This window comes from Nuphar pumila, chromosome 3 (genome assembly GCF_984573655.1).
Source record: "Nuphar pumila chromosome 3, dmNupPumi1.hap1.1, whole genome shotgun sequence".
NCBI classification, from domain to species: Eukaryota; Viridiplantae; Streptophyta; class Magnoliopsida; order Nymphaeales; family Nymphaeaceae; genus Nuphar; species Nuphar pumila.
This window is the reverse complement of record NC_143251.1, coordinates 124,736,609-124,839,203: the sequence shown is the minus strand read 5'-3', so window position 1 is coordinate 124,839,203 and position 102,595 is coordinate 124,736,609. Positions and strand designations below refer to the sequence as shown.

Sequence of the window (102,595 nt, the reverse complement as noted above, 5' to 3'; positions counted from 1 at the left end):
ATTTTAACCTCCATCCTCATTTCATGTCCTCCATCCCCAATCCAAACGGGGTGAGGTGGGGTGGGGCCCCGTTTCCCCTCGGTCCACTGCCATCCTTAACTCCCACTTTTCACTCGAAAGGATCCGTTATACAAAAGTCATATATGGACCTAACCTCTCTTATCTGGATCTGCTACTCCAAAGATCACCTCTAAGCCTGGGTCAACCATTATATTGCTCGAATCCGAGTAGGGATGTCAATGAATTGGTTTTTATCTGATGTCTAACCGAATTTGATTCTTTTTAGTTGTGTTTGGTAAGCCAAAACCATACCCGATTATAGCCGGATGCAGATATGGGTTTGATTTTTTGTGACTGAATCTAACAAAATATCCCGATTTGATGAATATCCGAATTATTTTACATGTAAACAAAGCAAATCTGGCATAAGCTTTTCACCATCCTAATTCGAATATGATTCTGAATTTGAATGTGTTTAGCCAACATCCGATTAGTCGAATATGGTATCGACCATATCAGATTGACATCCGAGCTGTTCACATCCCTAAATCCGGGCCATTTGCACCTCATGGGTCTGTGAATTGACATGAGTAATGGCGAGGTATGTTTAGGGATGCAAATGCGTCAGATTCAATTTTGATTTAAGCCTTACTGAATCCAACCTAATCGGATTTGATTGAAAATTTTTAAAGTACAATTTGGATCCAACTAACTTAAGCAGTTAAGCGGTTCCAATATTTACATGTAATCGGATCCCAATCAAAGTCTGAATCCAAATATTAAGCGGATCTGACTTCTACTACCGAATCTTACTAAAGGAATTTTTATGTTTGATATGAATCCGAACAGTTTACATCCCTATCCCTTGGTATGTTACATTACATCCGTAGCAAGGGCGTTAGCCATAGTGACAAATGTAGTGAGACTTATGAAAAAACATAAATATTGTGATTTAAACATGATATTTATGTTTTAAACGGCTATTTATCATAAAAACCTGTGTATTTCTATTTTAAAATAACTTTTATTAATATTTTTCTTATAAAAAATACTTTTTATATATTTTTAAAATTGAATTTTTTGTTGAGATTTTGCCTAAAAAATGTGAGATATATGAAAAAATTTTAATTTTTCGTGAGTTTTTGAAAAACGAGATTTTACCAAAAAAACATTTGTCACTGTGGCGTTAGCAAAGCGTGAAGCTAACACAAAGACACATGGACACGACACGAGTACGTATGATGCGGCTTTCACTCGCAAGCTCGAAATGTTTTTGAAAAATAGGTCACGAGGGCATACTCTTTTATTTTTAATCAATAAAATTAACTTTTTTCACACCTTAATATTTAAAATGTTTGTTATTGAAAATTATTAAAATAATAAAAATATTCATTAAAATTAAAATATTATTCATGTGTCAATGTTTGTATCCACGTGTCCGACCATGTCAGCTAAGACACACCACCAAAAATGGCATGTCCTTGTAACATAGTGTAGAATCGACACATGTCTCAGTGTGTCACACCACCAAAATGGTGTGTCCCTGTCACATAGATTGAAATTGAACTTGCTTAATATTATAAATGCACTCTTCAAGTTAATTTATTTTTTATTTCTATATTAAAAAGATATGTTTTTTTTAATAATTGGCCATCATAGTCACTCGTCACTCTAGTATGTGGTAATTGTGGGTTTAAGTTTTGTGTTACATGCTTTCATAGAAAAAAAATACAACATCAACATGATCATTTTTTGAATGGTGTCTTGGCTAAAAAATGAACTCCTCTTGTGTATAACTGTTTAGTTATACACTACCGGTCCCAAGCTCGGATAAAGGAGGAGGGTTGTGGTAGGCCAATGACAGCCAACATAAAAACTTAGTCATACCTTATGAATATGAATCAATATGAGAATTTCGTTGAGGTGTTCTCTACTCTACTGAGCGACGCACTCTACTCTATAGGTCCGGAGACCATGATAAATGGGCAAGGGTTGCTAGGTTGTCACCCAGAAGCGACGCGTCACGCCGGCGCCCGGGTGTGGTGTCAAATAGGCAAGGGTTCCCTCACTTTGTTGGACGGGTGGGGGTAAAGAAGTTAGTCCAAGACCATAAAATTAGGTTAGTCACTTGTAACATAGGGCATTTAACTGGTAAGTTGGTAGAGTTAGTAGATGTTATGTGTAGGAGAAAGATTGATATTTTATATCTACAAGAGACCAAATGGGTAGGTGAGAAAGCAAAAGTGATAGAACCTTTGGGATATAAGATTTGGTATACAGGAATAAATAAGAATAGGAATGGAGTAGGGATTGTTATGAGCCGTAAGTTTATAGATAATGTAGTTGAGGTCCGTAGGAAGGGTGATAGGATTTTACTTATTAAATTAGTATTAGGTACGGATATTATTAATATTATTAGTGTTTATGCACCTCAAGTAGGTTTAGATGATTCCATTAAGCATCAATTTTGAAAAGATTTAGATGGAGTAGTACAAGGGATATCTTATGGAGAAAAGCTTTCATCGGCGATGACCTTAATGGACATGTAAAGATGGATTTGAGAGTATCCATGGAGGCTATGGTATAGGAGAAAGAAATGAAAGTGGAGAAAGGATTTTAGATTTTGGTTTGTCCTATGATATGATCTTAGCAAACACTTGGTTTAGGAAGAGGGAGTCTCACCTAGTAACATTTAAAAGTGGGGTTAATACGAGTCAGATAGATTTTTTCCTACTTAGAAAGAGAGATAAGGGTTGTTGCATCGATTGTAAGGTTATACCGGGAGAAAGTGTAGTTACACAACATAGAGTCTTAATTTTAGATCTTAGAATAAGGCAATGCCGCAAAAGTGATATATCCTAGAATTAAGTGGTGGTCACTGAAAGGAGCTAAACAAGGAATGTTTGTAGAGCAGGTAGTTAAGGAAGTTGATTGGTGTCTCAAGGAGGATTCAGAATCAATGTAGAATAAGATAGCGGGTGGCATGAGAAAGGTGGCTAAGGTGGTATTGGGTGAGTCTAAAGACGGTGCACCACTAGGTAAGGATACATCATGGTGGAACGAGGATGTCAAATTAGCTATTAAGGTTAAAAGAGAGTGTTATAGAAATCCAAGTAAGAGTCATGATAATGAGAATTTGGAGAAGTATATGATAACAAGAAAGAAGCTAAAAAAGTAGTTCGAAACGCGAGGGCTAAGGTATATAAGGAGGTTTATGACAAGTTGGATACCAAAGAAGGCGAGAAGGATATTTATAAGCTTGCAAAGATGAGAGATAGGAAATCAATGGATTTGGGTATGGTTAGATGTATCAAAGATGAAACACAAAGGGTTTTAGTCAAAGATGAGGAGATTAAGGAGAGATGAAAAGATTATTTTGATAAGCTATTTAATGAAAGTCATGCTCAAGATCTTGGAGACTTCTCCATTCTTTTTCATGAGATAAATCGTGAATTTATGCGCAAGATTCAAAAGAAAGAAATTGCAGAGGCTTTAAAGAAAATGAAAGCAAGAAGGGCAGTTGCACCACAACAAAGCAGTGGATTAGCGACGACCTCATTCTGTCGCTAACCGGCTTAGCGACGGATTAGCGACTAAAAGGCGACAGACAGCTTACGTCATAAATTTTTTGATGCTAACTGGCGACGGAATAAATTTGTTGTCAGTTCTGTCGCTACTTGCGATGGAATAACGAACGACGGATTCCATCGCAAATCCGTCGATACTAAATGGCGACCTAGACTTGGCAACGAAATTACATTCGTCGCTAAGCCATCGCTAAATTATATGTATAGCGACGGATATATCCGTCGCTAATCCGTTGCAAACTTGAAAAAAAATAAAAAAATTATTTGAAAATTAAATATCGAGAACGCTGCAATTTATATTTCCTATACAATTTATATTTTCTATAAATAAAAGACAAAGTACATATAAAATTTCATATAAAAGGAATCTAAAACAATTAATTGTTCCACTTTACAATTCAACAATTATATTTTCGAAAAAAAAAATAGAACTTCTTAAACACATTAATCTAATCATCGCCAAGATTTTGTGTGTCTTCTTGTTCATTGCCTTCATCTATCTCTGCAGCTCCGCTACGCTGATTATCGCTAGCAACCTACACAAGAAAAAGAACAGTCAGTATTGATAAACAAAATATATTGAAATAAATTATACACTACATGTGATTCTATCATGCTCATATGAGCTTTAAGGCAGGCAAAAAACTCTATATGTGATTCTATCATGAATGATATGTGTTTTAAGGCAATAAAAAAACTCTATATCTGATTATATCATTCTCATATGTGTTCTAAGGCAGCCAAAAAAACTCTATATGTGATTCTATCATGCTCATATATGTTCTAAGGCAGACAAAAAGCTATATATGTGATTCGATCATGCTCATATGTGTTCTAAGGCAGTCAAAAAATTGATTATGTGATTATAGCATGCACATATGTGTTCTAAGGCAGTAAGAAGAACTCTATATATGATTCTATCGTGCTCATATGTGCTCTGAGGTAGGCAAAGAAAAAAAATTTATATGTGATTCTATCATGAATGATATGTGTTTTAAGGCAGTAAAAAAACTCTATATGTGATTCTAGCATGCTCATATGTGTTTTAAGGCAGTCAAAAAACTGAATATGTGATTATAGCATGCTCGTATGTGTTCTAAGGCAGTTAAAAAACTGAATACGTGATTATAGCATGCTCATATGTGTTCTAAGGCAATAAAAAAAACTTTATATGTGATTCTATCATGCTCATATGTGCTATAAGACATGCAAAAAACTTTATATGTGATTATAGCATACTCACATGTGCTTTAAGGCAGGCAAAAAACTCTATATGTGATTCTACTATGCTCTAAGGCAAGCCAAAAGTTATATATGTGATTCGATCATGCTCATATGTGTTCTAAGGCAGTTAAAAAGTTGTATATGTGATTCTAGCATGCTCATATGTGTTCTACTGCAGTCAAAAAACTGAATATGTAATTATAGCATGCTCATATGTATTCTAAGGCAGTCAAAAAAACTGAATATGTTAAGACAATCAAAGTTACATGAAATCTAACGACATGCAATATATTGTATGAAACTTTCATACCTGAGAGGGACCTGCAATCGAAGTTCTCATGTTCAACAAAAAACTGTTGAACTCAGTTCGGAGAACATCGACGACAAATTCATGGAAGCAGTCACGCATTGTGTCCTTAACGATCTGGCGTACATCATCACCAAAAAGAATAGATTGATGCTTGGAGCTTATGTCGACGAAAGAAGTCGATGAGTCATAACTGGAAGAAGCAATAACAGGTGAAGTGTTCACATTACTCTCAAACCCGAATACACAACCCTTTTTTGGTTCACCTGCTGCAGTCACTCATGCTGCATAATCAAATGATGGATGTTGAGTAGCGTCATCGTCATAACGTTCTACCATCTGTTGTTCATATGCCTCCTACAAAATATTGTTTAAATTATGCATTAATAATTAATGATAACATTATGATAACTTGCATATTGCAATGATTATTAATAAAATAAATACATACCGTTGTCGTTCTCGCCTTCTCTGATACAAAGTCTCATGTGGTCTTCCGTTTATGTATTTCAACAAATACATCGTTATATGATACAATGCCTCCTTTTTCTGCTTCCTACGAAGTTAAATGATAAAAGATTTAGTTAACAAGTTTGCAATAATACTTATAAAATTAATAGTATATATTGATGAGTTACCATTTTCTTCAGGTGGCTCCTAAATGTCTTAGATTCACCTGTGTGTAGATGAGCTTCGAGCATTTTCGCTCAATTTTGTGTAGCCTTCGAAGAGCGATTTCGAAATGCATCCCTCGCCCACTTATCGCACATTTCATCCCAATAATCTCTCCTGATAGTAATAGGGTCATGGTTCTTCCACTGTAGTGGATCATCTAATCTGTCAGATGCTTTTTTTGTTGCAGTCTTCATATTGTGCAGCATGTCTGCAAATTGATTGACAGCCACCTTCTGCCACACCTTCTTTGCATCATTTTTCTCCACCGTAGTTGTGAAGCGATTTGATGCCTACAAATATTTTCAGAAAGTTAGTAGACATGACTAAAAAAACTTTAAATAGAAAACACATTAAATATGAGAAACAATTGTATACCGTGAATGAGGACCACAATCTATCTATCACCTCTTTTGGATACTCTTTCCATTGAGCGTCTGGTCTTGGTAGATGTTGAAGAAGTGAATTCATAATCTCGCGTACTACTTCTTGTGGCTCAAATCTTGTGTTGCACATGAATTGGTACACGGTAATTATCAATATAAAATATTTATAAGATATACAATAATTGAAAATGAAATACTTACGGTCGATTATCGATATATACTATTCGAATGAGTCTTCTTGTGCCAGACTGAGAAGACCCTGCTTCCTGTGTTGGCTCCTGACTTGTGTGATCAACTGGTGTAGGTGGGTTGTGTACAGGCGAAACATCATCTGTAAAAAAATATATTAGAAATTCTTAGAATGCGCATTTCAACTAATCAAGCATCCAATTAGTTAAATGATATACCTATCACAGGAGCCCGTGAAAATGAAAGTTGTGTCTGGCTACTACTGGATGAACGACCACTGTAACCTCTACGAACCATATTCTAACAAATAACATATGTCATACAATACATTCAAATCATTCACATCAAGTATTGCAATACATTCAAATAATTCAAATCATTCACATCAAGTAAAATACAACCATTCATTCACATCAAGTATTATAATACATTCAAGTCATTCACATCAAGTATTACAATACATTCAAGTCATTCACATCAAGTATTGCAATGCATTCAAATCATTCGCATCAAGTACTGCAATGCATTCAAATCATTCACATAAGGTATTACAATGTATTCAAATAATTCACATTAGATTGCAATGCATTCAAATAATTTAAATCAGGTATTGCAATGCATTCAAATCATTCACATTAGGTATTGCAATGCATTCAAATAATTCAAATCATTCACATAAAGTATTGCAATACAACCCATTCATTCGCATCAAGTATTACAATACATTCAAGTCATTCACATCAAGTATTACAATGCATTCAAGTCATTCACATCAAGTATTATAATATATTAAAGGCATTCACATCAAGTATTGCAATGCATTCAAATCATTCACATCAAGTACTGCAATGCATTCAAATCATTCACATTTGGTATTGCAATGCATTCAAATCATTCACATTAGGTATTGTAATGCATTCAAATAATTCAAATCAGGTATTGCAATGCATTCAAATCATTCACATTAGGTATTGCAATGCATTCAAATAATTCAAAACATTCACATCAAGTATTGCAATACAACACATTCATTTGCATCAAGTATTACAATATATTCAAGTCATTCACATCAAGTATTATAATGCATTAAAGTCATTCACATCAAGTATTATAATGCATTAAAGTCATTCACATCAAGTATTGCAATGCATTCAAGTCATTCACATCAAGTATTGTAATGCATTCAAGTCATTCACATCAAGTATTACAATGCATTCAAGTCATTTACATCAAGTATTACAATACATTCAAATAATTCAAATCATTCGTATCAAGTATTACAATACATTCAAATAATTCAAATCATTCACATCAAGTATTGCAATACAACTCATTCATTCGCATCAAGTATTACAATATATTCAAATAATTCAAATCATTCACATCAAGTATTGCAATGCATTCAAATAGAGGTTTGTATTACAAGATTTTGCTCACTAGCTTAAAAATTCTTCCTCCACACTTGTTTGACTTTCATATTCTTCTTCTTCTTCTTCATTGTTTACCCATCCACTTGGTATATCATTTGGATCACATTCTTCTATGAATGTTTCATCAGCCAATAGAGATATTACTTGCATATCATGCGCAACATCGTGACCATAAACGAAGTCATAGATATCATCTGATTGATAGTAATCACTATTTTCAGCTAACTTGTCTTCTTGTAATTGATCATACTCAAGGTATAGTTTGGACTTCACCTTGCAAACTGCCCACCATTCATTTCTATCTGACTTTTTTACACTCGAATATGAAGTATAACAAACATGTTGAGCTTGCGAGACTAATATGAATGGTTCATATATTCCAAACCTTGATTTATGATTCACCTCCACAATGGTTGAAGTTTTGTCGAGTCTTGTTGATGTGTGATCAAACCACTGACAATTCTATAAAGTTACTTTATTATTTATGCCTAAGTAAGTCAACTCATTATTTCTTCTACAACGTCGTAGTAATCATGTTCATTTTTACCGTAGTTGCTACCCTTGACACACACACACTACTATTCATCGTTGATTTGTTTATACCGTAATCTTTTGTATGACATCGATAACCATTTACGATGTACCCGTTGTAGCATTGCACAACTTTGGTCGGATCATTTTCTAAATCACATATTCCTTGATCTTTAACATCACCATGGCGGACCTACGCACAGGCATAAACAATGATTGCGATCACGACCAATTAAGTAACTTAGTGTTGTTTACAAGTACAAAATTTATGTTAGCGTCCTTACCAACTGTTTCAACCACTCCACAAACTTAGTTTCACGTTCTTTTTGTACTTTTGCATCAGTGAGATGTGAAACTTCTCTTCGCAACTCCAGATCAAATCGCCTGCAAACCACAAATACTTATATTATCAAACCATGTATGCATGTATAGAACAAAAAATGATTTATAATTGTGTTGCGTCTACATATACTTACTCGATGTATGGGTCGATCACTAAGCAATTAAAAAGAATACAGATGTGTGTTGTGTCTTGCTCTCGATCTGTCAAGAGCCTTGATCGGCAACTACCAAATGCATGCCCAAGTGGTTGAAATATCGACAGCTTTTCAGCTACAGTTACTTGTTCTCCATCATTGTTACGGGGCGAGCATGTGTAACGTGTTGGAATGTGAGGTTCAAAGTACATAGATGAGAAATTTGAAATCTTTTCTAAAGTGTACGCCTCACAAATAGAGCCTTTTACTCTTGCTTTATTACGAACCTTTTTTTTTAGGTCAAACATGCATCTGGCAAAAATATACATTTCGAATTTTAAATATATGTTATTAAAGAGACAAATATAAAAAACATATACCTTTCAAATGGGTACATCCATCGATATTGCACAGGGCCACCAACTCTTAGTTCATATGGCAAATGTATGATCAAATGTTCTATAACATCGAAAAATGTTGAGAGAAATATCTTTTCTAGCAGACAAACAGTGGTGATGACAAAGTCCTTGAGATTCTTTACATCAGATACTACGACTTCAGATGCACACAATGTTCTAAAAAATCCACTCAACTGAGACAATACCCCCATATAGGTTTGGCTAACATATTATGAAATGCTAGGGGTATCAATCGTTACATAAAGATATGACATTCATGGCTGTTCAACCCATATAATTGTTCATCGTCAATCTTCACAGCCCGAGCAATATTAGAGACATATCCATCTAGAAATCTCAATTGTCTCAACCATTGACATACATGCTTTATTTGATCAGGTCCAAGCACATACTTTGCCATTATACTCTTTGAGTTCCAATTCTGGTCTTCTACATATTACTTTTAAATCCATACGGATCTTTGGATTATCCTTCATTTTCCCTTTAACATTCATTACTGTATTGAACACATTATCAAACACATTTTTCTCCACATGCATCACATCCAAATTATGTCGTATCAATAGGGTCAACCAATACGGTAGTTCCCAAAAAATAGATTTCTTCGTCCAATTGTGATTCTTCCCAAATCCACAGAACGGTGTCGGATTGTGGGCATCTGTTAATACATCTGGAAAGTATCACAATCTTCTTAGAATCTCTATGTCAGACAATCTTGTGGACGAACCTTCTATTTCAGTTGTGCCTGCTCTAAACACATTCCTTTGTCGTCGGAACGGATGGTCGCTGGGCAGAAATCGATGACGACACTCAAACCAGCAAGGCTTTCTTTCATGTGTCAATCTAAAAGCTTTCGAATCCTCCATGCAGTACGGACATGCCAACCTCCCATGTGTGCTCCAATCAAATAGCATATCATATGCAGGGAAGTCATTGATTGTCAATAGAACAACGACTTTCATGTTGAAATTTTGTTTTTTATGGGCATCATACGTGGTAACACCGTCATCCTACAGTACTTTTAGTTCATCAATCAATGGCCTTAAATATACATCAAGATTTTGGCCAGGTGAGGTCGGATTATGGATCAACATAGACAAGAAAAGATTTGGATGTTTCATACACAAGCTTGGTGAAAGGTTGTATGGAGTTACAAATAGTGGTCAGCATGAGTATGGAGTTGATCTACCCCCAAATGAATTAAATCCATCTGTACATAGATCGAGTCTAACATTACGCACTTCCATTGCGAAGTTCTGATGAGTACGATCAAAGTGCATCCAAGCTTCAGCGTCAACAGGATGTGTGATCTTGTTTTCATTGTGTCAAACTTTATTTGCATGCCATCTCATGTGTTTAGCTGTCCTTGAATACATAAACAATCATTGCAATCTAGGAGTGATAGGAAAGTAGCGGAGCGACTTGTATGAAACTTCATTTGATCTCGTGCTACCATTGCCTCTTGTCTTTGGCTTGAACCGAGGATGCCCACATGACGGGCATGATATGTTGTTTTCCTGCTCCTTAAAATACAACATGCAGTGATTTGGACAAGCATCAATCTTTTTATACCCTATACCTAGAACGTTGACCATAACTTTCGCACGATAGAAATTTTGTGGCAATTTCTCATCTTTGGGCAACATACTCTTCACAATCATGCACAAACAGTCAAAACATGATTGACTCAAATTATACTCAGACTTCAAATTCATTAGTTGAAGAACTGCAGACAGGATAGTGTGACTCTCATAACTGTTCCAAAGTGGCTCATCAACATCTCTAAGTAAATCATAAAATCTATTAGCTGCATCATTTGGTGATTCTTCATCTACGACAGTTCTTACATCACTAAAACTTATAGCAGAACCTAGTTCTGTTCCTGCGACATCAAATATCAAATCCATATATAGATTATCGTGCACCACATTCACTTGTGCATCAAAATTGTTTCTAAATTCTTATCCATGAAACGTCCAATTCTGATAATCACTCACAAAACCCTTCCTGTATAGGTGATGTCTAACGACATGAGGTTCTACAAATCGATTATTCTTACAAATCTTGCAGGGACACCTAATCCGACCTGTGGGATCCAATGTACTGACACTTGACATTGCAAATTCAACAAAACTTTCAACACCATCCATATATTCATGCGATAACTCATTGTACACTATCATGCGGTACATCCATTCAGAGTTTGTAGTCATTTTCTTATGATGTTACGAATAATAACCAAATCAGTTAAAAGAGAACCATCAGAATGCTATGATGAAGAAAATATCAAATTTATCATGCAATATATGATGTTATACAATAACAAGAATTATGATGCATGCATTGATAACTTAATATTTTCATATGCAAACTATTAATGACACGATACAATCATTTAAAGCATTCTTTCATTATACAATTTCACATGAAAGCCATAATTAAATTGAAAGTAACTACATGCAAGCATGAATACAATTATATCAAACATTGCAATACATCGTAATCATTCATATCAAACAAATGACAAACATGTACATGTAACAAACACACTTCAATATTCCACTAACTACTACCATGCCTAGCATGAAATCCATACTCAAAAAATAAGAACACTTCTATATTCATACATTAAAATCATGCTCAGCATGATCTCCGAACTTCAACAAAGAAACCCTAAATATCAACAACTAAGTGAGTGTGTGAACAATAAAGTGTTAGATCTAATAAATTAAATAACATGTGATATGCTTGCATCACTTACTCACCACGTGTATTTACCCGATTTGCATTGTTTTTGTCACTTACTTACCACGGGTGGCTGAGCACAAGTGGGCTTCGTTAAGAAATATGCAAAAAACACTATTTTAAAATTAAGTCACCACCTGCCGAAAAAAAAAACTGAGGCAAATAAAAACATCTTGCATAAGCCTTAAGAAACCCAACACCCAATGACCTACCGAAACGCATGGGGTCGACCCCCTGCCGGAACGCAGGGGGTCGACCCCCTACCGGAACAGCGGGGGGTCGACCCCCTGACGGAACAACGGGGGTCGCCTCCCCTAACAGAACAACAAGGGGTCGACCTCCTGCCGGAATAGCAGATGCGCGACCCCCTGCCGAAACAGCGAGGGCTCGACCCCCCTGCCTGTTCCAACAGGGGGTTAACGCGGGGGGGGGGGGACCCCCTTAAGCTGAATACCTGTCTCCGGGCGACGACGAATGGCAGAGCCGGCAGACGGTGGGGCCATCGAACAGTGGGAGTGGGCGAACGACGGGAGTGTGAGAACGGCGGGAGTGGGAGCAGCGAAAGAAGAAAATGAAAAGAGGTCTGGGATTAGGTTTATGCGACAATTCACGACGGCTTAGCGCCAGATTAATTCTGTCACTAAGCCACCTTAAATCAAATTTACGAACATAGCGACGAAATTGTTTCCGTCGTTAATTAGCGACAAACAATATTTCATCGCAAACGACGTCGCTAAATGTTGCACCCGTTACGAAAAAATATTTTGTCGCCCCATCCATCACTAACTAGCGACGGAATATCTTCCGTCGTTATTTTCGTAAATTGCATTGATTATAGCGACTTATGGTTTTTGCTCGCTAATATGTCGCTAACTAGCGACGAAATTATTCCATCATGAAATTCCGTCGCTAACAACCTATTTTCTTGTAGTGTTTGCCCAGATGGTATACCTATCGAGGCTTGGAAATGCTTGGGAGAGAAAGGTTTAGAATGATTGACAAATCTTTTTAACAAGATTTGGCAGACAAATAAGATGCCTAATGAGTGGAGGAAGAGTACTTTGGTGCCTCTATATAAGAATAAGGGTGATATACAAGATTACACAAACTATCGTGGTATAAAACTCATGAGTCATACTATGAAACTTTGGGAGAGGGTGATTGAGTCTAGGTTGAGGAAGGTTGTCATGATATCGAAGAATCAATTTGGTTTTATGCCTGGAAGATCAACTATGAAAGCTATACATCTTCTTAGACAACTTATTGAAAGATACAGAGAGATGAACAAAGATTTGCACATGGTTTTTATTGATTTGGAGAAGGCATACGATAGAGTACCTAGGGACGTTCTCTGATGGACAATGATGAAGAAAGGTGTTTCTCTCAAGTACATTAGTATAATTAAAGATATGTATGAAGGAGTAGTAACCAATGTCCGTACTTGTGGAGGGGTGACAACCAATTTTCTGATAACAGTTGGGTTACATCAAGGATCTGCTTTAAGCCCTTTCCTATTTGCTATAGTGATGGATGAGCTTACGAGATCAATTCAAGAAAATGTACCGTGATGTATGTTGTTTGCTGATGATATTGTTTTGATTGATGAGTCTAGAGGTGGGGTTAATGCTAAGTTAGAAATATGGAGACATGCATTGGAAGCTAGAGGTTTTAAGTTGAGTAAGAGTAAGACTGAATATATGGAATGTCGGTTTAGTAAGCAACGAAGTAGTGATGGGAGTGTAGTGAAGCTTGGTGAACAAGAAATACCGGTGGATGATTATTTCAAATATTTGGGATCCATCATTCAAAAGTATGGAGAAATTGATGGAGATGCAAATCATAGGATAAAGGTTGGGTGGATGAAATGTAAATGTGCAACTGGAGTGTTGTGTGATCGTAGAATGCCATTGCGGTTGAAGGAAAAGTTTTATAGGACGACTATTAGGCCCGCTTTACTATATGGTACGGAATGTTGGACTACCAAAAGACATCATATTCAAAAAATGAGTGTAGCTGAGATGCAGATGCTTAGATAGATGTGTGAAAATACAATAAAAGATAAGATTCAGAACGAGGAGATACATAAGAAGGTAGGTGTTGCACCCATTGAAAATAAGATGAGAGAGAATCGTTTACGGTGGTTTGGACATATACGACAAAGGCCTAATGATGCTCCAGTTAGAATGATGGAGAAATGAGAAAATATATTAGTTAAAAGAGGTCGAGGTAGGCCTAAGAAGACTTAGATGAAAATGATAGGAAAGGATATGAATGTTTTGAACCTCACCGAGGAAATGACATTGGATAGAAATGATTGGAGAAGATGGATTCACGTGGAAGACTCAAAATGAATTTTTTTTTTGGTTCATATCCCGGACCCCAATTGTTTTGGGATGAAGGCGTAGTTGTTGTTGTCTTGGCTAAAAAATGACTCACTTTTTTCCATTGTATTTTTTCTTTTTCTTTTTTAATACCAAAAACTTGTTTTTGTTCATCCAAAGACTTCGTAACCCATGTCATTCAAACGGGGCCTCAGCCAAGCCACACTAGTACCCGAGCTCACGCAAGTAAACTAGAGTACAGCTGTACTACTTATCGAATCAAGCCACGTCGCACTTTGTAAAGCGTTCACTAACCAGCAGCGCGTCAACAAAATTACAGAAATACCACCACCCATCGTCATGGCGGTGCTCTCCCCCACCCCTCTCCGCTATTTGAACGCTTCCAGAAGGTTCCTCTCCACTTTCACGCTTCCACGACGCAGAAGGCTCTCCACCACGATGGCTTCTCTGCAGAAGAAGGTACGCTCTCTCACCCCCCCTTCCTCTCGATCCCAGAAAGAGTTATAACTCCTTCATTCGAGTCTCTGAATCGTTGTTTCCCCCCCTTCCTTTCCGGTTTCTGCGCGCTGGAAAACAAATGAGAAAAGGTGATGGTTCCGATCGCGAACGGAACGGAGGAGATGGAGGCAGTCATCATAATCGACGTTCTCCGGCGAGCGGGAGCCGACGTCGCCGTCGCCTCCGTCGAGAAGGAGCTTCGGGTCGAGGCGTCCAGAGGGGTGAAGCTCGTCGCCGATGCTCTCGTTCAGGATTACGCCGATACCACTTTCGATCTTATCGCTCTCCCGGTGAAGAGTTTCTTCCTCGTCGCGTTTCTTTCATTTCTTTCTCTTCTGTTGTTTTAGGGTTGAAGAGTTGCTCACTTGCTTGTGTTTTATCGATACGTGCAAAGGGATTGCGTCAATGCTACTGTGCTAGTGAATTTTATGGTTCGATTTCTCGTTGGTTCTGCATTTTATTGAAAATTGAGTACTGTTTTGTTCTAATTGTGGATGGGATGAGTGGTTTTGCTTTTTGTCGCTCATATTGGTCATATTATTTTGGAAGTATAACTAAGCTAGGCTCGGAATTATCGTTCATTTCTTTCTTTTCTTAATTTTTTAGAAACCATTTTCGTGAATGACTATTGAATGGAAATTGCTTTTTTTTGTTTTTGTTTTTTCGTAGTATTGGGTGCTTAGCCTGTTAGATGGCTCCTGTAAGGATCTCTCTCTCTCTCTCTCTCTCTGGATAGCTCGATACTTGATTATTGGTGTGCTTAATATGGTGCAAAGGAATCTCTCCGCTGTGAAAATCCTTTGGGTTATCTTTTCCCTCTTGCGAGAATTTTTTGTTGTCATTAGTTTGAGTGGTAATGCGGGGTCCCTCGTTGATGAAAACCATTGTTCTGCTCCTTCTAACTGAGCGAGGATCTTACACCTGACATAGTGAACATCCGAAACAATATGTCCTGGCCCTGGAAAGGGTCATTGGATTTTGGGTTCTTCTATTGAGATTGGAGAACTATCTTGGGATAGATTTCACTCATTTGAATTCTAACTTTTTTGGTATTCATTGAAGGGTGGGATGCCCGGTGCTGCTAATCTTCATGGATGCCAAGTCTTAGAGAACACTCTGAAGAGGCATGCTGCGGATGGACGGGTTTATGCTGCAATTTGTGCATCACCAGCGGTTGTGCTTGACAAATGGGGTTTGTTGAATGGGTTGAAGGTACGTTTCAACACATTGAAAGTAAATTTTCTTTGGCATTTCTGTTTAGTTGTGCAGTTGGTATGAAGATGAACTAGAAATAATTGCATTTTATGATCATATTAGAAGTATGTGGGACTTCCGTTAGTCTTACAGTTGGTATGAAGCTGACTAGAAGTAGTTTCATTTTATGATCGTATCAAGAATATGAGATCCTTTATTTCCTTTTTTCTTTCCTTGTATATGTATTTTTTATGGGTTCAATTTGATAGGCAACCTGCCATCCTGCATGGATGGAGAAGTTATCATCTGCCATACCAGTGGAATCAAGAGTTCAGCAAGATGGTCAAGTCGTAACCAGCCGTGGGCCTGGTACAACAATGGAGTTTGCGTTGGTTTTAGTTGAGCAGTTATATGGGAAAGAAAAACGGGGTGAAGTTGCTGGGCCTCTGGTGAGTGCTTGCTGTCTGCTTTTTTTTTATATATTTACACGGAGAAACCACTCCAGGATTAGAGACCTAGCCGCTCTAGCTTTGCCTGCTATACTTACGGTCTCTGTGTCAGTGTAAAATTCTGTGGGCTTACCCTTTGCCCCCAGAGAGTCGCCACACTTCAGCTTGCGCAAGGGGTGACACCCATGAGATTTGAACCTAGACCACCTGCCTAGTGGCCTAGGTCCCATCCCACTATGCCAAACCCCTTTGGAGCGCTTGCTGTCTGCTTATGCTTTTCTGTTTTTGAAGTTTCATTAGTTTTCAGCTTGTGATGCCACTTTTGCGTTGGAAGGCTTGGAGTCATAAGGTTTAAAACCAAATATTCATACTTAGGCTATTTTCTATTGCTCGAATTTATTTTCGTCACTATCTATACATATCGTATGAGCTATTTGAGTTATTAAAGGGTGCTGCAACCTGTTTGGAGCAAGCTCCATTGATGCATGATGGGAATCCATGTTCCCAATTGATTGAGCTGCTATTTTTTCCACAACTGCTTCTGCATGTCACTTTAAAGTAGCTTATACTAACCGATCAGTAGAGTTTGCTAGGATGATCTTCATTTTTAATTTCAATGGGAAAAGATGAGGCAGACTTGTTTACCATATCATGAATTCTATAGCTTTTCTTTCATATGCTTGATCCTTTTTAATGTCCATGGCACTTGTTTCTTTGATTTTATAAATTTAAAGGGCTTTTTCATTATAATACTAAAATATCCTTTTACACTAACCTGCAGCTCTTATATTCCAACCATAACAAGGAACGTACTTTACATGAGTTGAATTCCATTCACTGGTCAGCTAGCAATACTCCTCAGGTTTTCCTTTTATGCCTCTGTTTTATCTTAGTGTTTGATCCATGCCATTGTGTTTGTGTATCTGTTTAAAGTAATGGTTTCAGTTAGTTATTTAGCAAGTTATTTGAGGACTTTGGATGGACTTCTTGCAGATAGTTGTCTTTGTACAACTTCTGTGTAGTTGTTGAAGGTCTGAAGGCATTGTACATTCTCACCTTGATATGAACAAAATATAATAGTCCTTTGCTTACTATTTCGTAAGTGTGCCCTTTGAACAATTTCATTTTTTTGACCCATTGCATGGAACATGTTTTTAACTGGTGCCTGTAGGCATGATAGGGCAATTCTTCCCAACGTCACTCTAATTATATTCCATTACACTAGCATTTGTTGTTTTGTTTTCTCAGCTCTTATTAATCCTTCCATGGTTTATCCATTGATTATATATCAAACATAAAAGGTCTTTAACAATATATTAGTAGTTCTCGACCTCTTGCTATGTTTCATAATTTTTCTTCTAAACTTTTCTACAAAATAATACAACTGAGAGTCTAGAGTCTAGACTTTGTATCATAATGTGCACGGATGCATTTGCAGATCCATTATCCCATAATCTCTTTCTTTTCTTGGAAATGGGGTGGCCTTTATTGGTTGTTGGTGGGTGGTGAGGCTGCTGAGAGGGTGTTGGGATAGAAAAGATGAAAGAGCTGAAAATTATAGCCTAAAATGGTAAATATTTTTCAACAAATTTTAGTTTGAATGCAGGATTAGTCAGACTGTAACGGACTCTCTGTTGACATGTATATTTGAATGCATCCATAGAGGTGCCTGTACACTTTTTTCTTTTCTTTTGGGTTTTCTCTTTTTTAGTTAGGTAAAGAATTTCCTGTATAACAATTTTCAACCTCGTTAGGGAACTCAACTTCGTTTTGAGGATATGTAACTCAATGGATGATCAGAAATAGTTTAATCTAATGTTTATTCAAATGATGTCTCACTTTTTTTTCATTCATCTCTTTATCATGTAACTTTTGTGACTCAATGCACCTGTATGTGTGCTGAACCCATAGTCTATTTATTTTATTATCCTCCATGTTTAGTATTTAGTCTTCATATTTTCTGTATAAAACATTTAAAGGTTCTGTTTTATTTTATGTTTCTGCTTTGTTACAGATACTTGTACCAATAGCTAATGGCTCAGAGGAGATGGAAGCTGTAATCATCATTGACATTCTGCGAAGAGCCAAAGCAAATGTAATTGTGGCTTCTGTTGAAGACAAACTAGAAATTGTTGCTTCACGAAAGGTGAAACTAGTAGCTGATATGCTCCTTGAGGAGGCTGCTGAGCTGCCATATCATCTGATTGTGTTGCCGGTTAGTTGATGTGATTTAGTGGTCTAGATTTGTGCTTGATATTACTGGTGCATAGATGCTTGTCTTGCGAAAAGAAGTAAAAGAGAAAGTTTGCCCAAATGTTTAAATGCATAAAATATCTGAATCTGATATACTGCTTTGTTTTGAGATATTTCCAATTAGATTCTTCTCGCTTCCAGTGCTTTTCTTCTCTTGGAATTATTTATTGTCATTTTTGGTGAAGAGTTCCTGGGACTAACATGTGCTAGTGGTTCCAGGGTGGACTCCCAGGTGCTCAAACCTTTGCAAGTTCAGAAAAGCTGATAAACTTGATAAAAAAGCAGGCAGAATCTAACAAACTTTATGGAGCAATATGTGCATCCCCTGCATTAGTCTTGGAGCCTCATGGTTTACTCAAGGTATTACTGTTAAAATGAATGTAATCTTATTTGGGGACATTTTGAAAAGCAGTTAGTTGCTGAACATTTTTGGCCTTTTTTGTCAAGACAAAATATCCTGTTCTTTTTTGGTATTTCTGCATGCCATTCTATGTTTTACAGCATGCTTAATCTGTCTAGGCTTTTAATTTCCTGGGATTTAGCAGTTTTTACCTGAAAAGATGGCCATTATTTAATACCGGTGAACCATGGCACTATCAATATTTTTCTTATCCACTTGTCTTTATTATGACATTGCCTTGGTCAATAACAAGAGAGTACCCACTACCCAGTAAGTTATGGTGAGCATCGGGATGTCCAGAGGCCCCGGATGTCATGACTCATGAGTACTGTTCCCTCTGGGATCAAACCTGCAACCGGTATGGAGCAGCACTGTGGGGCTGGTCCATGCATGGGTTGACCACTATAGGGTGGGGCTGATTAGGGCTTGGTCCTGGTAGGTTTCTAATTTTAAAAAAGGAGAATGCCAACACCCGAGTTGTTTTAGTATTTTTTTTTATGTTGGGAGAAATACTAAGACATTTGGAGAATGAAAAAATATATAGATATTTGGTTGAAAATTTCGTGTCTTGGAGTGAGTTGAGATCATCTTTCACCATCACAGAAGATATCCCATATGCTTCTATTATCAGAGCTAAACTTTCAAAAGAAATAAGTTTGTTTCATTGTTTTGTTCATATATTTATGGCGCACATGTTAACTCGGTGTTTATTGATTTTGAAACAGGGAAAGAAAGCCACTGCGTATCCAGCCTTGTGCAACAAGCTTTCTGATCAAAGTGAAATTGAGAGCAGGGTGGTGATTGATGGTAATCTGATAACGAGCAGGGGTCCAGGCACAGCCATGGAATTTGCACTCCATATCGTGGAGAAGTTTTTTGGACGAGAAAAAGCATTAGATGTGGCTAATCCAATGGTCTTCACGTACCCTTAGAGGGAGAGTTGCTGCAGAGTGAGGTTAGGGAATTTAGTCCTTCATCATAGTTGCACCCACCTTAGGAATTTTATTTACTACTTAAAATGTCCGTTTTGGGTTGTTGCCGGCTATCCTTGTTTCTTCTCTGTCAATGTTTATGCCTTTCTGGTGTAAAAAGAAACCTAGCGTGTCTGTTTGTGTATGGCCTAGAGCCGTCTATGGACTGGTACACTCATCGAAGTTTAGGCATGTATATTCAGGAGTTGAATGAATTAAAAAAGAAACAATCAATATTTACTTCTCTTCGTGGCACCAGAACACAGGGAAAGCTGCTAGTGGATTGATATTGGCATCTCCATTATCCTGCTCTGGGTTGATTATGGATTCACTGCAGTAGTTTCTCAACTATTTTTTCTCTTCAAGGTTGGGGAAAGTTAGCGAGTTACTGTAGTTACTGTCCTGGTTGCTAAGAGACTCTTCAGTTTGTTAAGATTCTGAATTTGATTGCTGCGTATGATACGGCTTTGCTGTCGTTTCTGCTTGATTTTCTATTTGCAATTTGAAATGTGAAATAGATTCGTGCTTGGGCAGATCTCAACTGTGAATTGTACCATGCAACCTTTGTTGTTTAGGCTGGTGATGCGTGCTGATCCTCTCTCTTGATCTCTTGACTCTTAAGGCTCAGACCTAGGCCGTTTGATTAACTTATATTCCTGAGAATTTCAGCTGAATTATCTGAGGACTACATGAGCAAGTTATCTGCGTTTGTGCATGCTATGCCAACATGCATGTCGGGCAATGAACTGCTGAAAGGCATTACAGTTCCCAGAGTGGCACATGAGATGATGTTTCATGAAATACTTCCCCATGTGGGTTTGGGTATTTCCTGCATAGTTGAATTATGCAATCAATGCCCCATAAATGTTTTTAGCACATATACAATTATGGCAGATTCATCACCACAATTTTCCATCATGTCAGTGCCTTGATTACCTTTGACACTGCACGCAGGGATACCATTCTTACCTTCGCTTTCTAGAAGTTGCTGGCAACCAAAGGTTTCAATATGTTTGTTAAATGGTCATTTTTAGTAAATTGACATAGAAGTTTATGAAACCAATTTCAGAATCGACCCAATGGCGCAAGCGTCAAATGGTTCTTGAAAAAGAAAAGAAAACAAAAACTTACATACACACCCAATGGCGCTGGGTATCAGGTTGGGCTGCTTGTCAACCGCCTGTGGCCCGGCTTGGCTAGTTGCTGGCATCATCCCCTTCTGCGGTTGGGACACATGGGAGAATGATTCATACTGGATGTTGACTCCTATTCCCACCTCGAATGTACGGAGAGATCAGGCATACCCTGCGAGTGGTCACCTGTTGTCGCAAAGTAGTTTCTGGCGAAGCTTTGGAGAAGAGGGGTAGTCTTGTTTCTGGTCCAGGTTTTTGAGCCCCATACTGACCTAGACCACACTTAGGCCCAGGCCGTTGGTGGGCTACCTGCCTGTGGCCTGTTAACAGGCTGCATATTCCGGTCAAAATTAGAGTTTATTTGGCTGATTTGGCAGTTTTAATAGAGTAGGCAGCCTGCGGGGTGCCTATGGCTCGACTTGCCTGGGATGGGATGGGATGGGATTTGGGCGATCCAGCAAGGACTGAGCTTAGATCCAGTCTATACAGTGAACATGCTAATTTGACTGGGTTACTGCCTCTTGTTGGCCAGGTCAAAAGTGGGCCAGACGGGTTCATTGCCCAGACCTATGGACCACCTATTTATCCCTTTCAATTAATCATGGGTAATCACGTTTAGGCACCTAATCTATGGAAAATTTATGTTTAGCCACCACAATTTTCAAATGCTTAAGATAAATGCTACCTTTTAAAAAATAGCTCAAATGACTGCGTGATTCGGTCTTTATATCACTTAACCCTGGTTAACTTTTAAAAATGGCATATTTAATCTTTTCTTTTTTCTATTAGAGAGAAAGCTGAACTTAAATTCATTACATCAACAAACACCCAGGGTGACGAGAGGTTTACTAAATTATTAAATCACTTTTTGTAACATGGCGTTTTGTAGCTACAATTAGGGGGCAAATAACTAATTTTAGAAGAGTAGGTAGGGATGCAAATGGGTCGGATCCGGGATGGAGATTTTGCAATTTTTAGTGGTTCCAGATCTGATCGGATTCGAAATCCCATGTATTTAGTAGTTCCTGTGCCCACACAGGTGGGCACTAGACGCTTATATGTGATTAATCACCTCCAAAGTCGTATAGCATTGGATCTATGAATAGATTGGTAGCCCAAAGGAAGGAGCATGCACATCAGAGGAGGGAGGATCAGATGCAATGTGATTGCACACTTTTAGTGTGTCGCTGCACCTGATCTGACTCCATCATTTTTTGGACCCCACAACTGACCTATCTCCAAGATGGAGGGTAATCAGGTGCAGCGGCACACTAAAAGTGTGCAATCACATTGCACATGATTTTTTTTCACATTAGAAGCCCACCGAAAGCCTGACCCAATTCCTGTTGGGTTTGGGTGGGGCCTGGGTCTTATTGGGTTGATTCTCAAATGGGTTGGGTTGGGCTAGTCCGAGCTCCATCCGACTATAAATTTGCCCCTACCTAGGTCTAGACCTGTTTACTTGTTGGGCCGTGTTGGCCATGGAAAGCAGCCCGAAGCTGGTGCGCAAAGGAAATTGGGATCAGATGCAATCATATTGCACAAATGCAATGTGCCACTGCCAGTGCACCTGACCACCCTCCATCTGCTATTGGACAACCTGTCAGACGTGGGGCCTAACAGTAGATGTAAGATTATCAGGTGCAGCCGCGCATTGCTTTTATGCAATTAAGGCTGGGAAACAAGTCAAACCAAACTCGTTTAAACTCGTAAAATAGGCTCGGCAAGCTGAATATTAACAATAGTTACTTGGCTTGGCTTGACTCGCTTAAGTTCATTAGGTGGTAAAAAATATATCTTAAATATATTTTACTTGTATCTTTTTTATATTATTTCTTTCACTTTTAAGACAATGTATTTGTTTTTCTATAAACAACCCAGCCCAAACTCGGTTCATCTAACTCAGACAGATTATGGGCTCGAACTCAGCTTGGCTCGCCACTAAAATGAGCCAAGCTTGAACACTTGAAGCTCGTCTCTTTCAGCTCGTTTATAGGGATGGCACTGAACCGGGGCGGGGGATAAGGTTTCCACCCCTGCCCCGTCTCAAAAACTTAACCTTCATCCCCAGTCCATCCCCGTGGCGGGTGGGACTTTCGACCTCCACCCCCGCCCCGTCTCAACATAATTATCCCCATCACCATCCCCATCCCCATCCCCATCCCATCCCCACCCCGGCCCCGCCCCCGCCCCCACCAAAACACCATACCATACAGAAATCAAAACCCTAAAACCCCCTCAAAATAACCTGATTCCTCTCAAAACCTCGTTCCATACACCAAATCAGAAATTCACAAAACAAATAACCAAAAAATACACAGAATATATATAATAACAATCACAAAAAGAAGAAAAAGAAAAATCGTACCTGTAAAAGAAGTTCAAAACCTAGCTCGATCGGTCATCGTCGACGATGAAAACTCCACAAAGAAAAATGGAGGAAACTCCTTTTCCTCGGAAGAGGGGGCGATCCATCACGAGAAGCGAACAGCCTCTTTCTTTTTTTTTCGCAAATAGGAGAAGGCGAATGCGGCAAAGGGAGACTCACGTTCTCTCTCTCTCTCTCTGGGCGGTCAGTCAACGACTGTCTCCATTTTTTTATTAATACGATTTAGGGTTAGTTAGTATATATATAAGTGTGTTTTTTTTTGTAATTTTATTACTTAGGTTAGGGTATTTTAGTAATATTATTAATGGGGCGGAGCGGGGCGGAGCAGGGCTGAGGCGGGGCAGAGCAGGGCTGAGGCGGGGCGGCGGAAAGTGTAAGTCCATCCCCACCTTCATCCCCGTGCGGGGATGAATTTTAACCTTCATCCCCGCCTCCATCCCGGTTTCATGCCCTTCATCCCCGGTCCAAACGGGGCGAGGGGGCAGGGCCCCGTTTTCCCCCGGTCCACTGCCATCCCTACTCGTTTACCAGCTCTATGTGCAATGTGATTGCACGATTTTCACCCCTTTTTTTTTTTTTTGAGTCCCATTGAGCGCTAGAATTTTCATGAGAGAGAGAGAGAGAGAGAGAGAGAGAGAGAGAGAGAGAGAGAGAGAGAGAGAGAGAGTATAATTAAAGCCATCGATGTAGTGTTGCAGTTGACAAGAATTAAACAAGCGAAATCATTTGAAGGCAATCACCAAGAAGAATAGAGGCGATATTGCTAGATTTTGGTGCAATCGTAACGCCATACTAATTTGTTTGTGGAATTTTAGTTGAAATTTGGTTGAGATGGGTAGAGGCATGGTCAATGGGCAGCCAACCAATTACTGCCAACTTTTTGATCGACTCGTTTGCCCAAAAGATTCAAGTAATTGAAAAATCTGCAGACCTACTGCCTCATAAGTAGCATTAACAATTGGAAGAACAAAGATAGTTTTTCATCAATGACATTGACATAAACAACTCCAATGTCAATCAACCAAACTTGTTTCCATGATATTACTTTTATTGCATTAGGTCCTTTGCCTAATTTTCTGCAACACCAGCCAACAATATATTATGGGGGTGGCTTGTGATCGTCTGTCATGAGTAAAAAGCTCACGAGGAGCGTTCTTTTTTTCTTTTTTCTTTTTAAATGATAGTAAACCCTGGGTGAGTGTTAAGGATCCTAGATAGTAAACCCTGGGTGAGTGCCCTAGTCCGCGAAGAGCACGAACCCGGCAAGCCACCAAGAGAAAACCGATCCTGGACCAGATGGGGGTTCAACCATATATCTATCCAAAACAACCCTAACCAATTGAGGAGAGTCTGGATCAGGTGCAAGCACACATGCCACAAAATTTGTGCATTAAGCACCTGGTTGCCCTCCAGCAGGCCAGGTGCTTAATGCACAAATATTTGTACAATCATCTTGCACCTGATCTTTTCACAATTGTAGAGTGTTCTTTGCCAAGGTCAAAGAGTCTACTTCTAAGTGGACAGGGTACCTCAAAGTTACAAACTGGACACCTGCCAATTTGAGGTCGATAGTTGTTTCTCTTGGCCCAGACCCTAATATTCTATTAAAAATCAAGCATTCATTATTCATGAATTCATACCTAATAGTAATTAATATATATATATATATCTTAAAATTATAATTCAATATTTATCTTATTATAAAAAAATAAATCAAAACCCTAAAACGTACAAACATCATCAATAGATATGCTAATTGAGACAAACTTTCTCAATTTGAATTCTAGAAAACCAAATTAAATGCACCTCACTTTTCCAAATATAATGAAAATGCACTTGGGTAGAAGGCCTACATCTCATGTTACCTATCACTCACTTAGCAATAGACAAAATTGCCATTATTGGTGACATATTCGGGACATAGTGAATCAGAACCAAGTTCAAGAGGATGGACGCAGATCAAGCATATGCTAGTACAGTCACGGTCCAAACCCTTGATCCAACCCATGCATGTATGCTTCCAGTTAGATCTGCATCATTCTTAATCTAGTATGCTATGACCAACTCAGTCGGTAAACTGATCAAACATATTTTGGTCGGGTTTGGTTTGGACCCAGGTGAAACCATACCCAAACCTGATTTGATATGCTGGTACTAGGTCCGGAGCTGAGTCCAATCAAACCCACCATAAAAGAAACCGTACCCTAATCTTATAAGGATTACATTACATGAACCAGACTCGGACCATACCTGATAAAATAATATTTTTTTATCCTTTTTACATTAAATTTTTTTGAATCTTAGTAGAAACTTGGGTCGGGCCCAAGTCTGGTATGAATTTCACAAACTGTACCGGGCTCCATACGGGTTGGGTCTGGGTCAAACCCGCCCCCTGGACTCAACGTGGCTCCTCCACTCATGGCACAATATGAGTGCCGGTTTCAATTCTATGCCATATGACCTGATCCGCTTGCTGGGTTTTCTTTTCATTCAACTTTCAATCTGACTCAAGAACCAACTAAGCTGCACCCATTTACGTGACATGAATCCGACCTGAGGCTGACCCATTAACGCTCTAGCTACTCATGGCACAGCAGACACCCTTCTTCCCAACTCTAGAATTTGAGTTTTGAAGAGCCAAACGGTAGAATTGGTTGATCTATGCGCCCCAGCCACAAAGTTGACGGTTTAGATCTAGGCGGCACAGAAAGGTCGAGCCAGGATCAGGTGCCATCACATAACACACTCTGCACTTGGCTGCCGTTCATCCGTTTTTGGGCCCCACAACTGTCAGCCAAAGATGGAAGGCATCAGGTGCAGCGGCACACTTCAAAGTGTGCCATGTGATGGCACCTAATCCTGACTCCGGCAAGGTCTCTTAGGCCCAAGAATGCATGCAAAGTACACACGGAATCTATGCTACACATTCGTGTGGAGTTCGACACGTGAGTTCGCAAGTTTTTTTTAAAATAAGACACGGTGAGATATTTTTCCCTTAAAAAATATTAAAAATCTAAAAAATATGTGTGCATGTGTTCAGGTGGTGTCACTGTATCAGAGTACGCAAGACTCGTGTCACCAAGGACGCGCTGCTAAAATGACGTGTCCCTTTCGCATGATGTGGGCGTGGAATGCAGTTGGCCAGTTCATGCTTGTATGTTTGTTGAACAATTAGCCCAAGTTGGTACAACCAAAGGTACAAACACCACAGTAGGGGAGGAAAGATATAGTTGGTAGGAGCTGTCAGTGCACGACTCCTTGTGCTGAGACGTTGCAGGTTCAAACCCCAGTAGTGGGATTGAATAACAACTGGTGGGGTCTGACCAACCCCAGCTTGGCTTTAAAAAAGAAAAGGTGCAAACACCAACTAGGAAGAGAAGTTAGGGTACTGGTAGACAATTCCTATGCCACTATATATTCCGTCACCACCACACATCTCACTTGATGGAGGTGTGCGTGGGCTCCACCTTCATAAATCTCAAACTCCCAATTGAGATGTACGGTGGAGATTCAATATAACCAACTATCGTGCAAGTAATGGTATCCTCTCCCTCCCTCCCTCCTAGTGTCATATGTGCAATTGGCACACATGATAGCATGCAAGGTATCGTGCAAGTAATGGGGGAGAGTTTGGTGAGTTAGCTCATCTTAAGATGTACCAAACTTCACCATAGCTCCCTACACTTCTCTCTTCACTCTCTCTCTATCTGGAGAGCCCCCAAAGCATAGCACAACCTTCACTTTTCTCTGTGTACCTTATGGCTCTTCCGGCCAAAGCTCCAGATTCCGGCGAGGAATCCCACCGGAAAATTACCTATGAACTGCAAACTCTCAGCCTTTCATACATGCTACACCCTCCCACTACCGCACTCACATCATGGATACCATGGCGACCCATTTCCACCACGACCACCACCACTTCTAGAAGCATCCTACGGGATGTAAGCTTCAAGGCTAATGGCGGCGAGATCTTAGCGGTTGCCGGGCCGAGTGGCGCTGGCAAGTCCACACTGCTAGAGATCATAGCCGGAAAGGAGCTTCCCGGAAGGCTTTCAGGCGATGTCTTGGTGAACGCCCAACCTATGGATGTCGCAAACTTCCGGCGAATCTCCGGCTATGTTACGCAAGACGATGACGCGCTGTATCCATTGCTGACGGTCGAAGAGACGCTCATGTACAGTGCCCGGCTACGGCTTCCCGACGATGGAAACCGGGCCGGCCGCGTGAAGGCGCTCCTCATAGAGCTGGGTTTGGATCATGTGGCCGGTTCACGGGTCGGTGGCACAAACGTTCGGGGAATCTCCGGTGGAGAGAAGCGGCGCGTCTCGATCGGAGTCGACCTCGTTCACAACCCGGCCGTCCTGATCCTCGACGAGCCGACCTCCGGCCTGGACAGTGCTTCAGCGGTGCAAGTCATGACCATGCTGAGGTTGATGGCGGAGAATCAAGGCAAGACCATAGTAGTAAGCATTCACCAACCTGGTTTTAGAATACTCGAACTCGTTAATCAGATTCTTCTTCTGGGAGATGGAAGAGTTGTTCATCACGGATCGATTGAAGGCCTTCAAACGAAGCTGATCAAGTCCGGCCACTGCATTCCTCCTCACGTTAACGTTCTAGAGTTTGCCATTGATGTCATACAGAGCCTAAAAGTTATAGTGCACACAACTGAAGAAGAAGATGATAAGCACAAACAAAAGGAAGGACAGAAAGAAAAGGATACAAATTGTGCATCTGAGCAAGTTGGTACAAAACCAACTTGCTATCATGAAAAAGCAGAAGGCCAACAACCTAAAAAAGAAGCAGAAGCAGAAAAAGAAGAACAAGAAGAAAAAGATGGTGAGAAAGAGAGGTCTGCCTTCTCTTATGCAAACTCTGGAGTGAAGGAAGTGGGGATTTTGAGCGAGAGGTTCTGTAAGAACGTGCTGAGAACTAAGCAGCTTTTCACAGCAAGAACAGTTCAATCAATGGTTGCAGGGATTGCTCTGGGGACCATCTTCTTAAACGGTGGAGGATGGCGTGAAAAAATTGGCTTTTTTGCTTTTAGTTTAACGTTTCTGCTGTCTTCAACAACCGAGGGGCTGCCCATCTTCTTAGAGGAGAGGAAGATTCTGATGAGAGAGACCTCAAGGGGTGCTTACAGAGTGGCTTCTTATGCGATTGCAAACGCTTTGGTGTTCCTCCCTTTCCTGTTCCTGGTAGGTTTTCTGTACTCAACTCCTGTCTATTGGTTGGTGGGCTTGAGGAGGGAATTGCTTGGGTTTCTTTACTTTGTCTTGGTGGTGTGGATGGTGCTCTTGATGGCCAACTCCTTTGTGGTGTGCTTTAGTGCATTGGTGCCAAACTTCATCATGGGGAACTCAATAGTGTCAGGTTTCATGGGGTGTTTCTTCCTTTTTTCTGGGTATTTTATAGCTGAGGACAGGATACCCAAGTACTGGCTTTTTATGCATTATTTGAGCCTGTTTAAGTACCCCTTTGAGGCGTTCTTGATAAATGAGTATGGGAGTGAGAAACACAAATGTTTGGAGAGTGATTATGAAGGGATGTGCATGATGGACGGTGGTCAGTTCTTGGTGCAGCAAGGGATAAGGCTTTCAGAAAAATGGAGAAACTTGGGGGTTATGATGGTGTTTATTGTTGGGTACAGGGTTTTCTCTTACTTGATTCTTTGGTATAGATGCACTAGGTTTAGAAAGTAGACGGAAAAATTATATCATCATCATTGTTTTCGCTTTGTTTTTGCAATATCTTGAGATTCCATTGCTTACTAGAATCAGAAAGGTTATAATTTTTGTGAGGTCTTATTATTTGAGACGTTTGATGCTAGATTTGATTAGCAAATTATTTTATTTCAATTATTATAATTAAAACGATCATGAGCATTTTTTATGCTCCTGTAAATCAAAGGTAGTCTATACCTCAAAGAACACCGATCCAAGTCATGGAAATTCACCTTCCCCTCCGAGGGTGGGTGCATATACTGTTCGCGGCCTGAGGACCAATGGAATTGTACCACGTGTCCTCAAACCGTATGGATCCGTAAGGTTTATGTAAAGCAACCCGCCCTTTTTTCTTTTCTTTTCGTAATAACAAATTACTAAAATACCCTTAAATCATAAAAGTGATTAGGGATATCTATTGAACAAGAATTTGGGGATGATACTCAGTGGTCGGTCGAGTGCCTTGAAAAGGTACTCCCCTTAATCACTGATTGCCACATCCCACACCCCCCTCCAAAAGGATCGAGTACCTTGCAAAGCAAATCGGATCCATTCATCCTTTATGTCGTCCCTATCTTCATACCTCCTTAGGATTGCATTGATGCAAGTTGTTTTGATCAAATCAGACTCCATTGACATGATTTAAGTCATTCATTTTTTAGTGTAGATCGACATTTAAATAGCTGAAATCCGACTTATATGTAGGATTTTTGGCGACTCAAAAATCAATGTTGAACAAAATACAATCCAAAGATCAATTCTTATTAAATCAACCATGTTGAATTCATTTATAAGGTCACATTTGATCAAAACAATTTATATGGGAAGATTTAATAGAAGTATGCAAATGGGAATGACATAGGAGATGATTGGAACCAGACTCCAACGCTTCCTTGAGTCCTTGGCATGAGAGTGGGGCAGGCAGTGCAGAGGGTCCCCCTTTTTAATAAGGGGGCAGCCACTGGCCCACTACGTGGATCTTCCTGGTTGGGCAGAACACCTTATATGGTTCTCAGAACATTATAACAACTAGAATATGAGAACTAGAAATATGGGCATTTCAACACTATTTTTGCAAATCCAGCCATGTGAATTTGCTAGAAATCAACCATTGAATCATGTATTTTTGATAAAAAAAATATAATTTTTGAATGCTTGAATATTTTTGAAGATTATGAGCCATGATTTTAAAGCCTTAAAAAAATTATTGTTTATGCATAAAAAACAAATGATTCAAGAGTGGTTCTTACCAAACCAATCATGCAGATCACATCCGTATGGTTAGATTCAAGAGAAAAGAACAAATATATATATATATATATATATCAAAATCGTGGTTCACACATTAGTTCGGGAGGGTGGTGTATGTTCCCCCCCGATGATTCACTGAATCCCACGTCTGTGTTCGGGGCTTTGAATGAGCACCACGTATACAAGCACATGGGGCTCGTATTCCCGTGTATGTTGACATCACTAAGCATTGGAGTCTGGTGTGGTTGCAAAGACTTCAGTACCCTTTTTTGCTATTCTTCTCATAAAGTGACGGTTTGAGAAAATAACAAAAATGCCCTTCATTCAAAAAAGAAAAAACAAATAGTTCAAAAAAAGGACAAACATGTTCTCCATCCAGAAAGTCGAGGATGATGTTGACTCTTCAAAGTCTTCTTCTTCTTTCTCTGTAAAACACTGCAAAACCTTCTCTCTCTCTAGAGAAGAAATCAAGGGAGGCCAAGAGTTTTCCCTTGAGAAGGCCATGAACATCAACCCTCTCACTCTCTCTCCTTTCTCTCTCTACTTCTGTGCACATCCAACATACGATCCTACATTGCTCCATCAAAGACCGACTGACCTGCACACTGACTGTAGCATCGTTCAACTTGATGAGTTGTGGAGCTTGATTCATAGTTTTTGCCCTTACATAAGGGGGTTTGGGGGCTCCTCCCAGCGTGGGTAACATCATTCAACTTGATGAGTTGTGGAGCCTGATTTATAGTTTTTGCCCTTACAGGAGGGGGGTCCGGGGGCTCCCCCTGGCGCGGATCCCGGGTTTTCAACGAGCCCCACAACGATTTGTAGTGTTATCCGGCTTTTCAACAATGATTTGTAGTGTCTTTCGCAAATCGCTATAGCGATTTATAGTGTTTTTGGATCTCACTATAGCGATTTGTAGTGTCTTCCGCAAATCGCTATAGCGATTTATAATATTTTTGGATCTCACTATAGCGATTTGTAGTGTCTCTCGCAAATCACTATAGCGATTTATAGTGTTTTTGGATCTCACTATAGTGATTTGTAGTGTCTTTCGCAAATCGCTATAGCGATTTATAGTGTTTTTGAATCTCACTATAGCGATTTGTAGTGTCTTCCACAAATCGCTATAGCGATTTATAGTGTTTTTGAATCTCTCTTGACATCCACTTCTTGATTCTGGCATGCTCCTTGTTGGATTTTCCATTGATTTCTTTCAACCTTGCTTGGAACAAACATATGTCTTTCTTACCACGACACCCTATGCATTTTTTGACCACGACACCTGGGACCCGTGCCGGGGGAGCCCCAGGACCCCCCTCCTGTAAGGGCAAAAACTCTAAATCAGGCTCCACAACGAATCAAGTTGAACGATGCTACCCACGTTGGGAGGAGCTCCCAAACTCTTCTTCTGTAAGGGCAAAAACTCTGAATCAGGCTCCACAATGAATCAAGTTGAACGATGCTACCCACGCTGGGAGGAGCCCCCAAACCCTTCTCCTGTAAGGGCAAAAACTCTGAATCAGGCTCCACAATGAATCAAGTTGAACGATGCTACCCACGCTGGGAGAAGCCCCCAAACCCTTCTTCTGTAGGGGCAAAAACTCTGAATCAGGCTCCACAACAAATCAAGTTGAACGATGCTACCCACGCTGAGAGAAGCCCCCAAACCCTTCTCCTGTAAGGGCAAAAACTCTGAATCAGGCTCCACAACGAATCAAGTTGAACGATGCTACCCACGCTGGGAGGAGCCCTTAAACCCTTCTCCTGTAAGGGCAAAAACTCTGAATCAGGCTTCACAACGAATCAAGTTGAACGATGCTATCCACGTTGTGAGGAGCCCCCAAACCCTCCTCCTATAAGAGCAAAAACTCTAAATCAAGCTCCATAACTCATCAAGTTGAATGATGCTACCCACGCTGGGAGAAGCCCTCAGACCCCCCTTTCTGTAAGGGTAAAAACTCTGAATCAGACTCCACAACTCTTCAAGTTGAATGATGCTACCCACGCTGGGAGGAGCCCCCAGTCCCCTCTCCTGTAAGGGTAAAAACTCTGAATCAGGATCTACAACTCATTTAGTTGAATGATGCTACCCACGCTGAGGATGAACTCCCAAACTCTCCTCCTGTAAGGGTAAAAACTCTGAATCAGGCTCCACAACAGTCAATGTGCAGGTCAGTCGGTGCTTGATGGAGCAATGTAGGATCTTCTGCTGGACGTGCACAAAAGCAGAAATAAAAGGGAGAGAGAGAGTGAGAGGGTTGATGTTCATGGCCTCCTCTAGAAGATATTTCTTTCTCGGATAATCCTGCAGTGCAGAGACTGAGTCTTAAATAATCATCTTCGGGGCACTTAAGTCTTTACAACCACTCCTTTTCAAGAATCGTCATTTTTTTTGGCACCAATGGAGGAGAGGGTACTTAAGTCTTTGCAATCGCATCAAACTCCAACGCTAATTAATGTTGACAAACATGGGGATACGAGACACACATGTTTACATACGTGGTGATCTTTGGGACCCCCGAACATGAGATGTAGCTCACTCCCCTGTTCGGGGGGGGGGGACATATAACCTGCTTCCCATTAGTTCTCATATTCTAGTGACTCTACATGATACTGCCTTCACTTTTGAGAATATAAATATGATTTTGTTCCACGGTTGAGTAGCAGCTTATTTTTCCTAAATTGGACGATAGAAGAGTGCCTTGGACCTCCGTGCCATAGATTAAATTGTGGATCAGTATCCAAAATCAATGTGGAGGACCCAATAGAAGGGGATTTGGTGTTTCTCTGCAATAGATTAAATCGTGGTTCAGCATCCAAAATCAATGTGGGGATTTGGTATTTCATGGTGTGGTCTAAAAATTTTGGTTAAAGAAACAAAAGATTAAAACCTATCATGAAGATTGTCTTTAGTCAATATCGTAATTGCATGTTTTTTTGCTTGATCCGAACTGGTAGACATGTTATATCATTACTTAGTTACTCGACATGAACTAGGCAGAGCGGGTCCGTTTACCCTCGGTCCACTGCCATCCCTTATACATGAGAATGGATTTGTTAAAAAACCCAGACAGCTCTCCCTCCGCATGAAAAGCTTTTCATGTGAAATCTTTCATAGTATGAGGTATGAATGGATTAAAACCAGAAATGACGGGTAGGTGGTAAGAAAACAGGGGCTCACTCGTGACGGTACGGCACTGTCTCACCGTGCTCCTTCTACTGCATCTTCAGCGCCGCGGCAACGTCTTTCTTCGGTCCTCCCTCAAATCTCTTCATTGGAAAGAGCTGCCGGTCGGGGCCGGAGATTCTGACGGCCATGCCCGACTGGTACCTGGGTTATTCGGCGGGCTCGGGCCGAACGCGTCCGGCGTGACCGACGAGGGCCGGGTGTTGGCAGCCGTGGAAGGGTGCCGGAGCGTGCTCATAAGAAGCAACAAGGAGTTTGAGGGGGACTAAATAGACACCCTCGAGGAGCTCTATCAAAAACCAGTGAAAACAGTCGGTCTGCTTCCCACAGACAAAATGCATCGGCGCAGGCAGAGGGGAACCCTGCATGGGCGGCTTGCTTGAAAGTGGTCAGACGACCAAGCCCCAAAATCGGTGGTGTTTGTGGGTTCGGGACGGAGGCCAAAATGAGAAGGGACCAAATACAAGAGCTGGCCTTCGGGCTGGAGCTCGCTAACTTGCCCTTCCTGTGGGCACTAAGGAAGCCGATGGGAGTAGGTGGTGGCAAATGTATTGCCACCGGGGTTTCTAGATCAGAACCCACCTCGTGGGCTCGTCACGAGCTGGATCCCCAAAGTGAAGATCCTGGGCCACGGGTGGGTGCCTGCACTGCGCTGGGCCAAGCTCAACAGTCGAGTCCCTCCAGTTCGAGCTGCCTCTGGTCCTTTTGCCGATGATGTATGACCAAGGGGTGGAGAGGAAGGTTGGTGTAGAGGTGGGGAGAGACTATAGTAGAAGGATGGGAGGTTCAGTAGGTTTGTGGTTAAGGCGCTGGTTATGTTGGACTTTTTAGATAGTGTCCAACCGGATGTGACCGGGTTTGACATAGGGTACACCAAGAGACTGGGAGGTGGGTGGGTTGTTAAGTGAATGTATGTCATGCATGTAACCTCAACTCTTCTTTCATTAGGAGATTCGTGGTACTTTGACCAGGACTATCAAGGTGATATCTTTCTCTAGGTTTAAGGGTCCTGCTGACCTGACGACCAAGGCTCATGGATGAAGAGAATGCTGATCACTCACGTCTATCCAAGCTTCAACTGGATCAACCATGATGGCTTCCAGTAAGTTGCATTCTCCATTGATTTTACGTCAACATTGTGTTATGAGCCTACACCATGCAGCTGTTGTGTGTATCTTCGATGTGGGTGTGTTGGTGTCCTCTGTCAACGAGCAGGATTGTTGAAGAGCAGGTTTTAGTCAGGGTTTTTCGAAACCCCAGCATAGAGCCCCCACCACTTTAGACAAGTCGGCCACAACCACCCCCCGACTGAATTTTTTTTTTCTTTGCCGACATAGTGACCCTAAGGCGATCGTTGCTGGCTATGTCTACAATTAGTGGAAAGGGGACCCTAAGAAATCAAAAGGTTTCAGTTTGGGGTTTTAAACCTTTTCCATCAACGGCCTCCGTTGATGGTTGGTTGTCACCGACAAAATTTGGGGACGATTGTCGACGGTGGTGGAAGCCAGTTGTGGGTGGCGGTCAACATGTCAGCAGTAGGTGGGGGAGAAACCGTCCTATTACCCCTCTCATTTTTCGTCGTCAAAATCATCAGCGGATGATTGCGGTCATCGACGGTAGGTCCCTGGAGGCCGACCGTCATCGACGGCTGGCCATGGAAGTGGCCGGATGGAGGAGAGGGGGGGCGAAACTTTTTTTTATTATTCACTGTTTCCACCCCTGCAATCATTGGCGGACGGTTGAGGACGATAGTGGCTGATCTCCGTCGGTCGACCATTGTCGTCGGCAGCCGAGGACGGCTGCGAAAGACAGTGGAAGGGTCAACAACAACAACAAAAATTGTTTTACGGGGGCGGAGTGTCAGGTTTCCATTGTAGCACTATAGCTACAATAGAACCCGATTCGGGAGGGACCTAATTTAGAACCCGAAAACAATAAAAATGGTTCTCGGTGCATTGGGTCTGCTCCCGATCTGGAGGGACCTGGTCCAAGATTGTTCGGGTCATGGACCTGATCCGGTATAGAATCTGGATCTGACTCAAGATTCGATTGGACTAGCTCTAGATTCGGACCTGATAGGATCGTGAGATCTGATCTAAGATCCAGTTGAACATGGTTCGAACAAGATCCAAATTGTATCTGGTCCAGGATTCAGATTTAACCCAGTATCGTTTTAAGATCGGGCATGGATCTGGACTAGGTCTGGATCTGTGGGATCCGACCCGAGATCTAGTTGGACTTGGTATGGATTTAGACCATGTCCGGATAGTTAGATCCAACCCATGTACATTTTTGGGTTAGATCAGGTTCGAAACTAGATCTTGTGACAGGATCCATGTATTGTTTACCCCTTTACGGAGTAGAACTTGTTTAGTGACCGATACAATTCATTTCGGGACCGGTTTGAAGCCTTTTTCTGACCGGTTCCAAAAGATTTTTCACTAGTTCCTACAAGAGGAGACCTTGTTTTCTTTTATTTGAAAAAGAACATGGATTTTCTTATTTGATTTTAGAGCTTTTGTGCATGTTTTGGACCTGTTTGATAGTTCTCAAACAAGTTTAAGGTCTTACTTAACCGGTTCGAGGCCGTTTTAGATCGGTTTCAGCATTGGGACCCTGAGTATTACCTTTAAAAACATGCCTTGTCATTTTTTCTTATGCTTTATGTGTATGTTTATCATGGATGCATGACTCTTGCATGTACTTGAGTTATCTATGATATTTAAGCATAAAATTATGACTTAATTCATGATATATGTGATATGTTTCATAAAAAATTTATTTGTACATAAGAGATGTAGTATGAATTTGTGTTTTTTTATGTTATTATACATAGTTTATCATAAATATGCATGCATTATCATAATTGCATGGACATACTTTATATATTGAATATAATTACGGTAAAAGATCTTGATTAACTGACTCATATAATCACCAAAGTGATTTGTCTTGTGTTGATTACTGGTTCTTTGGATCATATTGAGTTTCAATATTATGATTATGTGTGACATTATGAAACAATGATTCTATTCAAAGGGAGGTCATTGTATTTCAAATTCACACAAGATGTAATGGTAGATGTATATATTAGCCCATTAAATTTTTTTATACCTATACAATGTTGAATTATCTCTGGTTACGTGATTTACTAGTTTTATCAATTAAAGATTTAATTTTTTGTGAATTGAGAAGAGGTGAAGCTGCTTTGTGTATTATCATTTTCACCAAAGTGCAATGATAGTGACCCTAATGTATTTGTCTCTAAAAATGTGAATAATAAAAGGTCTCAATTTTACTTTTTCAATATGAGTCTCATATGAGCATTTATATGGTCTTTTTTTTCTCTTTCGTTCTTGCAATATCAGATTCATTAATGATTGATGGTTCTAGTAATATCCTCATCTTAGACAAATCCATTTTTTTGGATTAGAAAGAAATAATGTTATTTATTTTAGGTTACATAGACCTAGATTTGGCTCTTATAGCTGACGAACATTCTGCTCTTACAAGGCAATGCATAATCGATCAGAAAACTGCCCATAAAAAGTGAGAACACTCAAATAAACTTAGCATGTTGCTTTTGTAATCAAGAGTAGCTAAGAATATTCAAGATGTCATTCTAAGAAATTTTTGGGAGCCATTGAGGTTCAGTTTCTCAGTTCTATTAAGGCTATGGACAGTATCTTGTTGTCCAAGTTGGTGTCTATAAAATATTTTGTTGACAATCTCATATGACTACACATTTTAAAAATGAAAAACATTGCATCTCAGTTGAATGGCATGGAGTTCATCATTTCAGAGTCTTTCCTAATCCATCTGATTTTGACCTTGCTACCTACTGAATAAAGAACATTAAAGATTTCTTACAATATACATAATGATGAGTGGTCATTTAATGACCTCTTAACTAAGTGTGTTGAAGAAGAAAAAATACTGAAGGGTGAGAAGGTGCAAAGTGCACATACGGATTCTCGTAAGGAAAAGTATAGGTCGGGGGCGAAGAATGAAATCTTCAAGAAAAAAAAAGAAGACCTCTAAGAAGAGTTTAAACTCTCGGATGAATGTTGAATCTTAAGCAAGAGGTTCTTCTATAAAGTGTTTCTTCTGTAAGAAGAAAGAATATAAGAAGGTAGATTACCTAAAGCATAAGAAATAGCTTGAGAAGAAAGGTAACGAGTCATTTGTTTCTCATAAGTGCAATTTAATCTATATTTTATTGCATAGTTGTGGATTGATTTTGGTGTCACAGTGTACATTGTCAACTCTTTGCAGACATTTCTGAATAGAAAGAGAACTAACAGAGCTTGAAAGAAACATCTTCTCATGAAACAAGATGTGTTTATATATCAAGAATGTTGGGACCTACAAAGTTGTGTTGAAGTCTGGATTCATTTTGAATTTGGTTGATACATTTTATGTTTTATCACATAGTCATAACCTTATTTTTATTTCAAATTTTGATAAGTTTGGTTTTGCATTTAATTTTGAAAAATTCAAGCTTATCATTATTAAAAATTATATTTTTGTTGGTTCTTTATATGTGTCTGATGGTTTGTATCATTTGAAAACCAAACTCTAAATCTAGAAATCTCATTTCGTTGAGAATACAATAACTGACAATAAATGTGGTCTAAAGGATGATCAATTCTATTTGCTTTGACATCAAAAGTTAGGACACATCTTGAAAGAGTGAGTCAAAAAACTTGTGAAAGAAGAGATTCTTGAATCCCTTGACTTTACGGATACAAAACCATATGTTGACCGCATAAAGGCTAAGCAGTGTAACACATATAAGAAAATTTTCAAACATAACAATGAAAAATTAGAGATTGTGCATACGGATGTTTGCAAGTCATTTTTCTCATGTTATATAGGTAAAAAATATTTTGTCACCTTTATAGATGATTACTCACGGTATATGTATGTCTACTTGTTATTTGAGAAATCAAAAGTCTTTTAGATTTTTAAGAATTTTAATAAATATGTAGAGAGATAGACCGGTGAAGTTATAAAAGTGGTTAGGCCTGATAGATGTGACAAATATTATAGTCATTTCACTGAGATTAGACAAAAAAAAGGTCATTAACATAGTTTATAAAAGAGGAAGGCATTGTACCTCAATACATCATGCCTAGTAGTGCTTACCAAAATAGTGTAGATGAAAGGAGAAATCGTACGCTTATGAAAATGGTTCGAGTGATGTTAAATCACTCAAACCTTCTCTTGACCTTATAGGGTAAAATTCTTAGGACAACAATGCACATATTGAACAAGGTTCCTATAAAGGTTGTTCAAAAGACTCTTTATGAGTTATGGACTGTTAGAAAACCTTCTTTATCATATATACGCATATGGAGATGTTCAGCTGAAGCTAAATTGTATAACCCATATATAAAAGTCTTTGATCCTATGACGACTAGTAAATTTTTCATTGGTTATCCAGAAAAGTCAAAGGGCTTTAGGTTTTATTGTCTATCTTATAAACCATAAATAGTAGAAACAGATAAAACAAGATTTTTTAAAAATAATTATATTGGGATAGATATATCTCAAAGTCTTGCATTTGAGGAATTACAAGATTCAATTTTCATGCATGCAAAGAAAAAATACTCAGTTTTCTCGATCATTGTCTATTTCAATATTGTTAGAAAAAAATTAGTCAATGAACATTAATCCCAGGTAGAACAAGTTGTTGATGAGGATATACAACAACAACATGATACAAAGGTGTATCATATGTATGGAGGTTCACGAAGATAAAAAAATTTGTCATTCATCCAGACTATATAGTATATTTACAAGAGCTTTATGATTTCATAGACATTGATGATGATCTTTTAACTTTTGTAGAAGTCATTGAAAGTGAAAGATCGACACATTTGATCAATGTCATGAAAGAAGAGCTTGACTCTATGGTAAAGAACTAGTGTGAGATTTTGTACCTTGACATGATGGAGTAGGACCTGTTGGTTGTAAGTGAGTCTTTAAGATCAAAACAGATTCTAAAGAGCGAGTGAAGCGATACAAGTTTAGGCTCATTGCAAAGGGATTTACATAAATAAAAAACATTAACTGTAATGAGACATTTTCCCTTGTCTCAACTAAGAAATCATTGAGAATAATCATGGCTCTCATAACTCATTTTGATTTAAAGTTTATCAAATGAATGTGAAAATGGCTTTCCTAAATGAGGATCTGGAAGAGGAGGTATATATGCAACAAGTTTTTTGTTTCAGTGTAAATAACTCAAATAACTTAGTTTGCAAATTGAATAAATCAATTTATGAACTTAAACAAGCCTTCCGTCGGTGGTATAAAAAGTTCAATCAAGTGATTTTGAACTTTGAATTCATTGAAAACATTATTGATCAGTGCATATATCTTAAGGCTAGTAGGAATAAGTTTATAATTTTGGTTTTATATGTTGATGACATTCTTCTTACAACTAATGATTTGAGCATGCTACATAAAACAAAAGATTTGTTTTCTTCTCATTTTGCTATGAAGGACATGGGTGAGGCCACTTACATTCTTGAAATTGAGATTTGTCATGATAGAACTAGGGATATACTCCACTCCTCTAAAAAATCCTATATTCTTAAAGTGCTTAAAAGATATGGGATAGAGAATTGCTCTCCAGAATCTGCACTCATAGTAAATGGGTATAAATTGAGCCTAAATGACTATCCTCAAGTTGATAATGAAAAGGCTTAGATGACAAGTGTCCCATATACTTCAGCGATTGAGAGTTTGCAATACACACAGACGTATACACAATCAAATATTGCATTTGTTATTAGGCTGTTTGGTAGATATCAGTCTAATCCAGGCATTGCGTATTGGAAGATGATGAAAAAGGTCATGCAATATTTATAAGAAATGAATGACTATATGTTAACCTATAGAAATATTGATCACCTAAAGGTCGTTGGATACTCTAATGCAAATTTAGGAGGATGTCTCGATAGTAAAAAGTCTACTACTAGATACATTTTTCTATTAGCAAGCGGTATTGTCTCATAGAGAAGCAGAAAATAGTCTACAACTGCAGCTCATACCATGAAGGCAAAATTTTTGTTTTATACAAGACTTTATCTAAAGCTATTTGAATAAGAAACTTTATTATGGGTTCTGTCATTATGGACTCTATTGAGAGGACATTAAATATCTTATGTGATAATAAAGCTGACATATCCTTCTCGAATAATAACAAGAGCTTCACCTCATGTTCACACATGGAGTTAAAGTAGTTTGTTGTTAAAGAAATAATTGAGAATCATTTAGTCTGTATTAATACAATCGGTATAAAGAAGATGACTGCATATCCTCTTACTAAAGGGCTAGCACCAGGATTATATTTCCAACATGTATTAGGATGAATTTATTTGATTTCTTATGATGTATGACAATACATTATGGTGTTATGTGATCACATTTATAAAACTAAATTCATTCGCTATGGTTATATGCATTGTTGGTTCTGTGTAAAGTATCTCTCTTTTTGAAAAGAGAGAATAATAGAATAACAATATTAAAACGACCAATAGAATAGGTTATAGACCAATTTGTTCACAAAGGTATTCTTAACATGCTAAACACTTAAAATGAATGACACTGTACTACATGAAAATATAATATCTTATATAGATATATTTATCTCCATAACTCATATGATTCATTCTTATGATACAGGATAGCATGTGAAGCCGCATGAAAATTGAATCAAGATAACATTAAAAAACCTTGATTATGTGTTTTTTTGAATCAATGAGTCAAGTGAAAGAATGTTGAATTTTTTGGATTGTGTCCAACCGGATGTGACCCGGTTTGACACAGGGCACACCAAGAGACTCAATGAGAGTGAGAGGGTTGTTACGTGAATGTGAAATGTTCACATTGCATGAATAGCATGAATGTAACCCCAACTCTTCTCCCACTATATAAGAAGATTCATGGTAGCTTGATGAGGACTACCAAGGTGATCTCTCTCTCTCTCTCTGAGTTCAAGGATCCTACTCATCATTCAACATGATGGTTTAGGCTCATCGAGAGTGTCGATTGGCTGAGGAGAACGCTGACCACCCACATCTATCCAAGTTTTGATCGGATCGACCATGGCGGCTTTCGGTAAGTCGCGTTCTCCATTTGTTTTATGTCAATATGTCATGGTTGAGGAAGAAAGGAAGGGGTTTAGGGAGAGGGCGAGGGAGATGAGGTGCATTGGCGGCTTCCTGGACACCAACACAAGTGAAAAATTGCATTATTTGAAATTTCCTCTTCCAGCTTGATCTTTTCTGTCTTAGGATTTTCTAGTCTTCTTCTTTTTGAAGATCAAGATGGGCCTCCCGGCCCCTACTGGTACATTTACGTTGGAGTATAAATATAGGGTAATTTTCTGATACAGACCGACCTTTCCTTTTGCATGAAATTCCACACCAGCACTACTTTTTCTGAAATTACTGATATAATCTTAAGTTTCTGTGACAATGGTCAAATAAGGACCTTGAGTTAACCCCCCTCACACTGTCGCACACAACGGTTGTGGCAAAAATTCTTACTTTACCCTTTTCAATTAAAACACATAAATGCCCTTCCTACATGTTACGAATTAACTGTCCACCCTGTTACGAATTAACTTATGAATAACCAAAAAGGATGAGACCTAGGTCCGAAATCGTATCTTTCCCATATTATTGATTTTGGATGGGATTCTCTGCCCACCTCTCTCTCCCAAATATAATAAGACTTTTGACCGACTTTCATTGAAGCATCCTTGAGAAGACATTGAAGGGAGGTAATTACCATGCGTAGTCCCTTCTGTTTACATCCAAAAGGTAGGTATCGGGAACTATCACTTCCCAATTCCTCAAACTCCTTCCGATGTCCATCTCCCAATCAGAAGTTCAAGTCAGGGTTGAAATTGAAAAATAAACCCTCACAGTTGCTGCTGCCATTGTAACACCATATCACCAGTAAGAGGGAAAGCCGGCGAGAGGTTAATTTTAACATAACCCAAAACTCAAAAGAGTGTGGATCAGGTCAGGCATACCACCCCTCCCTCTGAATTCATGCAACCACCGACATCTCAAACATCATGGTTTTGAGTAAGAGTAAGACCGAATATATGAAATGTCGGTTTAGTAAGCAACAAAATAATGATGGGAGTGTAGTGAAGCTTAGTGAGCAAGAAATACCGGTGGACGATTGTTTTAAATATTTGGGATCTATCATTCAAAAGTATGAAAAAATTGATAAAGATGTAAATCATAGGATAAAGGTTAGGTGGGTGAAATGGAAAAGTGCAACTGGAATATTGTGCGATCATAGAATACCATTGCAATTGAAAGAAAAGTTTTATAGGACGACTATTAGGCCCACTTTACTATATGGTACTGAATGTTGGGCTGCCAAGCGACATCATATTCAAAAAATAAGTGTAATTAAGATGCGTATGCTTAGATGAATGTGTGAAAATACAATAAAAGATATGATTCGAAACAAGAACATACGTAAGAAGGTACGTGTTGCACCCATTGAAAATAAGATGAAAGAGAATCGTTTATAGTGGTTTGAATATATTCGGCGAAGGCTTAATGATGCTCCAGTTAAAAGGATAGAGAAATGGGAAAATATATTAGTTAAAAGAGGTCGGGGTAGGCCTAGGAAGACATGAATGGAGATGATAGGAAAAGATACGAATGCTTTGAACCTCACCGAGGACATGACATTGGATAAAAATGATTGGAGGAGAAGGATTCATGTGGAAGATCCAGAATGATTTTCTTTTTTGGTTCATATCGCCGACCCCAATTGTTTTGGGATGAAGGCGTAGTTGTTGTTGTCTAGATGCCGCTCATCTAGAGTGGCTCTGGAAAAATTGTGATACCCATCAGAAGAGTCGGCAACCCAACCATGATATCTTGAGGATGACGTTCATCGCCTGGGTGAGTGGCATCAGACGCGTCAGGAGGTACCCCTGACCTGATCTGTACTCTAAAACAAATGGATATTTAACGGGATGAATAATACAATTTAACATATTAGGCTGACCCAAAAGAAGATTCCACTGAAAAGTACGGGTTTCTGAACTTCTACAGTAGAGCCAAAAAACTCGAATCAGAAAACTAGTAGTAAAATTATTCAGAGTATAATGCAATTATCGATGCAAAAATAATGTGAAATCAGAACATGTTTAACACAAGATTAGGAACACTTCACCACAAAGAAATGTGCATTTTTTTCCTTATATGGGCACTTGTCCTCTAGATGATTAAAGAATTTGACGACATTATCATTGTATGGAGAGCTCGGACTTTTCAGAGTGAGGATAAAGTCCGGCACACCACTGGGTCCCTTAGATGCCGTTCGTTCATCCACTAGATAAACAACAGGCGACCACCATGGCTGCAGCTTTACGCTCAGCAAATGATCTATATGCCAATGATCTAGTGCATCAACGGTTCTGAAAATTTCAGTGAGACCCATATGGGGCATAAGGAATCCGATCATGGGGGTTTGGTGGATGAATAGCATCCAAGGGAAACAGTCAGGGGTACTACACCTGGCTTGATCCACACTGCTGTTCATACATACACCGTAGGCTTAAATGAAGAAGACGAACCACCATAAAATAAATCCAAATGTCACACAGATATAATTTAATGCATTACCAATCATGATGACAAGAAGTGACAGCGTAAGCAAAACAGAAGCAGTCAGGCTTGTTAACAAATCAGACTTTAAACTTAGGGAGCAAAACAAGAACCCGGAGAGAGAGAGAGAGAGAGAGAGAGAGAGAGAGAGAGAGAGAGAGAGAGAGAGAGAGAGAGAGAGATTACGAAACTAGAGATTCTAGAGCACCAGGTACAAAAGAACCACAAGCATTACAAGGGTTGGAAGAGCGGAGCAGAATAGTATGAATGAGAATCACAAAAGGCTCCTTGTGATTCTGATCCTCACGTAAATGAGAAAACCACTCTGATTTGCCTTTGCAAATGAGAGTTGGTTTCCCACCACCCATTTTCTGATGTTTGGTTAGCCAATGCCAATGAGATTCATTCTCTCGTTTGTGTATGAGTCTGAATCTCATGAGATGTTACCAAACATGCATGATGCTTCAAAGGGAAATCCATGCAAGTATACGTGCACCTAAAAGCTCACTATGTTAAGAGAGAAGCACAAATAAGGTGAATGAGAGGAGAACGAGAAAGTCAAGGAAATGAAATGATAAGCCTTGCCACTGAGATAAAAATCGAATTGACTGGATAGGACTATTTACAACAGCGGCGATAGAGGATCAATAAAAAAAGTTTTAAGAATATAAGCTCAAAAAGAGTAGGAAGCAGTGAATTATGAGTTCAGGGACAGATAACATTAGACACATGAAAGAAGAGAAAAGAAGCAGATGGATGAATGAAATCATCACTAAGACAGGAATCAAGTTAACCATATCAAACAAAATTATGGCACTTTTCTATCAACAATAGAGGACAACCATGAAATAACTGGAGTCCTCCGCAACTTCAAACCAAATGTCACGCCTACCATATATTTCCATATTGAATGGTATGTATATATCAGTTGCCGAAGCCAAACATAATTTATAAGTAGAACATCAAAAGGGCCATGTAGCAGAGTTATTTACAGAAGGGCAATTTCAAGTCCAATCGGCAATCTTTAGTCCCTAGATCTCCAAAGAAGATCTACTCTGGTGAATCATCATTGGCATGCAATTTACACGGTCAGAGTGAGGACTTCCAGAAGGTCGTCAAAAAGGATAACATAAACACTCGAGGGTTATTCATTCTTCTTGCTTTCCACTTCATCAATGTTTCAAGAGCTCTTCTTCCAGGCACACAACACTGCAAACATCATTAAACTTACACCTAGACAATCACCAGGGGAGTATTCACAATATCAAATCCTAGACACCGCAAGCATATGTTTATAACATTAATTAATGCAGACCAAAAGTTAAGTTTTTCAAGCAACAGAAAATTCAATCATATTTCTAGGCTGAGATTATGATGAAAAGGCCATAGCAGGAAAATGCAAGAGGAAAATAGTTTAATATCAATCAAAATAAAAGATACTACAACAGATCATACATAAGAAGAATGGCTTGAATATTGAAGTAATGCCACCCATTACCTCCTTTATAACGCTTTATTGACTGAATAAGAATGAAGAAAACCAACCACTTTTAGCCCTAAAAATTGTTTTGGTTTTGATGCATTGTCTGCAGTAATACCAATATCCGTTACAGTACAGGATATCGCCTTACCTTTATCCAGATCCCTACAAAAAATATACCCAAGCCCTCAATTGCGCTTTTGGTTATTGCCACTCTCAGTCAGATATCCTCATCTCGACTCCTAAAACATCTTTAACCAACTCGTACGTTACAAATGCAATTGCAATGGACGGCACAACCTGTAACCAAATAGCAAAAGAATCAGTGGGATAAAAGAAAAAAAATCAACACATAGGTGATCAAATAAGCATTGAAATGTTACACCATTCCCTGGAACCCTGGAAGTTGAACAGGTAAAAACCAACAAACTGTGACCTACATTTCAAATGTATCTGTAAAATCCTGTCCCCATGTCCAATGAACATGTAACCTGATGCTCAAACAGGGGGCATATCCATGTGTTACATTTGTGCTTAATTAAGACTAACTTTCAGTAGATGCATTGACATCAGCATATATCTCAAGATCCTACGGTAACAGAACCAGGTCTCCAGAACCACAACTTTGGCAACCATGAGCAAGTAGTTTCCTCAGAAAAATAGATGGCCATTAAATTTTCTTTTTTCTGTAGATTTAACTTTGAAAGAACTAAAAAAACATATTTCCAGTGAAATTATTACATTAAAGTTTAAACCTATGCAATTGTTGATATTGGCAGATTTAGTCATCAACACTAGATATAATATTTCAGGACAACTTGCTTGACCATTTCCAATAAATCGAATGACTTTCTACTAATTTTGAAGAGCTGGACTAAGTTCTCATCAAATTAGTCATTTCAATAAAATCAATAGCATATTGAAAAGTGCCAACGGGGGCTCCACTTGTCTGGTAGGACCTTGTGTTGGGACGTTGTAGGTTCAAAACCCAATGGTATAATTGTATAACAAGGGTCGGGCTAACCCCAGCTTGCCTTTCAAAAAATAATAGCATATTGAAAATGTTTACTATGAAAGTGGTGACATGGACAAGAAAGCAATTTCCTTAGTCACAGTAGAGAAAATAGGAAGCAAGGAATTGATGAGAAAACATAGTGTTATCCAAGCTGAGTGCATAAGTATTTGAGTCTTTGAGATTAATTAGGTACACGTGATGTTTATTTTTTTTTAATGTCTTGGATAAAAATATGCCATGTCGGCAGGGAATAAAAAATAGAATTGAAATTAGCGGGGTAGACAATGGAGACTTAGTCTAGAAACTCCCTATGCATAGGGAAATTTTGATTTTTGACAACCAAGAGGCCAACTGTGCCCACAATCTCCATTTGGTTCCACTCCTGGATTTGATCATTGGCACTAAAGGTTATGTTGCAGGGGCAGAACTTTCGACTGCTCTGCCCAAACTATACAACCAGTTGACAGCAATGCTCTTCAAAAGATTCGACTAGGGCATCCTCAGGTTTCAGTCACCCAAATAAAAATGAAGAGTAATTTGTAGTGAATATGTGTTCTATTAACACTAACAGGGATTCTTTGATCATAGTTCTCTAACCCTGCAAATGTGGCATACTGAACTAACCTTCACAGAATTAGGAACTAAACCCTTGTATAAAGCTCCAAAACCTTCATGCCGCACTGTTTTCCTAAATGCATCAACCATGCCAGTGTATTCAAGTGGTGCCTTGCTTCTCCCATCCCCTGTCACAACGGATGCTGCATGGCTCCAGCCTACCATCTGCATTCTTCTGCGTATGACATCAAGTGGGTAAGCAACCGTCTGGCCAACCGTTCCAGCAGCAGCTCCACAAGCAAGCCTTGTAGTCACACTCAGTTCATTGTCTTCAACAAGTCCAAATGGCCTTGTTTTGATCAACCAGTCCTTCAGGGACTCGTATACGGCAAAGTTCAGACCTACATAAGGAATCTGTGGAAACAAACAAAATTAATCATGATAGCAAGCATTCCACTCACACATACACATGCACATAAACACACACGACACACATGCATACACACAACCTTATATATTACTCTTTTCTAGAGAAAATGCAAATAAATATTATAAAATCATGATGTTGACCAGAAAACCAAAGAGCCATATCAATAAAAAAAGGAAGGGTTTCACTAACCACTCCAATGACAGAAGGAAGCCATCCTTTGTACAGAGCTCGAGGGCCTTCCTCACGCAGGACAGTTGACAGTGCATGAAACATTCCCCTATACTGGTAAGCGGATTTGTCTGTCTGCATGAACCATTTTATGTTTTGAGGAGCATGGTAGCCACGACTTAGCGTCCAATAATGTGGAAGTGAAACATTAACGAAGAGAAAAACTTTGCAAAAATTACAATTAAAGGACCTGGACAGTTAGCCTCCCCCGAACCATGTCCATAGGATAAGTTGCAGACATTGCAATGATGCCAGCACATGCTCCAGCTCCAAGGCGCAGAAGTGGAGTGAGCTGTGCATCTTCTGCAAAATCAGATGAAGGCAAAGTAACCAAATTGTAATAACATTAAATCCATGCCCAACACCATATATGCATCACACAAGTTCAGCAGGTCAAAAAATTCACACATACATTCAGTAAACCTTTAGAACAAAAGAAGCTCGATAAGGAACTCACATGATAAACATAAATAAATCATCTAAATTCCACGGAACAAAAATAAGATCAGATAAATTTAACAATGTCGGAATCACATCTTTAAATTAAGTCTTGAACATCCAATTAAAGGAATCAATTACTTATGGCCTGGCTATGATGGGCATTCTAACCTTAGGGGCCTGTTTGTTTCATTCCCATGGAAGAAAAGGATCTTTCATGGGAAGGGGCATCAGTTTCTAAAAACTCCTGCAAGCCAGCTTTCCCATGAAAGTCCTTTGATATTCATGGGGAGGAATGAAGTGATTTTCACATGGGCCCATTTGTGCCAGCACTGCACTTTCACACTATGATGCTTGGATGTTTGTCTCAGCCATGTTGGCAAAAAGGGGAAAGGGAAACCAGGTGAGCACTTTCCCATGAAACAAACGGACCTTAGATGTAATATTCAACAATCACTTTGGGAAAAAAACAAGCTTGAATCACAAGTTTTACAACACGTTTGGATCGACATGATACAATTTTTTTATCTCTTCCCTTGTGTTTTTTAATGAGAAAACCATAAGTCCACCAAGCTGGGATTTTATCACCTGTGCAACAGATTTACTATATAGCTTGTTCTATAGGCGTACCACATTTATTTGGAACATCAATCAGCAAAACCCAAACCATCAAACCAGAGTGCCCTGCAGCCAAGCATCCAAGGATACACAGGGAGACAAACTCATGCACAAAGATATGCACCCATGCAGGTACTAACCATCCATGACTTCAGAAAAAACAAGGTTGAATCTTGAGTTTAATATCTTCATATTGGGTATGCACTTTCTTTTTTCAGCCGTGGCTTTTGGTTCGTAAGAACCATCTTATGTCCACCAACCTGAATTTTCAATTCCTTCTGTGACAGGTGAATTCCAATAGTTTAATTAATTGACCACGCAAACCACAATTGTGTGGAGTTTGCTTGGCATTTGGCATAATCTAAACAACCACAGCCAAACCCTATTCAGATTTTCTCCAAGTCCTCTTTCCTCTTCTATCTTTTGATGCAGAAAAAGCACATGCAGCACACTCATGAAGACATGGAGCCTTCAAAGGAACTATACATGCCATTGCACAAACTTCAGATGCTGGATTACCTTACACACAGCACAAAGACATGCACAGCATAGAGGCACCAAGACACAGGTGCACACATGCCCACAGATTATTTTAATATCTAACCCTTGGTTCAGCTTGCGACCCCCACACATACAGGCCTTATGAACTTTAAAAGGCATCTTTGTTTGATAACTATTTTTGAAAAACAAAAATCATATTAAAAAGTCTACATAGATTAAGTCTAACAGATGGGGACCAAGGCTGTCCAAGATTATATAAATATGTCACACGGATACAGATGCAGGACATGATTCAGATACAGATGGTATAGCAATTATAAAAAATTATGGCATGGGGACATGGCCGTATACACATACATAGATGTATATATGTACGCATGCATGTATACCAACAAGTTTGAATCACTATAATTAAAAAGTCAAATAATAAAACTAAGTTGAAATTGAAATGTGTAATTGATGACAAATTTTAAAAGAAAAAGAACAGAGGTGAATACAAAATCAGTAATCAAGATCCTAAAAAGTAAGAGATAATACATTATTACTCTTGGTTCAAACTTCAAAACTACAACCAACATAAAAAAGACAAGAAAGCTTTTGAAAATGCCTCTTAAAATATTAAGTGGGAGAACCTAGCACAAGCAAACAAAAGTGTCCAAAGACCATCAATGTTTTCCGAGACAAGAATTAACCAGTCATTTGTACACAACAAAAGATTCTAAAAAAAAAAATGGATACATGCATGCACACGCCTGTTATAAGCAACTGGCATCCTTGAAGCGCATGCAAGTTTCTCGAACATGATTACACATGGATTACATACATTGAATTTGATTCTAGCATTTAGAGCAACTCAGCTATTTTCGTAACTAACATGATTATTGTTAAGGTCACAGTCACATGCATACAGGAATAGTATGGCCATAAAATTTTTACAAAGTCTGCCATCCATCGCTAGTTGCTCAGAGTTTTCTTAAATTTGCAATACCCAAATAAAGTGATGTGAGCAGCATAGATAAATAAAACGGTTCATACCATTCCCAGACTGTTGCCGGTAGAGCCACAAAATTCCACTGTAATGATGAAAAAATTTATTTTAGCATATAATGAATACAGTAACCAGCTCTCCGAAAGAAAAAACACACAAAGAAAACAAAAAAGTTGATTAAGAAAACATCCAATGAGAAATGATCCGAAATTTCATCAAAAAGAAGTTTGGCATGAAAATAACAAGGTAAACACAATATGGTCAAGGAATCCTTTGGTACATCAATACAAGATTCACATCTATAACACCAAACATAATGGAGTGCAAGCAAGTATTGCCGACAATGATGTTCCACAAGCTCTTAACTTGAAACTTATGGAATACATGCAGTTATGCATGATTGCATAAGTCTGCAGAACACATGTAATGATAGTTTAGCCAAAGCAATAGACTTCTCCTATAATAATACCAGAATAAAAGTGGCCCAACCCCAGTTTAATTATAAGTTTCTAAGTAGATCATAACATAAAGGAAATGATATTGGGTTTGGGTGATGGAGTGCAACAGATTTCCAAAGACATTTTTGCATGTTGTGGATGCAAAAGAATTGTTAGTCACATTTAGCAGGACAATGAACTGAGATAATGGCATTCAAACTTGGTTGTGCATATCCTATGGCAGCTAAAGCTAGTAGATATCTGCACTGCTCCTCACACTACATGGTATGGGACTATCATATGGATATATTAGGCATCATAGTAAACAAATCAATAGCCATGAATTTGAATTGCAACACATATATCAAAGCTTGGAAGGTGACAAGTGGGTTACACTTCTGCAATGTGGAACCTTTCCAGGACAATGATGCTACAAAAGTCTACAATTATTGAAACACATAATAGATCATGATTTCCAGCATAGCAGTACTCCTGCAATGATGCACCCAGAACCTGACGCTGATGCACAGTTTTAGGATAATTGCATTGACATTTAACAAGTTATCAAGATCAAACGACATAAGTAGCCATACATGCCAAAGCTACTAGCTAAAGATGAAAACTAAAACTATGCAGCACTTGTCCATGATTATAGGAAGCTTCTACATATCCTTAAAAGCTGCATCAATTAGCATTAGAAAAGTGCAAACCGGTGAACCCTAAAAGATATTGCTTCCCATCATGAGATCTAAGAGACAATCTTCACAAAGGAATTTGAGCATGTCTTTATGAGATTGTTGGGGAATGACTAATGAGTCGTCTTAATCAGCATGACATCCTAAGGTAAGGACAAAGAAAGACAAAAGACCAGGCGGCAATGTGTTATCATCCTGAAGATCTGCTTACAAAGTTATCTTGCAGTTGTAACAGGTTTATCTGAATAAAAACCTAGAGAAGACCAAAGATGATGGTGCAAAAGGGTTGAAGACAAAAAAGAACACTCATTCAGTTTCTAAAAGTCCCAGTATAACATGCCTACCAGAATATTAATGTCGGGGAAGGAATTAAGCAATCACGTAGAGGCAGAAACAACAATAAGAAAACAAAAGCATAAAAGATGCTACGACCCAACATATCATAAAATAGATTGAATGCCCAAGCAACAAAGCTGAATTCTCCAATTGCTGCTGCTTCCTATACATTTTGATACCAAACTTATGCATAAAAAGTACCTAGATGCCTGCTCATAGCTAAAGAACTTTACAGCTGAGTTTGGCACAATCCGTGCACAGTTGGCGCCGTTCCCTCTAAAGAGTCCCCGAAAACCTTCTGTTTTCCATATGTATTTCAAACCTTGTATAGTGCCATTGTATTTTATGCTGTGGGGATTTTGAACCTATTTTAAGACCAAGGAACAGTTAGTTAAAACAATAACAATAGCACAGTATAAAAAAAAGGACAAGTTTAAATTTCCAACCAAGAAAACAATCATTTGGTAAATGACAATTATTACTGATATTCATTTACATCTCATGATGACAACTCGCACTGATGACTGATCCAAACTTTTAAAAGAGCCAGCACGATGCTTCTGTTGTTGTCCAAGAAAAAACTACCAAATCTCAACAAGTTCCACCAACTAGTTAAACAAGGATGCAAATTGTTAACCAGCTTCCGAGCATACATATGCTGAAATATTGCTACAGAAGCAATTCTTGGCATCATTAGCCATAATATTTATGCCATAGTTTGTCTGGCTGAAAGTTTTGCATACAGCCATTATCAAAGCTTCCACAATATTTGTGCATATTCCCTTACCGTGCAGCAAGATTTATGTTTCTTCACCCCATTTGCCCAGTTTCTCCAATATAAAGGATTGAGTTGAGTAAAAATATTAACATATTTATTACATTACATGTGAATGCACTTACCTTCTCTTACAAAAGTTTTGATCGGTACACAACAAAATAAAAAGGGTTATCTACTAAAGCAAGCAAAGAGATGACAGGAAATAAAGAAAGAGACCAGTTACTGTTCACAATTAAAAGAAATAGTTCATGAAACGGTTAGAAAATACTACATATATGTATATACTTGAATATATATATATACTCTTTGTAATACAAGAGTATGTATATGTATATAAATCAGACTTACCAAAAGCGCCTAGGTATGTGGGGAAGTGTGCTTCGGAAGCGCGAAACGTCGCGCTTCCGAAACGCCCGGGGAAGGCCCCTTTTTTAATGAGAAGTGTGCTTCCCTTTTATGGGAAGCACGCTTCCCTTTAATGGGAAACACGTTTCCCTTCACGCTTCCCCGCGCTTCCCCCATTTTTCAATTTCTTGTATTTTTTATTTATTTTTATTTATTTATTTTTGCTTCTCCCTCGCTTCCTAGGTCGCTTCCGGTTCACTTCCTAAGTCGTTTCTGAGACGATTCCCGATTCGCTCCTAAGTGGTTCAACGCTTCCTGCTTCCTAAAATTTTGAAAGTGTCTCACTTCCCGCTCCTGCTTCCCGTATCGCTTCCTCAATTGGCAACCACGATATAAATACATATTTAAAGTACATACGTATATTCTTGTAATTTTTATTTTCTTATTTCTGTAATTTCTCATTTTATTTATTTTTCTTTTTCACTTTTTGTTCCCTTTCTGTACACAGCCAGTAGTTGATTGTACTGTGTACACAGTCTGTCAAATAAGAGTCGTTGGGCTGATTCCCAACAGCTCTAATTAGAGCTGTTGGGAATAGCCCAGCGACTCTTTCAAAGTGTAATGTATTATAAATAAGGGCAATGAGCCCATTGTAATAGAGAATTAATGAAAGGGTTTTATCCCCTCATAGCAATAACACGGTGCATTTGAAGCACTTGTTCTTTCTTGTGGTGTGAAGCTTTTTATGTTATTTTGTGTTGGCATATGTTTTGAATATCAAGTTATTTGAAAGCTTAATTGTGTGTAAGACTTTTCACATGGTATCAGAGCTTGGTGTATGATCAATTGTGCATTGGTGGGTTGCCTCGAAAAGCGTGCTTATTCTCATTCGTGGTGTTGATTAGTTTTTCTCTTCTAACTCACTATGGGTGAATTTTTCCCACACAATACAAGCAACTCTAACTTTATTCCGCCATTCAAACTTGAAAAAAGCAACTATAACATTTGGGCAGGACACTTGGAGACATTTATCAAGGGTCAAGGTTTGTGGGGATTCGTAAGAGGTACTATTCTTGAACTTACTCCCAAAATTACATTTGGTGAAAATGGGATTGAGACTTGTCTTGACAAAAGAAACAAAGCCATGGAAGAATATTATAAGAAATTGGATGAATGAGAAATGAAAAACACAAAAAAAAATTCATGGATGCTAAGTGGAGTTGAGAAAAAAATTACCTCAAACCTATTATGCTACAAAAAGGCAAATGAAGCATGAAAATATCTTAGAGGTATGTTTATCGAAAAAGATATGGCCCACAAGTATTATCTCTAAGAAAAAGTTAGAAATATCAAACAAGGAGATAAAAATGTAAGAAATTACTTTATGGAGTTATCTTCCATATGGACCCAACTTGCCCAATTTTAACCCAAGTGGGAAGGTAAGTGTATAGAAATACGAAGAGTTCAAGTTGAAGAAGATAGACTCTTCGCTTTTCTCTATGGTTTGAGACCTGAGTTTGAACAAACAAGGGTCTCCTTTCTATCATCTTTATCTTCTCCTCCTATTCATGAGATTCTCACTAAACTTAGTGGAGAAGAAACTAGACTAAATATGAGTAAAAATGTCAGTGTGCTTGCTACTTCTAGTAATGGCCAAGAAGAAGATTGCACACTTGCCGCATCAAAACCAGGGCATCATATCAAATCATATAAACCTCCTCATTTTAACAAGAATAGAGGAGAATAAAAAATCATTTGACATAACTGTAATGAACCTGGTTATATTAGGCCTCAATGTCCTAAATACAAATATAAGCCTCAAGAAAAACGTGTTGCCGTTGCACCATCAAAACAAGATGAGGATACTCTGAATCTCAAAGACCTCACCAAATCATTATCTCAACTAACGAAAGCATTACAACCATTAGTCAAAGGATCTACTTCAGGAGCGGTCATTGCATCCTCTTCTACTCATGGTATGTGTTCTTGGCTTCTTGATTTAGGAGATTCTTTTCATATGACCCCACATAAGTCTATACTATCCGAATGTCAACCTAATTCGAATGCATCTTTTGTTTCCACTACCGATGGCACTGCCTTATAAATAGAGGGTGTTGGTACTTTTAAAAATGATTAATCAAAACATAACAAATTTTACATTCCAAAAATAAGACTTATACCAAAACTTCATCTTAACCTACTTTCAGTTTCTCAAATCTCAGATCATGGATTTTCTCATCAAGTAAATGTTGGGGGCAGGATCGCCAGTCCGGGAAATTGATTGAAGAAGGTTTTAGGCAAGGAGATCTCTATTATGTGGATTTCCTTTGTATTCCAAAGGAATCATTTTGTAACACTGCCCAAATAAAAGATATACGAACTTGGCATCATAGACTTGGGCATCCAAATATAAGGAAATTAAATTTTGTACCGGTTACCAAGAATCTTTGTAAAGATAATTTTGAATGTAAAAAATGTTTACTCGGTAAAATGATAGCCTTGCCTTATGGTCAAAGAACTTTTTACTCTTCAATGCTTTTTGAATTAGTTCATTCGGATGTGTGGGGTCCTGCTCCTGCTGCTTCTAAAGGAAGATTCTCCTACTACATTGTGTTTATCGATGACTTCACTAGATATTTTTGGATTTACTTTCTTAAGTTTAAATCAGATGTATTTGCAACCTTCAAAACATTCTATAATATGATTACAAATCAATTTGAAAATAAGATCAAAATTCTCCGAACTGACTCTGGAGGAGAATATTTGTCAAATGAGTTTAAACAATTTTTATAAAACGAAGGAATTTTACATAAAAAATCATGTCCTAGAACCCCACAACAAAACAAAATTTCAGAAAGAAAACACAGACATATTATGAAAACTACAAGAACCCTTCTTATTGCTAGAAATGTTCCTAAAAATCTTTGGGCTGAAGTTGCATTAACCGCAATATATCTCATAAACAGGATGTCTTCAAAAACTTTGTCAAATGAGATTCTTTTTGAAAAATTATTCAAATATCAACCTGACTATCAAAGACTGAGAATCTTTGGTTGTAAATGTTATGTTTTAAATGATAAAGGAGATAAACTATCCTCTAAGGCTATCCCTTGTGCGTTCATTGGTTACTCCGAAACACAAAAAAGGATTTAAATGCTATGATATAAAAAATGATAAACTTCTTGTCTCAAGAAATGTTAATTTTGTTGAAAATGAAAGTGGATTTGAAGGAAACACGTCACAAGACATAAATTCTGATTATTCTTTCTTGTTTAAATTGATGTCTAACGATGAAAATAGTTATGTAGAATCTCTTATTGAAGATAGAACAACAGTTGAACCAATAGTGTACACTAGAAGAAATCAAAATGAAACCAATGAAAGTATAAATCAAAGTAACAATGAAGCATTAGAAATTCCTTCAGAACAAACCACCATTCGTAGATCTGAACGAACCTCAAGAATTCCAAATAAATTTGTGTCTTATGACTCATTCTCTCCTAGACATAGAGCATGTCTTATAGCTATTCATTCATATTTTGAGCCCTCATGTTACAATGAAGCAAAAATTTTACCCGAATGGATAAAAGCTATGCATATAGAATTAGACACTCTTAAAGAAGCTAACACTTGAGAAATTCTAAATTTGAAAAGAAGACCATAGGATGTAGATGAGGTTTTAAAGAAAAAACCAAAAGTGATGGATCATTCGAAAGGCATAAAGTCAGGCTAGTTGCCAAAGTATATTCTCAAAAATATGAAGTGGATTACGAAGAAACTTTTGCTCATGTTGCCAGGATGACTACTCTTCGAATGCTTGTAGCTATTTCAACTTAAAAATTGAAATATATTTCAAATGGATGTTAAAAATGCCTTTTTAAATGGGAATCTTAATGAGGAAGTATACATGGATGTTTCACCTGGATTGATAATCCGTTCAAGTAAAGTACTTAAATTAAAAAAAAAACATTGTATGATCTCAAGCAAGCACCTAAAGTTTGATTTGATACTTTTAACAATGTTATTGCAAGATATGGTTTTAAACCATGCTATACTGATACAACTTTATTTATCAAAAATTCTTTTGCAGGTATTATAATTTTACTTTTATATGTTGATGATATGTTGGAGTGACAAAGAAGGAATCAAGTAAAACAGTCTTTAAAAAATTCTTTTGAAATGACAGATCGTGGGTTCCTAACATACTTTTTTGGTATAGAAGTATCCTACTCTAATAGAGGATACATATTGTTACAAACAAAGTTTGTTTCAGATATTATTGGCAGGTCAGGACTATCGGATGATAAAGTTGTTGACACCCCAGAGACTGTTGGAATGAAGATGTGAGCCGATGATGGAGTTCCTTTAGACAATCCAACTCCCTTCAGACAACTCGTGGGATCTCTTATGTATTTGAGTATTACAAGACCAGACATAGCTCATGTTGTACATATAGCCAGTCAATTTCAACACGCTCCTGTTAGAACTTGGGTTTTCACCAAGTCTGATCTGCAAAAGAAGAAAAAGTGAGAAAAAAAGGTAGAAGAAAGAGGAGACGCTGAGTTGGTTTTGCTGCACATGTTCACGTTCTTTTCATAAAGCATACATGACCTGATTCATTATATTTATGTATTAGGTTACAAGATAATTCGGGTATGGACATGACTGTCCTACAACAAAACACAATATTACAGTCGTGCCCCAGTAAGCACGTCAATAACGCAATCCCAGTTTGGGTCTAGATCAGACCCAAGCTGGTCCAGCATTACATGACACTTAATACCCTCCCTCAAGTTGTGCATGGTCTTGAACCATGGACAACTTGTTCTTCAAGAACCAAAATTTGTTTTTCGTCAAATCCTTTGTAAATAAATCTGCCACCTGGTCTTCCGTAGGGATGAAATGAGGTTCAATCTCTTTGTCTTCAACCTTCTGTCGAATGAAGGGCTGATTTATCTCAATATGTTTTGTCTTACTGTGGAAAATAGGATTAAAAGATATTTTAATGGCACTTTGATTATCACACAATAAGATAGATTTCGAGATTCGTTCCTCCAACTCATTCAACAAATGCCTTGTCCAAGTAGCTTCAGCAGTTGCAGCAGCCATTAATCGGCATTCAGCCACAGTACTTGATCTAGCTATTGGCTTTTGTTTTCTACTGCTCCAGAATACTAGGTTTTCCCCAGGAAAGATGCAATATCCAGAAACCGACCTCCTTTCATCAGGATCTCCTGCCCAGTCCACATCACTGTAGACCGTGACATCATGCATATCCCCTCCTTTCCAACTTTTCTTATATACCAACCCATCTCCGATGGTTCCTTTTAAATACCTCAACACTCTCTTGACAACATCCATGTGTCCTGTTCTTGGCTCATGCATGAACTACAACACTTGATTGACAGAATAAACAATGTCAGGACGAGTAAAGGTAAGATATTGAAGCATACCGACTACACTTCGATATCTTGTAGAATTAGGATACAAATCTCTATCCTGTGAACTAAGCTTTTGATGTAAGACACTAGGTGTAGACAAAGGCTTGCAATCTTGCATACCAAATTTCTTCAATAAATCTAGTGTGTATTTATGTTGTGTCAATGTCAACCAACCATCCTTCCTGTCTACCTCGACTCCAAGGAAATAACGCAAATCTCCTAAGTCTTTCATCTTAAACCTTTGACTTAAGAGTCTCTTTATTTCTTCAATGTGGCTCATCAAGTTCCCTGTAACAATAATATCATCAACATATATCAACAATATGGTGGTGATGCCTTTACCCTTGAATATAAACAATGAGTGGTCCAAGAGAGATTGACAGAATCCATGTTTTTGTATTTCTAGGGAGAAACTTTGAAACCACGTGCGTGAGGCCTGCTTCAAACCATATATGGCTCTTTTTAGTCTGCATATATGTGTCCTTGGGTCTCCCTCAGCATATCATGGAGGTTGTTCCATGTAAACTTCTTCCATCAAGTCCCCATGAAAGAAGGCATTTTTGACATCTAACTGACTTAATGTCCATTCATGTTTGACAGCTAAAGACTATAATTCTTATTGTCCCCATTTTGACCACAGGACTAAAGGTCTCATCATAATCTTTGCCATATTACTATGTAAATCCCTTTGCAACAAGTCTTCTTTTGTATCGTTCTATGGTGCCATCAGGTTTGTATTTAATTTTATAAACCCACTTGGAATCAACAACATTTTTGTTAGGAGGTCTGAAAACAATTTCCCATGTCTGGCATTCATGAAGCGCTTTCACTTCTTCATTCATGGCCTCAATCCATTTGTTTGATTTCATGCCTTGATGAAACCCTACGGGTTCATCATGCTTGTCAACCTGAGATAAAAAGAGTTGAAGATCCATAGAAAAATTATTGTAGCTGACCCACCTATCAATAGGGTGTCTGATTCTATTTGAACTCCTCAAGTTTCCAACAGGCACATAATTATCTGGTTTAGGTTTAATGTGAGGAGCAGAAGGAGCGCCTTTTTCTCTTCGCACATACACATACCCTTTAAATTTATCAATGGGATGCCGTTGTGGACCTGCCCCTTCTTCAGCATATGAAGCTCCACCAACCTGATCACCAGATTGAAGTAAGCATGCTTGCCCTGAGTCAATGTCATCTTCGTCAGCCGACTGTGTTTCCTGAGTACACTGAGGTGAGCAATCACCATAAACATTTGCAAATAATTCTGCACTCATCCATGGATGATAAACCTTTTCTCTGAGAATTCTTTGATAGGTATTAAACGATACATCTCCAAAATTATTCTCATCAAACACAACATTCCTGCACCGATAACCTTTGTAATCATCAACATATCCCACGAATCTGCACTTGGAAGCCTTTGGTTGGAATTTATTCCTAAGAGAATCATCAATATGAACGTAGCAAGTGCATCCAAACACACACAGAGCATCATAATCAGGTTGAATGCCGAAAAGAGAAAAGTATGGTGAACTATTTTGTAAAACTGTCATAGGCAGATGATTTATAATATAGATTGTTGAATGGAATGTTTTTTACCACAGACTAATGGGAAGATTGCTATCATGCATCATGCTCATGGTTGTTTCAACAATATGTAGATGCCTTCTTTCAACAATCCCATTTTTTTGTGGCGTATGTGGATAAGACACTCTACGCTTTATTCCATTACTTTGGAGAAAATCAGTAAAATCCTTTGATGTATACTCACCACCTCCATCACAATGAAAATGCAGAATATTGGTAGAGAAATGGTTTCGAACAAAAGCATGAAAGTTTTGAAATATGTGAAAAGTTTCAAACTTATGTTTCATAAAGAATATCCAAGTATAGCGAGAATAATTGTCAATAAAGATGAGGAGATATCTGCTGCCAGAAGAAGAAGAGACAGGCGCATGGCCCCAAACATCTGAATAAACAATTTCAAAAGGTCTTGAAGCTCTTTTATTTATAGAATCAAAATGAAGTACATGACTCTTACGCATTTGACAACTGAAGCACTTTTTATTATTTTTCTCAAGAGTCAAACTTGATTTAGGAATTAATTTGCTTGATACAAGTTTCTCAAGAAAAAAATAACCGCAATGATCAAGGCGATCATGCCAAAGACTTGACTTATTACATTTAGAAAGACTAAAAACAAACTCAGGACCTGACATAGATGACTCAGACTGAAAAGACTTAGACTTCAAGACGGAACTAGTATGTACAAATGGATCTTCCTTAAAGATATACATATTTCATTTCTGCTCCCCTTCAGCGAATGTCTCCCTCCCTCGTTTGAAGATCCTTGACATACACAGAAGTGAATTCAACATAAGAATGTGTATCATCAACAAGTTTGGACACAAAAATAATGTTCTTTTTTATGTTAGGAGCATGAATGACATTTGACAAATTGAGAGATGATTTTGACAAAGGGATGATTGCATTACCAATGTGAGAAATATGATGGTGAGATCCATCTCCAGTAACAATACTAATTTTGCCAAAGTAAGGAACCGAGTTCGAGAGCTTACCAACATCCCCCGTAACATGGGTCGCTGCTTCTGAATCAACATACCATAATCCTTGATCATTCTGCCTCAAGTGCAACCCAGACAATGCTGTCAGCAAAAGTTGTGTCGCCTCTCCCATCAGTTTTGGTAACATTATCTACCTTCTTGCTCTTAGTGTTTTGCAACTTTCCTTTATTTTGAGGATTAAACCAGCAATTTGCCTTGATATGTCTTTTTTTATTGCACAGTTAACATGTCGGGACAGTTCTCAGATTTTGGTTCTTCGCATTGGAGTTGAACGACATATTGGGTATGAGAAGCAAACCTGTACCTGCAAATCTACCACAACCTCTTCCTCATCTGAAGCTATTTCCTCCACGACTACGACCGAATGAGAACCCAGTAGCTAGAACATCTAGAGAATCAGATTGAGCACCAGAATCTTTAGCAATGCCTTTCAACGACATTTCATATTGTAGAAGTTTTGCCCGGAGGTTCTCAAATGTGGGAAGCATGGGCAAGCACAACAATGATGTTACCAATACATGATAATCTGGGCCCAAACCATTCAATGTTTGTTGCACTTTATCCTTGTCCGGCACTTCACATCCAATAATGGCTAGTTGATCAGTAATAGTCTTCATCTTATTCAAATAATCCATGATAGATAGACTGCCCTTTCTGAGAAGTTGGAATTCACGCTTGAGGAACAAAACCATGGCTTAAGATATCTGAGAATATGCTTGTGTCAACCTGTTCCACAGTTCCATCGTTGTGCAGTCGTCGGGAATAGCAACCAGTACTTCCTAAGATAAGGTAGACGTGATGTAGGCAATTAATGCCTGATCTTTTCTCATCCAAGAGACATAATCCGGGCTGCGAACAAGCTTGGTAGATGCAGCCCCATGAGCATTTGTTTCCTCCTTTGCGATGAACTCTGGTGGGACTGGAATTGATTCATCCAGATGACCAAAGAGATCTTGGCTCCTGATAAAAGGAACTATTTGTCTCTTCCAAGCCAGGAAATTGAAATTATTTAATTTTTCAAAGACAAGTTGGCTAAGGAAGTTAGATGACAAACCGGACTGGGTTGAGAAAGAATCCATGATTATGAGATACGAGAATATAAAGTGGAAAACACTCTAAGAAGGAAGCAATCGAATGACTACTTAAACTTTAAGATAATATGATTGTTTAAATTAAGTGCAGAAGAGAACTGGTTATAACAAAATTCGGATTTGTTGTCTTCTTTTTTTTTAACAGATATCAGATCACGTGAGTATTCAAATTATCAATTCAATATTCATGAATCAAGCCAAAGCACGATTGATCAACGTTGTGAATATTCAAGTTATCTGATCAGGTCAACAGAGGTCAGATCACGTTGATTAATCGTGTTTTCAGATTAATCAACGATCAGTATTTAGATAAAGGAATAAGAAAACAGATTCAAGAGAAAGAAGAAAGAGAAATCATGAGTTTTTTTTTTTGCTTGAAATATAGCAGCGATCCAAGAGATGTTGATTAATCGTGTTTTCTGATTAATCAACGATCATTTTTCAAATAAAGGATTGAGAAGACAGATTCTAGAGAAAGAAGAAGAAAAAATCACGAGTTTCAAGAAAGGATTTGGATGAGAAGATATCGTACTTTTGAGAGTAAATACAATAACACAGGAGGGAAAAGAATATTTTCCTGACCGAAAACAGATATTCCCTATGGTCATAACTTTTGGAAGCAATACCGAGCCCTAGATCCAACCTTGCTCTGATACCATGTTAGAACTTGGTTTTCACCAAGTCTGATCTGCAAAAGAAAAAAAAGGTAGAAGAAAGAGGAGACGCTAAGTCAGTTTTGCTGCACAGGTTCACATTCTTTTTATAAAGCATACGTGACCTGATTCATTATATTTATGTATTAGGTTACAAGATAATTCGGGTATGGACATGACTGTCCTACAACAAAACACAATATTACAACCGTGCCCCAGTAAACACGTCAATAACACAATCCCAGGTACAGCATTACATGACACTTAATAGCTCCAACATCAGCTTATATGAGTGCAGTGATGAGAATTATCAAATACATTAGAAGCACAATAAATAAGGAAATTTTTCTATCCTCTTCTTCCTACTTAGATCTTATTGCATATTCTGATGCTGATTGGGAAGGGGATTCAAATAATAGACACTAAACAACTGATTTTTGTATGTTTCTAGGTAAATCTTTGATTTCATGGAGGAGAAACAACAAAAGGTGTCATTATCATCTACAAAAGCTTAATATAGAGCAATGACAACTACTACCATGAAAATCGTGTGGCTCAAACAACTAATTTCAGATATGGGAATTCATCTTCAGAATCCTACAAGATTATGCTATGACAACAAGAGCTCCATATACATTGCTCGAAATCATACGTTTCATGAAAGAACCATGCATATAGAGATGGATTGCTATTTTGTTCGTGAAGAATATTTAAAGAAGACTATTGATCTTCCCTACGTGATATCAGAATATCAACTTACGGATTTTTTCACCAAGGCACTGTGCTCACCAAGATTCAATTTTTTACTTGACAAACTTTTGGTGATTTCACCATAAGTTTGAGGGAGACTGTTAGAAAATAATACATATATGTATATACTTGAATATATATATATATATATATATATACTCTTTGTAATACAAGAGTATGTATATGTATAAGTATATGTATATAAATACATATTTAAAGTATATATGTATATTCTTGTAATTTTTATTTTCTTATTTCTGTAATTTCTCATTTTATTTATTTTTCTTTTTCACTTTTTGTTCCCTTTCTGTACACAGTCGATAGCGCCCATTGTAATAGAGAATTAATGAAAGGGTTTTATCCCCTCATAGCAATAACACTGTGCATTTGAAGCACTTGTTCTTTCTTGTGGTGTGAAGCTTTTTATGCTATTTTGTATTGGCATATGTTTTGAATATCAAGTTATTTGGAAACTTGATTTTGTGTAAGACTTTTAACAGAAACATCAACAGTGTGCAAAATATCAAAACTATTGAACTACCTCATGCTTTGCTTGAATAATGCATAAGCAGCTAAAAACTAATGTCCATCTCAAAAAAAAAAAAAGAGACTGTATCAGGTGAGAAGCATCTCTGACGATAATAGTCAGAGGTGCCTCAGATGTCATTCATCCACAAGATGATCGGCATCCCCAGCACCACCATTTTTTTGTGCTTTAAATGCCGCTCATCTACAAGATGAAAGGCACTAAAATGTTTTTTTGGGCCCCATCTGAGAGGTAAACTATCCAACCATGGTGTTTGGGTTGCCGTTCATCACATGGATGAACAGCATCAAGACACCTCAGACATGATACTGTCTCAAAAAATATAACTTGAAAAAAAAGTCAGAAGACCAAGCATAGGGAAATGAACAAGCAAAAACCTTAAGAAAATTCTATGAATAAAATTTTCTTAAACATATGGCCCACATATATATAACCAGAAAAGTCATAAATGGCACGACGGAGCCAAGGTAGCATGGTCATATGGGGAAAGGCAATAAAAACTCCAGGAAGTCTGTTCCTTCTCAAATACAAAATAGTGATAACAGTTGAAATTATGAAAGATTTTTTAAAAGATAAAGGAAATTGCAATGAAGCAAACAAACAAAACCATTTCCATTTGATTTGCAACTTCTATTTATTCCTTCATCCTTCAGTGATTGTATCCACTACCAACTATGACCTACACCACCTTTCACGCTGCCTGTAGTACCATTTGCACTTGTGAGAACTCCAATGCCGAGATGATTCATCATAACAGGAGCCTTTTGCTCATGAGACTATATTCTTCATTGGGAAAACATACCAGGGTTTTTTTCCATACACATGGAACAAAACTGTGAACCTGACTGAAATGATTAGGTCAACTGAAATGGATTCTGGGATCACCAAACTGAGGAAAGAGCATGACCAATGAATTAAACATTTTTTTCAGAGGTTAGACCTTTGTCGCCTTCACATAGTAAAAAGGAAAATAGGAAAACCTTGGCTTGTCCAAGAACACAGAATAAAGAATCAAACAATAGACTTATGTGCAGTTAAGAGAAGATAATGATAGACACAGTGTTGCCCTTGGGCTTATAAACACTATATGCCTTTGTTATCTTAGGGTACGTTTGATGCCCCGCTCCCAGCGTGATTCGGACGAAAATCATGCTGGGAACAACGATTTTCAACAAACGTTGGATGCGTGATGCAGGACAGGACCCAATTGGGTCCATCGTGCCACCCGATCCGCCACAAAGGGCAGATGAAGGACCCCGCGCATATGGCTCACTTGCAGGGACGGAGCCACAACGCAGGGAGGTACCCCTGCGCACCTACGTCAGGCATGGTGGAGCTCGCACGCCCCAGGACCAGCTGCAAAGAGAGACTGACCCGGATCGTGGGTCGGATCCAAATCTGGACCCACAACCCGGTCCAGTAAACAGCCTTTAAAAGGCCCTGCCTAGGGTTGCGTGAAGGCAGAGATTATTGAAAAGCTCCAGCCGCCTTTCTTCCTGCAGTTTTCCTATTCTTTTACTTGCTTGCTGTTTTCCTTTACATTTTTGCCTGTTTATTGCATTTTCCTATTGCTTATTGAACATTTCTGAGTTTAATAAAGAAGTCCAGCCACACCGATTCACGGTGGGCCATTATTTTCTCTCCTCCTCCAACGTGGACTGCATCAAAGTGGTATCAGAGCGGGCGTTCCACCTTCATCAGCGGTATGACTCTTGAGGAGGGAACCGATCCGGTACAAGGCGAAGTGCGTGAGGAGGCGAGCAGCAAAGATCCCATGCTGCGTGTCATGGAGGTGTTGACGAAAATACAGGAGAATGTGTTGCGCGTGACCCGGGATGTTGCAGGCCTATCGAAAAGGCTGGATGGGATGGATAATCGTTTGACAGCACTCGAGTCGCGCAAGGGGCCGTGCGCAGTACCAGATGCAGACTTCGCTGATGGCGTGTCTGCAAATCTGAACCCCCAGGGGGCTGAATCATCCCAGCCGATACCCCTACAACGAGTGACTGCGCCTGTTTCAGCATCCATGTATGGTTCGGCCTTCCCAGCAGTTCCAGCATCCATGTATGGTCCGGACATCTCTCGACAGCACCAGGGGATCTCGGCGAACAACGATGCCCTGGTAAGAGCACCCCACTCCCGACAACAGGTGATTGCGCCTGTTTCACAGGTGGACCCAAGCCTGCAGGGCCCCAGCGGTACGCTGGGTCCACCTGCAGGCCAGGGTGCGTGGCCAGGCGCAACAGCAAGTGCGCTGAGGGTCAGCCCGAGCCTGCAGGGCCCCAGTGTTGCGCTGGGTCCACCTACGGGCCCGGGATCGTGGCAGGGCCTCGCTCGGGCTGTGTCGCAGAGTGAGCTGAGTCGGCAGGGGCCCAGCGTCACGCTGGACCCTGCTGCTGGCCCGGTCCTATCAGCCCAGCTTGGGAGAGACGTGCATTTCTTCCCCGACCCCACACGGGGAGGCTCCGTAGCCGCATCCCTGCGAGCTGGAGTTGGCGAACCTTTGTTGATTGGGCCAGATCCAAGAGGACCCAATCCAGTTTGTAATGCAACGAGACCCAAGCCTGTTTCACTGGGACCAACCATTGGGTCTCAGGGAACGGGTTTGGGTCTAGACACCCCTTACCCAGCCTACCTAGTTGGTTCCGGTTCGCGGGCAGCCCCGAGCCAGAACCAACCCATTAGTTCCGACCCTCAACATATACCCCAGACCGACCCTAACCCATATCGGACCCGGACGGAGCTCCAGTTTGGATTTGAGCCGGGTCAAAACCAGACCCATAATGCTATGGATCGGGGATCGAGTTCAAACCAAGCTTCTTATCCCCACAACTCGAACCTCGATCCAACCCACTCATATCTAGGTCCGACGAGTAGTGTAGGAGCGGGCCCGATCCATATCCCATCGGGCGAATCAACCCATCCATATAACTACCAGGCACCATACCCATACCCATACCCATACCCAAACCCAAACCCACTTGTTTACCCAACCCTGACCCAGAACCCAACTCAACCTCCAGCCCAACACCATACTCCTAACCCACAACCATATTATACCAATTCTACCCACCAGGAACCAGAAACTCACCCGAACCCTCCCCCCTACATTGGCCTTCCCGTCATTCCAGTACCACAATATCGGCCGCAGATGGTGCCCGCCCCCGGGCAAACCAGACCGAGGCAATGTCAGCAGGAACCGGCGCGCCCTGACCGCCAACCCCCCATAGGGAGAGTTCGACAGCACCAACATCCCGGCGAGCAATACCGCCCTACAGACAATGAGGCAGCATGGGACGACGACCTTTTTTGGAACGAGCATCCTGCCGGAATGGTGGAGCCGCGACAACAGAGAGCACCAGACCACTCCTCCACTTATGGCGTGAAACTGGATCTTCCGGAGTTTGCGGGACGATTCGACGCGGAACAGTTTTTCGACTAGTCTTATGCAGTGCAGTTCTTCTTCGATTATCACACAGTTGCTGAACATCGTCGTGTCTCGTTAGCTTCTACGCGATTGAGAGGCCTAGCACAGACATGGTGGGTGGAGCTAAACGATCAAGGGAGCGGCAGGGGTTAGAGCGCGTACAGTCGTGGGAGGAAATGCAAAGACTGATGCAGTCAAAGTTCGTGCCTTCGGATCACGCCGAGCGAGCCTACAAGGAATACCTGACCCTGCGCCAAGGTTTCCGAACTGTAGCAGAGTACACCGCGGAGTTCCATCGTCTTTCCCTGCGTGTGCAGATCGAGGAAACAGCTCGTCAGCAGGTCACGAGGTACATTTCGGGTCTCCGCCCTGCTATCTCTGATGATTTTAGTTGTGTCACAATGGAGACATTAGATCAAGCCAACAGTTATGCCATGAACATCGAGGACAAGCTGAAGCGGCGGCAGGAATATCGGACGACCCGTAGTGAGCCCACCAGCCGACCCAAGCCGAGTTTCCCAACCAGGGGAGCAAGCTCCCCTAGTGATTCAAAACCTAGAACAGACCTTAGCAAACCTGACCAGTCAGGCCCAGCTTTCCACACCCGGTCCAAAGCCAAACCTAGTGAGTCGACCCTTCGTTGTTTTAGGTGTCAAGAGTTAGGACATGTCGCGTCCAAGTGTCCTACCGTGAGCAGGAACACCCATCTTGTTGAAGGAATTGTCGAGTCCGCAAGTGAAAGTGATAGTGATGACAATTCATTAGTTGAGGTTGAGGATGAGAGGGGAGTTATAGAGTTCGACGGCAACGTCGAAAGCTTGTTGTCTATCCGTCATGTGTTGACCACACCCCGAGAATCGGCCCCATCGAAATGGCTAAGGAATAACATTTTTAGGACCCGGTGCAACTGTGAGGGGCACACATGTGATGTCATCATTGATACCGGAGCTTGTGAGAACATGGTGTCTGAGAGTGTGGTGTCTACCTTGAAACTTAACACCGAAAAGTTGTCCCAACCCTATAAGATGGCCTGGTTCAAGAAAGGAAATGAGGTTCCCATCACTCAGCGATGCCTAGTCCGGTTTTCCATGGGGGAACACTACCACGATGAGGTGTGGTGTGATGTAGCCCCTATGCACGCGTGTCACATTCTCTTGGGACGTCCCTGGCAGTTCGATCGCCAGACAACTCACGATGGCCGCAAGAACACATACTCCTTTGTCTTTAATGGTCATAGAATAGTCCTTCTACCTATCAAGGAAACTGGTTTCCCCACTGTAGACAAACCTGAGTGAGTTTCCCGAATCGCAGGCCTCTCGTACCGGCTCTTCCTGGACCACTGTCAGGAAGATGGCTATTGTTATGCCCTAGTGGCAAAGCCAGTGATGAGTTCGTCCGTGTCCATTCCCGCGGACGTTGCCCCTCTTCTAGAGGAGTTCCGCGACATTATGCTGGATGAACTACCTGATGGATTACCTTCGGCAAGGGTAGTTCAGCATGCCATTGACTTTGTGCCAGGGTCGAGTCTACCCAACCTTCCCGCATATCGCATGAACCCCACTGAGCATACTGAGTTATTAAGACAGGTTCAGCAATTGCTGCAAAAGGGTTTCATTCGCGAGAGTGTTAGTCCTTGTGCCGTTCCCGCCTTACTTACTCCTAAGAAAGATGGGTCCATGCGCATGTGTGTCGATAGTCGTGCGATCAATCGCATCACAGTCAAATACCGTTTTCCCATTCCTCGTTTGGACGATATGTTTGATATGTTATCTGGTGCCTCCATTTTCTCTAAAATAGATCTAAAAAGCGGGTATCACCAGATTCGTATACGCGAAGGGGACGAGTGGAAAACAGCATTCAAGACGCGTGATGGATTGTACGAATGGTTAGTCATGCCGTTTGGGTTATCTAATGCCCCAAGTACCTTTATGAACATGATGACCCAGGTCTTGCGTCCGTGTATTGGGAAGTTTGTTGTTGTCTACTTTGACGACATTTTGATCTATAGTTCCTCATTGTCCGAGCATTTGAGTCACCTGCGTCAAGTCTTAGATATTTTGAGAAAGGAAAAATTGTATGCCAATGCCAAGAAGTGTGAGTTTATGACGTCCAGTGTCGTGTTCTTAGGGTTTATTGTGTCATCTGATGGCGTGAAGGCCGACCCTGCAAAAGACCGCGTGATTGTCGATTGGCCTACCCCAAAGACTATAGGAGAGATCCGTAGTTTCCACGGGTTAGCCACTTTTTACCGACGTTTCGTGAGAAATTTTAGTACCCTTATGGCCCCCATCACGGAGTGCCTAAAAGGTACTAGTTTTCATTGGACGCCAGCGGCTAGCAAAGCCTTTACGATCATCAAGGACAAAATGACCAGTGCTCCTGTCTTAGCCCTCCCAGATTTTAGTGCAGTCTTTGAGGTTGAATGTGATGCCTCTAAAGTGGGGATTGGCGCCGTCTTGAGTCAGAATCGTAGGCCCGTTGCCTTCTTTAGCGAAAAGCTGACTCAGGCCAGGTGTCAATACTCCACTTACGATGTTGAGTTCTATGCCGTTATACAAGCCCTTCGTTATTGGAGACATTATCTCATTTATAAGGAATTTGTCTTGTACATGGACCATGAGGCATTGAAGTATCTGAACAGTCAAAAGAAGTTGAGTGCTCGTCATGCCAAGTGGGTCAGCTTCTTGCAAGAGTACACCTTTTCGCTTCGGCATCAATCGGGTACCCTGAACAAGGTGGCTGACGCTCTTAGTAGGAAGAACAGCCTTCTGATGACTACGTCAGTGCAGGTCATTGGTTTTGAGCAATGCAAAGAGTTATACCCTACGGACCCTGATTTTCACAAAGTCTGGGAAGGGTGCACCTCTTCAGATCGCAACCTCGACCCCCGTTTTTGTATTCATAATGGTTACCTCTTCCGTGGTAACCAATTATGTGTGCCCAATTTCTCCCTTAGACTTCAGTTATTTCTGAATTACATGAAGGAGGGTTAGCAGGGCATTTCGGGCATGATAAGACGTTCGCTCTCTTAGATGAACGATACTTTTGGCCCAAAATGCGCAAAGATGTTGTCAAGTTTATCCAAGGCTGTCATGTGTGTCAAGTGTCCAAGGGTCATCGTCAGAATAGTGGTCTGTACACCCCGTTACCCATTCCTGAACGGCCGTGGGAGCATGTATCCATGGATTTTATCGTGGGCCTTCCCCGCACACCACGTCGTTTTGATTCAATTTTAGTAGTTGTTGACCGGTTCTCCAAAATGGCTATCTTTGTTCCGTGCAAGCGCACCACCGATGCCTCTTTAGTCGCCTCATATTATTTCAAGGATGTTGCCCGTTTCCACGGTCTACCTCACACAATCACTTTCGATCGCGACACGCGTTTTATGAGCCACTTTTGGAAATCGTTATGGGCCCTGTTGAAAACTAAGCTTCAGTTCAGTAGTGCGTATCATCCCCAGACTGATGGCCAAACCGAAGTTGTGAACCGCACCTTAGGAAATTTGTTACGGAGCCTAGTGGGCGAGAATGTCAAAACTTGGGATCTCGTATTGCCCCAAGCCGAGTTCGCCTATAACAACTCCATTAACCGTTCTACTGGTAAATCTCCGTTCCAAGTAGTGTATGGTCGGTCTCCCACCCATGTCGTTGACCTAGCCCTTGTGTCAGATCTCTCAGCTCCAGCTCCGGATGCCTTTGATGCCGTTGAATATATGCGTGACGTTCACAGACAAGTCCGGGCCAAACTTGTTGAAAGTTATGAGACCTACAAAGCTTTCGTAGATCAGGGTCGTCGTGATGTCCATTTCGAGGTCGGTCAACTTGTCTGGGTGTATCTGCGTCCAGAGCGTTTTCCTGTAGGCACCTATAGCAAATTAAGTCCTAAGAAGTATGGCCCTTTTAGGATCCTTCAGCGATTGGGTTCGAATGCTTACCTCCTTGAGCTGCCCGATGATTGACATATTTTCAACGTGGCTGATCTATATGCTTACTGTGGCAACAACAAGTCGACTTCTTCCCAACCAGGGGAGAATGATGCAGGACAGGACCCGATTGGGTCCATCGTGCCACCCGATCCACCACAAAGGGCAGATGAAGGACCCCGCACATATGACTCACTTGCAGGGACGGAGCCACGACGCAGGGAGGTACCCCTGCGCACCTACGTCAGGCGTGGTGGAGCTCGCACGCCCCAGGACCAGCTGCAAAGAGAGACTGACCCGGATCGTGGGTCGGATCCAAATCTGGACCCACGACCCGGTCCAGTAAACAGCCTTTAAAAGGCCCTGCCTAGGGTTGCGTGAAGGCAGAGATTATTGAAAAGCTCCAGCCGCCTTTCTTTCCTGCAGTTTTCCTATTCTTTTACTTGCTTGCTGTTTTCCTTTACATTTTTTCCTGTTTATTGCATTTTCCTATTGCTTATTGAACATTTCTGAGTTTAATAAAGAAGTTCAGCCACACCGATTCACGGTGGGCCATTATTTTCTCTCCTCCTCCAACGTGGACTGCATCAATGCGGCGGACGACATTCCACTGTCCGCTGCGTCCATTTTGATGTGTAATTTTTGCTCCATCCCTCCCCCCGTTGCAAAAAGAACAGAACAGAGAGAACTAATAAAAAAATGCATCGACGGGTACGCCCTTGCCCGTCGATGCGTCTCTCTCTCCACCTCTGGCATCAAGAGGATGGTGGGGACTCCGGAGGTGGCGGCGGGGGCCCAGCCCGACCTCTACCTGCGACCACCTCTTCGCCTCCACCACGACTCCCACTGGCTTCTCCGATCCACCGCCCCCGATGGCTTTCTGGCCACTACCACCGACGCCTCCTCCCCTATGACGAACGCATCCTTGCCAGGAACCACCACCGACGCTGACTCGCCGAGTGCCTATGTATTCCGACGGTTGAAGCCCCTTCACCAGCCACCACCACCGACGACAACCAGGTGCACACCTGAATGATCAAAACCGGCCTCAGACACGATGCTTTTGCGGCCAGCAGGGTCATCATTTTCTCTACAACCAGAGACTCTGGCAGCCTCGACTACGCGAGGTTCGTATTCTCCAGTGTCAAAGAGCCCAATTCCTTCATTTTGCACACCATGCTCGGAGGGTTCGTGAAGCACGGCCTCCCTGAAGATGCCTTCAGTTTCTTTCTTAAAATGGTGGGCGGTGATGTGGTGGGTGATAATTACACGCAACCACTTGTGTTGAAGAGTTGCAGCGGTTGGAAATATGGGTGTTGAAGAGTTGCAGTGGTTTCTTTCTTAGAATGGTGGGCGGTGGTGTTTGTGCTGAATTCGTTGATGCATTTGAACGGAGTTCCGAGAGAATATATCGAAGGGGAAATGTATATAACGAAAAAACAGCAAAAATTAATAATTTTCTAAAAAAAAAGTTATCCCTAGTTCCATGAGTACTGGCAACCTTATTTTGCATTTAGTTGTAATTTCAAGTTTGTCGATACAAGTCCTGAGCATTTTGTTTTCTTAAATCACATTATAATTTTTCAACCATTGTTAAAACATGTAAAATGGTGGACGGATCGGGTCATACGATCCAAAACGAAGTAATTCAACCTATTATCCATGACTGTCCAAGTTGTCCGCACATCGTCATCAAACAGCGGACATTAGGAACATAGCATTTGAGTACAGTCCAAACAAACGTTGGACTTGGAACAGTTGTTACAGAACGAACAAAACCAATGTTCTGTTCCGTTCTTTTTGTTCATTTCGTCCAACCCTGGACAAGCCATCAAACATACCCTTAAGGGACAACTAGATACATATTTCCTGGATCAGAAAAAAATTTCAAGCATCATCATCATCCAGAATTATATTAATTTGATTCTTACAAGATCCTCAGCATCATAAATGCCTAAGGCAGACTCTTGTTATTATTCACAAAAAGTAGTGCTATCATAGACTTTGCTGCATGGAAACATCACTGAAGGTCCTATTGGTCTGAGCAGTTCTCTTAGAAATTATAATTATCTCACTGACAAATTTTAATTACTTTTAGTCATTTCAGGTGAAAATAGCTAAAATTACTTTTAGTCATCAGAAGCTAAAACAGTTATTTTACTATAAACATATGCTCCTAGTAGAATTTATCAAGTGGCCTAATGTGCTACTTTGAGCTACAGAATTATTCTCTATTGAGATCCTCACCATGTTCTGTACATGTATAACTGTAACTGAAAAATAGTCAGTGCCTTGGTATTCTCTATCACCTCCTTCACTAGAACCATCCCACCAATATCCAACTGCATTAAGTCAATATAATGGATGGTAGGAGTCTGAAGTTATCCGTCCATCAGTATTCAAAAATGTAACACAGTCAAATATAGGGGTAATATTTGCCGCATTCTCCCCAACTTTCTTAAGAACACCATCTAAAAGAACATATAGAATAACATGTGGTATCATTTCAAAATGTAACATAGTCAAATATAGGGGTAATATTTGCCTCATTCTTCTCCCCAACTTTCTTAAGAACACATAGAATAACATGTGGTATCATTTGTAAGGCACGTGATAGTAGGAGGTTGGTGACCATATAATGCTTCAAATAGGATCTTCATGGTACAAGAAAGGTGGTTTGTGTTGCAGTTCATGATAGCAAGTGAGCCTTATGTTTTGCCTGAATGCCCACAATGGCTCTCAAGAGAGTTTCTTTCCATGGTGAAAACCCATGGAAAACATAGAACATATGTGTTTGGCTCCATAGTCCATAGCGAGAAACCCTGAAAAGAACAAGTGAATCTTTGTGTTTTATTCCAAGGTGAGAAACCCCAAAAATTATGAGAATAGGGAAGGTTCTTGCAATTGTGTTTGCTTGAGCTCTTCGAGAACAAGTTGAACCTCCACTTCTTACTCACTCGTGAGAGTTCATAGTAATGTTATTGAATTTCCAATAAGTATTTGCAAGTTCTAGGAGCCATGGGTTTCCCAATACCTTGTAGGGAGAAGTGATATTTCTCCACATGGTGACCCTCATAATGAATGACACATTTCTTCTTTATAGGTAGGCTGACCTTGTTTTTCCTTGGTAATGACTTGGTTCTCATAAGCTAGAAGATATCAATCTTGTATCCAAAAAGCATTCATGATATTTTCGAAACCATCCATATCTAAAATAGTCGCCCAATGGAAATTTGGAAGGAGTAAAACCGGTGTAGAGCTCATAACTCTCTTCAAAGCCTCAAGGGGTTCCTCCCATGCATACCAGAATAAGCATGCCATTAAAGTAAGCTAACATGATGATGGGAATGTTGTGGTCTTAGGACCAAATTAGAAAGAGCTTTTGGGCTTATGGAAGACCTCCTTATATATCCTCAAAATAGCCTCCAAATCTAATGAACTCTTGGGAACCCCCATCAAATGCATGTAATATGAACAATTGGGACCCATGTTGTAGAACCTTTATCATAGGCTTTGGGTCTGTCAACTCGAGAGATCTACAAGTTAATATCTCAACTCGTTTGTCGGTGCGCTCACGTGTTATCTTCATCAACTTGAAGTCCCAAGTAACAGTCTCAAGGGTAGAAGGACCACATCTAGCTCTTAATATCTTGCAAAAAACTTATAGGTACTCATTAAATACTCCACAGAGGGTCAGAATGAGGATTGGAGGTGATCCAGATTCACCGTGGCTATCCAAGAATGGAGCATTTTGAATTGATCATCTTCACTTTTCTCCTTTTTTTGTAGATACCAAAAGCAGCTCTCTCAGCACATAATAAGTGGGGCCTCTTATTCCAAACCCAAAAACAGAAGGAAGTTTTTTCCATTAACCATCAAGAGAAGTCATATGTAAGCAAGATTGTATTCAATGGGATCCTCAATTGCTTAGTTGTCAAAGGTGGCGCCTAGGCGCCGCCGCTTATGCGGCCTAAGCGACCTAGGCGCAGCCCCGCCACCAGCGCGACCAGGTTTGGGTGGTGGGGCCCTATATTACCACCTAAGCTTTTTTTAGCTTTTTTTTTAATATATCATTTGTTTTCTTCTACTTCGAGGAGGAGGAGAAGAAAAAGAAGGAGAAGACATGTTATGTGTCCATTGATTGTATTATGTCTATTGTTGAGAAGAAGAAGAAGAAGAAGAAGACATATTATTTGTCTATTGCTTGTACTATGTCTACTGTTGAGAAGAAGAAGACATTATTTCTCTAGTGTTTGTATTATGTCTATTGTTGTTAACTTTTTTGTATACATAATTTTAATTTTTGTATATTGTTCTTCACATTATTAGTTGTATTGTTTGTTTATTCAATTGTTAATTTATTCTTAATTTGTTTGAGCAAGATAAGGTTATGTAATATAATTGCTTTACAGTGTTCAACAACATATTATCTGTAGATTGCTTATTGTCGGTTGATTTTATGTTGTATACATGTTTCTTATTATGTTTTTTTTAATTTTTTTATTTGGGGGACCGCCTAGGCTTTTTTAGGGGCTCACTGCCTAGGCTCCACCTAGAACCTATGACAACTAAGCTCATTTGATAAAACCATCTATTTATATATCCAATGTCTCTCTCATCATATTGTCATTCACACAGCTATTCAGGAATTTTTTTCTCAAAAAGCAGACTTTGGTACATATTTTATCATGGTTATTGAGAATCAAAACAACATATCTTCTAGACCATGTGCCCCACTTTCCTAAATTCAACTTCTATTGTATAACCTCCTATAATTATTTTCCTATTTTTGCCTAATTCATTGTTGCATATATTCAAAAGGCACACTATAACTTTCACATTAACTTCTCAAAATAGTGTTGAGTATTATATGCCCAAAAGTTCCCCCATAAGATATATCTTTTAGATAACATTATTTTAAAGCTCAATCGTTCAACTTTATTTTTTTTCCAAAGAAAAGGAAAATCCCATTCAAAGGGCCCCGAGGAATTTCAGGTATCAACTTTTGACTCCAAACCAAGGTTGCCAGCCTAGGAAGCAAAAACGGAAAACGATACGAGAAGCAAAGCTTGAAGTGAGGCATTGCAAAATTTATAAGAGAGATGCGAGGAATTAATTTGAAAGTGAAACATGAATGAAATAGGAAGCAACATGGGAAATGAAATAGGAAGCAACATGGGAACTGAATAGGAATCGAATAGGAAGCAAATAAAAACTAAAAAATAACTACTCTTATATTTCATGATTTTTTTAGTGTAAGAATTAAAGTTTTGTTAAAATCCAACAATGATGGTTACCAATTTAGAGAAAGCACATGAGAAGTGAGTGGAAGCACGAGAGGAAGCATATGAAAAACATGAAAAGAAATGTGAGAAGCGTATAGGAAGCATGGATGGAGCGTGTGAGGACCATAGGAGAAGCATAAGAGAATCGAGATTCCCGTGAAGTTTCAGAAGCGGGAACTATTGCGCTTCTGAAGTGAGTTCCTAGGAACCATGCTTCCCACTTACCTAAGAAGTTTCTAGTAACTTTGCCCCAAACAGGACCAAACTTGGAAAAAAGAACTTTTCTTTGAAGGGAACAAGAAAAGAAAAGAACAAAACAAATTCAAACATATCAATAAGAGCTTCCTCTTTGAATATTTCTATTTTGTACTTATTTGCTAACTTTCATCCTTGAAATAAAATCCCAGTTGGTGGAAGATGGTCGGTTTATCTGAGTAGCTTTCAAGAATTAACTAAAAGATAGAAGTTTTTTCTCAACCTGCTTCTCTCCCCCACTCCCTCCCTCCCCCACTCCCTCCCTCCCTCCCTTCTATGACATTGCTTCTCTCAATCTTCTCAACTTTTATTAGGAGAGAAAGGCACAACCTTTTACCTCATTTAATAATCCTATAATTACAACTCTTCATCATTGTAATTACATGGTTCATGCAAGGACTGGCATGCTCACACGAGCAAGCCCCTTGGGTTCTAAAACCTAGGTTACCAACATATGTGCATTAGCTGACAACCTGTCACACGGACACTCCATTTTTTCCTCCGCACCTGTGTCAACAGGTGTGTTCCCATGTCGACACACGTTGACACCTGGCCACGCCATTTTACCCTCTGTACATACAAGTTTGTATTCAATTTATAGTTTATAATTATATTTTCAGTTAATAATTATATTTTCAGTATATAATATATATTTTAGATATAGCATATATATTTAGATTATATTCAGTTTATTTTGAATTAATTTCATATTTATGTAATATTTAATATATATATATATAGCCGTGTCCCTGTACCCACATTTTTTGGAATAGCTGTGTCGTACCGGTACCTGTACCCGCACCCGTACCCAGGTGACATAGCTGACAACTGACCGAATTAGAGCCCAGCCAAGTGCTTAGTCTTTACTTTTTCTAATTTTCATTTGTTTCCTCACAAACTTGCATTTGCTTGCTTCAAGATTCTGCTGATTTCTTCTTAGCAGGCAATGTCTGGCCAAGTGCTTTGATTCATTCAATTTGAAAGAGGGCTTTCAGATTCAATGAATGTGAAGAAACCAACACAAAGCAAAAAGCAATGTCCATCCAGTTACATTAGCTGCAATTCCCAAATTTATATTTGCATCTCCAGAAATACATAAAATAACAAAAGACAAACATAGTCAACATCACTAGAGCATCTATATTTAAGAAAATTGACCTAATAATATATCAATAACTTCAGTAAATCAGGCAGACATTTCGAGAATACCATTCAATAGAATGTTTAAGACAAGTAAAGTTCCAGGAACATTAGAAATAGGTAGCTAATTATGTGCAGTTGTAAACACTACCTGAAGCAAGATTTTCAAACGTTCTAATGGCGCAACAGCAGTCCGTGACCTGTCATAAAAATCCAATTGTCGAAAACGAGAACAGAAGTAAACAACAAGATTTCAGGACTAATGGCCACGAGAACAATAATAAATTTATGATGGTGACTGTGTTGATCACATCCACAAAGCATGTCATGTCTAGTGTCAGTGTTGGCATGTGCCATGATCTGACCAATATGTACAGATATATGTAATCAATGTTTTAGATTGATAATTTTTGCTAACCCATATGCTAATCTTTGATCAAAATTTGAGAATGCCAGGAAACGGCAGACCCTATAGCAGGTACGGCTTCAAGGATGCAATTAACTCATCAGATTTTTCTTGCACCAATTTTAAGTGTTTTTAGGTTACCCATGGTACTTCCTACTTTTGAAGCACGTATGTTTTCCAATATATGCAAATTCCATAAGCTTCATTTGCACATAATTTGTCATTGAACATTGGTTGAATTTCTCAAGTCATTTGAAATTTGACTCTATAACTAAGCTCATTAAAAATGATGTGGGAAAAAATGTGATGCTGATTAAATTGATCAGGACACTGATAGTCGTTCAAATACTCCACTTTTTTTTTCTCAAAGAAGAGTGCATGATACTACAGTACTACTATATCCGTTTCACAGTAACATTAAAATTGTTACAAAATAAATTATCAGAACTCTTGATTCTAGATTTTCTTTCTGCAATATTTTCTACTCTGTCTCTCCTTTCCAATTAATTTGCTTTATTATGTTTCTTCTAGAAGTAAACCAAGCAACCAAAATTCAACAGACGGATGCATTTTCTTACTCTTTGCCCAATTAATGGTTCCATATAGAAGTTGACGCAAATCTTTTCAGATGCCAAAAGGCCCAAAACTATACCTAGAAGCAATATACAAGCTGCTCTTTTTTCTCCAACTTGTAAGCCAGTAAAGTTCAAAAAATGTGAGGCTCCAAAGAAAAAACAGTTTTGCATTTCACCAGAGTAACTGAACCATCAACACTTTGCCCGAGTAGCATCATGTTATTTTATTGATCTATAGAGAAGTAGCAGAATGCCCTGGCCCTTTTTATGCTTGGGTATTGACTGTAAGACAACTCATAAATTTAGACTTCAGGATTATAAGCATAAAAAGTAGATGTGTAATACATGAATCTCATTGCACTAGCAAGACTCTTATGAAACCATATAAATGAAGATAATTAAACTGCAAAATGGAAAATAAACTAGAAGAATCCAATAACTTGATATTCCTATAAGAAGATTATGATTTCAACACCCATGAAATTACCATTGTGGACCAAAACTCAAAACTAGTATCAGTAGAATCTTTCGTCCAATATCCCAATGAAAATGTCAAATGAAAACCGCAATCAAGGAAAATATTAAAAATGTAAGAAAATTCAGATTAGTAAGTGTATTAAGATAATAAGAGTTATGTTTGATTAATAAAATTCCATGTTGGAAACAGACGCAAAGTTAGACTATAAGGTGCAGATAGCAGCAATCAAGAATAAACTCTGCATGGTTATGGGACTCGACAATCAAACCCTAGTCGCTTCTTTTTATCTTATCTAGCTGTATCATTACGGCTTAGCACAGAGAAAACCAAAAAAATCGACACATGTATCAGCCAGAGGAAATACACCATAAACATATCTAGCTTGTTCCAGTTACTTGGGTAGCAAAAAACGAACGGAGTTGCACAAAAACAAGGTCACATTTTCCTTTTCTCCCCTTCTCAAACGAACTGAAAGAAACAAAAAGAACGAAGGAAGGATGAACAACACGCGAGACTAATCAATGAGAACTTGTTCGCGCGGGTCGTCAGAGACAAAGGGAAGAGGTGCAGGAGGGACGTAAATACGGCGACAAAGAAACATTCAGAAATGTCGAAATGAAATCCGTAAAATAGCTAAAAACAAAGGAAACAGCATCGGTTGCAGCAGGTCACTAAACAAGAAAGAAGAAGCAATCAAGGGACGTAGGGAGTTCCACTTAACTAAGAGAGCAATGATAGGAGATTGCTGAGAAAAAGAAAAAGAATCAAAGAAAACCAATCGCTATGTGACCGCAATGGATCAAAGCGAGAAAACGAACCGATCAAACCCTCGATCGTCACCCGAGAAGCGACCTAAACGCGCAGAGTAAAGAAGGAGGACAAGAAAAAAACGGGAAGAAAGAGGAGGGAAGAGAACGAAAGACTCACACTCCGCCAGCTACGCCTCCGGCGACGAGCGATTTGCATACTTTGAGGATGGCATGGCTGGGCGCCTTCACTCCCTCTCTGGCGAGCTTCGCCTCCTCCGCCAAATTCACAATAGTCGTCACCGCCGATTCCTTGCTTTGCACGACGTCCTCCGAAGCCATAAAATCCTGGCAAAAAACCCTTGACAGTAAAACCTCGAACGCGTCGTTCCCGTGAAAGCGAGCGAGAAGGCCGGAGAGGTCTCTCCTCCGGCGAGGCCTGCGATTCTCCGGCGGTGGACTGTGACTCACCCGAGAGAAGAGATCGGCATGGCGATTTTGGCGGAGGAAAGATGCGGGGCAGCAAATGGGAAAAGAGCGACTAGAGAGAAAAGGATCACTCCAGAACCCAATTGCTGTTGGGGCTTCCCGCTTCCCCCCGCACGATTCCCTCTTTCCTCTACTGAGTTCTCGTTTTATATATATGAAACGTTGGGAAACGTTTCCCCTGGCGGTCGGTTCCAACGAAAACCTAAATCAGCGATCGGCCGGAAAAGCCGTCGCCGGTGGGATCCCGGTTCGACCGCAGAAGAAATGGGGCCTCGGCGATTCGGCGTAGAAAAAAATCTCGGGAATCGGGGAGTCCGAACTTGACGAGATTACGTCACGAGATGAGGGGGTATCCGAGATATTAGAAATGAAACCCGATTCGTGCTGTTGTTTCGGATAATTCATATTCAGGCTCAGGTTGGGTTTGGGAAAATAATTATGTCTGTCAGACCCGGGTAGAAATCAGATAAATAACGGGTTCTGAGCCGATGGGTTGTTGACACGTGTGCAACTGAAGAAGTCCGTTATGTTTCTGGCACCACTGTCCATACTACATTGACAACTCATACATGTCGATCCATGTCTAGATCCTGCTTTGGGGTTTTACATTTCTGTTGGTTCTCTAAACCCGGTCCATTCCAATGTCATCAGTATCGGTGCCTATAGGCCGATACGAACAGTGTCCACAAAAATTCGATACGCTCGGCTATTTTTAAATAAATGCAAAAAATTACTAAAAATTATTTTTTATTATTATTTTAATGGTTTTAACATGTGTTGATTGACAAATAATACCTTTTTTTATTTTAATGGCTTTAACATGTGTTGATTGACACATAATACCTTTTTATTATTTTAAAGGTTTTAACATGTGTTGATTGACACATAATACCTTTTTATTATTTTCTGGCCGATACAGAACTATTCACTTGAGTATATCGGTATAGGCCGATACAGCTGAATCGGTGGCCCAACCATTAAGGCCGATACTGACATATTAGGTAGGACTAGGGGTGTCAATGGGTCGGGTTTAGTTCAGACCCAGCTAAAATCAGATTTGGACCATACCCGGACCCGACAAGAACTTCATGAACCATACCCCGTAAAACCATATTTTTTATCAATTTTACATTGATATTTTAAAATCAGCTAAAACCATACCCGGACCCGACAAGAACTTCATGAACCATACCCCGTAAAACCATATTTTTTATCAATTTTACATTGAAATTTGTGGGTTTTAATCTGAACTTGGGTAGGGTATAAAACTTCACAAACCATACCTGGGTCCATGTATTAATCCAGACCTTCAGGTCTGGTTCAAACCCAAGTCTTAATCCGGTCTTCTTATTTATCACCATACCCAAACCCTATAGGGTTTAGTTGTGATTGGGTCTGGGTGAACCCAACCCATTGACAACCCTAAGTAAGACTAAGAGGAATTGAGATCAGGTGCAGTGTGATTGCATACTTTTAAGTGTGCTGCTGCACCTAATCACCAACCATCCACTGTTGGGCCCCACAGCTGACAGGTTGTATCCCAAAGATGATAGGTCATCAGGTGCAGGTGCAGCAGCACAATAAAAGTATGCAATCACATTGCACTGATCCTCTGGATGGGTAACCATAGACAACACCGTGTGAGATTTCAAATTTCAGGCACAAACATGAGCCTATCTACAAGGATAGTTCAAAAGTTAGACCGTAACACAGGCCAATTTGTATGTGAGCATTGTCAATGAGACAGGTTTTTTACTATATTCTTAAAAAAAAAAAGCTTTATATATATATATATATTTTCTTCATTGCATTATAAATATTATATATTTTTTAACTTATACATATACTGATATTTTTTAAAGTCTTTCTAAAAAAAAATATCAATATCTTGTGAGATTTTCCAGTAACATCGTTTTGAACAAACCGATATCCCTTTTACTAGAGCTGTCAATGGATCGGGTACCCGACCTGTCCTGAACCCAAATTCCTTGGTATATACGGCCATAAAAACGGACAACCTAAATAATATTCGGATCAACCCAACCCGGTAATATGCAGGTTGGGTTATGAATTTTGTTAGATATTTGACCCAGCTCAACTTCATATGTACTTTTAGGGTACGTTTGTGTTTGCATGTCACGGAGGAGGAAGCCGCTGCACCTTTCTTCCATGGTTTCCTCTTCTGCAGAAACAGAATCAGACCCCCCCCTCCCCCCTGCCGCGCCCCACACAGGAATGCTTTCTGCGAAAAAGGGGGGGGGGGGGTAGGGGCACCTTTTCCATAGAGAAAAGGTTTGCAGTGTTTGTTTTGTCACTGTGGGCCCCACAGAAAACACATGCCCGTCGATGCATTTCCGCAGAAACGGCCCACTTTCCATGACATGCAAACGGGCCCCTCGTGAAAGTAAGCTTATTAAATTATATGGATCCACTTTTGAGATTTCATTTTCTCGACCCAACAAAACCCGAAACCAGATAACAATTAGGCAGGTTTGAGAATACCCTGATGGTTGGATATCCAACCTGTTGAGAAACCTATTCGTGAGTCCTTGCTCAATGCATCTGCTTTACGTCGAAATAAAGGTCTTGACCGGAAACCATCTGTCCTGAACCAGATCCAGTAGAGCTGAATCCTCTTAAAATGGACTCTAATGTTATAACTCGTATAGTATAGTCATATCTTTCCACCATGTCTGAACTCGATTCCTAACTGGACTAGTTATATCCAATATACGCATGTGCCCCAAATTCAATCCATTTATATTCACAGTTGTGCAGGTGGATTGGTGGCAACTTTAGATAAATGCTATAACAAACAATTTCAATCATTGAAAAACAAGCTAAGATATGATCAATTTCTTTAACGGCTATGATTGAAAGACTAATTGATCAGGCCAATTCATGAACAGAGGAATCAGTCCAAATCAGAGGCCAAACGTTTTCATTTCTCAGCATCAGTGGGCTCCAACATTTTCTTCACAAATCTGGTTTAATCTAGCTTGATACAAACAGGTGAGTCAGAAAAAAGGAAAAAAAGAAAGGGACTGCACCAGGTGCTAATTATGATAAAGTTTTTACAAAGAATATAGCCTATCCAATTGGATGGATGGCTTTATAATATTATGATGAAAAAAATTGCTCCATATTCCAAGAAGATTATCAAACTAATTATGCTTCTAAAAGGTAGAAACAAAATTGGAGAACAGGTTCCAAGTTTAAGAAAAAGTTGTGGGTTAAATCATCTCTTATTTCCAACTTGAGAGAGAAATCATGCCTCTAAAACTCGCTAATGTGCACTGAAATGCATTGCCATAATGAGCTGCAGAACAGTTTTTGAGAGCCGGGTGGGGCTTGTAACGTTTTGTGACCCCTCCCTGCTACAAAGCATATGCACTCACATACGGCTTAACTGGCTTAAAATAAGAAAAATACAGAAGATGGCTATATTTTGAACCTGCATCCAACTATTCATGTTCACGCCAAGTCCATTATGTTACTAATTTTACCTTTCCATATTCAAAATATAAACTTGGCAGCCACATTCAATCTCCAGTTGGAAGCATATTCCAATCCATCAGTTGCCTGAGAAACTTACAACCAAAGTTGAGATTCCATGTGGTCTGGGTGTTGAACCAATTCCCACCACAGCTGTGAACTATATAAAATGCAAACACATACAACTCAATGTAAAAGAAAAGAAAGGCAAAAACAAAGGAACCTGAAAGATCAGAAGGGATCAGGTCTTACAAACATTTAAAGTATGAAGTATCCTGAAAGAAAGCGGTCTAACTATGCACATATCGAAACCTCTTAGCTCTTAATACAGGATCATTCAAGTCGGGTTAGACACCAGTAGAGCCAAAGCCTCCAACTCCTCTAATAGTTGAGTCAAGATCCTCAACCTCACAGACATCTGGTGTAATGACCTTCTCAAGTATGAGCTGTGCAATCCTGTCTCCAGCATTCACTTGGAAATCAGAGTCAGAGTGATTGAAGAGGATAACTCCAACTGGTCCACGATAATCAGCATCAATCACCCCCGCACCCACATCAATTGAGTATTTCCATGCCAACCCAGAACGTGGTGCTGGCATCAAAATTTTCCATGAAATAAATCGACAAGTATGAACTTTGACGAAGAAATTCATTACTTGCACTATTGGCTGTATACAAAAGAAAGTTACAATAGTAATGCCATACATACCTAAAGGGAGTGTGTGGACATTACCGCACACTGGGGTGTTTGCCCCACCGTCCATAGTCCATATAAAAATGGCTCCTTGCTCTCTTGTAAAGCATGCTAATTACAAATGAAATACTGAATTCAGATTCAGAATTTTTATTTCCTTTTTATCTCTTTTTTTTATCTGGCTCACCAAGTGAGCAGGTCAGCTCGGCTTGGTTCGGCTGGAGCAAGTGTCGAAGTGAGTGGCTAAGTTTGTGCTCACTTAGAGGTGTGTGAGCCAGATACATGCATCATGTGCTTTTCTCTCTTCTTTAGTAACTTATAATTCGTTATGTTCAGGTTACGACTTACGAGTCTGTATTGGATCCAAATCTGAACCAGTCTAGGAGAAAAGAAGTTTCATCAAAATTCCATTGCACAGGACCCAAGAAAATAGTGGATTTGGCAGCTCTGAACAGCATTGCGAAGTTCCATCACAGTCATTATGGTTACTAAGAATCTTGCATAGCCATACTTTCATGGACAAAATTCATGGAATATTATTCTGGGTATCAAGCCCATTCTATCCAGTGATATTAAAGCAGCAAGAAAATGGAAAATAAAAGCTGAGAAAGCTTTGTTTGTTATTAAAGCATTAGTTCAAAAAGAAATGTTAAAGCACATACGAGAATCTCAGAGTTCAAAAGGGACATAGGACTAGTTTATTACATTACTTTTATAAGAAAATGATAATCAATTGCAGATACTAAAATGAGATTGACATGTAAAAACAACATGCCAATATTTCAATATCTTATGAAAGATAAGAATATTTGTAGAAAATCTTTCATATTGATCTAGAATCTAAGATCAGTTAAGACTGTATGCAAAAAATTATATTTCAACAAAAAAGCTTAATTTTGGCAGGGTTTATAACAGTTATTCATCATTACACGATACAACTTTCATTGCTTGAGTGAGTCGCTTGGTCAATTAAAACACACTTGTCAAGCAAATGGCAGGATTTTCAATGAAAGATAGTGATGAACAGATGAAGCAGTTTTAGACTATCCAGCCTGTGTTGAGGACTCAGCAAAAGCATGCACAAGAGAAGAGATGACTCAGAATGCAAGGTACAGAAAAAAAGTACACAACTGTGACAACAAGCTAACTCAACTTCTGTGAAGCAAAATATTGAAGGGTTGTCAAATTGTCATTAAGCTTTCTATATCCAAAAGCCTAGGAGTCATGAACAAAGAGTCAACAATGAGGGTAATAACATGGACTCATTGCCAACTCTTGAGGTTGCTAATGACTGGGCTATGAGCCCCACATAAAAATAGATTTTTTTTGTGTTTTTTATCAGTGGAGAATGGTGGGTGCAGTGCTTGACTGACCGCCCAATGGCCTCTTCAAATAAGTTTCGCTTGACTGACTGCCCATGGTCTCTTCAAATAAGTGTCCTCTCTCTCTCTCTCTCTCTCTCTCTCTCTCTCTCTCTCTCTAAATAAGCAGCTCGGCTTGGCTTGGCTCTCCTAATATGCACATGAGCCAAGTATTGTCTTGTGTCTTTCTCTCTCTTCTTTAGTAACTTATAGTTCATTAGATTTGGTTAGTGTCTGAGTCAAATATGACTTGAACCAGTATGGGAACATGGAAGCTCTGCCAAAAGTTCACTGTGTAGGACCCACCTGTGTTGGGAATTAAAACTCAAATAGCACTGGTGATGCAATCCAACATTACCCAGTCAAGACTCAAGACCTTACTACAAAAGTTTCAAACATAAAGCTCCAAATAGGTGCTCATGAGTCATGACACAAGTAAGAAGGGAATTTCCAACAGATAAACCTTTCCCAACTAGAACTAAAAGATCAACTAACTGATTTATAATTATCAGTTAAATTGTATAGACATATATAATGTATATATAATATGTGTATATATATATATATAAAGTTTTTTTCTGTAATATTTTTTATTTTTATTTTTGACCATTTAACCTATAGTTGACTGAGTTTGACTAGCCCTTAGGGCAAGTCCAACGGCTACAAATGTAGCCGTTGGACTAGCTCCAATGGCTCTTTGGGACTCATATTTTATATATAAAAGGGGGTGAACCCCCATTCAATGTATTATTCTTGCAAATTTTAGTGAAGCAATAAAAAAGTAATTTTTAATTTTTGAGCCTTCATTGTGTGTGCCCTTGTGGGTTTTATGAGTGTGTCCATAGTGACCACTTTGGTCTTTGTCCACTTTGGTCTTTTGGTGGATTTTTGTTGTGATCGAAAGCTCGTTGTTTCTTTACATGGTATCAGGGCCATAGTGTTCTTGGACCTTTGGGGATCGGCTACCACGTGTGCATGCTCGTGGGAGTGTGAGGTGACTCCTGCTCATTGGTGGTTCAAGTGTTTGTGTATTCACATATTGCTTCTTGAAGATTGTCTTAATTCCTTTGGTTTGAGTGCTTGTGGATCCAACTCAAAGTTTGTGGTGTGGTGCTCTCTCTCTCTCTCTCTCTCTCTCTCTCTCTCTCTCTCTCTCTCTCTCTCTCTCTCTCTTACCATTTCTCTTTGTAAAAAATGGATGGCAAATAAAGTGTCACCATTATGCCCATCAAGCTTAATGATTCTAACTAAGTAATGTGGTTTTATACTATGAAGCATTATATTTGGGGAAAGAGGTTATGAGGATTAGTTGATGGATTCGATTTGAAGCCTAAACATCTTTCACCAAGGTTGAGAACGAGAAGGATGTTCCTCTAATAGGTGGAGAAAGAACCAAGGCTATATCCGAATATAAAAAAAAATGAAAAGTACAGAGAATGGGTCATGCCAAAATTATGTTTTGGCTCATTAATAATGTTCACATCAAAAAATGCTTAATCTTGCAAAGTTTGAGCATGCTAACAATGCTTGAGAATACCTAAAAAATATATATTCCCTTAAGGATATTGCACATGTGTGCAATTTGCAAGGCAAAGTTTGAACTATGACCCAAGATAACAAAAGCATTAAGGAATACTACAACGAGTTATCTAAACTTTGAGAAGAGTTGGCTCTTCTTGAACCTAAATGGCATTGTCCCAAGGATATTGGGATCCAGCAAAAGCAAACAGACATGAAGTTTGTGAATGGCCTAAGGTCCAAATTTGAACCCATCAAATCAACCCTTTTACATAGAGGAACTAAGTATGGAAGAGAATAAATTAAAGAAGCATTCACTCAAAAATGATGAAGAATCCGTGTTGACCATTTCTTGGCATGAAAACTATGCTTGATAATATAAAGCACCTCATTTTAAAAGACAAGGAAAGGAGCATGATAATAAAAACAAATTTATTTGTCATTATTGTCATGAACCGGGACACATAAAACTTGTGTGTCCCAAGTTGAAAAGAAGGGAGGAAAGGGATGTAGCTTCGTTTGGACCACCTCAAGAGACCATGGACATTAATGACTCTAAAGACCTGTCTATTGGAACTATGTCCCTATATCAACTGGTGAAAGCTCTTCAACCCTTCTTAGAGGTTCATCTTCTTCAACCAGAGTTGTGGTGTCATCTCATTCCACCCCTGGTAAGTTTCCTTAGCTTCTCGATTCCGGTGCATCTTTCCACATGACCCAAAATCATGATATTTTATCCGGATGTCGAGAGTCAAATGTTTTTTACTATTGATGGTACCTCTATTGAAATTAAAGGAATAGAAAATTTTGAGAAAAAAACTTTCAAAGGAAAAAGGTTCTTTATTCAAAAAATTAGATACATCCCTAAATTAAATTTAAATCTTCTATTTGTTTCACAAATAACTGACTACGGTTGTAACGTCTCCTTCTCTTCAAATGAATGTTGGGTGCAAGATCACCAGCCAGGAAAGCTGATTGGGCAAAGCGATAGAGAAGGAAGCATTTATTATATAGATTTTTTGGAGATACTTAAAGATATTTTTTTTTGTAATGTCTAAAAATTACACCAATTTATGGCATAGAAGATTAGGACATCTACATTATCCAAAATTCAATATTTTCCAAGTTTGAAAAAAGTTTGTAACAAAATGAAGAGATTACCATTTAATAAAAAAAAAATTACTTCTTCTAGACCACTTGAGTTAGTTCATTCGAATGTTTAGGGTCCTACACCAATTGTGTCAAAAGGAAGATATACATATTATATAATATTTATAGATAACTTTACTAGATATACTTGGATTTAATTCCTTAAACATAAATATAAAGTTTTCTTTCATTTTTAAAACTTTTATAACTTAGTTAAAAATAGATTCAATAATGATATTTTCATCTTTCGTACTGATTCAAGGAAAGAATTTGTATCCAATGAATTTAAAAATTATCTCAATTTACCATTACACATCAAAGATCATGCCCACACATCCCACAACAAAATGGATTAGCTTAAGAAAACACAGGCACATTGTGAAAACTTCAAGAACCTTGCTTATTGCTAGCAATGTCCCTAAGATTTTCTGAGCAGAAGTCATTTTGACTTCAGTATATCTTATAAACAGAATGTCATCTTCAACTTTATAAAACACCTCTCCTGTTGAAAAACTATTTAATCTGACTCCTGATTATGCTATATTAAGAGTTTTTGGTAGCAAGTGTTTTGTTTTGACTAATAAAAATGATAAGTTTTCAACTATAACTATTCATTGTGCTTTCTTTGGTTATGTTGACAATCAAAAGGTTATAGGTGCTATGATGCTCAAACTAAAAAGTTACATATTTCAAGAAATGTGACTTTTTTGAAGAAAAAAAAACTTCTTTGATAATGAAAATTCTAAGTATATGAATATTCATTTTTGCTTGATTTTGTTTCTAAGCATGATATTAGTGATTGTTATTGTGAGTATGATCTTGATAATGTTATTGAATCAAGAAACAATATCTCTTAAAGAAAAATCTCATGATAATCAAACCTATGTGCAATAGTCTAGGCGTAAGGATCAAAAGCTCCATGTGCACTTGAAAAGTTTTCTAAACTTGAATGTGAAGATGAACTGCAAAATAGGAGATCAACTAGAATATCAAAACCTCCATTGAAATGTGTATCCTATGATTCATTTTCTTCAAAATACCAAGCATGCATAGTCTTGATCCATTTTTAATTTCTTATGTAAAGGCTTCATCATATGTTTAAGCCAAAGAAAATCCCAAATGGGTTAAAGCCATGCAAATAGAATTAGATTATTAGAAAAAAGCTCAAACTTGGAATCTTCAAAACCTCTCACAGAGAAGATCATAGGATGTAAATGGGCCTACAAGGTAAAAACTAAGAGTAATGGAACCCTTGAGAGATATAAGGCTAGATTAGTTGTCAAAGGTCATTAAGAGAAATATGACATAGATTATGAAGAAACTTTTGCTCCTGTTGCCCGCATGACCACTGTTAGAACCCTCATTGCAATTGTTTTTCTTAAAAATTTGTCTATACATAAAATGGAGGTGGAAAATGTTGTTATAATAGAAATCTTGTGGAAGAAGTGTACATGGAGGCCCCTCTCGATATGAGCATTGCATGGTTTGAAACAAACGTCAAAAGCTCTTCGCATACAAAAGGCATTGTATGGTTTGAAACAAGAGTCAAAAGCTTGGTATGATAGATTTAGCAAAGTTATACTTGATTTTGGTTTTAGATCTTATTTGACTAAAATTGTTCTGTTTATTAAGAAATTTGATGTAGGTACAATTATCTTTTTCATCTACATCGATGAAACGATTATCATCAGAGGGGACAAACAGAAAGATGAAAACATTAAAAACTTTCTTATAACTAATTTTGAAATGACTGATTTGGGTTTTCTAAGATAATTCTTAGGTATAGAAGTTGTTTATTCTCCTAGAGGGTATTTATTATTTCAGTCAAATTTTGCTTCATATATTATTCTCAGGTCTGGTATCACGAATGATAAGAGGGTTGATACTCTTGAAATCACAAATATCAAAATGAAAATTAATGATGGGGAAGCCTCTTGACAACCCAACACCTTATCGACAACTTATTGAAGCTCTCTCTTATTTTTTAATTACTAAACCTGACATTAAACATGTATACACAACTAGTTAATTTCAACACACTCCCACATTTATTCATACGTGGACAGTTTTGGGTATTATTAAATATCTTAAAAAAATTTATTTTTAAAGGTTGTCTTCTTCATATACGTTAGATTTGATTGCTTATATTGATGCAGATTGGGGAGGTGATCTCAACAATAGGCACTAAACCACAGGTTTTTGTAATTTCTTAGGTGAATCTCTATTTTTGTAGGCGCAAGAAGTAGTAGGAGGTCTCTTTGTCATCAAATGAAGTTGAATTCAGGGTCATGGTTGCCACAACAATGAAGGTGGTCTAGCTCAGAAGATTGTTGGCAAATATGCGAGTTCAAGTAACAGGAGCCTCAACAATGTGTTGTGACAACAAAAGTGTGATCTATATTGTTAGCAATCGTGCATTTTATGAGTGCACCAAGGGCGTAGCTAGGGGGGGCAGGACTGGGCCTCCCGAAATAGTTAATTTTTTTTGTTTTTTGTTTTTAAGCCCAGTCCTAGCCCAGTCCTGATTCCATATAAAATAGATTTTTATCCATTTTTGTAGCCCAGTCCAGCCCTAGCCCAGTCCTGACTGCAGCAAATAGTTTGATTTGTTCATATGAAATAGATTTTTATTAATAATTGTAGCCATTTTTTATTTTATCTCAAAAAAAAAAAAACGGGGGCGCTGCCCCCGAACCCCCGACTATCGCACGAATACAAATTTTTTTGCTACACCCCTGTTCCACCCCCCCCCTCACATAAATCCTAGCTACACCCCTGGAGTGCACCAAACATATTAAAATGGATTGTTACCACGTACGAAAGAAGTATTTGCATGGCACTATTGATTTGCCTTATGTTATATCGGAGTACCGTAGACTTTTTCACCAAACCTCTTATAGTTCCTAGATTTCACTTTCTTTTAGGCAAACTTTTGATCATTTTACCATATACATATATATATATATATATATATATTTATAAAGTTTTTTTGTATTGTTTTTTTTTTTTTATCAATCAACCTGAGTTTGACTAGTCGTTGGGGCTTTTTCCTACTTAGAAAGAGAGATAGGGGTTGTTGCATCGATTGTAAGGTTATACCGGGAGAAAGTGTAGCTACACAACATAGAGTCTTAATTTTAGATCTTAGAATTAGACAATGCCGCAAAAGGGATAGACATAGGATAGATCCTAGAATTAAGTGGTGGGCACTGAAAGGAGCTAAACAAGGAATGTTTATAGAGCAGGTAGTTAAGGAAGCTGATTGGTGTCTCGAGGAGGATTCAGAATCAATGTGGAATAAGATAGCGGGTGGCATGAGAAAAGTGGCTAAGGAGGTATTGGGTGAGTCTAAAGGCGGTGCACTACTAGGTAAGGATACATCATGGTGGAACGAGGATGTCAAATTAGCTATTAAGGTTAAAAGAGAGTGTTATAGAAATCTAAGTAAGAGTCATGATAATGAGAATTTGGAGAAGTATATGATAGCAAAGAAGGAAGCTAAAAAAGTAGTTCGAAACGCGAGAGCTAAGGTATATAAGAAGGTTTATGACAAGTTGGATACCAAAGAAGGCGAGAAGGATATTTATAGGCTTGCAAAGATGAGAGATAGAAAATCGAGGGATTTGGGTATGGTTAGATGTATCTAAGATGAAACGCAAAGGGTTTTAGTCAAAGATGAGGAGATTAAGGAGAGATGGAAAGATTATTTTGATAAGCTATTTAATGATAGTCATGCTCAAGATCTTGGAGACTTCTCCATTCCTTTTCATGAGATAAATCGTGACTTCATGCGCAAGATTCAAAAGAAAGAAATTGCAGAGGCTTTGAAAAAAATGAAATCAAGAAGGACAGTTGGCCCAGATGGTATACCTATCGAGGCTTGGAAATGTTTGGGAGAGAAAGGTTTAGAATGGTTGACAAATCTTTTTAACTTGATTTGGCGAACAAATAAGATGCCTAATGAGTGGAGGAAGAGTACTTTGGTGCCTTTATATAAGAATAAGGGTGATATACAAGATTGCACAAACTATCGTGGTATAAAACTCATGAGTCATACTATGAAACTTTGGGAGAGGGTGATTGAGTTTAGGTTGAGGAAGGTTGTCATGATATCGGAGAATCAATTTGGTTTTATGCCTGGAAGATCAACTATTGAAGCTATACATCTTCTTAGACAACTTATTGAAAGATATAGAGAGAGGAACAAAGATTTGCATATGGTTTTTATTGATTTAGAGAAGGCATACGATAGAGTACCTAGGGACGTTCTCTGGTGGACAATGATGAAGAAAGGTGTTTCTCTCAAGTACATTAGTATAATTAAAGATATGTATGAAGGAGTAGTAACCAATGTCCGCACTTGTGGAAGGGTGACAACCAATTTTCCGATAACGGTTGGGTTACATCAAGGATCTGCTTTAAGCCCTTTCCTATTTGCGATAGTGATGGATGAGCTTACGAGATCAATTCAAGAAAATGTACCGTGGTGTATGTTGTTTGCTGATGATATTGTTTTGATTGATGAGTCTAGAGCTGGGGTTAATGCTAAGTTAGAATTATGGAGACAGACATTGGAAGGTAGAGGTTTTAAGTTGAGTAAGAGTAAGACTGAATATATGGAATGTCGGTTTAGTAAGCAACGAAGTAGTGATGGGAGTGTAGTGAAGCTTGGTGAGCAAGAAATACCGGTGAATGATTATTTCAAATATTTGGGATCCATCATTCAAAAGTATGGAGAAATTGATGGAGATGTAAATCATAGGATAAAGGTTGGGTGGATGAAATGGAAAAGTGCAACTGGAGTGTTGTGCGATCGTAGAATGCCATTGCGGTTGAAGGGAAAGTTTTATAGGATGACTATTAGACCCGCTTTACTATATGGTACGGAATGTTGGGCTGCCAAGAGACATCATATTCAAAAAATGAGTGTAGCCGAGATGCGGATGCTTAGATGGATGTGTGGAAATACAATAAAAGATAAGATTCAGAACGAGGAGATACGTAAGAAGGTAGGTGTTGCACCCATTGAAAATAAGATGCGAGAGAATCGTTTACGGTGGTTTGGACATATTCGGCGAAAGCCTAATGATGCTCCAGTTAGAAGGTTGGAGAAATGGGAAAATATATTAGTTAAAAGAGGTCGGGGTAGGCCTAGGAAGACTTGGATGGAGATGATAGGAAAGGATATGAATGCTTTGAACCTCACCGGAACATGGCATTGGATAGAAATGATTGGAGGAAAAGGATTCATGTGGAAGACCCAAAATGAATTTCTTTTTTGGTTCATATCGCTGACCCCAATTGTTTTGGGATGAAGGCGTAGTTGTTGTTGTTGTTGAATCAACCTGAGTTTGACTAGTCGTTGGGGCTAGTCCAACTGCTACAAATGTAGCAGTTAGACTAGCTCCAACATTTGTTTGGGCCTCATATTTTGTATATAAAAGGGGGTGAACCCCCTCATTCAATGTATGTTTCTTGCATATTTTAGTGAAGCAATAAAATAATATTTTTAAATTCTTGAGTCTTAATTGTGTGTGCCCTTGTGAGTTTTGTGAATGTGTCCATAGTGACCACTTTGGTCTTTTGGTGGATTTTTGTTGTGATCGAAGGCTCTTTGTTTATTTACATTAACAACTTGAAAATTACAGAAATTGTGTTCTTTGTTTTGATCTAGGTGCAAGCAGCAAAGGAAAAAAAACACATTTTTTTCCCTAGAAACTTCAAAAAAATTGAACTGAAAAGCATGGAACACACCTTTCCATTTTTTTTCAGTTTAAAAATAGAGAAATGTATGACAAAGAACGATGTTGAAATATTCAACCCTTACCAACTCAGGTTCTGTACAGCATGAGAGAGAGTGCCAATCCATGATGATGATGACAATGCACATGTTTTTTTTTTCGATTGGCAATAATGTATATGTTTACTATCAAAGTCAGTTAGATTTCACCACAGAGGCAGATCATTTCTTTGTTTTAGGAGGATCTAAGAACTTGTTTTACATGATCAGGAACCCAATGCAAATGGGCTTGAAACGCAATGTGAAGGCGTTTGGATCAAGTATTTGGTGTGCTTGATTTGTCAGTTCTCCGATAATGAATCAAATGGAATAACTGATTTACCAAAAAATTCCCTATTCAAAAGCATATTGACTTGAAAATCGGCTATCCCATATATTCAAGTGGAAAAATAAAATGTGTCCTCTCTTTTTGGCTGAACTTGCAAAAAGTTAGGCTCACCTTGTTGACAAATTTTGTGGAAGCAGACCAATTTAACCCAAAACCTTGGCGGTTCATTGCACCATGATCAATACCACCATTAAAAGTAAAGAAATCCTAACGAAAACCAACTAGTATATACAGTTACTGAGGAAAAAGAAAAGAAAGCAAAGGGAAAATAAAGGGGTAGTACCTATCCTTGCGTAAGTGCCCTCTGGGATGGCAATGCTTAAATCAGTGGGAACAAGAGCCTTTCCTCTCGCTGGAACAATCGTTTCTACGGCACTGAGAATACAATGAAGCAAATGAGATAGAGAGAGACAGAGAGAGAGAAAGACAGAGAGAGAGAGAGAGAGAGACCACCTAGAGAGGTCGTAGCCCGCTGCAAGAGGTGTCCCCCTCGACGGTAGCACAGCATTAGGAGACAGCTTCTTGACCTTGAGCAATGGGACATGGCACTTGTTGCTTTGCATGAGCACACCAAAAACGCCTCTGTTTGCAGCCATCTCAAGAAAGTGTCCACCTTCTGCCCACAGCAGCAGCCGCAGCAATGCGGTTAGAAGAGAGAGGGGGTAAGAAAAATAGGGCAGATTTCCCAAATGGATAGCTGAGACAATGCAGCACCACCATCTTTCTATTTTATTGTTTTTATATCAGGGCCCATTGCAATCACGCCTTGCCAACTATTTGCTATGGGTGCGGGTGCGGCGCAATTACAAAATATATATATATATATATATATATATATATATATATATATATATATATATATATATATATATATATTTTAAATATATATAATTATATATATAACAATAAATTAACACATAAAGATTATAAATTTTAAAGCAAAAATAAAAAAACAATTCTTAACAACACAAACTTACCAAAATATAACACATAAAGAAGCTTGTGAGTGTGATAAACAACAAAACTTATCATAAATATGTCTCATCGTCTGAATTAGAGGGAAGAACAGGATCGAGGTAGTCCATGTTGAGAGTATGTAAATTATGTTCTCCCTCTAAATCAAAATCTTCTGGATTTACATCCCAATTCTTGGATGATCCACAACTGCATCAAAAAATGACTATATTAGTATTTAACTTAAAACTTTGAATACAAATATTTAAATACAAAAAAAAAAAATACTTATACTCTTCTTTGGTGCGGCGAGAAATTAATCGTAGATTTGAGTGAACATAAACCAAATCCTCTGCTCTATTACTAGTGGGTTTGTTTCTTTTAATGTTGTGGATTTGAGCATATGTACTCTGATTTCTTTCATAACAAGATGATGTAGCAGGTTGGGATAACAACTTCATTGCAAGACATTGCAGATTTGGTGTCTTTGATCCATATGTTGCCCACCAATTAAAGGGATCTTTCTCGTCCCTTGCCACAAGTGCTGCTAAAGAATCAAATCTTCTAGTAGAAAACTTGCCAAACTCACTATTTACAACCTTAAACATGTGAGGATCATTAAAAAGTCTTCCCAAATATATCATTTTATTTTTTGATATCTCAGGATCTTCATTTGAAGAAACACGACCAACACCTGCTGTCAACCATTTTTTTGCGTAGTATTTTGGATTGAGAGAGTGTGTCATGCAATGCAAAGGTGTATTGCTTTTATCTCATCTTCTCACTAAAACTAAATGTACATGGTTGTAAAATTCTGAACCATCAAGTGCAATATCTTTCTTTTCATGTTTAAAAATGATACTTTGAACTTTTTCAATCATATTGTCCCACATTTTAACTCTGCCTGTGTATAACTGTTTAGTTATACACTGCCGGTCCCAAGCCCGGATAAAGGAGGAGGGTTGCGGTAGGCCTGTGACAGCCAGCATAAAAACTTTGTCATATCCTATGAAAATGAACCAATATGAGAATTTCGTTGGGGCGTTCCCTACTGAGCGACGCGTTGTACTCTCTAGGCCCGGAGGCAGTGATAAATGGGCAAGGGTTGCTAGGTCGTCGCCCAGGAGCGACGCGTCACACCGGCGCCCGGGTGTGGTGTCAAATAGGCAAGGGTTCCCTCACTTTGTTGGACGGGTGGGGGTAAAGAAGTTAGTCCAAGACCATAAAATTAGGTTAGCCACTTGGAACATAGGGTCTTTAACTGGTAAGTTGGTAGAGTTAGTAGATGTTATGTGTAGGAGAAAGATTAATATTTTATGTCTTCAAGAGACCAAATGGGTAGGTGAGAAAGCTAAAGTGATAGAACCTTGGGGATATAAGATTTGGTATACATGAATAAATAGGAATAGGAATGGAGTAGGGATTGTTATGAGTCGTCAGTTTATAGATAATGTAGTTGAGGTTCGTAGGAAGGGTGATAGAATTTTACTTATTAAATTAGTATTAGGTACGGATATTATTAATATTATTAGTGTTTATGCACCTCAAGTAGGTTTAGATGATTCCATTAAGCATCAATTTTGGGAAGATTTAGATGGAGTAGTACAAGGGATATCTTATGGAGAAAAGCTTTTCATCGGCGGTGACCTTAATGGACATGTAGGCATTAGTAGGGATGGATTTGAGAGTATACATGGAGGCTATGGTATAGGAGAAAGAAATGAAAGTGGAGAAAGGATTTTAGATTTTTGTTTGTCCTATGATATGATCTTAGCAAACACTTGGTTCAGGAAGAGGGAGTCTCACCTAGTAACATTTAAAAGTGGGGTTAATACGAGTCAGATAGATTTTTTCCTACTTAGAAAGAGAGATAGGGGTTGTTGCATCGATTGTAAGGTTATACCGGGAGAAAGTGTAGCTACACAACATAGAGTCTTAATTTTAGATCTTAGAATTAGACAATGCCGCAAAAGGGATAGACATAGGATAGATCCTAGAATTAAGTGGTGGGCACTGAAAGGAGCTAAACAAGGAATGTTTGTAGAACAGGTAGTTAAGGAAGTTGATTGGTGTCTCGAGGAGGATTCAGAATCAATGTGGAATAAGATAGCGGGTGGCATGAGAAAAGTGGCTAAGGAGGTATTGGGTGAGTCTAAAGGCGGTGCACTACTAGGTAAGGATACATCATGGTGGAACGAGGATGTCAAAGTAGCTATTAAGGTTAAAAGAGAGTGTTATAGAAATCTAAGTAAGAGTCGTGATAATGAGAATTTGGAGAAGTGATAGCAAAGAAGGAAGCTAAAAAAGTTGTTCGAAACGCGAGGGCTAAGGTATATAAGGAGGTTTATGACAAGTTGGATACCAAAGAAGGCGAGAAGGATATTTATAGGCTTGCAAAGATGAGAGATAGGAAATCGATGGATTTGGGTATGGTTAGATGTATCAAAGATGAAACGCAAAGGGTTTTAGTCAAAGATGAGGAGATTAAGGAGAGATGGAAAGATTATTTTGATAAGCTATTTAATGATAGTCATGCTCAAGATCTTGGAGACATCTCCATTCCTTTTCATGAGATAAATCGTGACTTCATGCGCAAGATTCAAAAGAAAGAAATTGCAGAGGCTTTGAAGAAAATGAAATCAAGAAGGGCAGTTGACCCAGATGGTATGCCTATCGAGGCTTGGAAATGCTTGGGAGAGAAAGGTTTAGAATGGTTGACAAATCTTTTTAACTTGATTTGGCGAACAAATAAGATGCCTAATGAGTGGAGGAAGAGTACTTTGGTGCCTTTATATAAGAATAAGGGTGATATACAAGATTGCACAAACTATCGTGGTATAAAGCTCATGAGTCATACTATGAAACTTTGGGAGAGGGTGATTGAGTCTAGGTTGAGGAAGGTTGTCATGATATCAGAGAATCAGTTTGGTTTTATGCCTGAAAGATCAACTATGGAAGCTATACATCTTCTTAGACAACTTATTGAAAGATATAGAGAGAGGAACAAAGATTTGCATATGGTTTTTATTGATTTAGAAAAGGCATACGATAGAGTACCTAGGGACGTTCTCTGGTGGACAATGATGAAGAAAGGTGTTTCTCTCAAGTACATTAGTATAATTAAAGATATGTATGAAGGAGTAGTAACCAATGTCCGCACTTGTGGAGGGGTGACAACCAATTTTCCGATATTGGTTGGGTTACATCAAGGATCTGCTTTAAGCCCTTTCCTATTTGCGATAGTGATGGATGAGCTTATGAGATCAATTCAAGAAAATGTACCGTGGTGTATGTTGTTTGCTGATGATATTGTTTTGATTGATGAGTCTAGAGCTGGGGTTAATGCTAAGTTAGAATTATGGAGACAGACATTGGAAGGTAGAGGTTTTAAGTTGAGTAAGAGTAAGACAGAATATATGGAATGTCGGTTTAGTAAGCAACGAAGTAGTGATGGGAGTGTAGTGAAGCTTGGTGAGCAAGAAATACCGGTGAATGATTATTTCAAATATTTGGGATCCATCATTCAAAAGTATGGAGAAATTGATGGGGATGTAAATCATAGGATAAAGGTTGGGTGGATGAAATGGAAAAGTGCAACTGGAGTGTTGTGCGATCGTAGAATGCCATTGCGATTGAAGGGAAAGTTTTATAGGACGACTATTAGACCCGCTTTACTATATGGTTCGGAATGTTGGGCTGCCAAGAGACATCATATTCAAAAAATGAGTGTAGCTGAGATGCGGATGCTTAGATGGATGTGTGGAAATACAATAAAAGATAAGATTCGGAACGAGGAGATACGTAAGAAGGTAGGTGTTGCACCCATTGAAAATAAGATGCGAGAGAATCGTTTACGGTGGTTTGGACATATTCGGTGAAGGCCTAATGATGCTCCAGTTAGAAGGTTGGAGAAATGGGAAAATATATTAGTTAAAAGAGGTCGGGGTAGGCCTAGGAAGACTTGGATGGAGATGATAGGAAAGGATATGAATGCTTTGAACCTCACCGAGGACATGGCATTGGATAGAAATGATTGGAGGAAAAGGATTCATGTGGAAGACCCCAAATGAATTTCTTTTTTGGTTCATATCGCTGACCCCAATGGTTTTGGGATGAAGGCGTAGTTGTTGTTGTTGTTGTTATTGTTATTGTCCCACATTTCATAAATTCTATGAAGCATGGGTACATTTCTGTCAACTTCTCTAAATATTTCCCAAATAGGCTCTGTAAATTCAACAAAATATGTAATTTTATCCCACCAAAAATCATCACAGATGCATTTTTTGATAGCTTGAGCCTTGACATCATCTTTAGTACGATAAAAATCTCAATCTTGATCAGCCACCATCATCATCAATGCATTCTTGAGTTGCTTAATTCTTTTTATCATAACAATGAGAGAAGCAAAATGAGTTTCAACAACTTAAGATCAGAATGCCTATTAAATATAGAAAGAGCATGATGATGGTTTACAACAAAATTTTTAATATTTCGAATATCATGCTCTATTTCCTCAATTCATAAGCACATTTCATGTGCACGTGCATCATCTTTTGATGAATTGCATATACTCTTAAGTGTCAAATTTAAACTGTGTGCTGCACAAGGAGTCCAAAAAATATGTGAATATGTATCTTCACTTGCCAAATTTATTCCTGCACGACTGCAAACTGGAGCATTGTCAGTAATGATTTGCACCACACTTTCTTCACCCACTTCTTTTATCACTTCGACAAATAATCTCTTTAAATATTCAGCATCTTTATACTCTTCAGATGCATCAACAGTCTTCAAAAAGATTGACCCATTAAGTGAGTAAGCAATGAAGTTTATCAGTGGTCGCCTTTGTATATCAGTCCACCCATCAGAATCAATCGACACTCAATGTCGTTTCCATGCAAATTTTTGGGTCTCTAACAAGTCTTCAATTCTATTTTTTTCCTCTACAAGAATGACTGTTCTTAGTTTTTCTGAAACAGAAGGCACATAACCACTCAAATTGCAATTAGCTAAAGATGTAATCATATATTTTCAGTATGGACTTCTAGCTACATTAAAAGGAATTGAACTTGAGTAAAAGAATCGACTAATCTTTTTATCAATTTCTGCTCTTGCCATGTTTTTGAATGACGCTTGTATTGTTTTATTGCTTTCCATCTATCTTTTCTTTAAAAGCTCTTCTTGTATATCACTAGCAGTAGGAAAAGACAAATTAATCGAATCGCTTCTCATCTCTGCAATTTTCTTCTTTTCAACTTCCTCTTGTTATTTTTTTAATTGCTTTAACATGTCTTTGTCAACCCCAGAACATGCCCTAATTCCTTGACCACGAATATGCAAAAGATGTGCTTTCACACGCGTATAAGAACCTGTGAAAACAGTCTTACATAGATTACAATGAAATTGCACATTCTCACCACCACCACTACTAGCTTTTACCCCTTTTGTCACAAGCCTCCAAAGTGATTGAGAAACTTCTAATTCAGGGTTAGAACTTGAACCAAATGTATTGACACTACCGCTAGAACTCACCATTATATCTGAAAAGTGAAAAATGAAAAGAAAATAAGTAAATAAAATAAAGTTAATAAACACTTTAAAATAATAGTAATAGGAGCTACCCCTATCTAACGCAAAAAAGGAGGGGCAGGGCAAGCCCCTGCTGAACCTTATCCGTGTCAGGGGCTTCGCCCTTGCCAAAAAGCCAAAGGCAGCAAGTGAAACGAGGAGGGGCCTCTCCTCTCCTCGTTTTCCGTTTGTTTGGCAAGGGTACGAAGGAGTGGGGGAAGGAGGGGGCTCGACTGACAGGCCGAGCCTTGTCATGCCAGATAGAAGGGAAACGAGGGGCCGAGCCCCTCTTCTGTGAATCGAAGGCAAAGGGAGGGGTCGAGCCCCTCTTTTGCGAGCAGAGGGTGCAGGGAGGGCTCGGCTCCTCGTTTCCCTTCTGTCCGGCGTGGCAAGGCTCGGCCTGTCAGCCGAGGCCCCTCCTTCCCCCACTCCTTCTTACCCCTGCCGAACAAAAGGAAAACAAGGAGGGGCTAGGCCCCTCCTCGTTTCCCCTGTTGTTTGGCGGGGCAAGGATCAGCCTGTCAGTCGAGCCCCCTCCTTCCCCCACTCCTACTTCTTACCCCTGCGATAAAAGGGAAATGAGGAGGGGTTGAGCCCCTCCTTTATGAATCAGAGGCATAGGGAGAGGCCGAGCCCCTCTTCTGCGAGCAGAGGGTACGGGGGGAGGGGGGGAGGAGGGG

General features: G+C 39.1%; 4 protein-coding genes across 5 annotated transcripts; 2 read left to right on the top strand and 2 right to left on the bottom strand.

Moving 5' to 3' along the window:
• The first annotated feature begins 14,612 nt into the window (after positions 1-14,612).
• Positions 14,613-20,313, top strand: LOC149843623 (protein DJ-1 homolog B-like). Its single transcript, XM_090001883.1, has 8 exons — positions 14,613-14,767; positions 14,896-15,096; positions 15,869-16,018; positions 16,270-16,449; positions 17,231-17,311; positions 18,464-18,664; positions 18,922-19,062; positions 19,828-20,313. Exons 1-8 carry the CDS (start codon positions 14,648-14,650, stop codon positions 20,032-20,034), a joined length of 1,281 nt encoding a protein of 426 aa, XP_089858009.1. The 5' UTR covers positions 14,613-14,647; the 3' UTR covers positions 20,035-20,313.
• Positions 20,314-27,353: 7,040 nt separating this feature from the next.
• On the top strand, positions 27,354-29,314 carry ABCG10 (ABC-2 type transporter family protein). The gene is made up of 2 exons (XM_090000942.1): positions 27,354-28,337; positions 28,446-29,314. The coding sequence occupies exons 1-2, from the start codon at positions 27,354-27,356 to the stop codon at positions 29,295-29,297; spliced, it is 1,836 nt and encodes a 611-aa protein (XP_089857068.1). The 3' UTR covers positions 29,298-29,314.
• Positions 29,315-45,808: 16,494 nt separating this feature from the next.
• LOC149843621 (mitochondrial adenine nucleotide transporter ADNT1-like) lies at positions 45,809-81,049 on the bottom strand. Of its 2 annotated transcripts, XM_089999968.1 has the most exons (9): positions 81,031-81,049; positions 80,741-80,907; positions 78,506-78,554; positions 52,334-52,497; positions 50,712-50,749; positions 48,310-48,422; positions 48,081-48,194; positions 47,531-47,875; positions 45,809-46,191 (listed from the first exon to the last, which is right to left on the bottom strand). In XM_089999968.1, exons 2-9 carry the CDS (start codon positions 80,899-80,901, stop codon positions 46,108-46,110), a joined length of 1,068 nt encoding a protein of 355 aa, XP_089856094.1. In that variant the 5' UTR covers positions 80,902-80,907; positions 81,031-81,049; the 3' UTR covers positions 45,809-46,107. The 2 variants fall into 2 exon arrangements, with proteins under 2 accessions (XP_089856094.1, XP_089856093.1); XM_089999967.1 differs by having other exon boundaries at positions 80,741-81,043.
• Positions 81,050-84,600: 3,551 nt separating this feature from the next.
• LOC149843620 (deoxyuridine 5'-triphosphate nucleotidohydrolase-like) lies at positions 84,601-96,087 on the bottom strand. Its single transcript, XM_089999966.1, has 4 exons — positions 95,847-96,087; positions 95,677-95,768; positions 85,253-85,348; positions 84,601-85,135 (listed from the first exon to the last, which is right to left on the bottom strand). Exons 1-4 carry the CDS (start codon positions 95,987-95,989, stop codon positions 84,891-84,893), a joined length of 576 nt encoding a protein of 191 aa, XP_089856092.1. The 5' UTR covers positions 95,990-96,087; the 3' UTR covers positions 84,601-84,890.
• Between the last annotated feature and the right edge of the window lie 6,508 nt (positions 96,088-102,595).

Excerpts from the sequence above, each read along its gene's own strand:
- LOC149843620 (XM_089999966.1), bottom strand. The coding sequence starts at position 95,989 with ATGGCTGCAAACAGAGGCGTTTTTGGTGTGCTCATGCAAAGCAACAAG. Across the intron at positions 85,349-95,676 it reads GGGCACTTACGCAAGGATAG|CATGCTTTACAAGAGAGCAA; the intron begins GTACTACCCCTT and ends ATTTGTAATTAG. Across the intron at positions 85,136-85,252 it reads TGTCCACACACTCCCTTTAG|CACCACGTTCTGGGTTGGCA; the intron begins GTATGTATGGCA and ends TTTTGATGCCAG.
- ABCG10 (XM_090000942.1), top strand. The coding sequence starts at position 27,354 with ATGGCTCTTCCGGCCAAAGCTCCAGATTCCGGCGAGGAATCCCACCGG. Across the intron at positions 28,338-28,445 it reads CAAATTGTGCATCTGAGCAA|AGGTCTGCCTTCTCTTATGC; the intron begins GTTGGTACAAAA and ends GGTGAGAAAGAG.
- LOC149843623 (XM_090001883.1), top strand. The coding sequence starts at position 14,648 with ATGGCGGTGCTCTCCCCCACCCCTCTCCGCTATTTGAACGCTTCCAGA. Across the intron at positions 15,097-15,868 it reads TCGATCTTATCGCTCTCCCG|GGTGGGATGCCCGGTGCTGC; the intron begins GTGAAGAGTTTC and ends TATTCATTGAAG. Across the intron at positions 16,450-17,230 it reads GTGAAGTTGCTGGGCCTCTG|CTCTTATATTCCAACCATAA; the intron begins GTGAGTGCTTGC and ends ACTAACCTGCAG.
- LOC149843621 (XM_089999968.1), bottom strand. The coding sequence starts at position 80,901 with ATGGCTTCGGAGGACGTCGTGCAAAGCAAGGAATCGGCGGTGACGACT. Across the intron at positions 52,498-78,505 it reads GTTTGAAAATCTTGCTTCAG|GTTCAAAATCCCCACAGCAT; the intron begins GTAGTGTTTACA and ends GTCTTAAAATAG. Across the intron at positions 48,423-50,711 it reads CCGGCAACAGTCTGGGAATG|AAGATGCACAGCTCACTCCA; the intron begins GTATGAACCGTT and ends CTGATTTTGCAG.